The sequence below is a fragment of the Amblyomma americanum genome, chromosome 1 (assembly GCF_052857255.1).
Source record: "Amblyomma americanum isolate KBUSLIRL-KWMA chromosome 1, ASM5285725v1, whole genome shotgun sequence".
Classification (NCBI taxonomy): Eukaryota; Metazoa; Arthropoda; class Arachnida; order Ixodida; family Ixodidae; genus Amblyomma; species Amblyomma americanum.
Genome location: NC_135497.1, coordinates 298,769,960 through 298,913,521, shown reverse-complemented (window position 1 = coordinate 298,913,521; position 143,562 = coordinate 298,769,960). Strand labels below are relative to the sequence as shown.

General features: G+C 46.9%; 3 protein-coding genes and 1 long non-coding RNA gene across 17 annotated transcripts; 2 read left to right on the top strand and 2 right to left on the bottom strand.

The window, feature by feature from the left end:
• Positions 1–9,406: 9,406 nt before the first annotated feature.
• LOC144115279 (uncharacterized) lies at positions 9,407–21,042 on the bottom strand. Of its 5 annotated transcripts, XM_077649597.1 has the most exons (9): positions 20,188–21,042; positions 19,239–19,313; positions 18,688–18,901; positions 15,764–15,937; positions 15,600–15,684; positions 14,376–14,495; positions 12,715–12,777; positions 10,200–10,421; positions 9,407–9,567 (listed from the first exon to the last, which is right to left on the bottom strand). In XM_077649597.1, exons 5-8 carry the CDS (start codon positions 15,672–15,674, stop codon positions 10,332–10,334), a joined length of 348 nt encoding a protein of 115 aa, XP_077505723.1. In that variant the 5' UTR covers positions 15,675–15,684; positions 15,764–15,937; positions 18,688–18,901; positions 19,239–19,313; positions 20,188–21,042; the 3' UTR covers positions 9,407–9,567; positions 10,200–10,331. The 5 variants fall into 5 exon arrangements, 2 of the variants coding, with proteins under 2 accessions (XP_077505723.1, XP_077505724.1); XM_077649598.1 differs by lacking the exon at positions 14,376–14,495 and having other exon boundaries at positions 19,239–19,280; XR_013311331.1 differs by lacking the exons at positions 14,376–14,495; positions 15,600–15,684 and having other exon boundaries at positions 10,696–12,777.
• Positions 21,043–21,408: 366 nt separating this feature from the next.
• Positions 21,409–29,786, top strand: LOC144115278 (uncharacterized). 3 transcript variants are annotated; one of them, XR_013311328.1, is made up of 3 exons: positions 21,409–21,500; positions 23,187–24,286; positions 26,041–29,786. It is a non-coding gene; the product is annotated as an uncharacterized LOC144115278 (long non-coding RNA). The 3 variants fall into 3 exon arrangements; XR_013311326.1 differs by lacking the exon at positions 21,409–21,500 and adding an exon at positions 21,618–21,803; XR_013311327.1 differs by lacking the exon at positions 21,409–21,500 and adding an exon at positions 21,961–22,161.
• Positions 29,787–30,729: 943 nt separating this feature from the next.
• LOC144115276 (uncharacterized) lies at positions 30,730–42,369 on the top strand. Of its 5 annotated transcripts, XM_077649595.1 has the most exons (9): positions 30,730–31,585; positions 32,463–32,537; positions 32,875–33,088; positions 35,839–36,012; positions 36,092–36,176; positions 37,281–37,400; positions 38,999–39,061; positions 41,355–41,576; positions 42,209–42,369. In XM_077649595.1, exons 5-8 carry the CDS (start codon positions 36,102–36,104, stop codon positions 41,442–41,444), a joined length of 348 nt encoding a protein of 115 aa, XP_077505721.1. In that variant the 5' UTR covers positions 30,730–31,585; positions 32,463–32,537; positions 32,875–33,088; positions 35,839–36,012; positions 36,092–36,101; the 3' UTR covers positions 41,445–41,576; positions 42,209–42,369. The 5 variants fall into 5 exon arrangements, 2 of the variants coding, with proteins under 2 accessions (XP_077505721.1, XP_077505722.1); XM_077649596.1 differs by lacking the exon at positions 37,281–37,400 and having other exon boundaries at positions 32,496–32,537; XR_013311324.1 differs by lacking the exons at positions 36,092–36,176; positions 37,281–37,400 and having other exon boundaries at positions 32,496–32,537; positions 38,999–41,080.
• Positions 42,370–68,754: 26,385 nt separating this feature from the next.
• Positions 68,755–128,262, bottom strand: Abl (tyrosine-protein kinase Abl). Of its 4 annotated transcripts, none has more exons than XM_077649591.1 (11): positions 127,924–128,216; positions 117,185–117,428; positions 110,902–111,200; positions 107,522–107,879; positions 104,228–104,454; positions 102,979–103,114; positions 97,945–98,097; positions 93,081–93,170; positions 87,701–87,820; positions 76,002–76,441; positions 68,755–71,309 (listed from the first exon to the last, which is right to left on the bottom strand). In XM_077649591.1, exons 1-11 carry the CDS (start codon positions 128,074–128,076, stop codon positions 69,300–69,302), a joined length of 4,230 nt encoding a protein of 1,409 aa, XP_077505717.1. In that variant the 5' UTR covers positions 128,077–128,216; the 3' UTR covers positions 68,755–69,299. The 4 variants fall into 4 exon arrangements, with proteins under 4 accessions (XP_077505717.1, XP_077505718.1, XP_077505720.1 ...); XM_077649592.1 differs by having other exon boundaries at positions 117,185–117,386; XM_077649594.1 differs by lacking the exon at positions 97,945–98,097 and having other exon boundaries at positions 117,185–117,385; positions 127,924–128,262.
• Positions 128,263–143,562: the final 15,300 nt, after the last annotated feature.

Sequence of the window (143,562 nt, the reverse complement as noted above, 5' to 3'; positions counted from 1 at the left end):
TTCAAGACAGCGACAAACGGGAACTTTCTCGACTCCAAACGTACTGAGTAAGATCCATCCACGGCTATATAGCAGCAAATGCACGTGGTGCGAGGACAAAGCCACGTGAATTCATACAGCGCGGTGTGAAAAGAGAAGAAATGCGGCTGCAATAAACAAAATCCAGAGTGCGGAGCAGTGGGAGAGGATGCTTTCCAGCGAGGATCCGGCGGTCCAGGAAGCCTACCTGACGGCAACACTCAATGGGGCCCTTGACTAGGGGCTCCAACCCTGCCACAAGAGCCACAGACCACGTCGAAAGATGTCAAGAGTGGCTCGACACCGAGACCCACCCATACATTTCTATCAATAAAGTTATTACCATCACCACTATGACACCTCTTTCTTCCTTTCTTCTTTCAATCCCTCCTTTATCCCTCCCCTTATGGCGCAGTTCAGGTGTCCGCCAATATGTGAGACAGATACTACGCCATTTCCTTTCCCTAAAAACCAAACTTCATTTCACCTTTTCGCGCTCGCGCGCGCACCTCGCGCCACTGTCACTGGACGGGACTCCGATTCCATGGCGTAAATCGGTGCGGTACCTTGGCCTGGACATCGACTGGCGCCTTTCCTTCCGCCCCGCGGCGACCAAGGCCTGTCTGCAGATGAAGAGGATCACCGCCGCCGTGCACAAGCTCACCGCTCGAGGCCAGGGCATCTCCCAGCAAGCCGCGCTGCGTCTATACAATGCCGCAGCTTTGGGGGCGGTGCTCTATGCGCTGCCGCTCGTCACGGTGCGCAAGCCGTGCTGGAAAAAACTCGAGCTTCAGCACCGCAAGTCCCTACGCGTGTGCCTAGGCCTGCCCAAAAACTCGCAGTGCGCCGCAACGTTGGCCGAGGCAGGAGCGTGGCCACTTGAGCTCCAAGCAGCGCGCAGGGCATTGAATCACATCGACCGGCTTCACCGCGCACCGGACGGCGGCTCGCTGCTGCAGCGTATGCGCTCGCACCCGCGCTCACGAATGGGCGCGGCGAAAGCTCGAGTATGAGCAATTAACACAAGGCCCACCCCCCTACGGCTCCTGCGCGCCCTGGCCTGCTGCCTCGGAGGTACAGCGAGAGATCGTCGGCATTGCGGGAAAGCGGAGCACACCACTCTGTGCTGTGCAGCAGCTGGCCAGAGCCGTCATACACGAGGAGCTTCAGGACCATCTCCTCGTGTACACCGACGGCTCAGTGGCCCGCAACAGCTGCTCCCTTGCTGCGGCGGCCACCATCCCCGCCCTGCAACTGCACAGCCAGCAACTCCTCCACCACGGCGGAGTTGATGGGGAGCCGGCTCGATCTGGATCTGCTGCTCACCCTCGGCCCTCCGCCGCCCAGGAGTGCTCTGCTGTGCGACTCCCGCGCCGCCCTCAGCCGCCTGCAATCTAACGGCCGCGGTACCCCACTAGTGCGGTAAATTCGCTCGCGCATCGAGCGCCTCGCGCAGAGAGGTTGTGCCGTGCGTGCACAGTGGGTGCCCGGTCACTGCGGCATCGCCGGCAACGAAGAAGCTGACGACCTCGCGACCGCTGCACACCAACTACCTGCCAGCGATCTGCCCCTTGCGCTGGAGGACGTGCGTGCGGCCATCCACGACCATCTCCGAAAGCAGCACCCCGACCCACGCATCGCGGGAGGTGAGCGCATCGACAGTGTCACCGGCTGTCGCGCACTTACACGGTCACAACGTGCAATGATCTTCCGCGCGCGCATTGGCTGCGTGTGGCCCGGGGAACGACGGGTGCGTCACGGAATCGCGAAGAGTAATGTGTGTGACGGATGCGGTGCAGTGGAAACACTAGGACACCTGCTCCTTCACTGTACCGCGTTCGCCGATGCTCGTCGCGATATGCTCGCGGCCTATAGGGCGCAAGGCATACTACCAGACTCCATCAAGACGCTATTGTGGCCGCAGAGCAGTGCGCGCACTCGTGAGCGAACTTTGGTGAGCCTCTGTGCATTCCTCGAACACATGGGCTTGACGTCCCGTCTGTTCTCCGTCAGGTAGTTACACGCAGTGACCGAGCGCTCCGCGAGTTCTACCTTGAACGATTAATAGCTGGACGCCCCACTCCAGTTGTAACCATCACAGTGCTGTGCGCGTGTTATTTAATTCCTCTAAAATGAACTAATCACGCGCACAACCTGGACACATTTCTTGTTGTGTAAATAGTTTGTACATATTACTTCTCCCCCTATCCTCTCTTCCTGTCCCCTCACCTCTTTCATTTCATTTCTCCATTCTGCCTGCTATCCTTTATTTCCGCTGCCCCAGCTCAGGTGCTTCAGTATCGATGGCAGATGCCGGGGATAGCAAAAATCTTTTCCTTCCTTTTTACTATTATTTTCAATAAAACCACTACCAAAATTCATTTCACCTCCGGTGGCGTGATTCGGACAGAGCAACGAACGCACGGCGGGTAGAATAACGAAGTACCGCGGCGGCTGCGTTTCAATGGAGGCGAAACGCAAAAGGCGTCTGTGTGCTGTGCAATGTCAAGGCACGTTACAGATCTCCAAGTGGTCGCAATTATTCCGGAGACCTCCACTACGGCACTGGTCTCTTCCTTTCTTCTTTCACGCCCTCCTTTATCCCTCCTATTACGGCGCGGTTAGGGTGTCCACCGAGATAAGTGAGACAGTTACTGCGTCATTTCCTTACCTCAAAACCAATTTTCATTTGCATGCACAAGAGAACATCAACTCTTCTTATCCCGAGGTTGTCGCCTGGCAGTTGGCTACTCAACAAAGAGAGAATGAGCGTCGGAAAGCGAAGAGAGCAGCGGAGACGCCCGAACAGAGAGAGGTGCGCCTTGCCAAACGGAGACGCCAGACTGCCGAGCGTGATAGACGCCGCATAGCCGTCGAGATCGAGCCTATGGAAGGCGTCAGTCAACGGGAACCAAGCGAATAGAATGTGAAGGCCCGTCGCGTGACTGATCACACCATTCGAGTTTCCAAAAGATCATCTGCGACCCGGACATTTCAAGCGGACATGTCTCTCATTGCTAAACATACAGTGCGAACAACAAGCTCAGCCACAGAAACGTACCTCCCGCTACGTATATCCTGGCATAGCGGAGCTAAGCCCCAGCCACTTTTTACCGGAATGCTACCTCAGCCTGCCTCCCTGCAGTACAATGGTTTGTTCTTGTGACCCGTCTCCCTTCCCAAAATTCAAATTCTAAAAAAAAACACTTAAAACAACCTCGAGGCGTCACCTGTGTGTGAAATTATAGCAATGCGATAATTTCTTTTACACTTCTGAGAAGCTTTTTAATATAGCTTTGTGGGGTTGAGCTGAAATTTTAATTTGCATGCAAATGAAAATTCGTTTTAAGGAAAGGAAATGAAGCAGTAACTGTCTCACTTATCTCGGTGGACACCTAACCGCGCCGAAAGAGGAGGGATAAAGGAGGGCGTGAAAGAAGTGGAGGTCTTCGGAATAATTGCGACCACTTGGAGATCTTTAGCAAGCCTTGACATTGCACAGCACAAGGTGCCGCTTGCGTTTCGCCTCCATAGAAACACGGCCGCCGCGATACTCAGTAATTCTACCCGCCGCGCGTTCGTTGCTCTGTCCGAATCACGCCACCGGAGGTGGAATGAAAATTGGTTTTAGTACCCGGGCGCACGTGTGCTCTGCGATGTCAGCGCACGTTAGATCCCCAGGCGGTCGAAATTATTCCGGAGCCCTCCACTACGGCACCTATTCTTCCTTTCTTTCACTCCCTCCTATATCCCTTCCCTTACGGCGCGGTTCAGGTGTTCAAAGATATATGAGACAGATACTGCGCCATTTCCTTTCCCCAAAAACCAATTATTATTATTATGCTCCACAGACTGCGACATATTACTAGCGTTAAATACACACAAAGGACAGAAAGCAGGAACACACAGTACAGACACTAGTGCCATCTCCAACCTCCTTTCATTCCTCCTCCCCGTCCGTAACACCCACTGTAAGCAGTTGTTCTCTTTGCTCTCCTTTCCTTTACCTCTCCTACTTTCAGCACGCGGCAGCGAGCGTGGCTCGGCTTGAGCCAATAAGCAGGCCCGTGCTCTTTCCCTTTCCTTCTTCCTCTCAGCAAAATCAGCCCAAGAGTGATCTTCCAGGGAGGACACAGAACACTCGGCGAATTCGTACAACGCAGGTTCCTCGTACTTGAAGCTGTACCTGGAATCGATGGAACGCCACAGGCCCCGGCCGAGATCCGTTTCCATCGACTGCGGATTCAAGCGCAAGCGACCGCCACCTGTCAACGAGTGCGAGCAGCTTCAAAGCGACAGCATGACGACCTCGGAGGAGTTTCAGCGCTACTACTACAGCTCTACCAGCGACTGCAGCGACAGCATGACGACCTCGGAGGAGTTTCAGCGCTACTACTACAGCTCTACCAGCGACTGCAGCGACGACTCCGACGGCAGTCACGTCTTCGAGGCAGACCATGGATATAGCGTCGATGAGAACGCCGGTCCGTCACCGACACCTGATATGGATTGGGGGCGTCCGTTCCAAGGTGACTGGCATCTGTCCCTCGGTCCTGCTTTTCCGCCGAACCTACAATCAATACAACCGTCGGAAACTGGCAGGGGCCCACAGTGGAGATCTGCTTTCATGGGCAGAACGTGCGTGCAACCAGAGCACCCATTCATTTTCGAGCAAGGAGGTAACTACAGAATGGACTTTCCTGGTCAGTCGCCGTACAACAGACGCGTGCCTCTGCAAGGCTCGAATGATTCCTCGACGAATGCACAGTTTTGGCGTCCCTGGTGTTCGAACGAACGCAGCGTGCGCTCCACCACTTGGCCGCACATGAACGAGTCTGAGCGTGGACCGTACAGTTACCAGGAGAGTTGCCACGAGGCGCCGTACAACAGACGCGTGCCTCTGCAAGGCTCGAATGATTCCTCGACGAATGCACAGTTTTGGCGTCCCTGGTGTTCGAACGAACGCAGCGTGCGCTCCACCACTTGGCCGCACATGAACGAGTCTGAGCGTGGGCCGTACAGTTACCAGGAGAGTTGCCACGAGGCGCCGTACAACAGACGCGTGCCTCTGCAAGGCTCGAATGATTCCTCGACGAATGCACAGTTTTGGCGTCCCTGGTGTTCGAACGAACGCGGCGTGCGCTCCACCACTTGGCCGCACATGTACGAGTCTGAGCGTGGTCCGTACAGTTACCAAGAGAGTTGCCACGAGCGGCAACGCCGCCGATGGTACAAGAGACGCGAAGGCCGCATCAGTCCACGGCACGTCGAAAGGGCGGTATCTTCGGAAAAGGACAGAGACCAAAGCGGGAGACGCAGAAAACATACAACGCACAACTCGCCGTGGATCGACGCTGCTTGCTATGAGCCTCGCTATTCGCAGCGCCGGCCATACCGAACAGAAATGGAAGACAGACCTGAGCGGAGATGTGAGTGCGGGACAAGACGACGCAGTCGATCTGAGACCACGCGATGCACTGAACCATCTAAAAGACGGCGCAGTGACTCCGGGTCTAGATGGCGCATTGAATCTAGGGCCACACCGCACAATGAATCCGGATACAGGCTGCACACATCTATGGATCTTCCAAAGCGGGACAGGCGAGTCGTGGATGCGTCAGCTCCTTGCGGCGCCGTCAAGCAAGTCAGATCAAGAACTAGAACTCTGGTTCACGCTGGTTCCAGGAGCTGGGCGCACTTGCAGGAGCCTGAAAATTCAGAGACTACAGAACGTTGTGCATCCGCTCAGTTAAGAATGCGCGGCCAATGCCACTGTACGCTTGCTCCAGTCAGGGCCGAGCTCTCAGCACGAGTGGTGAAGAGGGACTTGTTCTGTGACGCTAGTTTAAATCAAAACTCAGATAGGGAACAAATCAAGCCTGTCCCGTTCCAGGAGAAGAGGGAAGAACACGTTCTTTCCCATAAGCCTTCACGGCATTTGGCCTCGGAAACCACGAGAAGAGGTCAAGGCGTGGCTTCAGATCGTGAGATAGCACAGGCAGAAGTTCAAGGCGAACCTGAGTTGACCTTTGGCGGAACACAAATGTTGGAGGATGCCAGGCTCTCCAGCGAGAATCGACTTCAAGAGTACTCACTAGGTTCCGGTGCTCATGGTACAGTGGTTGCCAGCCCCGTTAGCGACCGTTCGCTCCATGGGGGTACCACATCTCGTCTTAATAAGGAAGAAAGCACTCTTCCAATAAGGCAGCCAGATACTGCCGTCTTCGTGGATGTTGTGAACGCTGCGATTAACCTTGCCCCGGAGGATTTCAGAGAATGCCACAGTGGCGCTCTTGTCCAGCCCTCCTCCTACAACCATGACGCTTATGTAGAGGTGCACCATGCTTCTGGCGACAGTGAACACAAAGTAATGGTCGCCAGCTACTCTGTCGATGATGAGAAGCCAATCAGAATGGAAGGCAAGGCCGTCACTACCATTGCTGATACAGACGCTGAAAGGACCAGTAATTCGGGACGAGAGGCTCCTTTTCTGAACCCACTGGACACAATCATTGCACCAGCAAAAGATATTAAAACCATGGTTAGTGATTGGCTACAGTCATTTCCTGCTCAAGACAGTGTGAGCAGCATGCTTGTATGTGACGAACGACAAACCACACACGCATCTGACCGCATCGCAGAGACACCTGAAAAGCCATGCACTTCTGCTGATGCTGCTCCCACCAAGGAATTAAGCTTCTGGGAACGCGACACCGAATCTATGCCGTCCACAGATGCTCCAGCCGTGGAACCAAATTTTTGGGAACGAGAGACAGAGTCTATGCCGTCCACAGCTTCTGGTGACGACGGTAGCGTGATCGTTGTGTCCGAGCACTTCCCTTCGCGACACATTACGCCTCAGCATTGCGGTGCCGCACGTGTGGCGGATTTTACCAGATGAAATCAGTGTGCAGTCGTGGAGCAGTGACAGGACTCGGGGCTAGCGCCAATCACCGGACCGTTGGTACTCCCAAAGATATGGTCACTGTATTCGCTACAGATGATTGCGTTCAAAGGCTGGTCCTTTATACCCGGTGGGCACTTGAAAGCGGCAAGTGGATGGCAAGCGCTAAGAAGCAGGCTTTCCTCAACCAGTGCGCTTTACAGTCTAGTGCGACTATTTTTCTTGTGTGCATTTTTCCATATTCTTCTGTATTCCCCTTCTGTCTGTTACTGCTTTCATATTTGTGTGGCAGCAATTTCCGTGAAATGTTTTGAGAGTGTTATCAAGACGCAATAAATGTTCTGTCGTGAATTTGCTCTCCTGTATCTCCTTTCGGTAGCTAAAGCCGGCTCAGTTTTAACGCGGCAGCGTTAAGGAGCTCGTGTCGCAGAAAAGCCGGTGTCAGCGGCGTTGGCTGTGAGCGAAAAATGGCGTATCTCGGTGGACGCCTGAACCACACCTTAGAGGGACTATGCAATAAATTAATCGAGATTACGTAAAGCAGACGAGAGATAGGCATTTCATCACTCGTCACCCCAATGCAAGAATTTTTAAACTGGCATCAATAACAACGAAGATATAGACAATTAAATATTACGCTCATCCTCTCCCCCCACACATCCACGTGGGGCGCCAGACAAAAATAAAGAAAACAGCTCTGGCACTGGGCCCCGCCCATGAATACGTCATCCGCTGACGTTCCTTTCGCAACTTCGGATTGTCGCTCCTAGCACCCCAGCAGCAGCGTCGGCGGCGTGATTGCGGCGCGCGTGGGGTTTCTTTGCTTGTCGTCTGTTGTAATTAGCAGTAATGGACCCGGACCTCGAGGCACGACTGCTCGCTCTTACGGCGGCGATGGGCATCGAGACCTAAGCACTCACACCGTACCGGCTGAACGCCAGCGACGACAGTAGCGACTCGGCGAGCCACTGAGAGTGGCTCCGAAACTCCCGACAGGAGGAGGTGGCAGAGGAAAACTGAAACCATATGCGCGAAGGCAATGCCCTGGCTCGCGCCTTCCCGAGAGGGTCGCGCGGCGGCACGAGCAGACGATTTTCACGGCTACCAGAAGTGTGCCAGTAACGTCGCAGCTCCAGCAAATGACACCGCGTGGTGGCCTGGCGGCATCATGGGTACAGTGACGTCTTTTTTCACAATTTTAGTTTTAAAATCGGTCACTACGAGCACACCAATCGGCCCGCGAAATTTAAAAAACAGTTTTCAAAAATTCATAATAAATTGCCAGCTCAGTTCGAAGACCCATGCTTGGTGTGAATGCTTAGCATCATTTCTAAGCATTGAAAACATTTACAACCGACTTTTTATTCATTGTATAGTCCCTTTAAGGGAAGAGATTTTTCCTTCCCTTACAACGCATTATGCTTGTTTCGATCTAAAACGATGTATCCCGTTGTTTTGAGCCGGAATACAAGTTTTCGCGCAGTTCTGAGAGAAAAAGTTTACACCTTTCTCTCGTCTACTCTTCCACCACTTGTAAAAACGATGATCATTTCCTTTCCTTAAAACCAATTTTGTAGCTGGAGCTAAACTAAGCTACCAGTCGAGCATTTCGCGGTACATGGGAGAGGACAGTTGTGTGCATGCGCCGTTATCCATGGCAACTGGAGAGCAGCAGTTGGTGCGCCGCACGTTCGTTCCACCGTCCAAGCTGAATGTGACGTCATGCGGATGAGCAGTTGTGTGCATGCGCTGATACTATCGTAACCACAGAGACCCCACAGCTGCGCCGCGTTCATAGCCACCGCTTGCCTGCACGCCGCCCAGTCGAAAAACCACCAGACCGGGTCCTGATGTTCGCACCACACCGGGATTTCAGACACGGGCCTTAGTGTGCGTGGTCTGGTGTGAATATGATTTGGTTTATGGGTTTATGGGGGTTCAACATCCCAAAGCGACTCAGGCTATGAGAGATACCGTAGTGAAGGGCTCCGGAAATTTCGACCACCTGGGGTTCTTTAACCTGCACTGACATCGCACAGTACACGGGCCTCAAGAATTTCGCCTAAATCAAAATTCGACCGCCGCGGCCGGGATCGAACCCGCGTCTTTCGGGCCAGCAGCCAAGCGCCATAACCACTCGGCCACCGCGTCGGCTGGTGTGAATATGAGCCCGGGTATCCTGGTGTGACGTGAACACCAGGATCCAGTGTGGTGTTTTTTCCACCGCTCATCTAGTGTGTTGTGCCATCCAGTCTGCAGACCAGCTGCTTTGGAATGGCCAGTCAGGTTAACTGCCTATCACATACATTTTAACGGGCTTGAAGCGAGTCCACAAGGTGTACGTATACTAGCACTTTAACTCGTTAGATGCATGCAATTTGCAATGAATATCAACGAACACCACATGGCAGGTATGCAACTTGAAGCAGCATGAATGGAGCACCATTCATATATAATGATTTTACATGCAAAAAAAAGAGTAGATTATAGTTTAAAACATTTATTGATTCTTTACTTTTAGCTCTTTGGCCTCCTCTGCCTGAGTTCACACGTTTTTTGTGACAACCACAGGCGAATGTTTTTTTCGGCCTTCTCAATTGTTTCTTCGGTGTGCCCACGTTTTTGTCCATAGTGCCTGAAAAACACTAAAGGTAGATATCCAAATCGGTTAATACAAAGTAGTAGCTTGGTTTTGATTTCAGAAAAGTAACAGTCTTGCAGGCAAGACTACATTACTCAGACAAAACATACTTAGCGATTGCTGAGAATCTGTGGTATCTGACACAAACTAGGTTAACTGCTGGCATAATACAAATTGTTCGAAGGAAGGCAAACAATATTATGGCAGACACTTAGCCCCGTTTTTAAGGGCATAAAACAGCAGCATTAATGACTACCGTCTCTGACTCCCTTTTTAATCCTTGTATGTGGAAGCATTTAGCTAAAAATTTTCTAATCTGTCCCCCTATTACCTCACAGATATTTGTCAATGTCCGCAGAACAGGGCCCTTAATGCTATCGCATTAATATTCGGACGTCGAGTGGAGTAGCCTACCAAAGTACTTACTTTTACTTTCACAGCAACAAACACAATCGAATAATGCATTAATATATTAGCTACAACTGTAGCAAAACAACTGGTTTATATTTTTCATTGACTCCCAGCACCATCAAAGATTCTTGATACACTATTCTCCATGGATGGCTAGAAAAGTTTTAATGAAGAGGGAACAAAATAGGACAAGACATCTACTGAGCAATGAAATGGTGCTCTTACCTCTAAGAGCCTCCACTTTGTGCGGTGAGAGGGGCTTCTGCGGGACTCTGTCACCATCGCCAAGATAACAGTTTGAGAGAGTTCCCGTGAAGCTCCACTCCATGAGTGCTTCAGTCGTCCAAATTGCAGTAGCTACTTTTTACAAAACATGGAACTTTTCTGTGTCACCATCAGCGTAGTGTATGCCTCTCCACTGATGTGCACACCATTGGCCATGTGTACCTGCAGCAAGCAAAGAAGGTATTTTGCAAAAAATTATAATGTGGTAAATAAAACTACCAACCTTGTTTCAAAGGGAGCAAAAGACGCCATTTACTGAAGTTATGTAAAGCAAATGAACGATAGGTATTCCATATCACTCGTCACTCCACCACAACAATTTTTGAGCTGAGCACCAGAAATATCGGCAATTAAAAATGTCCATGCTCCTCTCCCACTGAATTTAGTTTCCAAGACACACACATACAAAAAAAAATAGTTTCGGAACTGTCCCCACCCAAGAAAACGTAATCAGCTGATGTTTGCTTTGCAGACTTCCAACTGTCGCGCCAATTTTCTTGAGTATGGTTTTTCTCCTTCCTGCACACTCTTCGGTCACAGCCCTCCTCTTGTCCGCAATAATGGACATGGAGCTCAAAACATGACTATACCCTCAGGGATACATGCAGGAGAGGTAAATCAGAAATACGTGCATGACGGCACTGGCCTTGCCTGGGAGGTTCAAGCAGCAACAGCAGCAGACAACATTCGCAGCTACTGAAAATGTGGCAGGTGTGGCTACAGTGAATTGCCGCCTCTGGTTGCCTGTCACTCAGTATGACATCACTATAACCATGACATATACCTTGATAAGAATAGATCCAAAAACCACCACTACACGCAGACCAACAGGCCCACGAATTCCAAAAAAACACTGGTAAACTGCTGGCTCCGTTCCAAGAAATTTTACTTCGAGTGAATGCTCAAAAGCACTCATTCTCCACATTGAACACATTTACCAGCAAACTCTAAACCCATTTCCTGGTCCTTTTAAATTTCCCCACTGTATGCAGCTGAAACACGAGCTACAGGCTATTCAGAAGTGCAAGTCCTAACTTAATTCATGAATTGTGGCAGTCTAGATTGTGAATTCTTATCTTCCTTTCACAGAATAGCCTATTTTACACTGAGAAAGATCAATAGCAGCAAAAAAAAATTATAAGCTCATGGCGTCAAGAAAAGACTGCAGTCTCAGCATCACTACAAACATCTTTTGGTTTGGTTTATGGGGTTTAACGTCCCAAAGCAACTCGAACTATGAGGGACGCCGTAGTGAAGGGCTCCAGAAATTTCAACCCCTGCGGTTCGTTAACGTGCACTGACATCACACAGTACACGGGATTCTAGAATTTTGTCTCCATCAAAATTCTACCGCCGCGGCCGGGGTCAAACCCGCGTCTTTCGGGTCAGCAGCCGAGCGCCATAACGACCGAGCCACCACGGCGGGTACAGCCATGTTTTAAATTAGAATCTTTCAGTTTTCTATCGCAGCCACCTTCAAGTCTCCTCCACACAGCTAAACGAGGAGGGGGTTACGTTCTCTCCACTTTTCTACCTGCCAACAGTGACAGGCTGCAGCTGGCTCTTCCATAACAATATTAGCAGGTGATAGGGCTATTCTAATGACATTCACCCTCCTGCCTCTCCACTTTGCCAGTTCATTGCCTTGTTAGCCTTAAAACCCTAACAACTTCCAAAAAGCGTTAACTACAAGTGGGTTGGCTTCGAAGCCTTCGTGCATGACATCCATGCAAAATGGAGCACAAGACACAGAGAGGCTCAAGAAATTCTCAAATTCAATTAATGACTGGCTGTACAGTGAGTATCTTGGCACAGCAAAGAGCTGAGGATTGACTTGCTCATGCCCACCTCACTACCAGGAAAATAAGGATTCTCCCAGGGCCGTAAAAAGGTCTGTAAAGCACAAGCGCTGCTGAAAGTCTGCATGCACCTAGGCAAATCTTACTACCCACTTTTTCATACCTCCATAAATGTCCATAACTCTACATTGCCTGTGCGCATATTTTACCCACTGTTTATTCCCTTTTCTCAACATAGCAGATGGCCGGTATATTACACACTATAATAGGATACAACTTAAGAACACACTGTAAAGGGACCCCCTTCCAGCCAATGGTGTCAGCCAATTTTACTACCTTGCTAGCGTGGCAATATAAGGGGCAGAGAAACAATGCAGAGAGGGGACCATCCCTTTCATTTGCAGCTCTCTGCATTATCATGCTAGCAATGTCATGAGAATTGGCCTATGCCATTGCCTGGAAGGGGGTCCTTTAATGGGGAAAAGTCGATGTGTTCGAGTTGTGTCCGACTATACGAACAATTCCAACATTTTATAATACTTCAGAAGCTTACAGCACGATAAAGAGCCAGAGGAAATTATAAATCCAGCACAAAAATATGCAGTATACCTTTTCTCATGACATACATGCTTGGACAAAGTGTCACATAATCTTACTTTGCCATCTTCCGTAGAGGTGCACGCAGCTGGTGCTTGGCCCTGGTTGCGAGTGCTCCATGTCTATCAAAGAAACAAGATAAACATGCATTTGGCTAGCATGAAAGACCGCTTTAACCATATTTTAGCATGAAAACTCAAGTTTTGAAGACAAAACATGTCTTAGTGAATGCAGCACCGGGCCAGGAGGAGAATGTGGATGCAAGCTGGAACTGATATGCCGACGGATTCTTAATCATATTTGTAATAAGAGAGCAAATTACTCACTGGCATCCACACAAATACAGCCATAAGGCTACAAAGGAAAGCTATACAGCTTCCACAGAAACTTCGCAGTTAAAGAAAAATTTCCCTGGTCCGGGGTTCGAACCCGGGACCACCGCTTCACCGGAGCAGTCATGCTACCAGCTGAGCTAACTGGGACGGCAAGAATTTCTTTGGTACGGCGAGAGTGAATTGAACAATAATTCGAAATGGGAACAGTGGGAACATCGCGAAAAAAAAATATGCCGCTGACCTAAATGTGTTATCTAAATGCGATCTGCTGGCTCTATTGACTATCATAAGGTCGTCAGATCTCTTCCTGATGCACCCAAGATTCTTTGAAGCAAACGATGCTAAACTCCATCGACATAAACGCGGCATGAAGCTTGTTGACGCGTGCTTTCGTTGATGACTGCTGAAGCACAGGGAGTTTTACAAGGTGAATGAATGTTGGAAGCATCCTCTTTGAAACAGGGTGGCAGAAAGTGCCGTTATGCTTGGAATTTATTTCTCTTTAATTTCTCCCATCAATCAAATCTATATATTCTCGCTACTGCATGATGATGATGAATATAGACGTTGGTGAGCACCACCTGTTGAGCAAATAGCAGAGCTCTGCTTAAAGCACCACGCATGTGGCAGCGGCAGAACAAAATAAAGACAATACACTTCGACATCAACCTTCTGTCATTTTGGCACAAATTTTCTGTTACTGTTCGGGTGCTGCGCTATGACATTTTTATTAAGCGAGGATTGTGCATGTGCTATGCACATCGTAGCGCATGCAAGTTGAAGTTTCATTGTTTGGCTCTACACACTTGACAAAGCGGGGAAGAGCATCTAAAACTCTGCACTCTGCCCACTTTGCTGAGAATGTCACAATACAGGTGATTTCGTCAAAAGGTAAACATGCTGGGATGTTATCGGTGCACAGCATCTTGGCATACTGCCAAGGTCAGAGCTGGAGACTGCGACAATGTGACTCTCAGCTATGTTTATGAAAAACAAAAATTCTCAATGATAAAAGAGGGCTCGTGTATGGGGGATTCATTACGCAAGTAAATACGGTATCCTTCGAAGATCTCAATAATAGATAATCGTCCAGGAGCATTACCAGAGTCCTTCTGTGCTTCTTCTAATTGTGAAACTCCCACCGGAGTTTTATACAGTAAAAGCTCGTTAATTCGAACTGAGCCCGGGTCCCCGAAATAGCCCTGTGCATTTCAGAAAATTCCCGACTATTCGAACAAGTCGACATCAGCCATGGTTAATTTGAACTAGGAGCCCCTGGCTAACTCCGCTCCTCGTAGATAGAAGTTGACCCATAGCAAGTACAACATGCTGCAAGTTTACTAGAGATGTAAAACAATGGAAAAGAAAAAAAATGCCAAGCGTACGAAGGCTGCAGGAGTCCGCGCTCCAGTGCATGCCGAAGCAGGTTTTCGCTGCCGGAGCAGTCGCCCGCGCCACCGATGCTTTCGCGCAAGCCGTTCCAGGTTTTCGTTGTGCGACGGCCCCTGGGTCGCGATCACGTGATGTACACAACGCAGTATGGCGGTTCGGGCGCCAGCGCCATGCTTTTTGTTGCTGCGAGTTACGTGAACAGCAATGTGGAGAAGTTGGAGCCCTCTGGTGACGCTGATATAACTGAGGCAACATGCTGCCAGCAGACGCCACAGGGCTCACGGGCGGTGAGCACAGCTGACAGTGATGAGTTCGACTGCGGCAACGAACCTATGCCACCGCCAAGCGCATATGAAGTAGCGTCGGCGCTCGATGTTGCAGCATGCTACTTCTGCACACCAGCAGGGGGCCCTGCTATCTGCACCAACCAATAGCCGCTGCTGTTTGCTCTTGGGTCCGCCCTCCGCTGCAGCCCGCGAGTGCTACGGCTTCCGTAGCATTGATTTTGCTATGATATGCTTACAGCCCACATTAAGGATACTCGTCTCCAGTATACATGCTAAGGATTCAACCTTCACTTGCTTCACCTTTGACTCTCTTCATTCAGAGTATGCTTCATTGAATTCACTTCATGTTCCACAGCAAACGTGAACAATGTCTGCCATGGCAGACTGGATAAATTACAATAAAATTCCCCAAGAATCAAAGGCATTACATATAGCAGTAATTTTCATTTGTGCTAAACTGCGAATGTGTTCGGAAAGTTTGAATTAACTGTTTTCTTGGAATACTGAATGCAAGCCAAAGTATTGAGAATTAGAGCAAAGTTAGGATGACAATTAACTGGAGCTAGCTGTCTCAGTCCTTTCCCATTCACACCAGTAAACAGCGGAACAACGCCAATCCTCCCATAAAGCCAAACGTGCAAGGCATTATGACAATAAAGTCTAAACGCTGCGGTTACAGACTGAAAGCCCAGTCACACATGCGAGTCGGAAAAGGCGTGCAGCTGGCTGTCGCAAGCAGGGGGCACCACGACCGTACCAATGTTCACATTCGCAAAGGGCGACTCACAGGTCATTTTCTCGAATCAATCTCATTCGGAACAATACTTGTTGATCCTGACTGTAACTGGCAAAGAGAAACTGGATGTAAAACATGCTTCCATTCACTTCTGTGGGACCGCAGACCGGTTAGGTTAGCGATTTGCGACTCACAGTCACAAAGTTGTAAAATCGAGGTGGGTGCGACTGGCCTGCAGCTGTCGCTTTTTGCCCAAAACTGTCACACATCCTCTGCGACCTGCAGGCAAGGATGGGCCTTTAAGGTTATGACATGGCATGCTACGATGATGCGCTTTCAAGGTTTACTGCACCGTTACCGGTTTGAGGGACCGTGGAGGGCTCCCAAGCCCCTGAAGATGGCGCCTCTTTGTCCGTCTCTTCCAGTGGTGACAGGGTTGCTGCCCTGGATGCCACGGCTGATGTTACGGGCACAGGTGCTGCAGCAGGACTTACTTCAGCGGTCTATGACAGCATACTGGGCTGCTGTGTGGCTATTACAAAGAACAGCATGTATGAGTGGGAAGGCTCACCGAACGCCCTTTTAGAAGCATACTGGAAAGTCTTTTTTTGCTATAGTTAAGAAACCAGCTATGCCAGAAAACTGTGGCACAAAAGTTTGACAGTAATGTGAAGGTGTACAACATCATCATTACGTGACAGCATTAAAGACCCCATTCTCCAGGAAAAACGGTGTCCGCATTGCGAGAGAAAAATCCCAAGCATGCCTCTGGCGCGTTGTAGTTGGGAGGTGACATGGCTGGGCACTGATTGGTTCGGGGTTGTGCAGCGTCCTAGTCCAGATGATATGGCCGAGTTGGCATGGCTGAGTTGGTAGAACTTGATCCTTTGTATCCAGAGTCACACTACTCCGAGGCCACACAGGCATGCTCGTATAGCTTACTTAAAGCAAGGCTCTTGGTGATCTTTCATATACTGTGGTACCTTACGACTGTACACTAATGAGTATGTGTGGGATAATAGAAGCATGAATTAGTGGATTGCTGATCAAAGGGGTCATGACATGATCTACCAACAAATCGTGTGTTTATGCTGACGCTACTAGGCACGACGTTATTATGCATATTTAAAAAATAAGTAGGGCTCTAAGCGAGCATTTGAGCTAGGAATAGTAATTTGAAGTTATTGGCTCTAAGCCCTGCCCTCTGGAAGAAATGGCCATTTTGTGATGCATAGATTGGCAGCGTCGTCTGCTACAAAACTGAGTGCGCACACAGCAGAGTGTGTGTGCCTACTTGAGTCCAGCCATCATGAAGTTGCCAAGACCGGCAGAGGCTACACAGAAAAGGGAAAGACATAGGCCTTTGTTGTCTTTGTCCTTATTCAATTTCCCCCAGTCGCTCCACCGCACCCTAAGCCTGTACAAAGACCTGTCTTCAGTTTTTCCATCACGAGCAAGCACGTGACTGTCAGTCTATGTCGTAACGGACAGATTAACGGACGGAGGGATGATAACGGCTTTACCCTTTGTATCGGGCGGTAGGCTTGTGCCGCCTAGCCTATGGTTACACCATTATTTGTTTTTTTTTTCTCTCTCTGTATTTCACTTTTAAAATGCCTGATTTGAATGCAAGGAAAATCAGCACTAGGTATATGTAGGGTACAAAAAAAACAAGACATAAAGAATTAGCATTTATTTGATGCCTCGCGAGGCAGTTCATCACTTTTCGAGGCTAGGACAAGATTTTTGAGAACAAAAACCTATAGGTCCAAGTTTGAAGAAGCGTATATACTATGCTTGGCATGTTGAACCGGAATGGAGACCGCAGAACACGTAGTTTTGAGGTGCACGAACTTTACCCCACCCTACAAGATGGAACAGCGTCAGATATAGAGGGTGCTGGCATTTTCTGGGGGGAACACACGAATGGATGAAAAAGCAAAGAGAGGCTTTACTAAACGAGAGGTTATCAACTCTCCAAATTCTCCCGTCCCTTGACTTCTTCCACCAATCTTCAAACCTCTCCTAGCACATGGTCCAGCACATGAAGTTCTGGCATGCGGACCATGATAACCCTACTTGGGCTCAGCGCTAGCTTAATTTGCCTTAGCTACCTTCAACGTAGCATATACAATCTACTTCCCTAGTCCTACCTCCTGTTTAAACCTGCCGCCGCTCACTACATCATAACCCACGTCTACAAAAGCACACATATAAAAGCAATACTTAGCTACGAATAAACTAACGATGTGACCTCACTGCTCCCTCGATGACGAACCGAGAGCATGCCAGTGTCGCCCGACTTCCGAACTGTTCAGGACAACTTTTAAAAATTTAATTACAAACTACGCACTGCACCAAATGAGCTCATATTTTGCCCAGTTGTTCCGAGATGGATAGCGAACAACATGCAATGAACAACTCGAGTCTAAAAAATGGCGTCCTTAACCCTTTCAGAAAGCAAGCAGCAAAGTGCGTGCATGCAAACGAGGATCCGCAAGGGAGCTGGGAAACGAAAATCATTAACGCTGTCCCGCCATACTCTTAGAGACAGAGCTTAAGTGACCCCCATATTTTTTTTTAATTGCAAGAAAATTACCGAGCCAGGTATGGCCACTTATTTTAAGTTTTCCTGTAACAGCTTGTACTTTGCATGTGTTCACAAGCACATTAGCTCAAATGTATTGCAGTGTGGATATGCACCTTCTTTTCAAGGCCCAAAAACTATTGCAGATCTCCAGTCTGTTTATGTCAGCTTGCTCAGTCATAAGGGTATACTCCACTACATAGCCTGGTGCACATTCAGTCTACTGAGCTGTTACCCGTTTGGTGGCTTGTGGAGGCCTCCAGTACCACAGAGAACAGTGCTCTTTGGCCCGCTTCTTGCCTTGGCAACATCAAAGTATACACATGCAAAGTGGTTCAGGACAAAATCTGCATGCCATTTTTAGGCAAATTTTTTTTGCTTTAATCACCTCCATTTGCCATTAACAGTGACAATTCGAGAAATGTGCAGTGAGTGGAGGTTTCTCGCGATATTCTTAAATCCTAATCGAAACCTCGGCTGAAGAGTAGCTGTTTTTCACTAAGCAGAGTGGAGGTGAAGCATCAAGTCAAGCAACGCTTGTAAATTCGGGCGTAAGGAGGCTCGAAATGCAGCAAGTTTAACTCTGACAAAAATTCACAATTAGATCGCACCACACTATCCATAACAGGCAGGTTTTACGGAGAATGCTAAGCTTATTTGCTACATTCACACAAGAGCTGCCTTGTAGGGCTTACCTTTTGCTGAAAGGTAGTCTAGCAGCTGTTCTTAGAGCCATGTGTTTATGGGCCGCAACTGGGCGTTTTCTTTCTTGAGCTCAAGATTTTCATTTTTCAGCTCTGCCAGCTCCTGTCTGCTTCCTTCTTCTCCAGAAAGGGTTTTCAAGATGTCCCTTGCAACAGACTGCTTTGCTGTTTCTCGCAGCTTCTTTTTGCTCCTCGAAGACTGAAACTAAGGTAAACTTCATTACAAACTCAGTCAGGGCTGTGACGTCTCTGCGCAAAGTATCAATGCTTTTTTAATGTCCTGTAAGGCTATATCTAGAACCAATTGAAAACTATGCAGAGAGACCCAGGCTCAATCTCCGCTGCAGTGGCCACCTTTCATCACAGCGTCCATAACACCAAGTGCAAGGCGTATACAGGAAAATGCTGAGCACTACTGCGGCACAAAGATTTTTCACAAGTCAACTAAACATCTGCAACTTAATGACAAGCATTATAAATAGTTCCAGAAATTTTTAGAGGTAATGGCAATGCTTTAGCCGCACTGTGCCATAAATACTCACATCTTCAGTCCGCATTTTTCACTTTATGGCGGTGGGCTTTATCTGCAACAAAACAATCCATTTCTTCTTTTGATTCTGAGGACAGAAAGTCCAATCCAGTATTAGTTTCCACTCAAGAAAAGCACGGTTTCTTTCAAATTAACTGTTTCTTCAGAAAAAATTCGATTGTAATAAATCGAAACGCCATACTTAGTACAACGGCGACAGAAGCTAGTCGTACATTGCCTGCAGTTTATACACAACTGGAGGCCTTCTAAATCACACTGTACTGGTCGCACCTAACTACTATCAATGACGAGGAAATCACAGCCTATAGGTAACTACCGAGTTATTTGCGCCTTAGCATTATTTGGCACTTCTCGTCGCAGTATGTGTGGCTGACAACGCTTAAAAAAAAGAGCTCTTCCCGAATAAACTGCCGAAAAGAAAACAAGCACGGAGGAAAACGTATGCTCGTTCTCAGTATTTGCAGTTGCCTGTGGTAGTAATCACCGAAGCTTTTTTTTCCCCCAATGACTGGAGCGCAAAGGAATATACCCTGATTTAAAAATCTTTGTGCATACGATTCTGCGTTCTTTCGTGCTGTACCACAGTAACCCATGTTCTAAATTTGTCAAAACAACTGCGACATTAACGCAGGAAGAAAAACCATAAAGCGCGCAATTATTTCACCACCGAAAAAAAAAAAAAGACGAATGACATACCGCGTACACATAATTTACTTTGGTAGGGAGGCCTCCGTCCGATTCTTGGCCAATCCCCCAGTGTGGGCATGTGCCATCGTTTGAAAGGCCAACACCAACTACTTTGGTTGGAATACAAAACACGTTCCAGCCAAACAAAAATAGAGCACGCACTGTAGTGGCGTGCACACCAAGAAGCGATGTTCGAAGACAGAAAAGATACAAAAAACGCGCTGTGGAATATTAAGTCAGAAAGGTTCGCTTACCTGTCAGCTGCAAAATTTCACGTCGTAATACCCTCCTTATGTTCTGTGGTCACCATCCCAGAAAACTTCATACACGACTCCCACGGTGAAATTGTCCACATGTTGTGGATGAAACGCTTTTACATTTGCTGACGAGGTGACCTTTTTCAGGTCGTCCTCCACAACTTTCACAAGCACGAAATAATGCATGTCTTAATGGCAAAACAAAATTTCCCTGGTTTCAACCGCAAAAACAATACACATGAAAAACACGCGGAGAGCAGCCGCGTCGTCCTCAGCGGGAAGCCCAGTTCCTTTCGCTCATAACATTCTGAAATTGACACTCTCTGCAGTGGCGCTGCAATCTCAATAAATATGCGTGAAGTCTTCTTTATGCATTTTGAAGGGCACTTTACACTTTTACAAAAACGATTGCATATGACAATCGTAAAAAAGTACTTCATTGTAAGGTTCTTATCACAAATCTGCGAGATCGAATCATTGGCTCGAACGGCGCATCGTGGCAAGCGTACCGCCCTCGTGCTGTGCTGCGCTATAGCCGGCTGCACTTTTTTTTGTTTGTGAGTTGCTGCGAGCACAACCTCAACAGCACTGTAATTTCGGTCGTCAGAGCATGCGGCCCAAAAAGCGCTACTGTGCCTATTTAGAGCCCAGTGCGGCGTCAAAGAAAGTTCCGCGCCAGACAGCGTGGAGCCAGCAACAGAAGTAACCTGCGGTATCTGGCCAAGCCCTTGCTTTAAGTTGTGCCACTCGGCTCGAACCAAAAATTTCCCCGCCTCAACCGCTGGCTCGTTTGCGGTGAAACTGCACACAGAGCTTGCGTATTATGGTAACTTTTGTATCGTAGCAAGTTTGACAATGGTACTTACTTAGTTCAGGCGCTAATGATGCGAAAACGTAAGCGTCTACGAGAGATCGGCGAGCCAAAACCCGTAGACGACGCTTTTTCGCTGAAAACCGGCAGTGGCGCCATCTGTTTTCGGCAGCAGAAAGCGTCCCGACTAGGCCGCCGAGGCGAGCGTTGCAAGGAGCGCGGGCCCTTTGAATATGCAAATGATGAGATACGCCCGGAATTGGTTTGTTTTTCAGTGCTATAATTTGAAAATACTTAAGATGAAGCAAATGCCGAACGGCATATTCAAAGAGCCCGCGCTCCTTGCAACGCTCGCCTCGGCGGCCTAGTCGTGACGCTTTACGCTGCCGAAAACAGATGGCGCCACTGCCGGTTTCAGCGAAAAAGCGTCGTCTGCGGGTTTTGGCTTGCCGATCTCTCGTAGACGCTTACGTTTTCGCTTCATGTGCGCCTGAACTAAGTAAGTACGATTGTCAAACTTGCTACGATACAAAGTTACCATAATACGCAAGCTCTGTGTGCAGTTTCACCGCAAACGAGCCAGCGGTTGAGGCGGGGAAATTTTTGAGTGTCAGCGATAAAAACGCACAATACTGTACTACGTAATGAGGTGACCTATAATGTAGCTTTGCAACACAGTGTTTGTTTTTTTGATAAAAATCAAGCGGCAACGTTACTGAAATGCGTGTTTTGCTCGTTCGTTCTTTGGCGGCGATGAAGAATGAGGGTCGAGAGGTGGAGCGGTATATGTCAATCGCCACTGGTACGTGTAGCCACAACTACAATGTGCAATCGTTTTTGAGGCAACAACAACTACAATGCCCCTTCTGACCCCCAGTCAGGAGCTCCCAGTTGGCGGCACTTAGTCTGTGTTCAGTTGGCTGAAATTCCACAGTTATTTTGTCATGCTTTTTGAAAAGTCAGGTGATACCTAGCTTGGATGGATGGATGGATACGGCTGAACCCTTTACATCGGGCAGTGGCTCAAGCCACCTAGCCATGTCTTGTGAAATTTTACTCCTGTCTTGCTTTTAGCCACCAATCAGATAACCTTCGCTTGGTTACTTCTAACCTCTTAAAATCCACTTTCCCTTCACTATCCCTAAACCCCAATGCCTTGGGTAAGTCAGCCCCGCTGCTTTCCACTGTAGGGTGAAGCCCTTTACAGAAAAGTATCAAGTGTTCAGCCGTTTCCTCCTCCTCTCCGCACGCAATGCACAAAGTGTCTATCTCCTGGTACCTGACTCTATACGTCTTTGTCCGCAAAACTCCAGTCCTGGCCTCAAACAACAAAGAGCTTCCCCTACAATTATCATAGATATTTTATTTGACAATTTCCTGTTTAAAGATCCGGTATGTTCTCAGTGCAGATTTCGTCAGCATCCCTGTTTTCCACTTCACAATATCCCCTAGAGACACCTGGTGCTTGCAGTCACAACTCTATCCAAGCAGCATTCTAATTTCTTGATAAAAGCTTTGATGCGTGCAGCATGCATTTAATTTCCAAAAACATTTCCTCGGGAATATCAAGAACTAGTCACTGCCGGCTGCTTTTCTAGAAAACTGTCATGTGGTCTTGTGCTGGGAGAATTTCACCCATGAAATTCGTTTGAGCGTTGGTACATGACACCTCTTATTATTTTCAAAGCAATTTCAGTTCTGCCTTCATTCAATTTGTTTCCTGCCAGCATGCGGCAAGTATAGTTATGCAATATTGACATGGGAAACGCCCGCGGCTTTGCTTAAAAAACCTGATATGTATCCAATGATGAGCACCTCACTTCCCTACATTTGTTTGTTCTATGGTTAAGTTAAAGCATACACATGCTCGTGAATCCGTTCTTTGTCATTGAGCTTCAGCTTGCCATTTTTACAAAGCGTAAACCACAGTGAAGCTGGGCTGGCCTCCATTTGAGTGCTGTACTATATATTCAATTAAGTATTCAATGTTTCATTAGTGAGGCTTTTGCTTTTAACAAAAGACATGCAAGTTACAGAGGCACCATGTATGCATTGACATTGTGCTTGTTTTTTTTTTACCATGAAAGTATGCATGACTCGTAATCTACAATCATTACCAGGGGGTGAAGGCATGCTTTTTTAAGTATGTGACACTGTTCTTTGTGTTTGCCTTGTTTTCTCACAGCCACCCAGTGATAGTCTACTCTCTACAGATGAATCCTGGCAAAGCATGGACTCAGCCGAGACCTCTCCGCTACTTGGCTGCACCACTCCAGACTCCGAACCCAATTACCCAGATGATACCATTGGCTTGTTCGATGAGCGTTTGGTGCAAGACAAACATGGCATGCCAGGGGAAGGTGGCAGTGCTCATGGCCTGGACATCACTGACCCAGACGAGGAACTTCTGCAAATCATAAGGATCAACTCGTAACTAATGCTGCCAAATCAAACAACCACAAGACTGCAGGCAATGCTCTTGGTAATAACCTTCGTTTTATCGTCAGGCCTGCCATGGACGCAAGTGGACAACTTATTAAAGCTCCTAAATGCTATTTAGGGTCATAAGGTCTTCCCCGCCACATAACATGCATTTAGGAAGCTGTGGGAACTACAGCGCTCAAAGATGATTGAATTTAACTCATATTGTTCAACTTGTCATGCCTTGAGAATGAGCAGTGGACCTGACTATCATTGTTGTGACACATGTGGAGATATCTTGACCTTGACACAACTCCTCAAAAAAGGAAGTTTCTTTATTCCAATGATTGTGAAGCATCAGCTGCTGTCTTTGTTGAAAAACATGGGGGAGCTCGTCGGGAAAATCTGAAGAAGCTTTCAGCATCGACTGGCCAGAGGATCTACAGGGACACCACCGATGGTGACCTCTGCAATAGAGCTCGTGCTCAGTTGGCATGGAGTGACCTCACAGTGACCATTAAGAGTGATGCTTCCCCTGTGTTTAAATCAAGCAAAGGTTCTGTGTGGCTTATTCAGCTTTGCTTGAATGAACTGCCAGTTGCACAGCACTGGAGAAACATTCTAGTGGTGGGATTTGGTTCACCAAGAAACATCCACCTGCCCATCTTTACCTCAAAGCTTTTATTGACAACTTCAACAAGATTGGTAGCATCGCGTGGTCATTTTCAAAGAAGATCATCAAATCAACAGTGAGTGTTGTGTGCTGCAGTGTAGATTCACCGGCATGGGCTGCAATGTTAAATGCCAAGCAATACAATGGATATTACGGCTGCTCCTGGTGCTTCCAGGAGACATTTATTGATGGTGAGGACATTTTAATAGTATAATCAAAATTCAGGCTTGCTAGCATGTGCATTCAACAGTAGTTATGAATTCAAAGCAGGGATTTTTTTATCGAAAGGAGGCTTTTTCTATGCATGTAGCACGTGTTCACATATCGAGCTAGGTGCCAGAACTTTGCCGAATGCCCTGCATGTTTGGAAGAGAACAGTTTTATTTTCAAACAGCTGCTGTTAACTGGTTGTCCTCTAAAGATCCATTCTGTGCCCCCATCAGAAGTGTGCTGTATAGATCATGTGCCACCCGTTTTTTCTTTAGTCCATGCTCCTAACTGCCTATTCCTCTATGATGGAAAAACTCACATGGCTTATAGTTTACAGAAGTGTTTGTGTCCCTTTTAATTCTGATAGTATTCTAGCTCTAGCTTGAGTCGCCGTGGTGGCTCAGTGGTTATGGCGCTCGGCTGCTGACCCGAAAGACGCGGGTTCGATCCCGGCCACGGCCGTCGAATTTCGATGGAGGCGAAATTCTAGAGGCCCGTGTACTGTGCGATGTCAGTGCACGTTAAAGAACCTCAGATGGTCTGAATTTCAAGAGCCCTACACTACAGCCTACCCTCATAGCATGAGTCGCTTCGGGACGTTAAACCCCCCTAAAACCAAACCAAATCTACCTCTATATTGGCCATTTCGGTCTTTCAAAACAGGACTTGCTACAAATGGTGCAACGATGGCTAGAGATTCAGTACAGTGTCACAGCCTTGGTGTTACCTTTTGCTGCTCTGGAAATGCATTCTTGAATGTGTGATTAATCGAAGGTAACGGTATAGGGAGCCTGTCATTCAACTTTTGCAGGGTTACTCTTTTTCTGAACTGGCTAGCTGTAGGCTACAGATGGTTGTGCTCATTCCATATGTATATTTTAGGTGAAAGCAACTGGAAATGCTTTGGTGGAGATGAAACATAAAAGGCTCGTATACTGTGTGACATCAGTGCATCTAAAAGAACCCCACAGATGGTCGAAACTGTCTACAGCCCTCCACTACGGCGTTCATCATAGCCTGAATCACTCAGGGACGTTGAACCCCATAAACCTAGCCAAACGATTTTGGCAACCTGTCCATGCAATGGATTCAATTGAATAAAGCTTGCAGTGCCCCCCCCCCCCCCCCCCCCCCCCCCCGTTTGTTTTCTTCCATCATCTCTTCCTTTTCGTTATGTTTGCACAAAGTAAATTCGAATGCAGTAGCCAAGTTGTTGGAAAATATGCCTCAGGCTGACAATAGGCAATATGCCAGCCTATTTGGGGGTAGGTCTGGCTAAGAGGGCTTTGTCCTCTATTACCCTGCTAAAGTAGTCATGAAACGGCCATCTGGAAGGCTGGGTGTGACATTCTTATTTCTTGTAGATGGAAAATGAGTCCTGACAATGTTTATCAGGGGTAGATAAGCAGATCTTATTTCAGCTTTTGGCTAACAAGCTTTTTTTTATTATTGAACTGATCTCAATTGCAAGAGCTGCACATGTAGCTCAGTCCGTATGAGTGTTTTTTAGTTTAGTTCCCTGTTCCTATTTTTTGCAGCTATTGTACTAGCTAAAAACATATCGCGTGAATGCTGTGTTACGCCCAGCTGTGGTATAGTACTCATGCTAATCAGTGTTGCTAAACATGGGCTTTTGGGTGAAGGTAAAATTTCATTACTTTTATATGTGCAGCAAATTTATGAATGTTTGCTTGTTGGAGTCATACTGTGTAACAACTTGGTCTCTGCTTTTCAGGGACACGCAGGTACCCCATGGAGGGCAATAGCATGCTGGAGCGGGAGCACAATATGGTACTCAGTGCAATGAAACTGGCAGATGTTAGGGGGCATCCTGTGGATGGGATAAAAGGCCCGTCTCCTGTTGGCAGCCTAAAAACATTGGATTTGGTGTGGGGCTTCACACCAGACTATGGGCATTGTGTGTTGGAGGGTGTGGCTGCTCAAATGGTGGGCCTCTGTTTGTCTTCAATAGGTTGTGCATGGTATATTGGAAACCGAATCAGACAGTTGAATGACCGCATTCTAAAGATTCGTCCACCAGTGTTTTTTACACGACTTCCAAGGCCACTTTCAGAGAGGTCTTACTGGAAGGCAATGGAATGGAAGTTTTGGCTTCTTTATTATGCAGTGCCTTGTTTGCAGAATATTCTCCCAGAAAGGTACCTCATTCATTTTGCCCTTTTGTCACAGTGTGTGTTCACATTGCTGAAAGCTAGTATTGAGGAGTCTGAGATTATTTCTGCCGGGAGGTTGGTTAAGCAATTCATGGAAGAAATGCCCACGCTGTATGGGGCATGCAGCTTCACATTTAACGTACATCAGTTAATTCGCCTCACAAAATTGGTGCGCATTAAAGGGCCATTGTGGGCCACCTCTACATTCCCTTTTGAAGGAGGCAACTGTGATATCTTGATTCTTGTTTCACCAGCGAAAGGTGTACCTCAGCAAATAGCGGAACGCTTAAATTTGCTAGAAGTGCTTAAATCGCTTAAACGTTTGGTACCACTGCCCCTTTCCTAAATCGACAGCAGGAGTTGATGTCGGGAAAGCGTACTGAGAGGTGCATTGCAATTGTGTTGGGTGCCCCATTACTCACTCCTATTCTGGAGGATTGTGTCCCCAGGCTAGTAATGCAAACAGTAGGGACTACAGCAGTGAGTGAGTACTTTAGGGCGCAATTCAGAGGAATCATTGTGCATAGTGCATGTTACAAACGAACAGAGAGGACATGCTCTCAGTTTGTAGAAGATGATGAAGGAAAGATGTTTCAGGTGTGTAGAATATTTCCTGTAGAAAATAGCAACTTTTTGCTCTGCCAAGAACTCATTTTGGAAGAAAGTTATATGCCTTTCTTGTACACCGTTGAACATCCCCCAACCAACATAGGCCTAGTCTTGCTTCCTCATGAAAAGATTGTTTCGCCATGCGTGTTTGTGGAGCAAAATGACCCGTTGTTTGTGGCAAAGATACCAAATCACTATGGAACTGATTAGGTACATCACAGCTTCATCAAACCTGCAATCATGGAGCTCTGTAGAAGCTGTTTATACCCCTGTGACATGGCAGTTTCAATGCCAATTGAGTCGATGGACATCGAACTTGATGTAGATCGGCCAGAGCCACGCGGCGATTTTCAATGGCCACTGACCACGAGGGGAATTGACTCAGTAGAGGTTCATGAGCGACCATTGGAATCTGAAGGGCCATTGTGAGTGGCCCCGCATTCGCCATACATTGAAAAAAGACATAACTCCAAATAAGCAAAGATGTGTCTTTAACTCCAAAATTTTAGACCAGTTCATCAGCTTATTTTTATTCAGCAGTCAAAATTTTCGCACCGCAGAATGTGTGGTGGTTCGGTGCAGTACCTGCTTACTAAAGGAGGCAACCCTAAACTGAGCCCACAAAGAGGCCTACCCACAAGGGCTGTTAAAGATAGCAGGTATGATTGCAGCAAAGATGACCACTGAGCTGTGGCAGTTTTCGCTTGCGAAAATGAATGTTTCTGAAATGTCTCAAATGTTTAAATACCCGAGAAACTGTAAATATCTAAAAAAAAACGTTGCCCCATAGAGAATAGGGAATCTGCTGTTTCTGTCTGCAGCAAGGTTTGTTGCTGGGCGAGTTGGTTGGGGTACATCTTGAGAACACAGCGCTTGCAGACAAAGGACCAGAACAAGAAGGACACACACCTGCGCTAACTAACAACTTTTATTTCGGAAGGGGGCCGATCCGCGCCTTTTATACAGAATTGGAGGGAATGATGCGCACGCGCACAACACAGCCAGGTGGGAGCATGGAAAGAGCCAACACATAGACCAACTATTCTTATCGCCACTGATAACCAACAACGCAGCCAAAACGCAAGAAAAGAAAAAGAAAAAGAAGAAAAGAAAAAGAGAAAAAAGAAAAAAGAAAAGAAGAGAAAGAACCAACGGGGGGAGCAAAGGCAGGGAACGTAAGAAACAATTCCAAAAAGTACCAAAAGATCCCGAAGAAGCCAACAACCAACACGGCTAAACGACTGACGATGAAAGGTAACAAGATGAAGGCACTAAAAACTGAACAAACAGGCATAAAAGGTGCAGGAAAAACCTGCGGGAGAGTAAAAGATTCGGCACAGCTAAAAGATGACGGAAACTAAAGGCGTTAAAACAGATACAAGCAAAAACCCAAGAAGCCGACGCGAAAGAATACAAGCAGAAAAGGTGGTCACTAAAATATGACATGGACAGACAACAGATCTCTAAAAACAAGCAAAGAATCGTAAAAAACGTGTGGGCGATAAAACATAACAGAGAAGAATACAGAAGAGTTTAAAAAGGAAAACATCGCAAAAAAAGAGGGCGCAAAAAAATCATCACGGAATGAAACGAAAAGAATACACTGAATCAAATCAAAGCAGAAAGGAATGAACACTCTTTGTCTAAGTATCTAAGTCAGTGAATTGTTAAAAGCAAAAGCCTCACTAATGAAACATTGAATACTTAATTGAATATATAGTACAGCACTCAAATGGAGGCCAGCCCAGCTTCACTGTGGTTTACGCTTTGTAAAAATGGCAAGCTGAAGCTCAATGACAAAGAACGGATTCACGAGCATGTGTATGCTTTAACTTAACCATAGAACAAACAAATGTAGGGAAGTGAGGTGCTCATCATTGGATACATATCAGGTTTTTTAAGCAAAGCCGCGGGCGTTTCCCATGTCAATATTGCATAACTATACTTGCCGCATGCTGGCAGGAAACAAATTGAATGAAGGCAGAACTGAAATTGCTTTGAAAATAATAAGAGGTGTCATGTACCAACGCTCAAACGAATTTCATGGGTGAAATTCTCCCAGCACAAGACCACATGACAGTTTTCTAGAAAAGCAGCCGGCAGTGACTAGTTCTTGATATTCCCGAGGAAATGTTTTTGGAAATTAAATGCATGCTGCACGCATCAAAGCTTTTATCAAGAAATTAGAATGCTGCTTGGATAGAGTTGTGACTGCAAGCACCAGGTGTCTCTAGGGGATATTGTGAAGTGGAAAACAGGGATGCTGACGAAATCTGCACTGAGAACATACCGGATCTTTAAACAGGAAATTGTCAAATAAAATATCTATGATAATTGTAGGGGAAGCTCTTTGTTGTTTGAGGCCAGGACTGGAGTTTTGCGGACAAAGACGTATAGAGTCAGGTACCAGGAGATAGACACTTTGTGCATTGCGTGCGGAGAGGAGGAGGAAACGGCTGAACACTTGATACTTTTCTGTAAAGGGCTTCACCCTACAGTGGAAAGCAGCGGGGCTGACTTACCCAAGGCATTGGGGTTTAGGGATAGTGAAGGGAAAGTGGATTTTAAGAGGTTAGAAGTAACCAAGCGAAGGTTATCTGATTGGTGGCTAAAAGCAAGACAGGAGTAAAATTTCACAAGACATGGCTAGGTGGCTTGAGCCACTGCCCGATGTAAAGGGTTCAGCCGTATCCATCCATCCATCCAAGCTAGGTATCACCTGACTTTTCAAAAAGCATGACAAAATAACTGTGGAATTTCAGCCAACTGAACACAGACTAAGTGCCGCCAACTGGGAGCTCCTGACTGGGGGTCAGAAGGGGCATTGTAGTTGTTGTTGCCTCAAAAACGATTGCACATTGTAGTTGTGGCTACACGTACCAGTGGCGATTGACATATACCGCTCCACCTCTCGACCCTCATTCTTCATCGCCGCCAAAGAACGAACGAGCAAAACACGCATTTCAGTAACGTTGCCGCTTGATTTTTATCAAAAAAACAAACACTGTGTTGCAAAGCTACATTATAGGTCACCTCATTACGTAGTACAGTATTGTGCGTTTTTATCGCTGACACTCAAAAATTTCCCCGCCTCAACCGCTGGCTCGTTTGCGGTGAAACTGCACACAGAGCTTGCGTATTATGGTAACTTTGTATCGTAGCAAGTTTGACAATCGTACTTACTTAGTTCAGGCGCACATGAAGCGAAAACGTAAGCGTCTACGAGAGATCGGCAAGCCAAAACCCGCAGACGACGCTTTTTCGCTGAAACCGGCAGTGGCGCCATCTGTTTTCGGCAGCGTAAAGCGTCACGACTAGGCCGCCGAGGCGAGCGTTGCAAGGAGCGCGGGCTCTTTGAATATGCCGTTCGGCATTTGCTTCATCTTAAGTATTTTCAAATTATAGCACTGAAAAACAAACCAATTCCGGGCGTATCTCATCATTTGCATATTCAAAGGGCCCGCGCTCCTTGCAACGCTCGCCTCGGCGGCCTAGTCGGGACGCTTTCTGCTGCCTAAAACAGATGGCGCCACTGCCGGTTTTCAGCGAAAAAGCGTCGTCTACGGGTTTTGGCTCGCCGATCTCTCGTAGACGCTTACGTTTTCGCATCATTAGCGCCTGAACTAAGTAAGTACCATTGTCAAACTTGCTACGATACAAAAGTTACCATAATACGCAAGCTCTGTGTGCAGTTTCACCGCAAACGAGCCAGCGGTTGAGGCGGGGAAATTTTTGGTTCGAGCCGAGTGGCACAACTTAAAGCAAGGGCTTGGCCAGATACCGCAGGTTACTTCTGTTGCTGGCTCCACGCTGTCTGGCGCGGAACTTTCTTTGACGCCGCACTGGGCTCTAAATAGGCACAGTAGCGCTTTTTGGGCCGCATGCTCTGACGACCGAAATTACAGTGCTGTTGAGGTTGTGCTCGCAGCAACTCACAAACAAAAAAAAAGTGCAGCCGGCTATAGCGCAGCACAGCACGAGGGCGGTACGCTTGCCACGATGCGCCGTTCGAGCCAATGATTCGATCTCGCAGATTTGTGATAAGAACCTTACAATGAAGTACTTTTTTACGATTGTCATATGCAATCGTTTTTGTAAAAGTGTAAAGTGCCCTTCAAAATGCATAAAGAAGACTTCACGCATATTTATTGAGATTGCAGCGCCACTGCAGAGAGTGTCAATTTCAGAATGTTATGAGCGAAAGGAACTGGGCTTCCCGCTGAGGACGACGCGGCTGCTCTCCGCGTGTTTTTCATGTGTATTGTTTTTGCGGTTGAAACCAGGGAAATTTTGTTTTGCCATTAAGACATGCATTATTTCGTGCTTGTGAAAGTTGTGGAGGACGACCTGAAAAAGGTCACCTCGTCAGCAAATGTAAAAGCGTTTCATCCACAACATGTGGACAATTTCACCGTGGGAGTCGTGTATGAAGTTTTCTGGGATGGTGACCACAGAACATAAGGAGGGTATTACGACGTGAAATTTTGCAGCTGACAGGTAAGCGAACCTTTCTGACTTAATATTCCACAGCGCGTTTTTTGTATCTTTTCTGTCTTCGAACATCGCTTCTTGGTGTGCACGCCACTACAGTGCGTGCTCTATTTTTGTTTGGCTGGAACGTGTTTTGTATTCCAACCAAAGTAGTTGGTGTTGGCCTTTCAAACGATGGCACATGCCCACACTGGGGGATTGGCCAAGAATCGGACGGAGGCCTCCCTACCAAAGTAAATTATGTGTACGCGGTATGTCATTCGTCTTTTTTTTTTTTTTTTCGGTGGTGAAATAATTGCGCGCTTTATGGTTTTTCTTCCTGCGTTAATGTCGCAGTTGTTTTGACAAATTTAGAACATGGGTTACTGTGGTACAGCACGAAAGAACGCAGAATCGTATGCACAAAGATTTTTAAATCAGGGTATATTCCTTTGCGCTCCAGTCATTGGGGGAAAAAAAAGCTTCGGTGATTACTACCACAGGCAACTGCAAATACTGAGAACGAGCATACGTTTTCCTCCGTGCTTGTTTTCTTTTCGGCAGTTTATTCGGGAAGAGCTCTTTTTTTTAAGCGTTGTCAGCCACACATACTGCGACGAGAAGTGCCAAATAATGCTAAGGCGCAAATAACTCGGTAGTTACCTATAGGCTGTGATTTCCTCGTCATTGATAGTAGTTAGGTGCGACCAGTACAGTGTGATTTAGAAGGCCTCCAGTTGTGTATAAACTGCAGGCAATGTACGACTAGCTTCTGTCGCCGTTGTACTAAGTATGGCGTTTCGATTTATTACAATCGAATTTTTTCTGAAGAAACAGTTAATTTGAAAGAAACCGTGCTTTTCTTGAGTGGAAACTAATACTGGATTGGACTTTCTGTCCTCAGAATCAAAAGAAGAAATGGATTGTTTTGTTGCAGATAAAGCCCACCGCCATAAAGTGAAAAATGCGGACTGAAGATGTGAGTATTTATGGCACAGTGCGGCTAAAGCATTGCCATTACCTCTAAAAATATCTGGAACTATTTATAATGCTTGTCATTAAGTTGCAGATGTTTAGTTGACTTGTGAAAAATCTTTGTGCCGCAGTAGTGCTCAGCATTTTCCTGTATACGCCTTGCACTTGGTGTTATGGACGCTGTGATGAAAGGTGGCCACTGCAGCGGAGATTGAGCCTGGGTCTCTCTGCATAGTTTTCAATTGGTTCTAGATATAGCCTTACAGGACATTAAAAAAGCATTGATACTTTGCGCAGAGACGTCACAGCCCTGACTGAGTTTGTAATGAAGTTTACCTTAGTTTCAGTCTTCGAGGAGCAAAAAGAAGCTGCGAGAAACAGCAAAGCAGTCTGTTGCAAGGGACATCTTGAAAACCCTTTCTGGAGAAGAAGGAAGCAGACAGGAGCTGGCAGAGCTGAAAAATGAAAATCTTGAGCTCAAGAAAGAAAACGCCCAGTTGCGGCCCATAAACACATGGCTCTAAGAACAGCTGCTAGACTACCTTTCAGCAAAAGGTAAGCCCTACAAGGCAGCTCTTGTGTGAATGTAGCAAATAAGCTTAGCATTCTCCGTAAAACCTGCCTGTTATGGATAGTGTGGTGCGATCTAATTGTGAATTTTTGTCAGAGTTAAACTTGCTGCATTTCGAGCCTCCTTACGCCCGAATTTACAAGCGTTGCTTGACTTGATGCTTCACCTCCACTCTGCTTAGTGAAAAACAGCTACTCTTCAGCCGAGGTTTCGATTAGGATTTAAGAATATCGCGAGAAACCTCCACTCACTGCACATTTCTCGAATTGTCACTGTTAATGGCAAATGGAGGTGATTAAAGCAAAAAAAATTTGCCTAAAAATGGCATGCAGATTTTGTCCTGAACCACTTTGCATGTGTATACTTTGATGTTGCCAAGGCAAGAAGCGGGCCAAAGAGCACTGTTCTCTGTGGTACTGGAGGCCTCCACAAGCCACCAAACGGGTAACAGCTCAGTAGACTGAATGTGCACCAGGCTATGTAGTGGAGTATACCCTTATGACTGAGCAAGCTGACATAAACAGACTGGAGATCTGCAATAGTTTTTGGGCCTTGAAAAGAAGGTGCATATCCACACTGCAATACATTTGAGCTAATGTGCTTGTGAACACATGCAAAGTACAAGCTGTTACAGGAAAACTTAAAATAAGTGGCCATACCTGGCTCGGTAATTTTCTTGCAATTAAAAAAAAATATGGGGGTCACTTAAGCTCTGTCTCTAAGAGTATGGCGGGACAGCGTTAATGATTTTCGTTTCCCAGCTCCCTTGCGGATCCTCGTTTGCATGCACGCACTTTGCTGCTTGCTTTCTGAAAGGGTTAAGGACGCCATTTTTTAGACTCGAGTTGTTCATTGCATGTTGTTCGCTATCCATCTCGGAACAACTGGGCAAAATATGAGCTCATTTGGTGCAGTGCGTAGTTTGTAATTAAATTTTTAAAAGTTGTCCTGAACAGTTCGGAAGTCGGGCGACACTGGCATGCTCTCGGTTCGTCATCGAGGGAGCAGTGAGGTCACATCGTTAGTTTATTCGTAGCTAAGTATTGCTTTTATATGTGTGCTTTTGTAGACGTGGGTTATGATGTAGTGAGCGGCGGCAGGTTTAAACAGGAGGTAGGACTAGGGAAGTAGATTGTATATGCTACGTTGAAGGTAGCTAAGGCAAATTAAGCTAGCGCTGAGCCCAAGTAGGGTTATCATGGTCCGCATGCCAGAACTTCATGTGCTGGACCATGTGCTAGGAGAGGTTTGAAGATTGGTGGAAGAAGTCAAGGGACGGGAGAATTTGGAGAGTTGATAACCTCTCGTTTAGTAAAGCCTCTCTTTGCTTTTTCATCCATTCGTGTGTTCCCCCCAGAAAATGCCAGCACCCTCTATATCTGACGCTGTTCCATCTTGTAGGGTGGGGTAAAGTTCGTGCACCTCAAAACTACGTGTTCTGCGGTCTCCATTCCGGTTCAACATGCCAAGCATAGTATATACGCTTCTTCAAACTTGGACCTATAGGTTTTTGTTCTCAAAAATCTTGTCCTAGCCTCGAAAAGTGATGAACTGCCTCGCGAGGCATCAAATAAATGCTAATTCTTTATGTCTTGTTTTTTTTGTACCCTACATATACCTAGTGCTGATTTTCCTTGCATTCAAATCAGGCATTTTAAAAGTGAAATACAGAGAGAGAAAAAAAAAACAAATAATGGTGTAACCATAGGCTAGGCGGCACAAGCCTACCGCCCGATACAAAGGGTAAAGCCGTTATCATCCCTCCGTCCGTTAATCTGTCCGTTACGACATAGACTGACAGTCACGTGCTTGCTCGTGATGGAAAAACTGAAGACAGGTCTTTGTACAGGCTTAGGGTGCGGTGGAGCGACTGGGGGAAATTGAATAAGGACAAAGACAACAAAGGCCTATGTCTTTCCCTTTTCTGTGTAGCCTCTGCCGGTCTTGGCAACTTCATGATGGCTGGACTCAAGTAGGCACACACACTCTGCTGTGTGCGCACTCAGTTTTGTAGCAGACGACGCTGCCAATCTATGCATCACAAAATGGCCATTTCTTCCAGAGGGCAGGGCTTAGAGCCAATAACTTCAAATTACTATTCCTAGCTCAAATGCTCGCTTAGAGCCCTACTTATTTTTTAAATATGCATAATAACGTCGTGCCTAGTAGCGTCAGCATAAACACACGATTTGTTGGTAGATCATGTCATGACCCCTTTGATCAGCAATCCACTAATTCATGCTTCTATTATCCCACACATACTCATTAGTGTACAGTCGTAAGGTACCACAGTATATGAAAGATCACCAAGAGCCTTGCTTTAAGTAAGCTATACGAGCATGCCTGTGTGGCCTCGGAGTAGTGTGACTCTGGATACAAAGGATCAAGTTCTACCAACTCAGCCATGCCAACTCGGCCATATCATCTGGACTAGGACGCTGCACAACCCCGAACCAATCAGTGCCCAGCCATGTCACCTCCCAACTACAACGCGCCAGAGGCATGCTTGGGATTTTTCTCTCGCAATGCGGACACCGTTTTTCCTGGAGAATGGGGTCTTTAATGCTGTCACGTAATGATGATGTTGTACACCTTCACATTACTGTCAAACTTTTGTGCCACAGTTTTCTGGCATAGCTGGTTTCTTAACTATAGCAAAAAAAGACTTTCCAGTATGCTTCTAAAAGGGCGTTCGGTGAGCCTTCCCACTCATACATGCTGTTCTTTGTAATAGCCACACAGCAGCCCAGTATGCTGTCATAGACCGCTGAAGTAAGTCCTGCTGCAGCACCTGTGCCCGTAACATCAGCCGTGGCATCCAGGGCAGCAACCCTGTCACCACTGGAAGAGACGGACAAAGAGGCGCCATCTTCAGGGGCTTGGGAGCCCTCCACGGTCCCTCAAACCGGTAACGGTGCAGTAAACCTTGAAAGCGCATCATCGTAGCATGCCATGTCATAACCTTAAAGGCCCATCCTTGCCTGCAGGTCGCAGAGGATGTGTGACAGTTTTGGGCAAAAAGCGACAGCTGCAGGCCAGTCGCACCCACCTCGATTTTACAACTTTGTGACTGTGAGTCGCAAATCGCTAACCTAACCGGTCTGCGGTCCCACAGAAGTGAATGGAAGCATGTTTTACATCCAGTTTCTCTTTGCCAGTTACAGTCAGGATCAACAAGTATTGTTCCGAATGAGATTGATTCGAGAAAATGACCTGTGAGTCGCCCTTTGCGAATGTGAACATTGGTACGGTCGTGGTGCCCCCTGCTTGCGACAGCCAGCTGCACGCCTTTTCCGACTCGCATGTGTGACTGGGCTTTCAGTCTGTAACCGCAGCGTTTAGACTTTATTGTCATAATGCCTTGCACGTTTGGCTTTATGGGAGGATTGGCGTTGTTCCGCTGTTTACTGGTGTGAATGGGAAAGGACTGAGACAGCTAGCTCCAGTTAATTGTCATCCTAACTTTGCTCTAATTCTCAATACTTTGGCTTGCATTCAGTATTCCAAGAAAACAGTTAATTCAAACTTTCCGAACACATTCGCAGTTTAGCACAAATGAAAATTACTGCTATATGTAATGCCTTTGATTCTTGGGGAATTTTATTGTAATTTATCCAGTCTGCCATGGCAGACATTGTTCACGTTTGCTGTGGAACATGAAGTGAATTCAATGAAGCATACTCTGAATGAAGAGAGTCAAAGGTGAAGCAAGTGAAGGTTGAATCCTTAGCATGTATACTGGAGACGAGTATCCTTAATGTGGGCTGTAAGCATATCATAGCAAAATCAATGCTACGGAAGCCGTAGCACTCGCGGGCTGCAGCGGAGGGCGGACCCAAGAGCAAACAGCAGCGGCTATTGGTTGGTGCAGATAGCAGGGCCCCCTGCTGGTGTGCAGAAGTAGCATGCTGCAACATCGAGCGCCGACGCTACTTCATATGCGCTTGGCGGTGGCATAGGTTCGTTGCCGCAGTCGAACTCATCACTGTCAGCTGTGCTCACCGCCCGTGAGCCCTGTGGCGTCTGCTGGCAGCATGTTGCCTCAGTTATATCAGCGTCACCAGAGGGCTCCAACTTCTCCACATTGCTGTTCACGTAACTCGCAGCAACAAAAAGCATGGCGCTGGCGCCCGAACCGCCATACTGCGTTGTGTACATCACGTGATCGCGACCCAGGGGCCGTCGCACAACGAAAACCTGGAACGGCTTGCGCGAAAGCATCGGTGGCGCGGGCGACTGCTCCGGCAGCGAAAACCTGCTTCGGCATGCACTGGAGCGCGGACTCCTGCAGCCTTCGTACGCTTGGCATTTTTTTTCTTTTCCATTGTTTTACATCTCTAGTAAACTTGCAGCATGTTGTACTTGCTATGGGTCAACTTCTATCTACGAGGAGCGGAGTTAGCCAGGGGCTCCTAGTTCAAATTAACCATGGCTGATGTCGACTTGTTCGAATAGTCGGGAATTTTCTGAAATGCACAGGGCTATTTCGGGGACCCGGGCTCAGTTCGAATTAACGAGCTTTTACTGTATAAAACTCCGGTGGGAGTTTCACAATTAGAAGAAGCACAGAAGGACTCTGGTAATGCTCCTGGACGATTATCTATTATTGAGATCTTCGAAGGATACCGTATTTACTTGCGTAATGAATCCCCCATACACGAGCCCTCTTTTATCATTGAGAATTTTTGTTTTTCATAAACATAGCTGAGAGTCACATTGTCGCAGTCTCCAGCTCTGACCTTGGCAGTATGCCAAGATGCTGTGCACCGATAACATCCCAGCATGTTTACCTTTTGACGAAATCACCTGTATTGTGACATTCTCAGCAAAGTGGGCAGAGTGCAGAGTTTTAGATGCTCTTCCCCGCTTTGTCAAGTGTGTAGAGCCAAACAATGAAACTTCAACTTGCATGCGCTACGATGTGCATAGCACATGCACAATCCTCGCTTAATAAAAATGTCATAGCGCAGCACCCGAACAGTAACAGAAAATTTGTGCCAAAATGACAGAAGGTTGATGTCGAAGTGTATTGTCTTTATTTTGTTCTGCCGCTGCCACATGCGTGGTGCTTTAAGCAGAGCTCTGCTATTTGCTCAACAGGTGGTGCTCACCAACGTCTATATTCATCATCATCATGCAGTAGCGAGAATATATAGATTTGATTGATGGGAGAAATTAAAGAGAAATAAATTCCAAGCATAACGGCACTTTCTGCCACCCTGTTTCAAAGAGGATGCTTCCAACATTCATTCACCTTGTAAAACTCCCTGTGCTTCAGCAGTCATCAACGAAAGCACGCGTCAACAAGCTTCATGCCGCGTTTATGTCGATGGAGTTTAGCATCGTTTGCTTCAAAGAATCTTGGGTGCATCAGGAAGAGATCTGACGACCTTATGATAGTCAATAGAGCCAGCAGATCGCATTTAGATAACACATTTAGGTCAGCGGCATATTTTTTTTTCGCGATGTTCCCACTGTTCCCATTTCGAATTATTGTTCAATTCACTCTCGCCGTACCAAAGAAATTCTTGCCGTCCCAGTTAGCTCAGCTGGTAGCATGACTGCTCCGGTGAAGCGGTGGTCCCGGGTTCGAACCCCGGACCAGGGAAATTTTTCTTTAACTGCGAAGTTTCTGTGGAAGCTGTATAGCTTTCCTTTGTAGCCTTATGGCTGTATTTGTGTGGATGCCAGTGAGTAATTTGCTCTCTTATTACAAATATGATTAAGAATCCGTCGGCATATCAGTTCCAGCTTGCATCCACATTCTCCTCCTGGCCCGGTGCTGCATTCACTAAGACATGTTTTGTCTTCAAAACTTGAGTTTTCATGCTAAAATATGGTTAAAGCGGTCTTTCATGCTAGCCAAATGCATGTTTATCTTGTTTCTTTGATAGACATGGAGCACTCGCAACCAGGGCCAAGCACCAGCTGCGTGCACCTCTACGGAAGATGGCAAAGTAAGATTATGTGACACTTTGTCCAAGCATGTATGTCATGAGAAAAGGTATACTGCATATTTTTGTGCTGGATTTATAATTTCCTCTGGCTCTTTATCGTGCTGTAAGCTTCTGAAGTATTATAAAATGTTGGAATTGTTCGTATAGTCGGACACAACTCGAACACATCGACTTTTCCCCATTAAAGGACCCCCTTCCAGGCAATGGCATAGGCCAATTCTCATGACATTGCTAGCATGATAATGCAGAGAGCTGCAAATGAAAGGGATGGTCCCCTCTCTGCATTGTTTCTCTGCCCCTTATATTGCCACGCTAGCAAGGTAGTAAAATTGGCTGACACCATTGGCTGGAAGGGGGTCCCTTTACAGTGTGTTCTTAAGTTGTATCCTATTATAGTGTGTAATATACCGGCCATCTGCTATGTTGAGAAAAGGGAATAAACAGTGGGTAAAATATGCGCACAGGCAATGTAGAGTTATGGACATTTATGGAGGTATGAAAAAGTGGGTAGTAAGATTTGCCTAGGTGCATGCAGACTTTCAGCAGCGCTTGTGCTTTACAGACCTTTTTACGGCCCTGGGAGAATCCTTATTTTCCTGGTAGTGAGGTGGGCATGAGCAAGTCAATCCTCAGCTCTTTGCTGTGCCAAGATACTCACTGTACAGCCAGTCATTAATTGAATTTGAGAATTTCTTGAGCCTCTCTGTGTCTTGTGCTCCATTTTGCATGGATGTCATGCACGAAGGCTTCGAAGCCAACCCACTTGTAGTTAACGCTTTTTGGAAGTTGTTAGGGTTTTAAGGCTAACAAGGCAATGAACTGGCAAAGTGGAGAGGCAGGAGGGTGAATGTCATTAGAATAGCCCTATCACCTGCTAATATTGTTATGGAAGAGCCAGCTGCAGCCTGTCACTGTTGGCAGGTAGAAAAGTGGAGAGAACGTAACCCCCTCCTCGTTTAGCTGTGTGGAGGAGACTTGAAGGTGGCTGCGATAGAAAACTGAAAGATTCTAATTTAAAACATGGCTGTACCCGCCGTGGTGGCTCGGTCGTTATGGCGCTCGGCTGCTGACCCGAAAGACGCGGGTTTGACCCCGGCCGCGGCGGTAGAATTTTGATGGAGACAAAATTCTAGAATCCCGTGTACTGTGTGATGTCAGTGCACGTTAACGAACCGCAGGGGTTGAAATTTCTGGAGCCCTTCACTACGGCGTCCCTCATAGTTCGAGTTGCTTTGGGACGTTAAACCCCATAAACCAAACCAAAAGATGTTTGTAGTGATGCTGAGACTGCAGTCTTTTCTTGACGCCATGAGCTTATAATTTTTTTTTGCTGCTATTGATCTTTCTCAGTGTAAAATAGGCTATTCTGTGAAAGGAAGATAAGAATTCACAATCTAGACTGCCACAATTCATGAATTAAGTTAGGACTTGCACTTCTGAATAGCCTGTAGCTCGTGTTTCAGCTGCATACAGTGGGGAAATTTAAAAGGACCAGGAAATGGGTTTAGAGTTTGCTGGTAAATGTGTTCAATGTGGAGAATGAGTGCTTTTGAGCATTCACTCGAAGTAAAATTTCTTGGAACGGAGCCAGCAGTTTACCAGTGTTTTTTTGGAATTCGTGGGCCTGTTGGTCTGCGTGTAGTGGTGGTTTTTGGATCTATTCTTATCAAGGTATATGTCATGGTTATAGTGATGTCATACTGAGTGACAGGCAACCAGAGGCGGCAATTCACTGTAGCCACACCTGCCACATTTTCAGTAGCTGCGAATGTTGTCTGCTGCTGTTGCTGCTTGAACCTCCCAGGCAAGGCCAGTGCCGTCATGCACGTATTTCTGATTTACCTCTCCTGCATGTATCCCTGAGGGTATAGTCATGTTTTGAGCTCCATGTCCATTATTGCGGACAAGAGGAGGGCTGTGACCGAAGAGTGTGCAGGAAGGAGAAAAACCATACTCAAGAAAATTGGCGCGACAGTTGGAAGTCTGCAAAGCAAACATCAGCTGATTACGTTTTCTTGGGTGGGTACAGTTCCGAAACTATTTTTTTTTGTATGTGTGTGTCTTGGAAACTAAATTCAGTGGGAGAGGAGCATGGACATTTTTAATTGCCGATATTTCTGGTGCTCAGCTCAAAAATTGTTGTGGTGGAGTGACGAGTGATATGGAATACCTATCGTTCATTTGCTTTACATAACTTCAGTAAATGGCGTCTTTTGCTCCCTTTGAAACAAGGTTGGTAGTTTTATTTACCACATTATAATTTTTTGCAAAATACCTTCTTTGCTTGCTGCAGGTACACATGGCCAATGGTGTGCACATCAGTGGAGAGGCATACACTACGCTGATGGTGACACAGAAAAGTTCCATGTTTTGTAAAAAGTAGCTACTGCAATTTGGACGACTGAAGCACTCATGGAGTGGAGCTTCACGGGAACTCTCTCAAACTGTTATCTTGGCGATGGTGACAGAGTCCCGCAGAAGCCCCTCTCACCGCACAAAGTGGAGGCTCTTAGAGGTAAGAGCACCATTTCATTGCTCAGTAGATGTCTTGTCCTATTTTGTTCCCTCTTCATTAAAACTTTTCTAGCCATCCATGGAGAATAGTGTATCAAGAATCTTTGATGGTGCTGGGAGTCAATGAAAAATATAAACCAGTTGTTTTGCTACAGTTGTAGCTAATATATTAATGCATTATTCGATTGTGTTTGTTGCTGTGAAAGTAAAAGTAAGTACTTTGGTAGGCTACTCCACTCGACGTCCGAATATTAATGCGATAGCATTAAGGGCCCTGTTCTGCGGACATTGACAAATATCTGTGAGGTAATAGGGGGACAGATTAGAAAATTTTTAGCTAAATGCTTCCACATACAAGGATTAAAAAGGGAGTCAGAGACGGTAGTCATTAATGCTGCTGTTTTATGCCCTTAAAAACGGGGCTAAGTGTCTGCCATAATATTGTTTGCCTTCCTTCGAACAATTTGTATTATGCCAGCAGTTAACCTAGTTTGTGTCAGATACCACAGATTCTCAGCAATCGCTAAGTATGTTTTGTCTGAGTAATGTAGTCTTGCCTGCAAGACTGTTACTTTTCTGAAATCAAAACCAAGCTACTACTTTGTATTAACCGATTTGGATATCTACCTTTAGTGTTTTTCAGGCACTATGGACAAAAACGTGGGCACACCGAAGAAACAATTGAGAAGGCCGAAAAAAACATTCGCCTGTGGTTGTCACAAAAAACGTGTGAACTCAGGCAGAGGAGGCCAAAGAGCTAAAAGTAAAGAATCAATAAATGTTTTAAACTATAATCTACTCTTTTTTTTGCATGTAAAATCATTATATATGAATGGTGCTCCATTCATGCTGCTTCAAGTTGCATACCTGCCATGTGGTGTTCGTTGATATTCATTGCAAATTGCATGCATCTAACGAGTTAAAGTGCTAGTATACGTACACCTTGTGGACTCGCTTCAAGCCCGTTAAAATGTATGTGATAGGCAGTTAACCTGACTGGCCATTCCAAAGCAGCTGGTCTGCAGACTGGATGGCACAACACACTAGATGAGCGGTGGAAAAAACACCACACTGGATCCTGGTGTTCACGTCACACCAGGATACCCGGGCTCATATTCACACCAGCCGACGCGGTGGCCGAGTGGTTATGGCGCTTGGCTGCTGGCCCGAAAGACGCGGGTTCGATCCCGGCCGCGGCGGTCGAATTTTGATTTAGGCGAAATTCTTGAGGCCCGTGTACTGTGCGATGTCAGTGCAGGTTAAAGAACCCCAGGTGGTCGAAATTTCCGGAGCCCTTCACTACGGTATCTCTCATAGCCTGAGTCGCTTTGGGATGTTGAACCCCCATAAACCCATAAACCAAATCATATTCACACCAGACCACGCACACTAAGGCCCGTGTCTGAAATCCCGGTGTGGTGCGAACATCAGGACCCGGTCTGGTGGTTTTTCGACTGGGCGGCGTGCAGGCAAGCGGTGGCTATGAACGCGGCGCAGCTGTGGGGTCTCTGTGGTTACGATAGTATCAGCGCATGCACACAACTGCTCATCCGCATGACGTCACATTCAGCTTGGACGGTGGAACGAACGTGCGGCGCACCAACTGCTGCTCTCCAGTTGCCATGGATAACGGCGCATGCACACAACTGTCCTCTCCCATGTACCGCGAAATGCTCGACTGGTAGCTTAGTTTAGCTCCAGCTACAAAATTGGTTTTAAGGAAAGGAAATGATCATCGTTTTTACAAGTGGTGGAAGAGTAGACGAGAGAAAGGTGTAAACTTTTTCTCTCAGAACTGCGCGAAAACTTGTATTCCGGCTCAAAACAACGGGATACATCGTTTTAGATCGAAACAAGCATAATGCTTTGTAAGGGAAGGAAAAATCTCTTCCCTTAAAGGGACTATACAATGAATAAAAAGTCGGTTGTAAATGTTTTCAATGCTTAGAAATGATGCTAAGCATTCACACCAAGCATGGGTCTTCGAACTGAGCTGGCAATTTATTATGAATTTTTGAAAACTGTTTTTTAAATTTCGCGGGCCGATTGGTGTGCTCGTAGTGACCGATTTTAAAACTAAAATTGTGAAAAAAGACGTCACTGTACCCATGATGCCGCCAGGCCACCACGCGGTGTCATTTGCTGGAGCTGCGACGTTACTGGCACACTTCTGGTAGCCGTGAAAATCGTCTGCTCGTGCCGCCGCGCGACCCTCTCGGGAAGGCGCGAGCCAGGGCATTGCCTTCGCGCATATGGTTTCAGTTTTCCTCTGCCACCTCCTCCTGTCGGGAGTTTCGGAGCCACTCTCAGTGGCTCGCCGAGTCGCTACTGTCGTCGCTGGCGTTCAGCCGGTACGGTGTGAGTGCTTAGGTCTCGATGCCCATCGCCGCCGTAAGAGCGAGCAGTCGTGCCTCGAGGTCCGGGTCCATTACTGCTAATTACAACAGACGACAAGCAAAGAAACCCCACGCGCGCCGCAATCACGCCGCCGACGCTGCTGCTGGGGTGCTAGGAGCGACAATCCGAAGTTGCGAAAGGAACGTCAGCGGATGACGTATTCATGGGCGGGGCCCAGTGCCAGAGCTGTTTTCTTTATTTTTGTCTGGCGCCCCACGTGGATGTGTGGGGGGAGAGGATGAGCGTAATATTTAATTGTCTATATCTTCGTTGTTATTGATGCCAGTTTAAAAATTCTTGCATTGGGGTGACGAGTGATGAAATGCCTATCTCTCGTCTGCTTTACGTAATCTCGATTAATTTATTGCATAGTCCCTCTAAGGTGTGGTTCAGGCGTCCACCGAGATACGCCATTTTTCGCTCACAGCCAACGCCGCTGACACCGGCTTTTCTGCGACACGAGCTCCTTAACGCTGCCGCGTTAAAACTGAGCCGGCTTTAGCTACCGAAAGGAGATACAGGAGAGCAAATTCACGACAGAACATTTATTGCGTCTTGATAACACTCTCAAAACATTTCACGGAAATTGCTGCCACACAAATATGAAAGCAGTAACAGACAGAAGGGGAATACAGAAGAATATGGAAAAATGCACACAAGAAAAATAGTCGCACTAGACTGTAAAGCGCACTGGTTGAGGAAAGCCTGCTTCTTAGCGCTTGCCATCCACTTGCCGCTTTCAAGTGCCCACCGGGTATAAAGGACCAGCCTTTGAACGCAATCATCTGTAGCGAATACAGTGACCATATCTTTGGGAGTACCAACGGTCCGGTGATTGGCGCTAGCCCCGAGTCCTGTCACTGCTCCACGACTGCACACTGATTTCATCTGGTAAAATCCGCCACACGTGCGGCACCGCAATGCTGAGGCGTAATGTGTCGCGAAGGGAAGTGCTCGGACACAACGATCACGCTACCGTCGTCACCAGAAGCTGTGGACGGCATAGACTCTGTCTCTCGTTCCCAAAAATTTGGTTCCACGGCTGGAGCATCTGTGGACGGCATAGATTCGGTGTCGCGTTCCCAGAAGCTTAATTCCTTGGTGGGAGCAGCATCAGCAGAAGTGCATGGCTTTTCAGGTGTCTCTGCGATGCGGTCAGATGCGTGTGTGGTTTGTCGTTCGTCACATACAAGCATGCTGCTCACACTGTCTTGAGCAGGAAATGACTGTAGCCAATCACTAACCATGGTTTTAATATCTTTTGCTGGTGCAATGATTGTGTCCAGTGGGTTCAGAAAAGGAGCCTCTCGTCCCGAATTACTGGTCCTTTCAGCGTCTGTATCAGCAATGGTAGTGACGGCCTTGCCTTCCATTCTGATTGGCTTCTCATCATCGACAGAGTAGCTGGCGACCATTACTTTGTGTTCACTGTCGCCAGAAGCATGGTGCACCTCTACATAAGCGTCATGGTTGTAGGAGGAGGGCTGGACAAGAGCGCCACTGTGGCATTCTCTGAAATCCTCCGGGGCAAGGTTAATCGCAGCGTTCACAACATCCACGAAGACGGCAGTATCTGGCTGCCTTATTGGAAGAGTGCTTTCTTCCTTATTAAGACGAGATGTGGTACCCCCATGGAGCGAACGGTCGCTAACGGGGCTGGCAACCACTGTACCATGAGCACCGGAACCTAGTGAGTACTCTTGAAGTCGATTCTCGCTGGAGAGCCTGGCATCCTCCAACATTTGTGTTCCGCCAAAGGTCAACTCAGGTTCGCCTTGAACTTCTGCCTGTGCTATCTCACGATCTGAAGCCACGCCTTGACCTCTTCTCGTGGTTTCCGAGGCCAAATGCCGTGAAGGCTTATGGGAAAGAACGTGTTCTTCCCTCTTCTCCTGGAACGGGACAGGCTTGATTTGTTCCCTATCTGAGTTTTGATTTAAACTAGCGTCACAGAACAAGTCCCTCTTCACCACTCGTGCTGAGAGCTCGGCCCTGACTGGAGCAAGCGTACAGTGGCATTGGCCGCGCATTCTTAACTGAGCGGATGCACAACGTTCTGTAGTCTCTGAATTTTCAGGCTCCTGCAAGTGCGCCCAGCTCCTGGAACCAGCGTGAACCAGAGTTCTAGTTCTTGATCTGACTTGCTTGACGGCGCCGCAAGGAGCTGACGCATCCACGACTCGCCTGTCCCGCTTTGGAAGATCCATAGATGTGTGCAGCCTGTATCCGGATTCATTGTGCGGTGTGGCCCTAGATTCAATGCGCCATCTAGACCCGGAGTCACTGCGCCGTCTTTTAGATGGTTCAGTGCATCGCGTGGTCTCAGATCGACTGCGTCGTCTTGTCCCGCACTCACATCTCCGCTCAGGTCTGTCTTCCATTTCTGTTCGGTATGGCCGGCGCTGCGAATAGCGAGGCTCATAGCAAGCAGCGTCGATCCACGGCGAGTTGTGCGTTGTATGTTTTCTGCGTCTCCCGCTTTGGTCTCTGTCCTTTTCCGAAGATACCGCCCTTTCGACGTGCCGTGGACTGATGCGGCCTTCGCGTCTCTTGTACCATCGGCGGCGTTGCCGCTCGTGGCAACTCTCTTGGTAACTGTACGGACCACGCTCAGACTCGTACATGTGCGGCCAAGTGGTGGAGCGCACGCCGCGTTCGTTCGAACACCAGGGACGCCAAAACTGTGCATTCGTCGAGGAATCATTCGAGCCTTGCAGAGGCACGCGTCTGTTGTACGGCGCCTCGTGGCAACTCTCCTGGTAACTGTACGGCCCACGCTCAGACTCGTTCATGTGCGGCCAAGTGGTGGAGCGCACGCTGCGTTCGTTCGAACACCAGGGACGCCAAAACTGTGCATTCGTCGAGGAATCATTCGAGCCTTGCAGAGGCACGCGTCTGTTGTACGGCGCCTCGTGGCAACTCTCCTGGTAACTGTACGGTCCACGCTCAGACTCGTTCATGTGCGGCCAAGTGGTGGAGCGCACGCTGCGTTCGTTCGAACACCAGGGACGCCAAAACTGTGCATTCGTCGAGGAATCATTCGAGCCTTGCAGAGGCACGCGTCTGTTGTACGGCGACTGACCAGGAAAGTCCATTCTGTAGTTACCTCCTTGCTCGAAAATGAATGGGTGCTCTGGTTGCACGCACGTTCTGCCCATGAAAGCAGATCTCCACTGTGGGCCCCTGCCAGTTTCCGACGGTTGTATTGATTGTAGGTTCGGCGGAAAGGCAGGACCGAGGGACAGATGCCAGTCACCTTGGAACGGACGCCCCCAATCCATATCAGGTGTCGGTGACGGACCGGCGTTCTCATCGACGCTATATCCATGGTCTGCCTCGAAGACGTGACTGCCGTCGGAGTCGTCGCTGCAGTCGCTGGTAGAGCTGTAGTAGTAGCGCTGAAACTCCTCCGAGGTCGTCATGCTGTCGCTGCAGTCGCTGGTAGAGCTGTAGTAGTAGCGCTGAAACTCCTCCGAGGTCGTCATGCTGTCGCTTTGAAGCTGCTCGCACTCGTTGACAGGTGGCGGTCGCTTGCGCTTGAATCCGCAGTCGATGGAAACGGATCTCGGCCGGGGCCTGTGGCGTTCCATCGATTCCAGGTACAGCTTCAAGTACGAGGAACCTGCGTTGTACGAATTCGCCGAGTGTTCTGTGTCCTCCCTGGAAGATCACTCTTGGGCTGATTTTGCTGAGAGGAAGAAGGAAAGGGAAAGAGCACGGGCCTGCTTATTGGCTCAAGCCGAGCCACGCTCGCTGCCGCGTGCTGAAAGTAGGAGAGGTAAAGGAAAGGAGAGCAAAGAGAACAACTGCTTACAGTGGGTGTTACGGACGGGGAGGAAGAATGAAAGGAGGTTGGAGATGGCACTAGTGTCTGTACTGTGTGTTCCTGCTTTCTGTCCTTTGTGTGTATTTAACGCTAGTAATATGTCGCAGTCTGTGGAGCATAATAATAATAATTGGTTTTTGGGGAAAGGAAATGGCGCAGTATCTGTCTCATATATCTTTGAACACCTGAACCGCGCCGTAAGGGAAGGGATATAGGAGGGAGTGAAAGAAAGGAAGAATAGGTGCCGTAGTGGAGGGCTCCGGAATAATTTCGACCGCCTGGGGATCTAACGTGCGCTGACATCGCAGAGCACACGTGCGCCTTAGCGTTTTTCCTCCATAAAAACGCAAGCGCCGTGGTCGGGTTCGAACCCGGGTACTAAAACCAATTTTCATTCCACCTCCGGTGGCGTGATTCGGACAGAGCAACGAACGCGCGGCGGGTAGAATTACTGAGTATCGCGGCGGCCGTGTTTCTATGGAGGCGAAACGCAAGAGGCACCTTGTGCTGTGCAATGTCAAGGCTTGCTAAAGATCTCCAAGTGGTCGCAATTATTCCGAAGACCTCCACTTCTTTCACGCCCTCCTTTATCCCTCCTCTTTCGGCGCGGTTAGGTGTCCACCGAGATAAGTGAGACAGTTACTGCTTCATTTCCTTTCCTTAAAACGAATTTTCATTTGCATGCAAATTAAAATTTCAGCTCAACCCCACAAAGCTATATTAAAAAGCTTCTCAGAAGTGTAAAAGAAATTATCGCATTGCTATAATTTCACACACAGGTGACGCCTCGAGGTTGTTTTAAGTGTTTTTTTTTAGAATTTGAATTTTGGGAAGGGAGACGGGTCACAAGAACAAACCATTGTACTGCAGGGAGGCAGGCTGAGGTAGCATTCCGGTAAAAAGTGGCTGGGGCTTAGCTCCGCTATGCCAGGATATACGTAGCGGGAGGTACGTTTCTGTGGCTGAGCTTGTTGTTCGCACTGTATGTTTAGCAATGAGAGACATGTCCGCTTGAAATGTCCGGGTCGCAGATGATCTTTTGGAAACTCGAATGGTGTGATCAGTCACGCGACGGGCCTTCACATTCTATTCGCTTGGTTCCCGTTGACTGACGCCTTCCATAGGCTCGATCTCGACGGCTATGCGGCGTCTATTACGCTCGGCAGTCTGGCGTCTCCGTTTGGCAAGGCGCACCTCTCTCTGTTCGGGCGTCTCCGCTGCTCTCTTCGCTTTCCGACGCTCATTCTCTCTTTGTTGAGTAGCCAACTGCCAGGCGACAACCTCGGGATAAGAAGAGTTGATGTTCTCTTGTGCATGCAAATGAAAATTGGTTTTGAGGTAAGGAAATGACGCAGTAACTGTCTCACTTATCTCGGTGGACACCCTAACCGCGCCGTAATAGGAGGGATAAAGGAGGGCGTGAAAGAAGAAAGGAAGAGACCAGTGCCGTAGTGGAGGTCTCCGGAATAATTGCGACCACTTGGAGATCTGTAACGTGCCTTGACATTGCACAGCACACAGACGCCTTTTGCGTTTCGCCTCCATTGAAACGCAGCCGCCGCGGTACTTCGTTATTCTACCCGCCGTGCGTTCGTTGCTCTGTCCGAATCACGCCACCGGAGGTGAAATGAATTTTGGTAGTGGTTTTATTGAAAATAATAGTAAAAAGGAAGGAAAAGATTTTTGCTATCCCCGGCATCTGCCATCGATACTGAAGCACCTGAGCTGGGGCAGCGGAAATAAAGGATAGCAGGCAGAATGGAGAAATGAAATGAAAGAGGTGAGGGGACAGGAAGAGAGGATGGGGGGAGAAGTAATATGTACAAACTATTTACACAACAAGAAATGTGTCCAGGTTGTGCGCGTGATTAGTTCATTTTAGAGGAATTAAATAACACGCGCACAGCACTGTGATGGTTACAACTGGAGTGGGGCGTCCAGCTATTAATCGTTCAAGGTAGAACTCGCGGAGCGCTCGGTCACTGCGTGTAACTACCTGACGGAGAACAGACGGGACGTCAAGCCCATGTGTTTGAGGAATGCACAGAGGCTCACCAAAGTTCGCTCACGAGTGCGCGCACTGCTCTGCGGCCACAATAGCGTCTTGATGGAGTCTGGTAGTATGCCTTGCGCCCTATAGGCCGCGAGCATATCGCGACGAGCATCGGCGAACGCGGTACAGTGAAGGAGCAGGTGTCCTAGTGTTTCCACTGCACCGCATCCGTCACACACATTACTCTTCGCGATTCCGTGACGCACCCGTCGTTCCCCGGGCCACACGCAGCCAATGCGCGCGCGGAAGATCATTGCACGTTGTGACCGTGTAAGTGCGCGACAGCCGGTGACACTGTCGATGCGCTCACCTCCCGCGATGCGTGGGTCGGGGTGCTGCTTTCGGAGATGGTCGTGGATGGCCGCACGCACGTCCTCCAGCGCAAGGGGCAGATCGCTGGCAGGTAGTTGGTGTGCAGCGGTCGCGAGGTCGTCAGCTTCTTCGTTGCCGGCGATGCCGCAGTGACCGGGCACCCACTGTGCACGCACGGCACAACCTCTCTGCGCGAGGCGCTCGATGCGCGAGCGAATTTACCGCACTAGTGGGGTACCGCGGCCGTTAGATTGCAGGCGGCTGAGGGCGGCGCGGGAGTCGCACAGCAGAGCACTCCTGGGCGGCGGAGGGCCGAGGGTGAGCAGCAGATCCAGATCGAGCCGGCTCCCCATCAACTCCGCCGTGGTGGAGGAGTTGCTGGCTGTGCAGTTGCAGGGCGGGGATGGTGGCCGCCGCAGCAAGGGAGCAGCTGTTGCGGGCCACTGAGCCGTCGGTGTACACGAGGAGATGGTCCTGAAGCTCCTCGTGTATGACGGCTCTGGCCAGCTGCTGCACAGCACAGAGTGGTGTGCTCCGCTTTCCCGCAATGCCGACGATCTCTCGCTGTACCTCCGAGGCAGCAGGCCAGGGCGCGCAGGAGCCGTAGGGGGGTGGGCCTTGTGTTAATTGCTCATACTCGAGCTTTCGCCGCGCCCATTCGTGAGCGCGGGTGCGAGCGCATACGCTGCAGCAGCGAGCCGCCGTCCGGTGCGCGGTGAAGCCGGTCGATGTGATTCAATGCCCTGCGCGCTGCTTGGAGCTCAAGTGGCCACGCTCCTGCCTCGGCCAACGTTGCGGCGCACTGCGAGTTTTTGGGCAGGCCTAGGCACACGCGTAGGGACTTGCGGTGCTGAAGCTCGAGTTTCTTCCAGCACGGCTTGCGCACCGTGACGAGCGGCAGCGCATAGAGCACCGCCCCCAAAGCTGCGGCATTGTATAGACGCAGCGCGGCTTGCTGGGAGATGCCCTGGCCTCGAGCGGTGAGCTTGTGCACGGCGGCGGTGATCCTCTTCATCTGCAGACAGGCCTTGGTCGCCGCGGGGCGGAAGGAAAGGCGCCAGTCGATGTCCAGGCCAAGGTACCGCACCGATTTACGCCATGGAATCGGAGTCCCGTCCAGTGACAGTGGCGCGAGGTGCGCGCGCGAGCGCGAAAAGGTGAAATGAAGTTTGGTTTTTAGGGAAAGGAAATGGCGTAGTATCTGTCTCACATATTGGCGGACACCTGAACTGCGCCATAAGGGGAGGGATAAAAGAGGGATTGAAAGAAGAAAGGAAGAAAGAGGTGTCATAGTGGTGATGGTAATAACTTTATTGATAGAAATGTATGGGTGGGTCTCGGTGTCGAGCCACTCTTGACATCTTTCGACGTGGTCTGTGGCTCTTGTGGCAGGGTTGGAGCCCCTAGTCAAGGGCCCCATTGAGTGTTGCCGTCAGGTAGGCTTCCTGGACCGCCGGATCCTCGCTGGAAAGCATCCTCTCCCACTGCTCCGCACTCTGGATTTTGTTTATTGCAGCCGCATTTCTTCTCTTTTCACACCGCGCTGTATGAATTCACGTGGCTTTGTCCTCGCACCACGTGCATTTGCTGCTATATAGCCGTGGATGGATCTTACTCAGTACGTTTGGAGTCGAGAAAGTTCCCGTTTGTCGCTGTCTTGAATAGACCGCTTCCTGCTGGTGGCGATTTTTGTGAGGTGGGGGATATCTAATCCTGACCCCCTGACCTAATCCTGACATAGTAATTCAGAATTTCTTAGTATCCTAAGCGCACTGATTCCGCGTCAGGCTGCTCGAGGCTTGTTTGGTTGGAGGCTCGGTCTGTAAGCTCTCGAGCTCTCCTATCCGCCTCGGCATTCCCCGCGATGCGTGCGTGTCCCGGTACCCACATTATTATTTCTTGCAATTGTTTTTGCTTCGGCGGTAATTTGACTGTTTTTAGAATGTTTTTAGAATCAATAAATCAATTATCACACTACACAATTATTTAACAGTACCGCGCGAGCGTCGACGAAACTGCTTGTCGGCGCCTTATCACGGCGCGGAGCTGAGAAGCCAGCGTGAATAGCCACGTGCGCACAAGTTTGCCGACACAACGATTGTTGTCTATGGACAAACTTGTGCGCACGCGGTTATTCTCGCTGGCTTTGCCGCTCCGCGCCGTGATAAGGCGCTGACAAGCAATTTGAAACTTGCCGTGTAGTTGTGATGTCCCATCGCAAGACACGACCGAACAACCGAACACAAGCCCTCAGAGCCACCAAGAAAAGCGTAGCCGGCAGTCGAGTCACATGCATCAGCCAAACAGCGGTGTTGGCTCTTCTATCAGCTGCCGATCCTCCCCCGAAGCGCTGCTGGCTGTTCTGGGTGACGATGCACTGGTGCCGCCGCGATTGTAACAGCGGCCCCTGACACCACCATGAACGCCCAGTGCACAAAAGATTCAAAAAGCCTTCCGAACAAACGCGGAATAGTGGAATGCTACTGGGTAGAGCCTTAGGGTAGAGACCGCGTACATGATGGGGGTCTAGCTCGGCGCGGTGCGTAAAATATGCGAGTAAAAAATTTTTTTAAACCCGGGTGATAAGTTAAGGGTACGCAAATTATGCGAGGGCGCAAATTATGCGCGTAAATACGGTACGTAATATTTTCTTTGTTGGCTAGGTTCTGTTGTACATACTGTGCCCTAGCCTCCCGTCGCCCTTTGTGCAGGTTCGGATCCATATTTTTAGGTATTGGTGCTACCCTAATTATTTCCCGCAGTTCATCGGGTATTCGTTTTGATCTTTTTATCTCTGACAGTGCACCCTCGCAGCCGCACCTTTTGAGCAGCTCTGTCCCTGTTTTGGTCTTTTTTATCCTCTGGAGCAGAGCTACAAGTTGGGCCTCCCTTGGCCCCTCTAAGGTGTTGTGCAGACCTAGAGCCATTAGCTTCTCCGTCGAGGTTGATTGCGGTAGGTGTAGCGCTGTTTTTCATGCTCTCCTAAGTATCGTGTCCGCTAGCTCTATTTCTGTTTTGTTGCAGTTGTAGTACGGTATGCTGTATGTAGTTCGGCAAACCACTAGGCTCTTTACAATTTAAGCGTGTCACTCTACCGCATGCCGTGTGTTTTCCTAGAGACCATGGTTAACATGCGGGCGACCTGTGTCGCCGAGTTATGTATTATACCCCTGTCACACGGCCAGTTTCAATCACCCTCGAGTCGAGGGTCTTCGAGATTCTCAATCGCCATCGAACTCGCCGCTGCTACACGGCAAATCTCAATGGCCATTGAAATGGTTCTCGTGTCTTACGCCACAGATGAGTGGCGCCACAATCGCTACTTTGGATTTTGCAACAATAACAAAAATAGTTGATAAATGTATACTAAATGCTGAAATACAGGCATACGCGAAAGTCGTTAAAAACCCTTTTAGTTGCACGTACGCGACGTACATATGCATACACTGCTGTAGCCACTTTAATACAAGACGAGCTAAAACCAAGCCAGTCCAACAGCGTCGGAGCGCTGCTTCGTCAGGCTTAAGACCGGGGAAATCGCCATGATATCTGAAAAACAAGAGCTATTTTTCTCTTGAAACTTTATGCGAGAGTAAGAATGGGCAAATCGAAGGCGAATACAACAGCTTAGAACACGATATTGCTTTGAGGGATTAGCGACGAAGCTGTTATCGCTGTGAAGCGGGCGGGCAGGGTGCCGCCATGTTGTCAACGTTAAGTACGCAAGCAACGCAAAGACTGCAACTCAAAATGAATGCGCTTAATGCGCTTAAAACCAGTCTAATATAATTTTAAAACAATTTTACAGGCTGCTTACATTAAATTTTATGCGAATAATGTTTGTTCATGTTTTTTCACCGTGAATGTGTCGTGTACGAAAGTGCGCTTGGCGCCGCTCGGAGCAACGCTAGCAACCTTGGGCAGCGCTCGAAGGCCCTCGAAATCTCGATGGAGTTCTGCGCTACTCCGTTGACTCGATAGGCTATTGACTCGATCGCCATTGAAACTGCCCGTGTGGCAGCGCTCGATAGCCTTTGAGTCGATAGACTATCGGTTCGAGGGCCCTCGAAATGCCCGTGTGACAGGGGTATTAGTCTGGGCGCCTGCGTGCACCTTTGGACGGATTGAATCCACATCCCTAATATTCTGATGGTTGTTCAGGCTGCCCTTCTAGATAAACAATTAGTGTTAGTTCTTATGTTTCCGGTACTGATCGGTTGAGTTTACCTCGCCAGACCCTTAGTAGTTCTGATTTTTCTGTCGAGCAAGCCAAGCCCCTGTCTCCAACATATTTTTCTATGCACGTTGCGGCAGCCTGCAGTTTAAATTTCAATTCAATTCAAGTTTATTTGCATCTATACATGTACAGATGACGGGAGTACAGACAAAAAGCCAAATGAATTTGGCTTGACGGGGTCTGTACCCCCTGCAGAAATGGCACTGTGCACAATAAAGAGAACACAAACATACAGTACTGGATAAACGAGAAAAAAAAGCATTAGTGAACATTGTATAACAGAAATACATACGGGTAAAAAAATCAACGATAGAATGCTGCAAGGAATTATATTACAGAAAGCGAATAGTATCAAATGATGCAAATAATAGTCTTGAAATTCACATCTATAAATAATAAGTTAGTTACAAGCAGAGAAAATTGGTCAAGCATTCATGGCGTCAGTGTATACCAGGGAAAAAAGGAACCACAATGAGCCCATTAAAAGGAGAGATAGGTGTATATTGAGTTTCTAATGAGTTTAACAAAGATGGCAGTGCGTGGCGTAACATTTGTTGACCGTAGTTAGTGCGCGCTTTAGGAACGTACCATGTTTCTCTGTGACGTGTGTTGTAAATGTTAGAATTCATTGTCAATAGAGATAAATGCTCGAAAAATTTCGCGTTGTTTTTTCGCAGTAGTGAAACGCTTGAGTAAAATATTACGATATATGGAGGTGACTGGTTGTAAATTAAGGGCGCTGAAAAGAGGCTGCGTATGAGCGTCATATGAAGAATTGGCGATAGCGCGCACTGCTTTCTTCTGCAATAGAAGAAGTTTTGTGATGTTACACATCGTGGTGTTTCCCCAGACAGTAAATCAGATGGGACAGGAAGAGAGTTATAAAGCAGTTTTTTGACGCTCAAGGGAAGAAAAAATCGAAGTTTCGTTAGTATTCCCACGACACGAGCAATTTTGTTAGCAACTGAGTTTGTATAAAGATTCGAAAGTAAGTTTTCTTGAAATACGGCCCCGAGGCATTTAATGGATGACACAAAGTTGATAATCGAGGAACCATTTGCAAATGGCCGTCAATGTGGACATTTTTGTTTTTAGGTTGAAAAAGTACAGCCTTTGTCTTGTTTTTATTTATAGGCAGTGAATTCAATGAACTCCATCGATTAAGTTCACTTAACGCAGCGTTCGCAAGAGCCAACAGGCCCCTTGCACAACCAGATGTAAAGAACAGACTAGTGTCATCAGCGTATATGATGAATCGGGCAGTGGTGTCAATATTCATTATGTCGTTAACGTAAATATCAAATAACAAAGGTCCAAGAATGCTTCCTTGAGGTACACCAGAATGAATGGGTAAGTTATCGGAAATACAGTTATTTATTGAAATCCTCTGACACCTGAACTGCAGATAGCTTTTGATTAAGCTAAGGAATGGGCCCCTAAAACCGTAAATTTCATGTTTTGTTAGCAGAGTGGTGAGGTTGTGTCAAAGGCTTTTGAAAAATCGATGAAAACGCCTAGTGTCACTAAATTTTGCTCAAATGCTTGTAGTATGTTTCTTTTGTGTTAGCAGAGCTAACTCTGTCGACCGACCCTTTCGGAAACCGAACTGGCAGTCAGTAATAATACTGTGTTTCTCGCAGAAAGCGGTCATTCTCAGTGTTATTAGTTTTTCTAGGCATCTTGAAAATACAGTCAAAATGGATATTGGTCTGTAGTTAGGTTGCTTTTATCACCGGCTTTGAAGAGCACTGTTACCTTTGCGAGCTGCATGCGCTGGGGAATATACCATTTACAAAGCACAAATTATACACATGCTCAAGAACTGGGCAAATCAGATCTAAAATGTGTTTTACGGGGCGTATTTGCAGGTCATCAATATCGCAGCTTTTACTATTTCGCAGAGCGGAGAACGTGAAATAAATTTCTTCGGCGCTGGTTGGAAGTAAAAAAGCACTATCAAAATTTCTGGAATTGAGTTACACTGCGGAGCGTGGATCGTGAAAACTATTTACAAGGGACACAAGATAATTATTAAAAGCGTTTGCTAAATGCACGCCTGATGAACGCTCCCCGTTAATTATTAATTCTCGTACGCCCTCTGAATGCTGACGTCCAATGTTAAGCACTGTGCTAAGGTTTCTCCACGTGATATCCGTTCGCTTTATAGCTTCAGGATTAAATAACCTATGAAGGTAATCTTTCTTGGCTTGTCTGAGAGTAGCAGTTAACTTATTTCGAAATTTCTTAAATTCGGATAGATGGCACGTGTCTCTTGTGTCTAAAAAACGTTTGAATTGAGCATCTTTTTGTTTGATTAGTTTCAGAAGTGCATTGGTCATCCAAGGTTTTCCAGCTTTTCTAGTCTCCAGTGTTTTAGGATGAAAATATTCCGAGTAAGCCTTTTTGAAAAGACGCAGAAATGACTCGTACGCGGCATCTACGTCAGACTGATTGCACACCTCAAGCCAATTTATTTTTGATATTTTTGTGCGGAACTCCTCAAGTGTAGCCGGATTAATATCTTGAATAGTCAATGGGGGACACTGCTTCGGTTCTTTAGCAGAGACATACGAGTCCAAAAGAAGAAATGCTGGCAAATGATCACTAATATGAGCGCTGATTACTCCGGAGTTAATAGTTCGGGATTCAATGTTTGTAATAAAAACATCAAACTTTCACAGTCGTTGCGAGTTGGAGCAGTAGTTGTGTTAAAACATGCATTAGCTTCTAATAGTCGAGTGAAATCAGTATGTAGCTGTGTTTCGTTCAACATGTTAATATTTATATCGCCGCCCAGGACGAGTTCATAACTGTTTTCATTTATCCAGGATAAGAATTTTTCCATATATGTAAAAAACTTTGCCACGTTCCCGCCTGGAGGGCGATATAAAACAGAAAATATGCTTTTTTTATGAATGACAGTCAAAATTTCAAGGTCCGGTGTGACCGCCGTAAACTTGTCGATTTTTTTCACACTGAAAACTTTCTCTGGCCATGAAAAGTACTCCTCCACCGTTCTTGACTGAGCGATTTAAGTAGTGTCTTGTGTAACCCGGGATCTGTATTACTTCGTGTTCGTGTCGGTACCATGTTTCACAAATCATAATAACATCAAATGGAAAGCCAAAACATGAAAGCAAGGCACACAGCTCATCAGACTTATTGCGCGCTGACTGAGTGTTTAACAGGAAGAAAGATGTGCATGGCTTCTTACGATAAATTTTAGTCACATCCGCAGCGTTCAGCGATTTACTAGCCATCGATGTGAGTGGCGGTTGGAAAAAATGTTCGGGTTTCTAGATCCTCATTTCATCTTATCGATGTCCGCAACGCAAGATATGCGCAGTACATTCGAAGTGTCTGTTTTGCGCGCGAAAATTTTGCCGCCCTTTGTCCACGCGTACTTCCATTCTTTTTCCTTCTTTCGCTCAACAACTTGTCCAATAAGTTTCTTCAAGACGGGGCAAAGGTGTTGATTAATAAATACCGGGGGAGAACGGGAACCATCAGCACTCTGGTAACCAAAATCAGAGGTTAAAATTCGATTCTTCCTGGCCTTTTCAATCACCTCTTCCCGTTTCGCACGAGAGCGGAACTGCACGACAATGTTAGGACATCCTTTGTCTTTCCTTGGCACACGATGGCATATGTCTACATCGGAATCAGAAATGCGTTCACTTATGACGTCGCCTAGTTTAGTCAAGATTGAAGGCAGGTTCTCATCGTCGCTTACCGGAACACCTTTAATCTCAATGTTCCGGTTCCTTGAGTACTGTTCTTGGTTTGTCACCCGGTCTTCAAGCTCAGATAGTTGTTGTTTCAGTCCTTTGCATTTCTGTGATAGTGCGGCATTTTCTTTAGCGCCGAGTTTTCCTTTTCTAATTTTGCACAACGCTCAGCCATAGCATCAAACTGTCCACTAAAGAAATCGGATTTTTTCAGGTCTTTATATTCTTTTCGAAGTTCTTTCTCTAGTGCACTGCGCATATCGCATTTCTTGGTTAAAATCTTTCAACAGTTTTGTCACTTCAGAATACATTTCAAATTAGCAGTTCAGCAAACACTTGTACAAGAGCTTGGCAGCAGCGGCCGGGGAAAAAAACAAAAAAAAATAAAATTGGCTACAAATGATTGCACAAACCTGTGTATAAAATGCGCATTTAGTGAACCGGTCGCCACAGCCGCTGCTGCCAAGTGAGGATCAGCGGTGAGGCACAGTTCCTTTTGTAGTCGGCGCCTCTTTCAAGCAGCCAATCCTGGTTCACGGCTCGCTGACGTCACACTGGAGGCCACGACAGTTTATAGATGAGCGGCGAAACTTGCGATAGTCGAGGAGATACGGCACGTGCAACGGTGATCCGCCGAAGATGCAGACACAAAGCCACCGGGGAAGGCGGTGGAGTCCTGTGTATAAAATGTGCAGATTTAGTGAACCGGTCGCCACAGCCCCTGCTGCCAAGTGAGGATCAGCGGTGAGGAACAGTTCCTTTTGTAGTCGGCACCTCTTTCAAGCAGCCAATCATGGTCCACGGCTCGCTGACGTCACACTGGAGGCCACGGCAGTTTATAGATGAGCGGCGAAACTTGCGATAGTCGAGGAGATACGGCACGTGCAACGGTGATCCGCCGAAGATGCAGACCCAAAGCCACCGGGGAAGGCGGTGGAGTCCTGTGTATAAAATGTGCAGATTTAGTGAACCGGTCGCCACAGCCCCTGCTGCCAAGTGAGGATCAGCGGTGAGGAACAGTTCCTTTTGTAGTCGGCACCTCTTTCAAGCAGCCAATCATGGTCCACGGCTCGCTGACGTCACACTGGAGGCCACGGCAGTTTATAGATGAGCGGCGAAACTTGCGATAGTCGAGGAGATACGGCACGTGCAACGGTGATCCGCCGAAGATGCAGACCCAAAGCCACCGGGAAAGGCGGTGGTGTCCTGTGTATAAAATGCGCAGATTTAGTGAATCGGTCGCCACAGCCGCTGCTGCGAAGTTCGCTTCCTTTTCGCTGAGTGCAGCCCTCTGTGACCCACACAGTGATGTCGTCCGCGTACATTGCATGCATGCTTATGCCTGGTATGATTTCTAGCTGTCTAGCCAGCTTAACCGTTGCTATGTTAAAAAGTATGGGTGAAATCACTGACCCTTGCGGCGTTCCCTTATTGGGTGTTTGAAAGCTCTTGGACCTGATTTCCCCCGAGCCCTATTGCAACCGTCCTGTCCTATTTGTGAGGAAAGCGCTTACGTATCAGTAGATTCTTTTCCCACCGTTCAAATCGTTCATGCCTGTTAGTATGGCTTTGTGGCTAACGTTATCAAAAGTTCCTTTATGTCCAGGGCCATGATTATGCATTAGCCGCGTCTGGGTACGTTGGTTAATATTTTGTCCTTGATCTGCAGCAGGACGTCTTGCGTGGACAGTTTTGCCCTAAAGCCAAACATGCTATGAGGGTATAGCTCGTTTTCCTCCATGTAATCTTGCACCCGTCTGGTTGTAATTCTTTCGTATAATTTCCCCAGGCACGAGGTTAAAGATATCGGCCTGAGGTTTTCTACCTGCAGTGGTTTACCTGGTTTGAGAATCATTACTATTTCCGCGTGCTTCCACTCTTTTGGAACAGTCTCTGATTCCCATAGCTTATTAAAGTTTTCGGCTAGCTCTTCAATCATTCCGTCGCTTAGGTTACGGATGAGTGCGTTTGTAATTTAGTCCGCCCCTGCGGCTGTATTTCTTGTTGTGCTTCTAATTCCTGCGTAGACTTCCTCCCTGGTTATGAGTTTATATAATTCTTGGTTTTTGTATCCTCGGTAGTGCTCGGTGTACGCTGCTGGGTCGCTGTTGTCGAAGCATTTCTGCCTAACTTTCTCTATTAATTCTGAATCTGGTCCTTGAAATTGATGGACCAGTCTGCGGATTGCTTTATTGTTTTTGCTTTTGGTTTTAGTTGTATCGAGGAGGGCTCTGAGTATGTGCCACGTTCTGGCTGTGCTTAGAGTACCGCATAGCGAGTTGCTGAATTGCTGCCACTTCGTTCTCGCTAGTTGTTCCGCGCACTCCTCTGCCCTTTTTGTTACTTCCGCAATTTTCAGTTTTGGCTTCCTATTGTATCTTTGCTTCTTCCACCGTTTGGTGAGGCGCTTGCGTGCTTCCCATAGCCCAAGAAGTTTGGGGTCCACCTAGAGTGTCTGCTGTGTCCTGTCTGTCTCCTTGGTGTAGCTGCGTTGTTTGTCTTTGAGCATGTTCCCCCATGCCTCAATCGAGTCTATTCTCTCGGTTGGGCTTTCTTTACATGCCTGTCTGAACGCGTCCCAATCCGTAATTTTGGCAGTGCTGATTCTCCGCCTGAATCGGCTGGCTGTAATCTGCGTGCTGATACTACAGTGGTCGCTGCCTAGGTTTTCATTAAGGTTTTCCCACGTCGTTTGCCCCGTTGTTTTGACGTACGTTAGGTCTGGGACAGGTGTCCCTGCACACGCTGTTCCCGGTCCTAGGGGGGGTATATGGGTCCGTTATCAATTAACACCCCATGGCTTTTGCCGCTTCTTTTATATTCTTGCCTTGTTTGTCTGCTCTGCCATAGCCCCAGCTTGTGTCTCTGGCGTTGAACTCTCCCACTATATGTATAATTTATAATTGGTTTTTAGGGAAAGGAAATGGCGCAGTATCTGTCTCATATATCGTTGGACACCTGAACCGCGCCGTAAGGGAAGGGATGAGGGAGGGAGTGAAAGAAGAAAGGAAGAGAGAGGTGCCGTAGTGGAGGGCTCCGGAATAATTTCGACCACCTCTGGATCTTTAACGTGCACTGACATCGCACAGCACACGGGCGCCTTAGCGTTTTTCCTCCATAAAAACGCAGCCGCCGCGGTCGGGTTCGAACCCGGGAACTCCGGATCAGTAGTCGAGCGCCCTAACCACTGAGCCACCGCGGCGGGCCTCCCACTATTACCAATTTGTTTTCTTTGGCTAGGCTGCTTATGCCGTGGAAGAGTTAATGGAATTTCGTGTCCTGTTGTTTAGAGGAGCTGTAGATGTTGACTACGAAGGTGCTGCTGCCCTGCTTTTTCATTTTTGGAACTATCTCTGTGATTACATGTTCTGTTTACATGTCGGCTATGCTGTTGTGCATGATTGCGACTATGTTCTTACTTATGAGCGTTGCAGTTTTGGAGCTTTCCGGGTACACGTATGTCATGTATGCTTGCAGTGTTGGCGTCATATTGGTTTCTTGGAACGCTATTACATCAGGTGTGGTTATTTCGTTTATGAATTGCTGCAATAGTCCTCTCTTCTTCTTATATCCATTGTAGTTCCACTGCCATATTTCGAGATTTTCGGTGTTTTGACTGCCTTTAATTGTACTGGCCATGATTAATTTTCTATATCCGAATCCTGTAGCGGACGTCGGGCATTAAATTTGTCCTTTACGCCTTCCGTTATTCTTTGTTTGCGCTGGCAGCGGATTTCAGCACCCATCATTCGCATGCGCTGTTCTGTCGCTTGGAATTTTTGTTGCATGTTTTCTAGAATTTTGGTAATCCCTGCTAGGTCCCCTGCCTTAGCTTTTTCGATTTGTGGTTGCGGCTCGGGAGAGGGAGTGCGTGCCCTCTGGTCCCTAACTTGACTGGCGAGAAAAAAAAAAAAACGAATGGTGCGAGATTTAAAAAATGAAATATAGCGCTCTAACAATAGCAGTGAAGTATAACAAATGAGAAGCCCCCGGAAACGACGGGGGACACACGGGCTTCCGAGCCGCGGACAGCACGACGGTGCGGCCAGTTACGTACAAGGCAAAAAGAACTCTTAGGGAGCAGATGCCTGTCGGAAAACGGAACAAAGGGAGGCAATGCACCTTCGGTCTTACTGAGGCAATACTACTCGATTCTTTTTTTCTTTATGACTACTCATATAGAAAGGCAGATGGTCATTACACACGCATATACGGACACAGACGCGCACGTGTGCTGGGTAAGAGGCAGGAAAACACGTCATCAGAGGACGCTGCATTTGCGCCTGGGCTCCTGCGCACCTCCAGTGCTCACTGGAATTGTTTTTTTTTTTAGTGCAGAAAGACAGCACAGGAAAAAACGAACATGACAGGACAGGGCGCTAACCAACAGCAAACCAATTCTAGTAATGCACCAACTAGCCTGCAAAAACGTCCTCACAAGTCGTGCCCGGTTTCGGTTTTGTGCGGGGGAAAAAAAATCTCCGGATTTCCTCACGCTGCAGGTCTTTAGAGAACGACTTTTAATCAGTTCGAGAACCTGATATGGCATCGCCTTGTACGTGGCTACAAACTGGAAATTCGCACTAACCACCAGATTGTGTGAAGTAAAAGTTAATTAGTACGTAATAGTTAGCCAGTAATGTAATTAGTACGATTTTTTAAGTAACTGACGTCCGCTGCGGGTGAGAATATGTTCCTGAAAATGTTTGATTTCAACACCCTATTCTTAAGAGATTTTCGAAAGTGCCCGCTCAAACATCGGTACATAGTTCCGGCGCTGTCCGATTATAAACCTTTCTGCGTGGGCTTCCATTTCACAACTGATGCAGTTAGGGAAAAACAGGTACCCAGGACGCTACACGCCAATTTTGCATTTTTGGCGCTTCACAAACTACCTAAACGGACAAAAGCGTGCCATTAACGAAGGTTTTCCCGCGTATATACGTCTGCCTGTGTCGTCATCCGCGGGGCGAATCCGTCGTCCTGCAGCGGTTATCGTGGCTCTCTCGGCCGCCACTCGTTATCACCGCGGGCCGCGGAAATAAATGCGCACAGTCTCTGTCGTCACAATCCGCCGGCTGACCACCAGGGCGGTCTTTTTTGTTTTTAATAAAGGACAGAAGCTTGCGCTCCTCACTCTGTCTCAAGAGGTTGCGGCCGAAACGCACGCGTATCAAAGTGACTGCGGAAACTGCGCGCCAATGCAACCTGCATTGATTCGAATCGAACAAACGGCGCAGGCCATACTGCATGTGTCGGCAGCAGCGACAGTGCATGCGCACATATAACGGCGATGCCCGCGAGCTGGTATACGGCGCTGCCAGCAGATCGCGGTAACGGGTTTGTGCAGCGGGTGCCGATAGCAGCGAGACGTATGTATTCGTGAGGGCGGATAAATGGGTGAAATCGGTTCTCTTCTGCCTTCTTACGGGTGGTGTTCAACAGCTTATTTACCTGAATATCAACTGAAACAATGTCATAAGAAAATTGAATGCACTACTTTTCAATGCGATTCACTTGAGGTCGACACACTTCTCCAGTGATTGGATGTTCTGATAATGAAAGCAGACTTTTTGCTGCTGCAGGAATCCAACACTTTCTTGAGAAGGCCTGTTGTTGTCCTCCTCTGCACACCCGCCCGGCGCCTGGCACCAACCGGCTTGACGAGTTCGCCGATCGCTATCTCCCTCTGGTTAGGTTGAGAATCGCTACGCATTGCGTTGACGCCTCTTTCTCCAGGTTTTTTTTCTGTGTGGAACAGCATGTTCAACTGCCCTATCTGGCGTATGGTTACATGTAAGTGAGGTAGGCGTCGTGGAACTATTACGCCACACTGGGGCGCGGCATTAAATGTACGCTATGGCTCCGTACAAAATGTGTCGATGCTGCATTGCTGACTTCATCGGCAAACATGGCGGTGTCTGGAAATGGCCTGCTTTCGCGTTTCCTAAAGATGACTTTCGCAAACAGACTTGGATGGAAGCTATTCCACACAGGGATTTCACACTGACTGTGTACTTCAAGAACTGCACCTGAAGCCCTCACGTGCTGCTCTGTAAAACTGCAGTGGTTGCGTCGCAACTTTAGAAGCGGTTAAGAATTCATAGTTGAGATACATTGGGTAGTCTTACTGAGCTGCCTGCAGCGCTGTGCAGGAGTAAGGTGAGAAAATATTCAGCAAGCTGCCAAACTGAACAAAAGCATAATGCTCTGCGAAATAATGTGTTCCAATACTGACGGCAATTTTCTCACTTTCTTTCGTTCCTCAGATTCTGCGAGCTGCATTTTCAATAAGGAGACCATAGCGAAGCTTCGTTTCGTAGCAGCCTCAAGGAATGCAGTGCCGCATGCCGTTTCATCAATTTTCTTCCAACACTATTCCTAACTTGTCCACGAACCGTGTTCGGTGGAAATCGTCGGCGCCCAAACGAGATCAGATAAAAACCCTGAGCAAGGCTGCTAAACGTACATTTGAGACCAGAGGTGGAAAGGGAGAACAGAGTAATATGGTATCTTCACATGAAGAACGAACAGGCAAATTGCTTTGCACCGAGAGCAATAAGCACGTACTTAAAGCAATGAAAAATGTTTGCAAAATATTTGTCTCCCTGTTCGGCATTAAAATGAATTCCCTGTACAAATTCATTCTTTGCATTAATTGCGGTATCTGACGTGTAATCTGCTCACACATATGATAGAGAAGTCCCACATACCTTTAAAAAATTTGGTCAGTTTCTGAGAAAACCTGAATGATTTCTGACATTACACTCATCAGGTATTTCTGAATTTCTGACGAATTCTAAGTCGAGTATCTGATCCATTGGTGATTAATATTGGCCGCCGAGTTTCTGAGTTAAGACGTGACGTGTTTTTCCTGTTCAGATTCTCATTAATCTTTTTTGCATACGTACTGAATTCATGATGCATTTCTGAGTGGTTTATGATGCATTCAAAATATAGTGTTATGGCAAAAAAATGTGGGTGCCATTTCTTTAACGGCTCTTTAACATCACACAGAAACCGCTGCGGTAATACTCTGTTAAATGCAATATAAACATCCACTAAACTACTATGTGCTACTTTCGCTGAAATGTGAAACAATCCAGGACCAGAATCTGAAAACCATTGCTGTAAAGTAAATTGCTGGGGTAGTTGGTTCATAATGCACAATAGTGGAACCAGCGAAACAGACGCAGGACAAGAACAAAGAGGTGTTGTGTGTGTACCTCCTTGTTCTTGTCCTGCGTCTGTTTCGCTGGTTCCACCATTGCGCATTGCTGTAAAAGCCCGGCCCCCTCTACAACATTTGTCCGTAAAGTATCGAGACTGATTTATTTTCTTCTCTAGAAATTGTTCCCCAAAACAAATGTTTGTGCGTATGTGTAACGCCATATTTTCGGGCTAACTTGAGCTATTTATGTTAATTGCTGTGGCAGCTGCTATGTGGCACTACATGTAGAAAAATGCATTTTTAAGCATTAAGCATTAAGATTTTAAGCGGGTAGAAGTAACCAAGCAAAGGTTATCTGTTTGAAGGTTAAAATCAAGGCAAGAGTAAAATTTCATAAGTCATGGCTAGTTAGTTGGCTTGAGGCACCGCCCGAATTAAAGGGTTCAGCCTTATCCGTCCATCCATCCGTCCGTCCGTCCGTCCGTCCGTCCATCCATCCATCCATCCATCCAGCGACTCAGCCTATGAGGGACGCCGTAGTGAAGGTCTCTGGAAATTTCGACCACCTGGGGTTCTTTTACGTGCACTGACATCGCACAGCACACGGGCCTCTAGAATTTCGCCTCCATCGAAATTCGACCGCCGCGGCCGGGATCGAACCCGCGTCTTTCGGGCCGGCTAAGTCAACTGGAATAACCTACCATCGTACATTGCAATTGAAAGCAACCTTTTCAGGACCGCCTAACGTTGCTCATTCCTTCTGTCGCTTGTTTCATTCAAATTTGCTATTTTGTTTTGTTTGCACTTCTTTTTTTGGCATAATCAGGTTATTTTGTGATTTCTGCTATTATGTATTCTACGTTTGTGCTTACCTTCCCCCCTATGCAATACCCTCGACTAGAGGGGTATATGGAATAAATAAAACAAAAGCACATTACAATGCCCCACCCAAATATATTTCGGCGAGCTGCCAACTGCACATGCATTGCCTCGCCCCAGAAACACGGCACATGTGCTTTTGGTGTTTGCGACAGGTGCAAACGCACACCTGACTGCGCTAGCGCACTTCACCTTTCACTTACATGGGCCATGCATGCTATGATAAAACGAGAGAGCTTCAGGACAGCACAGTTGCTTCAACTAGCAAAATTTAGCCGGGTAAGCTTCACGCTCGCAGTGGGCTTCCTGCGTAAAGCGGACCGCAGTAAAAAGCAATGCGCGTTCTGCTACGCGATCCGCTTCCGCGTAAACCACCTGCGCATGCGCAGAAGGTGCGCCAAGGGGCCAGGTGCGACTACACGCCTGCCTTTATAATAGATGTAGGTGCAGTTGGGCCTCCGCATGAGCGGAACGCGCTGTGATAAAACTGCCTAAAGCATTACGCTATGCTAAAATCGAATTACAACAATATATAGCGCCAAGCTAAAGCACTCTAGACATCGCTGGAATACACCGATGGCCCGCAGGGGGGTCTGCTGGTAGGTGCATGAAGCTTTCGTAAAATGCCGCCGCGGTGGCTCAGTGTTTATGGTGCTCGACTGCTGACCCGAAAGACGTAGGTTCGATCCCGGCCGCTGAGGTCGCATTTCGATGGAGGCGAAATTCTAGAGACCCGTGTGCTGTTCGATATCAGTGCACGTTAAAGAACCCCAGGTGGTCGAAACTTCCGGAGCCCTTCACTACGGCGTCTTAGCCAGAGTCGCTCTGGGACCGTTAAACAAGGGCCTCCGAGATCACCGTTTTGTAAGCGCCTTCGAGTGTTCTCGGAGGCCATGGTTAAACCCCCGTAAACCATAAACCGAAGCTTGCGGGAAAAGCACACAACGCATGGAACAGGAGTTCATAGAAGAAACGAGAAAGCGGGACAGCAGCAATGGGGGAAGACAGGAGCTGAAACCCAGAATGCTTCAAGGGCTCAGCGGGAGTGGCATAAGTGGAAAAAATAAGATCAGCGTACATCGGTGCAAACATGGCACCCATCTCATTAAGACCACTTCGGATGCACTGAAATACGTCCCTAAATGTTTTTTTTTCCTCTTGCGTGAACATTCGTCGTCCACGCTATAGAGGATGTTTGGCAGCGCCCGCTGTATTGATGCCACCATCCACATTCTCGTTACTCATCGAATGAGCCGTGGTCTTTAATCTAGCACATCTCCACAGAAAAACGCCATCTTTGGTAGCATGCTAATGTATTCATGGCTTGGCGCAATTGATGCCCCATTCCCACCAGTTGCTGTGAAATCACAGCATTTTGTGACCTTGAGATGCAAATTATACTCGCGTCATGACCCGGTACCGTCACCAATGCTTCGGCAGAGGTCGACTACCTAGGTTACCCCTCACGCCGCGGGAATCTTCGGAATTTTTTTTCGAACGACCGCATTTTTCTCTGCACCACAGAGGCCTTGAAAGCAATACAGCTTCCAGCTGCTAACATTCCTCCATACATATGGGGTACTCGAAAATCTTTTCTGGAAACTTAGTGAATTCCCTACTGAAAAAAGTTGTACGGTACAATAAACTCAACAGTATGTCATACAAATGTAATGCAGTTATCATAAAAGTCATTAAAATATCATAGAAATGTAATTCATTTTTGCAAAAGCATACATTTGTCTTACAGATGTCATAAAATACCATACAACTGTATGACATTTGTTTGACGAAACTTGTATGAGGTTATTGCATCATACAACTTTTTCAGCATTGTTGCGTACATACAGCTAGTAGAATCTGCGATCACGGCAGATATGAATTCATAAAATTTCATGGTCGAAGTGCATTGTGTGCAATGTGCAAAATTTCGGCTGCTCCAAATTCTCCCGCACCCCCACGGGTAAAACAAACACAGGAGCCCGACCGCACGGAACCGCAAGGGGCCCCGGTAGAATACACCTATTGTAGGATACAACTAAAAAAAAAAGAAACAAGTAACACTGCGCTATGGTCCGTAGCGTCCTGTATTACTCCACTGGCCAACCACAATCAGCTGTTTAACATTTGACTTTATGAAACAAGCCAGCTAGCAAAATTCTAGAGCTTATGATTTTTTTTGTGATTAGCTTCTTATGTAGGTGACAAGAAAAGTTTGAACTAGTTTTTGTCATGGAGGAATTCTATGCGGTGGTCCTGCTTGTGGGCGGGGATTCACTGTAAACTTCAGTTGCGTCTAACTATAGGACGGCCTCGTTCTTCTGATTTGGTGGGAAACCACCACAGCCAGGAGGAAGTGGTTAAGCTATTCGCAGAGCACGTGAGCTGCATCTTAGAGGGTACACACCTTGCCAAAAGGTGCAAACATGGGCAACATAAGCGGTCACACAATACACGTCGTGTCACACATAAGCAGGTAGCACGACCTGGCTTGTGCACCACAAGGTCGAGTCTGCACAGGGGCACGGCGCTGGCATCAGCAGTTTCACGCCCAATCTACTGGCACTCCACAACAAACAACTTTTTTTTTACTGTTTTATTTGAATAATTTAAAAGGTACCACTTCTGCTTCTGTTACAGTAACCATACTCAAAGAATTTACAGATGCATAGAAAATTGCACAATCACCACACACTCAAAACTAAGTTCATCAAGGTTCAAAGTCAATTAAAATACGACAGACAAGCTATTTCGATAAAAGCATTGAAGTCATAGGCTTTGGTCTGACAAGTTCGTAATAAAAAATAAAATGTTGCAGCATCCTAAAAAGTGATATAAATACCATCAGCATTACAGTTACTATAATTACCCGATGATAAAAGACCAGAACAGTTATTTTTTTTTTCTCTTGTGGACTACAAAGGACATTCAGCAATCTTCCGTCACCCGACAAACATGGGAGTCTGACAATGGTTCTTGTGATGAGCTTGAATGCAGGCGAGCACCCTCACACACGTGGTCTCTAAAAGGGACTAGAATGATTTAGAAAAAAACAAAGGAGCATCGTGAAGTGTAATCACAGTTGCAGTGAAACAGAGTATGTACAGAGGCGTGGAGCAAACGCTCACCGCTGCACCACATTCACCAGATCCCTGACTGTGTTGTGCAGGTCTGTGAACAGCTTGGCACTGGCAGCGCTGTTGTTGCTGGAGCATGTCCGCAGCTGGTCGCCCTGCGTCTCGAGACGTGACAGCAGCTCCCGGAAGCGGAAGCGGCCATGCGGCGGCACACTCTCGGCATAGCTGCTGCAGGAGGAACACAAGAGCTGCACCTTGTCTGACAGCTGCATCACGCTAACGCTGCTCAGGGAGCCTGGCACAGCAGCCTTCAGTGCCACAATGCCACTCTCCAGTGCGCTCGATATCTCCAGAATGGAGCTTTTGCTGTCAGCCAGTCGGTCCTCGTCCTGCTGGGCACCTTTCTTGGGCTGAGGAGAGGTGCTGGACTGGTTGCGAGGCACCACTGGGGGCTTGGGCTGGTTGGGTGCACTTGATGATGACGACGATGATGCTGACTTGGCAAACTTGTTGGCCGTGCTAGAAGGCAGCTTGGAGGCTGTCTTGAGGGCAGGCTTTGTGGGAACAACAGGTTTCGATGTAAACTGCTGCTGCTGCTGCTGGGAGTCGGGTGCATCGTCCGGTGTTCGCGGTGGCACAACTGTAGATGGTGGCGATGGAGGACTTGCTTTCCGGCCATCTCCTCCTTCGTTCTTGGAAAGACGCAAGGACTCCGGCCGCCTGGCACCAATTTTGGGACTCACTTTTCCACCACCTGTTTCTTTCTCCCAAAGCTTCTTCAGGCTACTAATGCTTCCAGAACTCTGTCGTTTCTCTTCTTCCCCTTGTGCTGGCAGGTCCAAGGGCTGAGTGGGTGACTGCAGACGGTCTGGTTCGCGCTTCTTGACTTCTTCTACTGGGGCTTTCTTTTTGTCCAAGGGCTGAGTGGGTGACTGCAGACGGTCTGGTTCGCGCTTCTTGACTTCTTCTACTAGGGCTTTCTTCTGGGAGGTGGCTGGTTTGGCCGGTACGTCGGTAGCATTCTTTTCAGGAGGGCTGGCTCCACGGCAGGGATCTCCAGTTGTTTGAGCACATGCCTCTCCCGTTTCGGCTGCTTTTCGTCGGGCCTTCATCTTGAGGTTCTCAAACAACTCTGACACCACCTGAGCAGCAGAGCTCCTTGTCGATGCTTCTGCTAAAGGTGAAGAGTGAACATCCTGGCACTCAAGTGTTTGTTGATCTGGGTTGCTAAATTCTGGTGGAGGTGGGAATCCCTCATCACTGTAAGAAATAGGACTACCATCAGGTGCCTCAGGCATCACAGGGCTCTGATTACTGTCTGAAGCTGCCTTGGTGGCAGCATTTGAGTTTCCTGAGTGACGACTAAGCTGGTCATCCACAGAGCCACTCTTTACGAGAGGGTGCTTTGGAGGGCTAGGTGGTCTATCTTTTGGTCGCCGCTTGAGTGTTCTGCGCACAACAGATGATCCAAAAAGTGCAACTGGCGACACAGTTGCTGGCACTGCCTTACCCTCCTGTGACTGCAAGGCAAGGGACTCGAATGACTCCCTCTTTTGTGAGACTCCCAGCTGGGCTTCACTTTCACTTACTGCATCTTGTAGGCCATCACTGGGCATATCCCGCCCTGGTGTAGTAGACTTACCATCAAACCTGTGGTGCCTTGCTAGCCTAGGTGATGGGCCTTGCTTAGGCCCTGGCCTCCTCATCTCAGGAATTGAGCCAGTCTCAAAGGCATCACTCACTTTAGTATGTGTTAGGTCAGATTTCTGACGCTGCAAAATTGCATGTGGAGGTGCGGCCTCTCCAATCTTACAACGAGCATGCCCATAGTCAGCCCCTACAGCCATCCGAGCTCCTGAACCTACAGAAAGCACATTTCCAGACTGGTAGTGGACATGTCCATCTTCTACGACAGGTTCTTGGTACGACGTCCCAGTATGCAGTCCGTGTTGCCTTAGCGACTCCAGGTAGGCGCCAATACGAGCCCCCTTGGGCAATGTCCCGTATCTATTGATGGCACGTTTGACATTCTGTACTTCAAGGGCAGCCACCTGGACCTGTATTGAACGAAAGAGAATATTTAGTATACGCAATGCATTTCTAAAATTAACACAAGCCCTCTACAATATTACGTCAGCACTGTACAATGAACTTTCTTTGACAATGCTACCAAATTACTGTGACGCATCTAGAGTTTGAGACTCACTGGGAAAGAGAAAAGGAAGAAGTGCTTGACATGGAAGGGTGCACTATAGAGAAAGGAATTAAAATACAGTAAAACCTCATTAATTTGAAGACATTGGGAGTGCCAAAAATATTCACATTAACAAGATTTTCGACTTCGCTGGAAAAAAAAAAAAGAGCAAAAACGGACCCAGGAAAAAAAAATTTTTTTAGGAACATGCTACCTTTATTCAACAAACTTAGCAATTAATATATACGGACATGTGACTTGTGCAAGTTAATCTGGATACACTTCTATGCTTGGCCGCGAGTTCAGATGAACAGGAATTTTGTAATTTCCGACCATTTAGGAGGTTTGAATACTTTGAATCACAAAAGAGCGGTGCAATCGAGTAGCAAATATTATCCGCAACCTATTTGAAATTTTGGATATTTACGTTCCCCTAGCAAAAATAAATGGGTTAAATTATCTTTACTACCATATTTACTTGCATAGTTTGCACACTTTTTTCTTTAAATTAAGGCTTCAAAAAGGGGCGTGCGCAAACACGTTCCAAAAACTCTACAAAGGCCATAATGTGCAATATACAGGGTCTGCCCTGAAGTATAGAGACAAGTCTTTGAGTTGCGCGCACATGCGCTTGTTTGGGAAATCGGTTTCAGGGGAACAAGGGGGAATCATCAGCACCACAATGTGACGAGCTCAATTAACTTCTAACAGGTGAAGCAACTAGACGTGCTTTCGTTGCTGCGTTAAGGAAACAATGGAGCAAATGTTGGGACAGCGCTACGCGGTGAAGTGTTGCGTTCAACTGATAAACGCCCCTACTGAGACGTTCGGTGTGATAAAGAGTATACGGCAATGGTGCGATTGCAGTATGCGAGTGCCCAAATGGCGCAAAGCCTTTACAGACGGCCAAGCAGACGTTCACAACGAGCAGCAGTCCGGGCGCTCGTTGACGATGGTTACCAAAACTATTGTGGGCTGTGTGCGTGCTTTGTGAACACTGGTCAGCATCTGAGTGTCCGTTTGATTGTAGGAGAGTTAGGGACTCCAAAAACTCAAGATCACGAAATTATCACTGAAAATTTGCAAATGCGCCAAAACTCGTGCCGAAAAGTTGCAGATCAATTGTGGGTGTTTCGATATGACCCAGAAACAAAAAGACAGAGATCAGGGCGGCACGCCAGTGAATTTCCCCGTCCGAGGAAGGCGTGCATGTCGAAATCCAAACAGAAATCCATGCTTATTGTATTGCAATCGTCCATAAGAAATCGCTACTTTAGATTTTACAAAAATAACAAAAATATTTGATAAATGTATACGAAATGCTTAAATACACGCATACACGCATGTCGTTTAAAACCCTTTTAATTGCGCGTACGCGACGGACAGATGCAGACACTGCTGTAGCTATTCTAATACAAGACGAGCCAAAACTAAGCCAGTCCAACTGCGTCGGAGCGCTGCTTCGCCAGGCTTAACGCATGGGAAGTCGTCTTGATATCTTAAAAGAAAAAGCGATTTGTCTCTTGAAAGTTTATGCGAGGTTAAGAATGGGAAAATTGAAGGCGAATACAACAGCTTAGAACACGATATTGCTTTGAGGGATTAGCGACGAAGTTGTTATCGCTGCGAAGCGGGCGGGCAGGGCGCCGCCATGTTGTCAACGCAAACTACGCAACCAACGCAAATACCACAACGCCAAATTAATGCGCTTAATATGCTTAAAACCAGTCTGATACAATTTTAGAATTATTGTACAGACTGCTTGCATTAAAGTCTAGGCGAATAATGTTTGTTCATGCTTTTGTACCATGAATGTGTCGTGTACGAAAGTGCGCTTGGCGCCGCTCGAAGCAACGCTAGTAACCTTGGGCAGCGCTAGAAGGCCCTCGAAATCTCGATGGAGTTCCGCGCTGCTCCGTTGACTCGATAGGCTATTGACTCGATGGCCATTGAAGCTGCCCGTGTAGCAGCGCTCGATCGCCTTTGAGTCGATCGACTATCGGTTCGAGGGCCCTCGAAATGCCCGTGTGACAGGGGTATCAAACTCTTGCCCAAAAAAGCCTATTGTTCACGCCCCTCACACGCATCATTTTGCTTTGGCTTGACCTTGGCAGTGACATCTGCCTTAGAGTGGCGTCCCCTCACCACTTTCACAGCTGCACATGGCGACGCAGCCGCACCATCTTCTCAAGCATTTATGTCTACCAGTGTGCATGCTGGTGGTCTGGCGCAGCAGGGAGCGTAAAATGTGCAAGTTTTTTTGTAAACCTGGATAATAAAGAAAGGGTGCGTAAATTATGTGACACACTGTATTAGAAGTGACAATATCCTGAACGGTTTGACGTTACAATCTTGAGCAAAATTCAGCCACTTTATGACGAATTCTGCACCTCATCTTAGCACCGTACAGTCACGCCAAATTCAAATGCTGCTGATACTGGAGGACGCAAGATGACCAGGATGCATGCAAGTGACCAGTCAGGAAATGCTAAGCACTTGCACCCCCTACACTGCACTACCCCTGGTCTTTTTGAAAATACAGCTGCTGCTGCACTCTGAACAGGAATGCAGCAGTTTTGCTCCTGCCTCAGTGCTACCATCACTTACTTCAGAAGGTCAAGATGTGTGCACGAAAACTTTCTGCAGTTGTGCATAGGAAAAGCTTGATCATTTGCCAACAGTTCATTCAAAATTCCAGCTAATTTCAGGATTCTCTGCTGCGCCACATTTACCACATAAATTTTTCCTGACACCATGTTTACTCGCGTTATTTGCACACTTTTTTTTCTAATATTAATGCTTCAAAATGGAATCGTGCAAATTACACAGAGATTTTGTAAACATGTCCTAAAAAACTCTACGAAGGTCATAACGCACAATGTATACAGTATATTGCCACGCAGCGGCAAATGGAACAGCCAACGATTTGGTAGTTTCGGATTCTGGAGCGACACACACTCCGGAGGTTGCCGGAAGTTTGCTCTTGCAGCCGTTCAAACAATAAAGTGATCACCAACACGCGCGAGCTGAGTAAATAGCACGCAGTTGACTTTTCTTTACCGGAACTGATTTATAAACAAAGTAGCAACTTTTTTTTTTTACATCATTCACCTTTCGCAGGTGCAAGCGGTGATGTGGCCACGACTATCTTCCCAAGCCTGCCTTGCACGTATCAGTGTGCGTTCTGGTGTGCTTGCACAGCAGGAAGCGCAAAATATGCTAGTAATAGTTTTTTTTATAAATCCAGGTAATAAATTAGGGGTGCATAAATTACGCGAGGGCGCAAATTATGTGAGTAAATACGGTAATTCGAGCAGCCAGTGCACTGCTGCTCGAATGATCAGCCTTGGTTGCGGCCTGTTTTGGTGAAAGCAAACATTGCATCAGATCTGCACTGCCACTCGTCTCGGTCGACAAACTGGCAAGAACTGACATTTTCAATTCTAACTTGCATCCTTGCGCTTACGTGCTTTGTGGATTCACCAGTTTCAGGTGCTCCAGGGTTTTCTCCTTTGCTCAGCCAGCTTTCCTAGCTTGCTTCTCCACAGTGGGCAGCAACGCATGCATATTTTTCTCTCTTATTTGAAAGGACATCGAAGGCAACTAATTCAATTTTATTTCATAGTAAATATCAATTTTACGGCTCTTTCTGGACTTTCAGATGTTTATGCAGCACCAAAAGACGCATTTATTGCGGAGAAAATTGCATTTAAATTTTCCCGCCATTCAATTCAAACTCAAAGCCCACACCAGAAACAGACTTACAATCACAGTTTTGAAATGATAGCTGTGTAGCCTAGCCTCTGAGATCCGCATCCACAAAACTGTGTAGACGCACCACAGTTTACATATGGAATTGGCCAGTGATGGTGCCACCTGTACTTTGTTCTTAGTCTTTTGTCTTTTCTATCCTATAAAGCTCACATTTCGGTAAGAGTGGCCTCCCTGTGATTAGAATACTGTAATCTATTGATACAGGCCCAACTTCGAATTTGTCCTCGGAGTCCCTTCAAAGCTTCAAGTGACACGAGTGGACACATTATGAATTAATGACACAGTACAGAACTTTACATTGTGCCTAAAAGAAATATAGAGACGTGCCCAACTAGGAAGCTCAGCACTCAGTATGTTTAATAACATGGCACTTTAAGCTCCACATCCTTCATCAAACTCCTCAGTACTCCACCAGCCGCCATGCGATTAGGGCAAGCACTGTCAGTAAATGGCAAAAAGAACTTTCTCAATCACTGAGTTACATCACATGAGATGTGCAGATGTGTTCTATAGAGGTCAAAATCGGAGTAAATGAAATTCTGGAGGCTATGATCAGCTTGGCCAAGCTTCCTCTACAGCACCAGTTAATCATTAAACATCAACTGCTTCTTTGTTGAGTGCAAATGTGGTAGTTACCAAGTTCTCTTGATGGTTGAAGAATGTTTCAATTTTTGCTTTATTTTTGGATAAGTCAAAGGCCCACCTAATCTGAATACTTCTTGCAGTCAAACAGATTTCGAATTAATGAGAACTTCAGAGCCTGCAAAGCATAACGGTTTACCTTCTTGGCCTGCTTAGTAGACAGTGCAACAGACGCATCTTTCCCTGTCCTCTGGGGCTGCAAGTTGGGTGGGTATGTGCGTGCTTTCCTCAGCTTCTGCGGTTTAGTGTTGAGCAGCTGCTGTGACACATCTGGCACACTGGTTGTTGAATGAAGCTCCGACTCTTCTGTATCGGGCGTTGACTGTTTGGCTTCAGGGCCACTGCAGTCACCGGCTGTTTCAAACACTCGTTCCAACCCGCCATTGTTAAGTTCTTCTTCATCGCCATCTTCATCATCAGGGTTGCGGTCCTGATAGGTGCTGTCACGGAAGGAACTGGTGCGTTTTGGAGGAACAGGAGCTTGTTTGCTGCGAGGTCCAGGCCGGCGCAGTTGTACCGTGCTTGCTTTGACTTGCAGCAGACCCTGGCTTGCCTTGGTTGGTACCACTGCCTGGTTGCCTGTAAATACAAGCATTGAGGTCAACTTTCTAACAATCATTAAAGAAAAGGCTGTCTTGCAGGGACAGTGCGAAAAAGTATGCATTTCAATATAAACAAAACATTGCTCATAATGTTTCCTTACGTTGAAGTGCATTGAAACAGAAACACGAATCTCCCCACAGTGGTCGGCAGTGCTTCTGCCACCCACCTATTCAGCTGACCGCGGTCACCTGCCCATCATTCAACAAGGGCACCGCTGGACCAGAGGGCACTAAATTTGCCAATGTACAATGTGCAGAATTGTCTTGCTTAGCTGACTATTGCAATGCTTGTAGAAATCGCTGCTATTCATTGCTGCTGCATTGGCTGTGGTCATGCAGAAAAGCGTTCAAGCCCAGCCACACTGTTGCTTGTGCCAATGCTGCACCTCTGTACTACTACCCAATGTTTACAGATACTTTTTTAGTTCCATAACTCCTTGCAGTGCCTGTAGGCAGCAGGCAGCCTGTCGCCGTCCCCGACACCATAACGCTGCAGTCACGGGTTGAGCTAGGAGAGTGAGAGTCGTCTGATAGCGCGCAGCGTTTTGCACGAGCACTTGCATTATAATCATCATTGCGCTACTGATCTGTTTTGTTTTCGGCTCTTGCTCAGAGGTACTTGATAACGCAAGTGTACTTGGCGCGTTCGCGACCTTAGGAGCGGTATTCTGAGCAGTGTCACAAGCGTCCATTTTGGGCAATGACAATATGCATGCTTCGATTCTGCTTCTTGTGAGGTAAATCGAACATTGCTACTTCAATAGATTGGAATTATCTACCGAACCAGTTTTTCACGACTGGCTGGAGTGTCACGCATTTCGCGCAAAATTACTTTTACGTTTTACTGCAGCAATACTAGCGCAAATAAAACCCGCTGCTGTATCTCAGTGGCCATGGCCCGCGGCTGCTGTTCCGAAAGCCGCGAGTTCGATACCGGTGAAGGCGAAATGCGAGAGGCCCGTGTACTGTGCGATACTGGTGCACGTTAAAGAACCCCAGGTGGTCGAAAATCATCCAAAGCCCTCCACAACGGTGCCCCTTATATCCCGAGTTGTTTTGGGGCGTTAAACCTGACAATTTTACTAGTGAATATAAAAAGTTGCAAAATGTGGTCCAGCCACATTGCTCATCCTAACTCTGTGCACAATAATTTTCGAACGCATTTGCCATACACTATGCGAAGAGTACCACTTCGTATTTATTAAAATATTTTAAAATCAATTATTTTTTTAATACTAATTCAAATATTATTGCACAAGTAATTCAAGACCCTTGGCATTCAAAATAGAGAAATTTTATTCACAAACACACCAAACACCAATGTTGACAAATTTGCTGCCCACTAATCTGTCAGACAAGCTTCGCCTTCTTTCACTATCTTTGAGCTCTAATGACACCACTATTTCCAAACATCATTGTTGACAAATTTGCTGTCAACTAACCTGTCAGACAAGCTCTGCCTTCTTTCGCTCTCTTTGAGCTCTTATGGCACTACTATTTTCCAAGAACTTTGCTAACGCAAAGAAGTGCATGTGGGTCACTAAGTAAAAGTGATTAATTGAGCTGTGAACACCTCAGCATGCTCTGGGCAACCAACACCGTTTGTGGCTTTTTTTACAAGAGAATCAAGTACGCTCCAAAACAGATCGCCGAACAACTCGCCCTTTTTAGCCTTTATTATTGTGCATTCTACCGTGCTTACACAGGCAAACATTTTGGCATCGTCGCACTCGAAAGCTGCTTCATGGCTAGCAGCCGTTTGTTGGTCCGGGTGCACTGTACTTGTCCATAGGGACCACGTGTTCGCAGAGCGCACAGAAAAAAAAAGGACAATAAAATGCAACGACAAACACGCACACGGGCCAAGTAGCAATTGCAGAAAAGGACCTGCATGCGTGTTGGTAACAGCGCAACCCTCGACTGCAGCGCCCTCTCAACGCCCAGGTACAAGCAGTGCCTGCTTTCATAGGAGGAGTTATGGAACTAAACAAGTATCTATAAATGTTACACTACCTACGGTTCCGACTTTTATCACCGATCTGACTTCTGGCCTGGCTTGACCAGACTAAGATACACCACAAACACCACTGCATGGGCTGTTTGCCCCCTTGCGACATGTTTAGCACGCGCACAGCTTGGTGATGGCACAATGACCTAAACAGATGCTCAACAGTCCAGCGTTGCTCAACTGCCGGGTTTGGTGGCTTCTGGTGCACTCCAACCAGACCAAAACTCCGTACTTTTACAGGTGGCGTGAATTTTGTTGTGGCTCTTGCTTAAGAGGGTTCACCAGTAACAGTGTCCATAGGAAATACATGGGAACTTTCAGAAGCTGTAGCGTGTCTAAAAGTGGCTCGATTTTCATGAGGTCTGTGGCAGTGTTTTCTTCTTTAGTGAAAGATATAAATCTTTAAGTTTCATTTTTTTTACAAATTGGAGGTAAATATACAGAAAAATTGCACTTTTACATATGTTGGTCTTTCATGTCATCTCGTGAAGAAACTAAGTCAAATATCAGAATTTCGCCCGCAACATTTCCTCCCTTTTTCTTTCTTGATTGTCAAGCCGCAATTTTCATCCATATTGAGCTTAGTTTTTGCGTTTTACACGCTCTGAAAGTTATGTATGCATTTTCTGCGGGGATTTGAAATTCGCGCCAAATTTAACGCACGACGTGGCTCCATCTGGCGTCAGAACATTTTGTCGCTACTACACTCTACCACCAACCACATGGTTGTCTGTGTTCGTGCACGCAAGTTTTTACTCAGAACTTGGACAGACTTTAGCTCTTTATTTCCTTTTTTTTGTTTGGGCTATATTGTGAAAGGATTTCTGCTTTTCTTTTTGCTCCAGCTTGTGGTCCGAAAAAGAACTTGGATGCAAGGCCACACCAAAAAGCCACCCCCCCTTACTTCTCGGCAGCCACACAATAAGGCATTGTAGTGCCAAGACACAGGAAGGGGGCTTCCTATTCAGGACAGTGTGGGAGAACAGCATTGTTCCTTGACCAGGGCAGGGGCGAAGCAACCCAGGTGGGGATACAAGTCAAGAATGCAGCTGCAAATATTTCTTATAGGAGGCCCTCGAGACAATAGCGGCGCTTACATGAACCCAACACGGCCTGGTTGTTGAGTTATTGGGCCGAAAACCGGTACTAGGTTCATGTAAACGCGCGCCGAGTCGGGAGTCGACGGGTTGGGTCCAGTCAACTCCGCCGCAAGGGGTAGTTTGACTTGACTCGACCCTAACCCGGTGTGCTTGTAAACGCTGTCAAGTCGAAAAGTATGGTTATTGAGAGGGGAAAGGATAAATGCGAACTTGCTTTTGACGTGCGCCATGGCGCCTCCGATACAGCGATGGCATGCCTCAATCTTGGAGGCTGCTACTGCTTGCTCGACGCTTGGTGTCGCTACAGCTGAACCGGTCTCGAATGGCTAAAATCGAGTTCATGTAAACACGCAGTGGTTGAGTTGGATTGACCATGCTCAACCCGACCCCCGAATCGACCCGACGCTATCGGACTCATGTAAACAGGGCTAATGGCATAGATTGATTGTCATGACATAGCGATTAGCCTCATTTCAATGAGGCACTTGCCAATCACCTGTGATTTCACGCTATACTCCCAGACAACTATCTATGGCAGTGCAACAGCCCACGTCAAGGGGAGGAAGGACCGTCTCCTTCCTTTTCCTGCTCAGCCTCTGCTGCACTGCAACTGCAGCGTCATGAGAACCGGTCGAAGCCAGCGTTCGCCTCTGGCTCCAGGCTAGTGAAACCAGAATGTGTCGGATCGGCATCGAAAGATCGGTTCTCTAACGAATCTTTGGTCAAGTGCCGCTCTTTTCTCTCTAATTCTCCTCCCGACCAGGCATATCTCTGCCAGAATGTTCGCATTATTAGTGCAGGTGCTGTCCACTGTATGCGGGTAAGCGTGGGTGCACCTTGTCTGCAGAAAGAAGCTCGCGGATTTCCGAATCCTCTACTCCAGAATAGACATCTCCTTGGTGTAAATAACGTGATGTCAAACGTTCATGACCTAGATGGAAAAATCATCCAGTTTTGCTTCTGAACAGTTTTCGCATGTGTCAAGATTTCCCCAACCGTCTTTATTCTCCCAATTAGATGCGCCTCGGTATGTGCCACACCTAGTCGCACCTCCTGCACTGCGCTTCCAAAAGTCGCATATTTCAATCAGAAGAACGCTCGGAAAGGGCGCTATATAAATACATGTATAAAATATATAATACATAAAAGTATATAATATATAAAATCTATAAAAACATAGAAAAGCAGGGCGCATAATGAGGCTTTACCAGAAACCATAGTAGGCATGGAATTTTCGCTTTCAAACCCGTGACGTCATAATAATTCAGGTGTGCTGCCGTTTTTATGTACAGAAAGAGCATACGTGGTTGGCGCGGTCAGCGCCCATCTTTTCTTCTATTAAATTGCAATTTTTATTATTTTTTAAAAATAAACCACTAATAGCAACTTTGTCCAGAACAGTTGGAAGTCACTTAATAAGCAATGACGAAATTTGCGTTCAAGGTCGCCACGAATAGCAACAGGATGATCTCAGTGCTATTGCAAACCACACATCTCACCCTTTTACCCAAGTTTGATTTGTTCCGTTGTGAAATTATAAGCAGTGGAGACATGAAATGAAGTATTTCAGCAGTAATTTAGTTGAATATTGTCAGGAGGTGGTGACAATGCCATGAAAAAACAGACAAGCCCATTAATGCGGAACAAATTTGTTACTGAAGTGACTATCGCCCATAAATAAACTGAAGAATTCGGCGATGCCAGCAGCAACAAATGTGCTCGGTGGTTATCGAAGAGGAACCTTCAAGATAAGGCGCTAAAAACAACTACAACAACCTAGAATAATGTCGGAATAGTTGTGCCTCGCTGCAATCCTTCCAGGTAACGCTGATAGCATCTCGCATAACAAAGTGATATTCCAGTGCGCCAAAAGACTTGAAATTGAACAAAAAAGTAGCACAACAGTTTCGTGGCATTACTTCTCTCAAAGAAGCATCGGCCGGATGCTTAAGGGGGGGAAGCGACCCTTGAAAACCGAAAAATTACGAAAAAGTTGAATTTTGGAAAGTGCATACAGTCGAACCCGTATATATCGAATTCGACGGGGATCGGAAAATAGTTCGATATAGCGAAAATTCGATATACAGATATAGGCCAAAAAAGCACTCGCGATCATAAAAAATTGTGGCTTACCAATTAAAACAGCCGCGAATCACATAGCATGTGCACACAATATGAAAGCGCTTTATTTCACGGAAAAAAAAATCACTAATTTTGGGCTGCTTTTTCCTCTGGGAAATGAAGTTTAAAACACTAGTTTCAATCTTCTTGAGACTGTCTAGGTGCGAGAGCCCAGTGCCTTCCATTTCGCCGCAACAGCGCCGAATCAGGCTGAACGCTGACGCCAGTTCAGTGGCTGTGCACGGACGCGTTTCTTCGAAAACACAGTTGCCCTCGTTGTCGCTGGAATCGCTGTCTTGAACGCCAGCTATTCCGGCCACAATGTCCTCATCAGCGAGGTCGGCTACCGCTTGAACTTCGCTGTCAGCGTTAATGAAGTCATCAACAGTAATTTCGGGCGGGACGGTGCCGGAAAAATTGAACAAGTTGCGGAACGCATCCTCCAAGCACTCATCGTCATCTAAAGCTTCCGGACATTCATCTCTGGCCACTTCAAGGCCTGCCTTGCCAAAACAGTTGGCTACTGTGGCCTGCTTCACGTCGCCCCAAGCGCCGGTAATCATCTGGATCGCGCCAAGCAGGTCAATCTTGAGATCGGTTCCCATGCGGAGGTTTATGAGGAGCCGTTGAATAAGTCGCTTCCGATAGCCTACCTTGAATGCCTTTATGATACCCTGGTCGAGGGGCTGCAGTCTCGCTGTGGTGTTCGGCGGGAGAAACTTCAATTCGATGTGCTGCAGCTTGCAAGTTGTTTGATGGGCCGAACAGTTGTCTACCAGAAGGCAAACTCGGCGGCCCGACTTGCCCAACTCAGCGTCCCAAGCCTGCAGCCATTCAACAAAAAGTTGACGTGTCATCCAGGCCTTCCTATTACAGCCGTAGCGGATGGGAAGCTGTTTACAGTTCTTGAAGCAGCGCGGTGACTTGCTCTTCCCGATCACGAATGGCCGTAGCTTGCACGAGCCGTCCATGTTGGCTGCAAGCAGCACCGACACACGCACTTTGCTCATTTTACCACCGTGGCATGTGGTTCCACGAAGAGCGAGTGTCTTATTCGGCAACATTTGCCAAAAGAGACCAGTTTCGTCTGCATTGAAGATTTCTGCAGGCGAAAACTTCTGAGTGATCTTCGGCCACTCCTCAGAAAGCCACTGCTGCATCTCCTGGCTGCTGACAGCCCCACTTTCGCCTGAAATGGCCTTTCCTACAATGCCGTGGTGGTTTTTAAACCGTTGCAGCCATCCAGTGCCACCGCAAAAGTTCTCTTCGCCAAGAGCCGTAGCAAACCATTTGGCCTTTTCGATTAAGGTCGGGCCATCCACGGGAATATTTTTCGCTCGGATTTCAAGAAACCACGTTTAGAGTGCCTTCTCCACTTTGTCAAAAGCAGCAGGGCGCACACGACACGCTCCCGAGCGACTTTCCTCACCTGCTTTAAGCTTGATGTCCTGCTTGTTTTTTAACAACGTACTTAAAGTACTCCGCGGAATGCCGAATGCGTCTGCCACGGAGGACTTCTTTTCTCCATTCTCGACACACCGGATTACTTCAAGCTTTCTTGCAAAGTCCAGATTCTTCCTCTTTTTTATGTCCGCGGATGCCATAGCTCACCAGATGACTGCAATCACACACGCTACACACGGCACGTTGAAACAGAGGTACGCACAACACACACGATGTGCAGATGGAGCAGTCCGAGCGAAGCCTGTTCGAGCGACAGTCAACGGGGCTGTGAAGGAACAACAAAGGAAAAAGAAAGAAGAGAGCGGGGAAAAAGATCGGCGGAATATGCCGTCAAAGGCGCTATGTTCGTTTTTTGAGCCCTCTCTGGCTCTCTCGTCTCCCCTGGCTCACGAGCGACCGTGCCGACCCTTCACTCTCTCTCTCTCCCTTTTCCCAGGAAGCGTGGCTTGGAAACGTCGCCGCGTCTCCATGCCGCGCACTCTCTTCGATGAGCTCCAATGCCCTTGCCCAATGCACACGCCGGCGATAGAGGAGGAGCGAGAGAGCTCGCGCTGGTGGGGCGCAAGAATGGGGGAAAGGCTCTGCGTCTCCGTCACTAGGCGACGGCTGCGCATGCGCAGAGGAGGAGCCTGCTGACTGACTCTGAAGAAAAGTTTACCTCTGAGGACCGGACACGAATGTCTTTGGGAAAAGCGCACCTTCCAGGGGCGCGGCGCAGCGCGCCGTTTGATATATCGAACGTCCAACGAAAATGGAATTCGATATACTACGCAATTGTCCTATACTTTTACATAGTATTTTCAAGGGTGTAATCTGTGTGTTCGATATAGCCAATAATTCGAAATATGCGGGTTTGATATATCTGGGTTCGACTGTATTCCGACAGTATGAGCCATAAACTACCTTTTCTGTAAAGATGAACTAATTCATCGTGAAAGTACTTCAAATTAAATATCTAACAAGCCGCGGCAGCCGCTGAGCTACGAGAATGCGCCGAAATACCCCAACTTCGCGCAGGCGCTGCTCCCCAGCCAGCGAACCAAGAGCTGCCATCTTGGTCTTGTTTTGTTTGTGAATTCTTGCTCTTTTTTGCCACCTTCGAGGGTGGCGGCGGGGGCATGGTGGGAGCGTGGGTCGCTTGTGATTGGGGCCCTCAAAGCCCCTTACGAGTTTCCCGCAATTGAAATGCGAGGCTGCGATTGGGCGAAGGGCACGCTCCTTGAGAACGCGGGAGATCGCGCGGCCGCTATTGGCTGCTGCGCGCGCCGACACAGCAGTCCCCTGTGGCGGCGGCTGGTGCGTGAAGCGTCCCACCAACAAGGACTGTGTCGAAGCTTCAATCCGCGTAGCTTCTGCTACATCGCTACTAGACAGCGATTGCGTCGCCTCTTCCAGCGACGTACCAGCAGCCTCATCGGAGCAAGTAAGAGTTGCTTCGGGCATGCCTTGAGTACCGAACGCATCAACCTCGGCGATTGTGGCCTCCAGCTCCTGTCTCGCGTCTACCCCTCGGATCGCTCATTCTGGCTGCATCTCGAGAACGACTTACCGGATTTTCATGTTTTTTTAAATTCTGTACCCGAATAAATTTCTGAAGGCAAGACAAGCTCGTTTATTGAGAATATTGTGTCTGGCATTTGTCATAAGCAATTAATATTGGCTACTGAGGTCTAATCAATGACACTAAATTTGGTGCTGTGCTAAAATTTTTCAGCTGGAAATTTAGAAAAAGGGCCTTGTCTTGCCCTGCGCGGTACCTATCTAGGAATAACCATAATGAATTTCACAGTGACAGCGCCGTTTTCAAATTCTCAAGGCCTGGAATAAGGGACCTATGTCGACCACTTTGATATACTCTAATTTAAGAACCAGTGTACACAGCTTCATGAAACTTATTATTTCTTCACATGTTTGTGTTATGAGCATACCCTGAAAATTTCATTCAGATATCTCAAGAAACAAGAAAGCTCGTGTTCTTGCCAGCTTTGAGGGCCGTTTTCTCAATGTATTTTTTGCCTAGCGCGGCCTACTCATTCTGGCTGCATCTCGGGAACCGCTTATCGATTTCCATGGTTCTTTTTTATTCCGTACCTGAATAAATTTCCGAGGGCAAGACAAGCCTGCCTTTTCGAGTTATTGTTTCTGAAATTTGTCGTAAGCAATTGAAATTTGGCTAATGAAGGTCTAATTAGTGACGCTAAATTCAGTGCTGTGCTAAACTTTTCCAGCAAGGAAACTTAGAAAAAGGACTCTGCCCTGCCCTGGGGCACCTATCCAGGAATGACCATAATGAATTTCACAGTGCCAACGCTATTTTCAAATTCTCAAGGCCTGGAATAAGCGACCTATGTGAACCACTTCGATATATTCCTGTAACTTGAGAACCAGTGCCCACAGCATGAGCCGACCCTGAATATTTCATTCAGATATCTAAAGAAACAAAGTTGGTGTTCAAGGGTTGCCTTCCCCTTAAACAAAAGTAAGGTCAACAACAGCAAAGACAATGCAAAATAAACACAGGCAGAGCAAACAATGAGAGCACAAAAGCTTTTCACTGAGGCACTCCTACAGGGTCACCAGGCTTGTATTCCAGAATAGCAGGCTGAAGTGCCCAAGGGTAGGTGTTCCCAAGGTGTGTCAAAAGATGACTCACATTTATTTGTTCTGGCTAGGGGAAACCAACACTGCTTCTAACTACAGGCTGTATACCCCACCCTGCCATTGTAAATGAATTTTCCCAGAAAAAATGTGGGGAGCTTAGGGGCAGCTGAGTGGTGGGTTACTGGGAAAAGGTCCACTCTCTGACCACCACCCCTTGAGAGGGTTATTCTTTTGTGCTTGGGGCTCCCAGCTCTGGCGGGATATACACAGAAAGTTCTCCGCCCTACTTTTTGACTTTTTGTTCCGGGAAGAACTAATACTTTGGTGTGGTGGTCAAGGAGGTGTGGCGGTAGAATTTACACACCTGGAGGGGAAATAGAAGTTCCCTCCTTTTTGTGGTAATTAAGTGCTGCCATGAAAAAGTTCAAATCTGAGTTGCCTCGTAGCTGGTGAGCCCTCTTAAGTTCCATCACAGCAGAGAAGCAAGCATGCACAACTGAATGCACAAAAATGAAACTAAGCCACAAGTGAGAGCATGCAGGCAACATTGTACTAGATGTTGTGGCATGGGTTGCCTGGCTTTTTTTCCATCATTCGCTTCTTGCTTTTCCCCCATGGCTTAAAGGGACAGCAAGGACAAATTGAAGCAACATAGCATAGCGGGCGAGTAGGTATTGCATCTTTAAAGGGACTATGCAACGAATAAAAAGTCACTTGTAAATGTTTTCAATGCTTAGAAATGCTGCTAAGAAGCATTCACACCAAGTATAAGTCTTCGGAACTGAGCCGGCAATTTATCATGAATTCTTAAAAACCATGTTTTTTAAATTTCACGGGCCAATTGGTGTGCTTGTAGTGACTGATTTTGAAACTAAAATCGTGAAAACAGACGTCACTATACCCATCACATCAGCAGGCCACCACACGCTGTCATTCGCTGGAGCCACGGCAGCCACGACGTCACGGGCACACTTCCGGTAGCCGTGAAAATCGTCTGCTCGTGCCACCGCGCGACCCTCCCAGGCAAGCGCGAGTGAGGGCATTGCCTTCGCACATATGGTTTCAATTTTACTCGGCTGCTTCCTTCTGTCGGGAGTTCCAGAGCCACTCGCACAGCTCTTCATGCGCACGCATAGGGCTCGATGCCCATCGCGGACGTGAGCGAGCAATTGCGCCTTGAGGTCCATTACTGCTAGCTACAACAGACGACAAGCATAGAAACCCGATGCACGCCGCAATCCAGGAAGGCGAAGAGAGACTGGAGAGATGCCGCCACACTGCCCGACGCTGCTGCTGGGGGGCTAGGAGCAACAACCGAAAGTCGCAAAGCGAACGTCATCGGATGACGTATTGATAGGCGGGGCCCAGTACCAGAGCTGTATTCTTTATTTTTGTCTGGTGCCCCACGTGTACGAGTTGAGGGTGGGAGAGGAGGAGCGTAATTTTTAATCGTCTATATCTTCGTTGTTATTGATGCTAGCTCAAAAATTCTTGTGTTGGGGTGACGAGTGATGAAATGCGTACCTTTCGTCTCCTTTACGTAACCTCAATTAATTTACTACATAGTCCCTTTAAAGAACGAAACAGCGCAACTAAAACGAAGGAATAGGGAAAGGAAAGACACAAACTAGACTTGTGCATGTCTTTCCTTTCCCCGGTCCTTTGTTTTAGTTGTACTGTGTTGTTGTTTCAAGACAAACTGAAGTTGGCTGGTATCGATTGATTGTAGCATTCTAACAGCAAAGAGACCACTCTCACCAAAAACAAAGATATCAGGCATGCTGTATGCCTGATATCTCGTTTGTCTATTTATGGTGCGATGCTCTGGTTTCGATTTTAAGTTGACACCCCGAATTCAAATTTTGAAAAATAGGTCGACTTACAATTGTGTAAATACGGTACTACTTTTAGGCAGACGGCCACATATACTAAGCAAACTTACTGGTGTCAGGTGCTCTGTTCTCTTGGTCATCATCAGTCATGGTGCCAATGGTTGGTGAGCTCCCAGGATGCTTTTTATAAGCCATGGCTGGTGACTGCTTTTCAAGCTGTCTCTCCACCTCTACAGAAAAAAAAAAACAGCACAAAAGTAAAAAATCAAGCCCAAGGATTTGATAAGACGACTCTTTTCACTTCCCCTACCAGAAAATTCAAGACAGTTTAAATGTAAGCTTGAGTATGACAATAGAGGATCATGGGACAGTCCTCATAAAACTATTAACAGAGTTTAAGCTTGAGTATGACAACAGAGGATCACGGAACAATCCTTATAAAGCTATTAACAGGGTTGCACAACAAATCCTGGAGGAAAAATCTACACCAAGCTATAGAGAGCAGAGACTCTCAACACAGCGACTATGCAAGCCAGCTTGCATCAAGAGAGATGACAAGCAGAAATGAAACTCCATCGACAAAACTTAAAGCAAAATAAAATTCTACGATATGCCATGCAAAAGCTCAATCCCACCGGAGTGAAGATGACTCATCTCCATCAAATGGACAGCCCCATTATCTTAGTATAACCTCCTAAGCTGGCGATCAAAAATCCTTTCATTTGTGTTTAGTACATGACAACCTTAGCTGGCTATACGCCACAAAACACAACACACACACTCATTTGTAAATGAGAACACACCTCTGGCTTTTTCTGTCTATGTTGCTCTACCTAAGGAAATCGTCAATTTCCTTCAGCAAGGCATGCCCAAGCGATTGCACCATGGGCTTTGAATTAAAAAAAAAAAAGCATTTTATTATGGAATACAATATAAAAGCATTTCAAAAATACGCCCTAAAGTAAGGACACTAACCAATCTCTCTTATGTGACGAGGACTGTTCACTGTCTGGAAATTGAGGCAGTGTCAAAAAAAATCAAATTCAACCCAAAAAAATCTAGACTGCCAAGCAGACGCGAGAAGTGGCCAATACCATATAAACGCGTGTAAGGGCCGCGCTTTTTTTTTTTTCCAGATTTGAGGGCAAGTTTTTGGGTTGCGGCCCATACATGCAATTTACGAAAAAAAAAACTTTGTTGGAAGTAAAAACACACCAATCAGGAAATCAGTGGCATTTATTCTACGTTCAATCGCCACTCACGCTCGTGCTCCGAGCTGGTGCTGTGCTCCAGTGCACGCTCATCCCTCAATAACTCGCGCAGCGCGTCCACTGTCAACGCGTAGCCGTTGTTCCGCGCTTCCATTACTTAGCAGAGCAGCTCTTCTTCCAGTTCAGGAAACTTGCACGGCTTGCCTCGGAAAGGGCGCTTTTTGCAGCTTGTGTTCCTCAATGCATCCTTTTGGTTGCACCATCGTCGAACGCACCTTTCGGCCATGTCGAATTTCCTGCACGCTGCACATTTGCCGTGACTGATAGCAAACTCCCAGCCGTGTAGCTACAGTAAAACCTCGTTAATTCGAAATCGCTTAATTCGAACTTCCGGTTAATTCGAACTGACGGCCGGGTCCCGGCAAAGCCCTGTGTATTTCAATGGGTCAAAGCTCCCGATAATTCGAATATGCCGGTATCCACGTCGGTTAATTCGAACTAGGCGCCGATGGCTGGCATTGCTCCTCGCATATAGAAGTCACCTCGTAGCAAATACAATGCGCTGAAAATTAAAAAAAAAGCAGAATGATGAGAAAAAAAATAAGCCAGCACGCATGTCAGCACGCACGAGGTGAGACGTGAATTTCGTTGCCCGAACCAACCATCCGGTGCATGCCGTAGCAGGTTTTCGCTGCCGGAGCGTCGAAGCATTGGCTTGTCTATTTTTGGCTGACGCGCGGTCACGCGGGTAGCCACCCTACCGCGGGCGCCGCCTATGCTCCGGCCACGGTCGCTCCGGCGCAAGCCGTTGCAGGTTTCCGCTGCGCCGAGGCGGTCGTGACCGTTGGCTGTGCTGCAGCCTATGGACCTTGGGGTTATTAAAAACCTCAAAACACTGTACAGGCGCCACCTCCTAGAGCGGATTCTTGTGTGTATGGACAGCGGCAAATCGTACGACGTCAATCTCCTCGGAGCCTGCGACATGCTGGCAACATCGTGGAATGCTGTCAAGGCGGACACAGTCGCGAACTGTTATCGAAAGTGCGGCTTCATTGAAGGCCCAGAAGCCTGCAGCACGGCAGAGCTGGATGCTCAGTGTGATGACTCCGTCGCGCTGCACCCTGCCTACGCTGCTTTATCGAAGGGTGTTGACTTCCAGAGCTTCGTAGACGTTGACAGCGGCGTGGAGACATCGGGGTCGTTAAGCGATGCCGAGATTATTGAAGCGGCCTGCGGTGACCAGATGCCGCACAACTCCGGCGCGGCGAGCACAGCTGACAGCGACGACGAGTCCGACGGAGGCGACGATCCATTGCCACCCCCCGAGTGCATGTGAAACAGCGTCAGCACTCGATCTGGCTGCGCGCTACTTCTCCGCCGATAATTCGGACGCTGCGTTGGAGCTGTTGGGCAAGTTGCAGACGATGCTTGTCGAGTCACGGCAAAGAAAACGAAAACAAATGCGCATCACCGATTATTTTTCTCTTTGATATGCTTTGCCAATCTGCTGTTAATAAACATGTTTTTGAAGCATAGCGTCATATTTAATCATTAAGCTTGCTGCTTACGCGAATGCATTTTGATGTTAGCTCCAACCGCATAAACAAATTAACTTTATTTCCTTCGACATTCGGGCTCTATGATTTTAATTCGCGCAATCGCCCGCTGCAAATGTGTAGTAGCGCGTAGTAAGAGATAACGATCTCAGATATGCCTGTTTTAGCTTCGGCCCGTGCTGCCGGGCGTGATGGCCGCTTTTTTTAGCACCCGCTCGTTAATTCAAACTCCGCTTAATTCGAACAATTTTCCGGTCCCCCTCGAGTTCGAATTAACGAGGTTTTACTGTATTAAGGTACTCCCTTATCGTGCTAAAACTGCTAAAACTACAACGCTCCGCGGCAGCACGCGAAAGCCACAACACCCGTGCCTTTGACAGCAACAAAACGCTAGAGCTGGTGATACTAGCTGGCGGGAGCTCGCGGCGGACGAAAAAGTTGACGATGATGATAATGAGCCACAGCCTCTGGCGCTTGTGGGCGTGGGCGGCACCTGGAAGCTTCTGTGCGCATGCGTCGCCTCCGCGATGAAGCGTGCCGTTGCTCGCAGCCGGGGCTGATCGCGGAGGCCACGGCGCCTGCATTTCAAAGGCTATTCCCGCATGGGTCGCATGGAAAGTATGGATGCGGCCCTTACATGGATATTATTTTTTTTCTAATATTTCCTTCTGGAAAATAGGGTGCGGCCCTTACACGCGTTTATACAGTAGTCACATGCATGTTCTGATGTTTCTACATGACTGCACCATTTTGGATCTTGGAATGTGCTATCACACTCAATATGAGATGCAATGCATAAGAGGCGGTAGGAGCTCAATTCTTGAAGCTGCACAAGCCCAGTGGTGCTGGAAATTTATGTATTCAGTCATCGATGCAAGGAATCAACTGAATATTTCTGAAAGTTTGGCGCTCTCTGTGAAAGTGCATTTATTCACTACAAAGCGGAAACCTCAGTTCATTCACTGCTGATGCATTCCAAGTCATACTGAGCGCGAACATGGACAGCAGCATGGTGACTCTTTTCATGAGCCTCATATTCCAAGGCAGCACCATGCGTGATGGGACAAAGCCATAACAAGGGAGCCAGCTGTGGCAAGATGGAGGTGACAAAAAATTTGCTGACGACTATTCTTCCCGGTAATTAGATTTTTGAGTGCTTTTGCAGCAATACTCAAACCGTAGGCGCCCACACACAGAACACAACAGTGTAACAAGCGGAGGTGGCTCTGGGCTTTGACTTGGGCAGTGCACACAGCGTTCCCCCGCCGATAAGCCTCGTCTAAGGCGAACAACCAGCGCGTTCTTCTTTACTCTTCATGCTGCCACCATTTCCTCCTTCTCCGTTCTCCTCCTCGCGCTCTCTTCACTGTCTCTCACTGCTGAGGTGGTTCACTGCTGTAATTGCTGCACTCGGCACAAGATCCGTAGTTGCCAACATCTCATAGGGACACCACCTCTGGCAAGCAAATGCACACCGTATCGGTGATGTCATCGGCATGCAGACAACGCCGCGCGCTATTCTTCTCTACTTTTCATGCTGCTGCAGTTCCTTTCTCCACATCCTCCTCGTGCTCTCTTCGTTATTGCCGTCTTCGTCCTCTGCTGCGCTCGTTCACCCAGTTACGCCGAGGCTGAGACATGCCGCTCAACGCAGGAACGGTTGCCTAAGAGCTGCACTCTATAACAGCTAGGAAGCAAATAGTGAGTACGCCCGAGGCAACGAGCACTCAACCAGCAATGGTGCTTCGATGTGTTCATGGCAGATGACGAATTTCACAAGTGGTAATTTTCACAAGTGGTAATTATCGTTTATTAATGCTACAGCGTTAAAGGTCCAATGTCGCAGAAAAGCCAATGTCGTAGTCAGCGTCGTTGGCAATCAGCGAATAATCCACAAAAAAATCTCCAGAGAATCAGCCTTGGTGGGCCACCTAGGTCAAGTGACTTGTGAAATTATCACAACCTGCCCACCATGGCAGATGGCAGTTAAATTAACGATTTGTTGTGAGAGGTTCCTTGGGAAACATAACCTGGGTCTCACAAGCACCACCGGTGGCCGCGCCTGCCATTGTAGCGCAGTGGCGCATCGCTTAACTGCTGCACCACTGCGGAGCTTAAGTATCCTCTCCAGTTTTAGAGCACAGCTCTTAAATGAAAATACTGTCACCATTGTGCAACCTGTCGAGTCACATTTGTAAGGTAAGGGTGTCTTTCAGTACTTTTTCCATTGAAAAAGATTTTTTTCATTTTTAGAATTGGTTAGTTGGGCGGTCGACCTATATTCCGGTCCTACCTATAGTCCGGTTTTTACAGTAGTCACACCCCACAAACCTAAGTGGAATCTCCGCCCTGTCACAAAACCAGCTTCCTTTAGTTTGAACTCCACTATGCTGAACCGCCTTGGATGTTCAATTAACAAGGCTCCACTGTACAAATGAAATGGAGGCATAGCTACTAGAGACAGTGCCGCCCACCCCCCCCTACCCACCTTAGTGCGATTGTGGTACGAAAAATTGTGCAACGAGTTGTGGCACACCTAAAACTTCTGTTGAAGTTAAACCTCAAATTCATGGGATGCATGGCGATGCCAGGCTGATACATGAAAGTCAAGCAAGTCTGAAATTTGGGCACCTCAAAATATCGGTCTGAAACTGTAACAAGAAACACTCCCATACTGCAATCAATGTACCATCCTCCATTCTTACAAATGACACTACACCTACCTTCAGTAATGCTTGAATTCTGAAACATGTTCTCTAATGTGTTGTGTATTTCCTGGAATGTTGGACGGTCTGTGGTCTCCCATTGCCAACCTGCAAGTAGAAGACCAAATTTTAGCTGCCAACAACCATGAATACCACAAATCCAAAGCAATGCACCAAACTATAGCAAACAGGAACACAGTACAGTCGACGACCGAAAATTCGGACACCTGATTTTTCGGACACGCTTGATTATTCGGACTTTTTCGCGGCACCGCGACATGGCCCATAGAGCCAATGTATAAGAGCACTTGAAATTTCGGACGCACGGGAACTGACTGCTCAATTTTTCGGACCTTGTTCGCACTCGCTGCCAATACCCAAGCCGCAATATACCGTATTTACTCGCGTATTGGACCCACTCTTCTTCCACAAAAGTTGACATCAGTTTGGGAGGAGGGTTCATTACGCGAGAAAAAAAGTTTCCAACAGATTTTTTTTTGGAAGGGTCGAAATTTCATCTATCACCGTCCGTCCCTATAGTCATCAACAACGCACGCGGTCAGACGGGTTTGTGTTCTTTGTGTTCGTGCCCCCGCTGTCAAAGCATCCTTCACTTTGACGCCATCCCGTAATTTTCTGGCAGCCGGCGGTGCCGGCCATTCGCGTCAAGATAACGCGAACGTGCTGAACACCGGCCCTGAAGGTCAGGCGCGCATTTTGTAGGCGAGGCTAAAAAAACACGGTACGGTGACGAGTGCATAATGCGAATGACTATGCTTAGCTTACAGCATACATCTTAGCGCTCTGCCAAGTTCGCCGAGCGCGCTGCTCTCTCCCCTCCCACTACCCCTCTGGTAGGAGCTCTCCTCAAAAAATCAATCAGTGGTGATGCTATCGGCGGCAAGCAGAATCTTGGTGCACTGCCCCCCCCCCTTCCCCCCCCCTACTTCCTTCTGGCAAGAGCTCTGAAAAGATAACCAAGTGATGTTATCGGCAGCCTGGAGCACCCTGGTGCGCTGCCAAGGTCTGCCCTGTAACCAGCTGCAAAAAGCTAAAGGCTGAACAAAAAAGTAAATTCTGACAGACAAAAGGGGGGGGGGGGGGGGCTATTATACGAGTAGGTTCATTACGCGAGTAAATGCAATATTGCGTACAGTGGAACCTCATTAATTCAAACTGCGGGAGAGATCGAAAACTTGATCAAACAAAACTAAATTAAAGCTTAAAGGAAGCCTTTTAACTTCAGATGCTGAAATTCTGCGCGAGTGAGTAGGTACATTGCGCCTGCATGGTTTTGAATTCGTACTGTTCTTGATTGTAGTCAGATTTCCCGGGACTCAACTTTGCCGAGTCTTTTGTCCTGGATACGGAAAGAGGTAGCAGAGAAGCGCGTTGGAGGCGTACGGCTCCAGGGAAACGGCGAGCGCAGGAGGAAGTGGTGGTGCATTTCAAAGCAAGGTCAGCGTACCTGCGGCAAAACGCACGGCAACGCTGACTCTATCATAAAACCATAAACAACTGGCGTTTTGATGACAGGCAAGACGCCTCTCATTTATGCAAGCCACCGCAGAGCGCATATCGCCGGATACGATGCTGATTGCGGCTCTAGTCACTAGGCCTAATGACGAAGGCCAACGCCGACGGAGCGCTAGCTTCGGCTGTTTCTCGCTTCTTATTGTTTCGCCATCTTAGCGTTCTCGTTCCAGGCCCATCATACTGCGGGCGCAGCGCAGTTCCCGCAGCGGCATGTTCGCTTTCCCATTTAGACTTTATCCCAACCCGTGCGTTCATCGGCGACATGCCGCCGGCAGCACAGCCAGGCTGAGCTCATGAAAGCGGTCGCCGTCCTCGTCCATGCACATGTCACGTGGCAAAATTTAGACACGAGGAGCTTTAGAATGTGAGCAAATACAACTGATGCCTTCCTCCGGCATATTGGTAATAAGTTCGTGATTTTTTTCGGCGAAATTTGATTTTTCGGTTGTTTTCGCGGTCCCTAGAGAGTCCGAAAAATCAATCGTCAACTGTACATCCTGAAAATCACACAGATGAAATAAACTAGCACAAGCACAGGTCCGTCATATGAAAAGACAACAGCATGCTCAAGTGCACTAAGCCTGTTCAAAATAGTTAAGAGGGAATGCAGCTTTTAGAAAAAGCTTTTTTTTCTTGATGCATTAGCATGAAATTTTATGTGCATATTAGAAATAACTTCATGATTACTCTCATATAAATTCAGTTATATCAGAAAAAAATTGTTTTCCAATATATATTTTTCCTCTGAATCTTGTGAATAGGCTGCAGAGTTAAGAAAATGAGGCAGAAGGCTGGTTCAACATTCACGACATTCCTACTGGCTTGTAATTCTTGTAATTTTATTTTTCCCAAAGCACAAATTTTTGTTTTGAATTTTTGTTATGCAGTGACCACTGACATATCTAGAGAAAAAATTTCATACAAAAAATTTAAAATTTATAAATACAAAAACAAAGAATGTCTTGATCTACACTATGATCCAAGGAGTGCAATAAAAGAAATGGGGTGAAAATGGATAAGACAGTAGAGAAGATATCTGCTCCGCAAGGAAAGTATCTAGGAAAAAAAAAAATTGTAGCAGAGAAAAATGCCTTTAGTTCAAGAATTTCCCTGCAATGCAGAGCTGCCATGGTTCACGAAACAATTTTATTTTAGTAAAGTAAAAGCTCGTTAATTCGAACTTCATGAGACTGGGAAAAAAGTTCGAATTATCAAATGCCTCGAAAAAACTGACAGGAACCATTTGCACTACGGTATATGTACTGTATTTACTTGCGTTACGAACCCACTCGCATAATGAACCCACCCACCCTCAATTTTTGCCTAAGAATTTGAAAAAAAAAAGCGTGAACATTTCCTTTGTTTCGCACCGTCACGGCCCACAAACGCATTTCTTGGCAGTGAACCAAGATGCTGTGCAGCAATAACATCACGGTGTGTTTACATTTTGACATTAGCTCTAGCAAGGGGGGGGGGAGCGAACTTGGCAGGGTGCCAGCGCTTGTCCGGTTGTGCAAGCCTTTGTGAGCGGCGCGGCGGAACGCCGCACCACAGCCGTGCAGCACCACAAGCGGCGGAAAACAGGCAGCTGCTGCCAGGATTTAGAAACGGCATGATTCCATATGCAAGGCAGCAATGTGGGCTAGTTGGTCGTACATTTGGTTTGAATAACGCACTACACTTAACAAAACGATCACTTTGGAACGGAGGACACAGGACAAGCGCGCACTAACAACTAAAATTTATTCTGGTACGAGGGTACATAAACGAGGGTGCGCGCTTGTCCTGTGTCGCTCCAGTTGTTGTTTTGTTAGAGTGTAGCGCATTATTCTAACCAAATGATTTCATATGCTTAGTAAAATGCTGAAAAGAACAGCTGTGCAATTACAATTAAGCTTTTATTTATTCATGACGACAAAGAGGACGAATTATTTTTCGTGGCCCCTTTCTGAACAAAAATAGTTAACCTGTTTGAACCTCCCGCGCTTCTTGACGTCAACCGACGCGTAGCGGCAAAGCCTAGCAGCCTTGAAAATCTAGAAGCATTCTGAAAATCTGGCGTGTTTCAACGCTAAAACTTCGTGCTCCGAGCATCTTCAGACAAAGTGAAAGCTTCGTGCGACTTTTGTTTGCCGTGAACAGGAGGCACAGTGTAGCGGCAACGACGAGTTCGTGGTAAAGCGAGAGGCGGCTTCGGCAGGCGGAAGTCAGACGCGGTCCCGCCCTGATTGGTCCGCGCTGATAGCCCATGTTGGCGGCTTCCACGGTTTTATCTGGTTCCATCTTCTGTCCCCATTTAGGACGTGCGCAACCTCTAACTATGCGGAGGTGCTTTTTTTTTTTTTTGGCCACGTGTTGTGTGCCAGGCCGCCCAGACGCGGCGGCGCGTAGTTCGAATTATCCGTAGCGGAATCGACTCGCTTTCGAATTAGACGGGCTTTTTTATACACAGATCTCTATGGAGGGAGCTTGGCCGAACCAAGTAGTGTAGTTTGAGTTATCCCAAAATTCAATTATTGGGGTTCGAATTAACGAGCTTTCACTGTACTTGCCAGTCGATTTCAACAAAGAAACTTCGGGACAGCATAAAAAATGATGCATACAAGCGAATACAGCAATTAAAAAAAAACTTTATTTTTAGCAATTTTGGGATTTCAAATTTGCATCCCCCTCAAGACACCACATCTACTGAAATTAACACCACCTCTGAGAAGAAGAGTGAGAAGAGTAACACAAAACCATAAACGTCACCCAATACCTATAGAGGGGGCAATGCTAATACCCTTTCTTGTCGAGAAACTGTGGTCACAACATGCTAGTTTTATAGAAATAGTAAGCTACTGTGCTGATTAGGAATTTTACATGCCAACTCAGCACTATAGGCTCTTAAGCATGCTGCAGTTGAGAGCTCCTGAAACAGCTTTCAATCACATAGGGTCCTTTAATGTGCACCAAATTTTCAGAACGTGGGCATATTCGTGTATGTGGCTGCTGTGGCACATCAGACTCGGCCCAGCACATCGCACACTGTTGAGAGACCGAACTGCATGGCGAAATGAGAAGCGAGTCAATGCTGCTATTCCAGACAGGAGCCCAAAATGCTCAATTCAGGTCTCAAACTTCCCCTTCCTCATGCATGCTAAAGCAATGGTGCACAGCACATTCTGAAGGTAGCAACTTCCCAGCCCATATGGTTCTCATGGCTCAGGCCTACATGGGTAACACATTCTTTGGCCAGAAAAAGAACATGGGGGTTTCTCATCGCGATACACTACCCACACAGCAGCGGCAACACTATTTACCCCAGACAAGGTGCCTCGTACAGTCGACATTAAATGTAGCTTACACTGACGCATGAGCTCATACACTCTGACAGGGCAACCAGGCGGGCACTCCATTCTATAGCCAGACTCCAGCATGTGGTAAACATCAGTTAGGTCCACACCAGGGTAAGGGGACATCCCATAAGTAGCAATTTCCCACAGCAGGATGCCGAACGCTGCAACACCACAACAGGACATACAGATTAAGTACCAGAGCGCAATTATTACACTCTAGCCTTTTACATACATACTCACAAGTTCATTTATTCACATCTATCAGTGATAATAAACTACTAAAAGTGCAAGCAAAGACAAAAAGCAAATAATCAATGTTTCTTCAGACAGATGGTGATCCATAACAGCGCGACAGACGGGACAGAGAAGAAGGAACACAACACAGAGCGATCTGTGTTGTGTCCCTTCTTCTCTGTCCCGTCTGTCGCACTGTTATGGATCACTGTGAACACCAACTTGCCCAACAACTGGTTTTGTAGAGCTTCAGACACTCTTTATGAAGAAAAGAAGTCAGACTCTTCTGTTGATCAAATGGGCATGCTAAGCTTCAAGTGCAACACCAACTGTATGAACACACAGAGACTGTCACTGCTCACTAGGGATGCCTGAATATAAAATTTTAAGACTGCAAAGCAAGCACAAATAATAAAATTAAGCTGAAAATCAAACTGAATATTTTCTAATACAACTAATGCTAGGCTGAACGAGAAATGCCACTCCCTGCTGCAGAAATAACATCAGAGGTTGCTGTCTGAGGGGTGTGGCATGACATCATAGGGATTATTTACTGAGGTAACAGCGGCCACCATTTTGTAGCCCATGGAACAGGGTGGAAGGCCATGCACATCTAATGGGCTTATCACCCCCGTTCTGGCCCACACTACTGAAGCTACCGTATAAACCGGAATAAAAGTCGAGATTTTTTCTTAAAAACAGCGAGCGAAAGTCGCCCCTCGTCTTATAAAGCGGCCTTAGCAGAATGTGAGGCGCAGCCTGGCAACCCACGGAGCCTGTTCGTGAACGGATAGCCAAAGTCGTATCGACATCCAAACGCGAATACTTTTGTTTGTTTTTTTTTTTTCGTTCAGAGCCACCGGATTGTTGGTCTTCGCGTGCGCTGCTTTGTTTGACCTCGTGCGCAATTCCGCGTCAGCAATGAGTACCAGCGGCACGCGGAGGCAGTTCACAGCGGCTTTCAAGAAGAAAGTTATAGAGTTCGCTGAAGCGAACGGGAACATGGCCGCTGAGCGCATGTTCGGCGTTTCGGAGAAGAGCGTGCGGTATTGGCGCAGACAGAAAGATAAGTTGTTCGCGTGCAAGCCGAGCAAAATGTCCTTTCGCGGTCATCGTGCAGTACATACATCCAGAACTTGAGGACGCACTTGCGGACTTTGTGCGGCACCTTCGTGCGCGGTCACTACCCGTGACTGTGCATTCCATTCAATGCAAAGCATTGGACCTTGCGCGGGAAGCTGGACTACGCCGAGAAGAGTTCAGCTCACCGAAGTCATGGGTGCGCCGTTTTATGAGGCGCAAGGGATTTTCTCTCCGTCGCCGCACATCCATATGCCAGAAGCTGCCAGAGGAGTTCGCTGATAAGCTCGTCAGCTTCCAGCGGTATGTGATTCGGCTTCGAGAGGAGCACGATTACATGCTCGGACAAATTGCGAACGCCGACGAGACCCCTGTCTGGTTTGATATGCCTTCGGCTACCACGGTCAGCGAACGCGGCGCCAAAGAAGTAAAACTTCTGTCGACAGGAAGTGAGCACTCGCGCTTTACTGTCATTCTTGCGTGCACGGCAGATGGCAGAAAGTTGCCTCCTTTTGTCATTTTCAAAAGGAAAACCATGCCGAAGGAAGCCTTCCCTTCAGGTGTTGTTGTGCGCGTGAATGAGAAAGGGTAAATGGACGAGGCTATGATTGATTGGATTCGCGTGGTGTGGAATCGTCGGCCCGGTGCACTGCTGCGTCATCGAAGCATGCTGGTTTTGGATGCTTTTCGCGGCCACCTGACCGAATCAGTAAAGCGCGCGCTCACGGAAGCTAGGACCGACCTCGTCCAGGAATGACGTCTACCCTTCAGCCACTCGACGTGGTACTCAACAAGCCCTTTAAGGACAGAGTGCGACAGGAGTACAATGAGTGGATGTCCGGCGACAATCCGAAGACGCCGATGGGCCGCCTGCAAAGGCCTTCGCTTGCGACCGTCTGCAGCTGGGTGTTGTCGGCCTGGCGTTCTTTGCCAGATGCCATGGTGCAAAAGGCTTTCAAGAAGTGCTGCATAAGCAACACGCTGGATGGAACTGAGGACGACGCACTGTGGGAGGCGGTGAGCGACAAGGAATCGTCTTCCGACGACACTGATGAAAGTTCAGAGTGAAGTCGCAGCTCCGGTGGTCCGGGGACGCAGCCGACGTTGCAAATAAATGCGTTTCGGCAATATTTGCTTCTTCTCTATTTTTTCTATTTTCTTCACTTCAAGGTAAGGGGGTCGACCTATATTCCCACTCGACCTATATACGGTTTATACGGTACTCATTCGAAAACAAAATGGTGCCCATGACGCCACATGGATGCCCTTGTATGTGAAACACAAGCAGGTCCGTCTGTTGACTTGAAATGATATCCGACAACTAAGCACAAGCTACAGGACACGGACGAAAATGCCCTTTTCGTGATCTTGACGACACCCTTGTGTGCAAGTTTTGTCATACAGCAACCACCACTTTGTCAAGTATCAATTACTTGTGAATTTTTTCTGACTCAAGGAAGTCTTGGAAAAGCCATTTGGCTTGTTTGTGGACGCCTGCGCAAAATAGCATGTCTTCTATACTCTATCAAAGCATTATGCCCAATTTATATCAGGAAAATGAATGCTCATGCATTAGTGTACAGTGTGCTGTGCTATGGAATTTGTTCTTACTACTACTGTCCACTGTTTTGGCGCAACAAGGTTGACTGCTAGATCAGGCCTGCAAGTGGTAGGCCTAGCAGTATTATTGTGTATGCATTTCTGCTGCATGCTGGAAATTGTCTCATCTTATTAGAAGGGCCTCAAAAAGGATATGTGAGCATGCGAACTTTTTTTGCTATGCAGGAAAGCTGACGAACGGAGTTTTGCGAACAGTCTGAATAATGTCTTCATATAACATCTGGTTGAAGTGCCACTCACTTCAATGGAGCACTGTGAAGGCATTTGTAACCTTCAAATACGTCCTAGATGTGAATGTGCGCCATCATTACCATCGAGAACTGTGGAACTCCATAAAGTGCGAATACCATTCAGTCCTGACTGTCATTCAAGCCATTTCAATGCATCTGCGTTGCATAGGTACTGGTCAACATGGTGCAGGATGATGAGATCCTTGCGCATGAAGTACAGGCGCGGACAGAAGCAAACGGAGCGCGCTGCGCAAGAAAGAACTGCGTGTCAGTGCCGCCTAGCCGAACCTGACGAAAGCTCGAAATCGCCATAGGCATGTGAAGGCCCTCTTCCGGCGCGACCCTCTCAATGCTCCGCTTGCCTCGCATTCGTCCGGCGTCTATGTCGTGCTGATGATGATCATGATCGCGCTCTGTGTAGCTAGCGAATATTTCGGAATACACAGACCGCTGTCTTGATAAGATAAAATTGTGCAGGGATGGCTCTACCATTAAGCCGCTTCGTGTGAGACAGCTGGAGGCGTGTTTGCGCCGCAAATAACCCGCGTGCTTCGAACGTTTGCTGCCGATAGGACTCTTCTGCGTCTCGCTTGTAACCAAACGCACTCGAAACACTCTGCGTGCTGCCGCAGTTTTGTTTTAATTTTGTGTAGTTGTCATTGATCATTCGCCTTCTCCTTGCCAGGTGCCGACGCAGCACTAGTGCATGCACCCTGCCCGTCTCCCGCGAAGCACACTGCCCCTATACTGGAACCTGCTCTTATCGCCCCCGAGACAGTGCGCTGCGTATCACGCTGTCATTTGCGGAGCAGAGCTCATGGTAATCACCTTGCATGCACCTTCGGATCTTAGGATGACTACAAGCACCCGCTGCCTCACCCACGTGAATGCCGCGGCAGTGGTGCGTCACTGTTGCGTGCCCTGCGTGCGAAATTCGGCGTATAAGTACCCGTGTGCGCCCACTAATCAGAGAATTAGCCACGACAGAACCCGGCAAGCGATCGAAACCGTTCTGTGCGAGCTGTATTACTTCACTGCTACAGGTTACATATAGACATTTGGTCTGCTTGACAATATAGGCGTGGCACCACAGCAGCTGTATCCAGCACATTTGGAAGCAGTCACAATCATTGAGACGCTGGATCGCGCTGAAAAAAGCGCCAGGAGCGGCGGTTTCATCTTATTTTATGGTGACCTCCTAGGCGAGGTTTCAATGCAGGAGCAATGTGCTGCAGGACAGACACACAGGGAGGGCGCATGCTTGCCGCTCCATCGGTTCCTCGTAGGAGCAAGCCAAAAATGAACGGTAACTGTATTAAAAGAACCTGAAACTGCGGTGATGGATCTACAGCGAGACGGAAATGAATCACAGAGGCATCTAAAGTTCGAAGGACGCGCGCAATTTGCGATAGAAACGCGCCTACAGCTGCCCCAGATGAAACGGCATAATGATAGCGTCGCCCCCACGGGATTTGTGGCATCAAGGCAGCGGTCTGTGCGTTCCGAAATGCCCGCTCGCTACAAAAAGCGCAACCATCTGACCATAATCATCATCAGCGCGACGCTGACGCCGACCGAATGAGAGTCAAGCGGAGCAATGAGAGGGTTGCGCCGGTAGGGGGCCTGCATATGCGTGTCGCGATTTTGAGCTCACGTGTGGTTTGGCTAGGCGGCGCTGACAAGCAGTTCTTTCTTGTGCGGCGCGCTCCGTTTACTTCTGTCCACGCCCGTACATCTCACATTAAACCTTTCAGATAGCATGCTAAGGGGTTGCCTTTGTACAAATCTATTCCCGAGTGCATAAAATATGTTTCAGTAAATAGCTGAGAACAGCATGGGATAAGCTCCCTACAAAGCCACTCAGCAGCATCAGCTTACCCCAAACATCTGACTTGGTGGAAAATTTGTTGTAGGCAAGGCCTTCAGGGGCAGTCCACTTTATAGGAAACTTGGCTCCCGCATGAGCTGTGTATGTGTCATCTCTCATCAGTCGAGCGAGCCCAAAATCTGCAACCTGAAAATGAACAAGGTAATGAAGGAATGGAAAGTGTCAATATTTTAGGCACTGCTTGTCATGCAAGTGTACTCTGACAACTTGTTACTTCCTCCAATTTCTGCAGAGTGCAGTAACGACATAAAAAATATGCCATATATACTCGTATAAGGGCCACACTTCTTTACCGCGGTTTTGATGAGGTGCACCCCTTACACGGGATGGGTATTTTTGCTAGAAATGTTTTCAGACTATAGCAGAGCCCAGATTACACATTCTGTTTTTATGCTGTGACCTGCATTTTTATGACGAATTAGTGCAGTCCCGGTGAATCTTTCAAATACATAATGCATTGAAAGCATGGATAGTAGGACATGTGCTCGAAAACTGGTGCGAATTGACCGCATGAACTAAAACAGGCTGCTAGATCAGTTTACTGGCAGACGTCATGTGATTCTAAGTTAAGATCAGGATCCTCCAAACATCTGGCGCTTGACTGACCGACGGTTCTGATCGGCGCGCCATGCTTTCTACCCATCGCCGTCAGTGTGAGGTGGCATTTGCCTAGCCTGCTTTACCGCACGCCTATCACTGTCAGAGGTATTGCAGAAATCAATTATATGTTAATTTTAATGTGAGGTTATTGTGTGATGGTGCACTGACAACAAGGTTAGAAGTTTTATATTAAGCCGTGGCTACATTCAAAGCACTTTCAGTGCAGTTGGGCGCAAGAGCGCTAGGCCTGACACTGGGCGCCACGACACCACAAAGAAACACGGCGCTAGTGTGGGTGGACCCCATACTAGTTTTTTTTTTTTTTTGCGCAGCATAACGTTTTGTCTTTTTTGGTGCGAACGCCGAGCCCTCAAGACAACACAGCAGCGCTGTGGCACCACATGTTCACAGTTCCAAGCGGATTCCGGTGCACGGGACGATGCGTGTGTGAACGTACCGAGTGTTGCAGGCAGTTATTGTCCATCAGCTCCCATCGTAACATGCCATGCAGGCAAAATTATACACATATGAAGCAATTCTTATGGCTTACTCCCCCTCCCAAATTACAGGCTGCCAAGTTGGGGATGCGGCCCTTACATGAGAATATACAGTATGCATGCAAAGGGCATGGGCACTTACTTTGACAAGGTGACAGTCTCCTACAAGGCAGTTTCGGGCTGCCAAATCCCGATGAATGAAGCTACGGGCTTCCAGGTAAGACATGGCAGAAGCAATCTGAGTAGCCATGTACATGAGCACTACAGCAGTGATCTCCTCTCGCGAGCAGTTGCGCAGGTACTCCAAGAGGTTCCCATGGGCCATGAACTCAGTGATGATATAGAAGGGCGGCTCTCGTGTACATACCCCTGCAGGAGAAATAGGCAAATTAAATGAAGCACCTCAATTACATGCAAAGGATTGCTATCACACACACCAAGTTATCTACCATACCCAAGAATGTTCACTGCGACACTCGTGAGCCACCTAGAAAGTTCTGTCATGCTAACAATGCAGCCCTTAGCCGCAGCATTCAGAATCAACGAATCATAATTACCAATGCCATCAAGTTTTTTTTTTTCATGGACACAAGTCTGTGCAATAAACAGTTTACATGTGAAGTGTAGTTACCAACAGATTTTTCCGAACCTTGGCCTGCATGGAAAATGTTATTACAGCCAAAAAAATCACAATTGATACTCTTAAGGCCTGGTCTTTTGTTAATGTAGTAATAATTATGAAATCTTCAGGGAACATGTATTTTTGCGCGCTGATTCTAAACATGCAATTTAATTTCATGTAAAACAATTTCTTGGGCACTTATATAATTTTTATGCAATTATTTTGCGAAGAGCTTGGAAGAAAATGTAGGAAAATCGCTGAAATGTATGCGATTGGGTCGTCTTGATACTAAGGAATGCAATAAGGGCAAAATTATCATCCTGGCTATCATAGAGCTTGAGTTATACGGTATTGAAGCTGCCACTTCAGAAACGAGAATACACACTTTTCTTCGCATTTCTGAAGTGACAACTTTAAAACCCTATAACTTAAGTTCCATGATAGGCAGGAATACAATTTTACCCTTACTGCATTCCTTAGTATCAAGAGAACCCAATGGCATACATGTCAGCAAGTTTCCCACAGCAAATTTTTTTTTCAAAGCTCTTCGCAATATACATGCATAAAAATTACATATGTGCTCAAGGAATTGTTTTATAGTAGAATCTCATTAAACGGAAGTCGGTTAAACGGAACCAACGCTTAAATGAAACAAACGCCTCGCAGCTGGTTGGTTTTGTATTAAGGCAATGTAAAAAAAATCCCGTTAATTGGAGCTAAAATTTTCCGACCACTGTATATAAACGGAACCGAAAATAGGCTCGAAACCGCAACTTGATGTAAACGCGCAGCCCCATCGCGGTACACATCACTGCACCCCCCCCCCCCCCCCCCCCTCTTTCCGATTTCCATCTTTGGACGTTTCCGGTTTTCTCGCACACTGCAACCGCATCGCTTGCTTTCTGTCACGGTGTGCTTGCAGTTGTGTTCACCTAGGCTTATGCCCTATATCCGCTGTTGAGCGTCGTCTGCGACATTTCGTCTCGAAGTCAGCATCCGATGACAGCGCAGAAGCGACCTCACAATGCCCTTACGTTAGAAAGGAAGGTGGAGATAATCAACGACTTCGAGAGTGGTCGCTTCACAATAACAGCGCTTGCGACGAACTACGCTGTCCCCAAGAGCAGCCTCGCGAGAATACTTCAGGACAAGGATAAGCTGCAGAAGGCTTTCGGGACGACACACTTTGGCCCTCAACGAAAACGACTGCAGGTGGCCAACCACGAAGATCTGGAGAAGTGCCTGGTGGTTTGGCTGCGGAGAGCCCGCAGTGAAAACATTCCGATAAACGGGCCACTCATTCACAAGCAAGCAGAAGAATTTGTTCTGCAGCTCGGCATCGAAGGTTTCTCGTGCAGTGAAGGGTGGTTGACGAGATTTAAAGATCGGAATGGCATAGTGTGTCGTGCAGTTTCAGGGGAGGCTGCCGCTGCAGTAACGACAGCATGCGGGGAATGGCGAGCAAGACGGCTCCCCAAAATTCTGCAGAAGTGAGCAGCCTGTTTAGTATGGGTGGCGCCATCCAAAGAAAATGGTTGCGAGAGCTAAAACAAGCAAACATAAAGTCCTTTTTCACAAACCAATAAATTGCAGTTCCCAATGATTTCCACGGAATAAGTGAACTATTGACATTTTTTTTTTTAAATTTCAGTAAAGCTTTGAAAAAAAAAAAAGTTCCCTGCTTACTGCTTTTGTGCAATAACGTTTGTGCCCATAGTGTACTGTTCTCTTTATTATCTAAATCTTGCGTTTGAGATCCGCTTCCGTGCAGACTGCCAACTGCGCGCACACCTGCCTCGTCAGGACCAAGCAGCTCAGAACGAATTGCGATATCCTGAACCTTCTCTCTCTAAACGAAATTCCTGATAAACGGAACATACTTTCCCGGTCCCGTGAGGTTCCATTTAACGAGAGTCCACTGTACATGAAATTAAATGAGATAATTAGAATCGGCACACAAAAATGCATGTTCCCTGAAGGTTTTTAAACTGTGACTTCATTAATAAAATTTTTCTTTTCAAGACCAGGCTCCCCCCTTAATAGCTAAGCAGCTGAACAGTTATGCGGAAGAACATGGTGGAGAACTATATTATTCAAAAAGGTCATGTCTCTCTGGATCTCAGTCATAGTGATCACTGCACATTCAAGAATTGAACTATTAGAATAAAGTAAATTGGCAATTTCCATTCTTGAAGACAACAAAGATTAGCTTTCAGCACAGGCTTAGCACAAAGTGATCATAATCATGAGCAGCCGTAGCAGCCTGGCTACACCCACTGCAAGACAGAGGCATCCCCCTTACCTCTCCAATGAACCCCGTCCTGTGCCAGCTGCAGGCACGTTATCCCCGCAAACCTCTCAATCTCCTCCGCCCACCTAACTTTCTGCCGCCCCCTGCTAAGCTTGCCCTCTCTTACAATCGAGTCCATTACTGTTACTGACCATCGGTTATCATGCCTTCGCATTACATGCCCTGCCAAGCCGATTTCTTCCTTCTTAATTTCGAATAGGATGTCACTAACCCAGGTTTGATATGTGACCCACTCTGCACTCTTCCCATCTCGTAATGTTAAACCTATTATTTTCCTTTCCATAGCACACTGCATTGTCCTCAATTCATCACATTTTACCACACGCTGTGATAATAAGCAATGGCACAATAAAACGCACGTGGATATCAATGGTTTTTTCCACAGGGTTAACAGTACACTCTCACAAACGTGACAGATGCAGCGATAGAATGGAAAACTGCAGTTTTTGCAGCATAGCACACAGAGCAGGGCACCTTCTCTCGCAAGTGGCAGCCGTTCTTACCAATCAACTGGACAAGATTGGGGTGCTTCATTTCTTTCATGATGGCCGCTTCTTCCAGAAAGTCCTTGAGAGCCATGGTGTCCTCCTTGAGTGTCTTAACCGCCACTGTGAGGTTGTAGCGCTTCCAAAGAGCTTCATACACATCCCCATACTGGCCACCACCTAGCCTGTGCTTCATGACTATATCTGTTCTGTCGATCTCCCATTCGTCTGGCTCCGGGCTGAGTGCGAATACGGCTGGCTTGTTGCGCTTTGGTGCTGGGTAGAGCAGCTGCGTGATGAGGCCATCAGCATGGAGCGAATGATGGTGCACCAACTCAGCCAAGGTGTTGAATCGCCAGTCTGAGGTAACATACACCTGCACCACAATGATTGCATCATCTCTGACAAGAATTCAGAAAGACATAGTGGTTACAGAGTACAAAATAAATTTTATTAAGAACAATGCTTTATTGCCTCATGCATAAACTGCCTGATAAAACTGATAAAACTATACATCGCAAATCACGCATGTCATACATTCATGCATCAAAATTTCTTAACTCTTTCCTTACCGCATCACAGGCCATCGGTCATATATGACCGACGTTTTGAACCTGTTGCCAAAAATTCAAGTCGGTGCTCCTGGACAAGCTGTGCCATCTAGATTGCTTCTATTTTTTTGGTTGGTTTCAGTTTTGTTTCGCTTCACTGGCATAGCGGCGCCGATTTCGCTGTGGGCAGCAGTTTGACCGGAGCTGCGCCGGCTTTAGGCATGCGCTCTCCAAAGATGAGTCGCCACCTGACTACGTGACTCGCCGTGCGCCTGGCTAAGAGGAGTGCTGCGCTGGCCTAGTCAGTGCAAGTTTGTCCAAGCATGAGAGTGAGGCCAGGCCGCCTTCGAGTTGCGCGGGAGCGGGAGGCTTTGAGCCGTTGTCGGAAAGCGGCGTCTGAACACCCCGCGAATATCGCCCAGCGAGCTGCTTCACTGGAGGGAGAGGGTCCGGAATGCCAAGCGTGCGAAGTTAGCGTCAGAGACTGAGGAAGAGCGAGCTGGCGCGCCGGGGCGTGCGAGCACAGACATCATGGGGGAGAATGCCGAGGAGCCTGCGTGCAGTGCACGCGCGCAGTACTATCGGAACCAGGCAGAGTCCGATCATCCAGCCGACAAAACTACTTCACCGACCATCCGGCAGTCTTCATAGCAATAAAGGAGCCAAATTGAAGAGTGATACCACAGCTCAACAACTGTGTCTTAACTCAATGTCAACAATACGCTTGCAAATGTGATTAACCAAGCTTAACCACAGCACAATTAAAGCTTTCGCTTGTATATCCAGGCTTAGCCACAGTTAGGCCACAGCCACTTTTTCATTTTGTAACGCGAGAAAAATGAAGCTGACCGAACGTGGAAGAGCAGCAGTGGTAAGTTAGACAATGATGTAGTATGATCGGATTTCAGTTCCAATAGTGAGACTTCGTCTCAGAGGACATCAGTGAGTGCTCGCACATGTTCCGTTTTAACATTCACATTGCATTTTATGTGGTGCCTTTGATTTGTAAATGATGAGAGTGGTTTTATTTGATGGTTTAGAGTCTTCGCAACATACTGCCAAGACATTTTACCAAATGCACTTGCAGAATTTTGATTGTGATGATGTCAAGGAAGACCACGCCCCCTTTTCACCCAACCCATTAACTAACAAGTGAAAAAAAAAAATGGAGAAAAGGAGGAACTGCAAGCTCTGCTATAGAAAACAAGAACTCAGAACAAGTGTAATAAGCAGCACATTACAGATCTATCTCCAATTCACATCCTCACACAACTGCTTTCTCTAGTGGCACAGCAGTCGTGTTCCCCAACTTGAAAGGTTTGGTTTGGTTTATTAGGGTTTAACATCCTAAAGCGACTCAGGCTATGAGGGACGCCGTAGTGAAGGGCTCCGGAAATTTCGACCACCTAGGGTTCTTTAACATGCACTGACATCGCACAACACGCAGGCCTCTAGAATTTCGCCTCCACCGAAATTCGACCGCCACGGCCAGGAGTGAACCCGCGTCTTTCAGGTCAGCAGCCGAGCGCCGTAACTACTGAGCCACCGCGGCGGGTCCAACTTGAAAGGCTAGGGAAAGTGCGGTGTACTACGCATGCAGCTGAAAACGACAAGAATGGTAGCTAAGAACATGTGCACCATTTTGTATATTTCAATTTCTTTTTGTAATCAAGTTCTGGCTCATTTCAGCGGCTTATTTTTGTTTTGCTTGTATTGTTTTTTTTTGTTACCAGCATATATAACACTTAATTTTTCAAAAAGTTTTGTACACACAACTCTGGCGGTTTTTTTTATTCGGAAGTATAACCAGTAAGCTACAGTTTGATGCCTTGCGTAGTGCATTCGGCACTACTTGAAGAAATAATTTTTAACTGATACACTCAAAACCGGTCCTTTTTTCTCAGTAAGCAAAAAATTAAACTTGCAGTCAACTAACTGGCAGTCAGGTAAAACTACATGGCTACTACAAGCTCTCTCTGCCTTACAACTTCTGCAGTGAGCACACAACAAAAATTTACTCATGCAGTTTCAGGCTAACACTGGATTTACATGGCCAAGTCAACTAATATCTTCACTGCAATTATTGAAGCAAAATAACACCTTTGCTATAAACGAAAGGGTAATCATAAACTGGCACTCATAATGCTTTCCAAGGAACCTTTTCCCACAAGAATCTTTAGCTGAGACAAAGTAATAGCAAAGCTAGGAATTCTGAAGCAGTTCAAATCAATCTGCTTGCTACGGACCCTCTCTGCACTCTGAAATACCACTTCAATCAGCAAAGAAACACCTAGTATCAGCCAGTGTTTAAAAAAAAGAAAGTATCTAAAACAATTTTTCACACTGCTAAACACAAACTAAAGATAGTAGAAGTTGTTCCAGTGTACTCCGCATCATAACCATGTCATCTCACTTTGTGCGTGTTTTTTTCTTCCTCTCTCTCAAGTTGGTATCTGGGCTGCCTTCCTTTCCCTTCCACACAGCTGAGGCACTAAATGTGGACAAGCAGATAGCATGTACAGGCAGACAGCCACAAAAGTTTTTGGAACATAGAAGTCATGAAAAAGCTCAATTTCTTAGCACTCTAAACGAGCAGCAACGAACTGAAAGGCGTGTTCTACACTCCCCTACGCTACATGTGCAGTGCACCTCTCAATTTCAGACTGTGCCTCAAACCAGCGAGGAAATGCAGCATTTCGTTGCCTCTGTGTTCTGAAAAATTCTCTGGGTACCGTACATAGTCTGACTACCAAAAATCCAGACCTACTCATTTGCCTGTAGAGCTCACGCTGGCTTATTATAGCACACATCCACAATATATGGTACAGTGCACGCTCCTCAACACACCTTGCCTTCAGAGTCTTCGTTGATACGGTAGTGGTAGACACGACCCTCACACCGCAACGAAATGGAACGCTGGCCAGGGCTGGACTCGGACTCGCGCACCAAAAAGCTGCCATTGATGCCACTGCTCAGCAGGTACTCGGCTGCGTTACGTGCGATGGGCCCATGGTACCAGGAATGCTTCTCTAGGCTGTTGACAGGTGTCACGTAGTTGGAAGGCACCCAGCCCACCTGCCCTGAGCGGCCCTGTGCCTCACACCACTCGCCCGTCCGGTTGTACGACACCACTTTCACCTGCTCCCCTGCAACGACAGCAAAGACTCAGTTGTCATGACTGGCTTGTCCAGCACTTCCGTTAAATGCACAATTTCCACACAATGAAATGTGAGCCGTTTATGTACATCAGTACCTGCAATCTCATGTTTTCCCAGAGAGGCAACAGATTCAATTCATGTTATGGCTTGAAAAGTTAGTCAGGCTAATTTCACAATGTGCACTCTGTCACCTATCAATGTCATAGAAAGGACAAGAGTAATAAAACAAGTGGTGTAGTCATTCCATTTTGCCCACTTGTCCTTCAACAATATCGTAAGAGTAATGCATATTCTCCAGCTTATGTCCAGCTGCACGACTTATGTTTGACTCGAACCAATTGGTTCATTTCAAGTTCAGTTAATGTTTCTGCATCATAACTAGGAGTTGGAGTTTCAAGTTATGAACTAGAAAAAAGAAAAAAACTACTAACGCACGTTGAATTCATTTTTTAAATTCAGTTTAAACCAAAAAAAGTCAGTGTCTTTCAGATGTATACCATAGCTTGCCGGCTCTTGGCTACAAGGAGTTACAATGAGTCACAAGGAAGTATTAACAAAGTGCGCAAGTCAGGATCATGGTGAGACAACAGGACCATTGGATTAAGCAGTGCAGGTGTACGTTTTGAGACACTGATCCACTATTTTAGACACATGCCGGGAGCAGACCAAGAGGCTTCACCACCTTGTCAAGCATCGCTTGGCAAAGAGTAGCGCCTTCTCCTCCTAACAGGCTTATCACTCTGTCAGAGCCGTGACCGGGTTAACGAGATTTCTCACGATATGTAAGGACGCTGACAATGTTTGTGACTGTAACAAGCCACCGTCAACTCAAAACCATGCACAAATGTCTGAAAAAAGTGTCTGGCTTCAGCGACGGTTCAACAACACTTCCATTGCTGCTGTCATCATGAGTACTAAGTGATCGCAGGCCTTCAGCCTCCTACTAGATTCTTGTTGCGGTGACTTTTTTTTTTCCAATCCGAAACTTTGTTCTTGTGAAACGTTTGCTTCTTTCACAGTTCGTTCCACGAGTGGACGAGTGAGCAGTATGACGCAAGCAGCAGCATTTATCATAAGCAGCTATTCCAACATGAAGGCAACTGTATGTGTTTGTTGCTTGCTTCCACATTGCTTTTGATCTTTTATTTATTTGGGCTTTTTGCACAACCGAGTTTTCGAATTCTGTTTCGAAGTTCTATTTTACGTTTTTCTCTTATGGCACCATCACTTAACTTCCCCAGTGTTAACAACTTCACGGCGACAGTTTTTCATAATGCAGCCACTCTGCTCTCAACAAGGCCATTTATGCATTAAATAGCATTGGCACAAGAACTACTTTTGCTAACTTGCTTACAAACAAGCCAAAATGAACTATACATGACCTTTGAGCACAGAGGTGTCCAGATATACCACCGGGGAAAAAAAAAAAAGTGCTCTGAAATAAACAACGAAAAAAGTCTGCCAATATTTCAGAAACTAAAAACCGAAAAGTCTCCACCATAACATGCCAATTAACAATATTTCCATGTTTTAACTTTCAAAAGTTACAATCAACTCTCAATAATTAAAGACAGACCAGAAACCAGTTTGAATTACACCAAATTCAAATTAAGAGGAGCCGACTTCATATACTCGTGGTTGACAGGACCAAACTGTCAGCCTGAATTAATAAGAAAATGTATAAATTAATGAGTCTGATGTACCTCTTTTAACAAGAAAAAACAATGAATTGGGCCTAGTTAACAATTATACACTATTTTCGTCTCTCCAGATACCAAGAAAAAAACTTGGGGGGGGGGGGGGGGGGCTTCTTAATTAAATTCTTAAAAAACAAAGTGCGATAGCATTTAGGTTGCCAGCTATGGTGTATACAATAAGTGTCTGGTGTTCTTGTGATCCTCTCACCAAAACCGCTGCAAGTGGTTTCACTACTCTTACACGGTATGAGTCATCACCTTATAGATTGTTGGAGTACTTTCAACTGGATTATCATGTGGGATTATAGTAATCTAAACCACTAATCCACCTTAACCCATTTTCTGGAGTGGGCCTACTTCTAAAATTTTGGGGGGTCTGTCGGGAATCAAGGGTTGCCGCAGAGTGCCAGGGGGAAAGAGAACCAGCGTAGCAGGTTTTCTGAATTGAACTGCCTGTGCTGTGTTTGCGCACACATCACGCGCCGCACATCTTTATTTTTCTCTTCTCCACAGCCAGCCCCAAGATGCCGGCTGTGAGCACTGTAAGGCATGTTGCTGGGCTAGTTGGTTTAGCATTTTTTGAAGCTTGGAAAAAATCCACCTTGGTGCAAATAAATTAACACAGACAAAACAAAAGAGACAAGGAGACAACGGACAGGAGCCTGCCCGTTGTCTCCTTGTCTCTCTTGTTTTGTCTGTGTGAACTTATTTGCACCAAGGCGGATTTTTTCCAAGCTTCAAAAATGTGCACACTGGTCTCAGCATTTCTGTAGTGCGGCGTAGTTGAGTGCTACAGGGTTCCCCGCCCAGATGGAACGGCGAAATGGACACCCGAAAGAGGCAACGATGAGGCTGCCTTGGCAATAGACAGTTCGGCGGACACACCAGTGATATCCGTGGGGAGCTCTTTGGGAGGCGTCTTAAGGTACGCCAGTTTGAGGCGGTCCAGCACGACAACCTCTTCTTGAACATTAAGGAGTATGGCCGTAGACTAAGTCACCTTGTGGAGTACACAGCAAGGGCCATCATAGGGTGGTGTAAGAAGCACCTTTACAGCATCTCGCTTTAGAAATATGGCCAGGATGCACAAAAATGCACTGGTCACATTGAGGTGGGACCAGGCAGAGGTGCTGTATGCAGTACTGCAGGCGTTGGGCAGTACTGCTGGGGCTGGGGGCGACAGAGCTGAAGTAAGAAACAAGTCTCCGTGAAACCGTAGAGTGTGCGCCAAAGACTAGTTCAGCTGCGGAACAGCCAAGATCTCTACAAAGGACAGCAGTACGCTGACCTCGACACCTGTGTCATCACGGAAGCGTAGGATAGAAATGCAGTCAATGACCAAGAAAAGGCTGCTGGGTTGAGGAATGAGGTCACATGCCGCTGTCAGTGACCTCGTGTCGCATTTCCCAAACTAGCTGCAAGGTGAAGTGCACTTGTGGGCGCAAATGCTCGAAGGTGCAGTGATACCAGCAGAGAGGAGAGTTGGGAGTACAGCACGTGAGGGTGCCGCTCGGGGAGCAGGAATGGCAGCTAGGATGTAGGGAGGGCCCGTGCTGGACATAAGAGCACGTCCGAATGGTGTCGACAGAAGTGGCAAACTGGTCAATCCAAGCCCCCAACCGGGATATAGTCGAGCCCGCTTATAACGAACATCAGTGTCACGCGGCGTCCGTTCGTTATATCCCGAAGTTCGTAGTAAGTGGACCACAGCTTTGAAGACAGTTGCTTGTCAAAACACTAAATTTTTTCTTTTCGAAAAAGTCCGTGATGGACGTGTTTTTGCAGCGCAGATCCGATGAGGGAGGTTTCCAGTTTGTTTAAAACAGAAGCGTGTTCTATTCCGAGGCCCTTGGCATAGACAAGTTGTCTGAGGCTCTCTACGTAGCTCATTGCTACAGGTGCGCTTATGGGTGCTGGCTCTGAAGTTTCATCCTCATCCGATTCCTCCGCGTCACTGTCGTACCGCACCTCAGAAATGATGCCCTCAACCGCGCACTGTTCCGCCGTGTCAGCGGCGTCATCGGCAAAAATAAAATCACTCCAACCAATGTCATGAGTTCCCATGTCGGAGTTGGCGACGCGCTGCCACAAATCGCCGCCGGGCTGGTCATCTTCCGAAGCATCAAGCTTGGCACCAGACAGTCAACGAAGCTGGCCTTGCAGAAGCAGTTCCGCTCGCCAGTGGCCGTCACCTCTGCCCAGGCCGCTTTCATCATCTCTACCGTTGAATACAATGGAAATGGGCACGGTGTTCCCGTACGCCATTCTGAATTACAACCAGGGCTCGAGATTTGAACGAAGCCAACGGAACGTCCGCACCGCAACAAGTGACAAAAGCGCGAGATGGGGTAGACGTGCAACGCACACAGGCGGCAATCCAGCCAATCAAGCTAAAGATACAGACGCACAGCACAGACCACCTCTTGGCTCCCACGGAAGGCCTGCTTCACAGAGCGTGGCTTCCGCGATCAGCATTGGCGGCGGTGCTACTGATCGCAGAGGACACACGCAGATTTGAAAGAGAGTGAGGAGAGGGAAGCGGAGTTTCTAGGAGGGGCGGGAGGGCGATCTTGGATGGTGCGTCGGCAGGGAAAGGGTAGCTCTCTTCAGAGCGGCACGAAACGGGGCGGGCATTTCGCTTGGGATGAGGCTCGGCCCGAAAACATACCGCGCACCGGGCGCACAAAGGGGTCAGAGGCCAGTTATCTCGCATCGCAGCGCCGAGTTTATGCCGTCCGTTCACTGTAACCGATCAGCAGGGCTTAATGATGTTCGCTATACGTGTGATTTTATGGCATTGAAGAAAAGTATATTTTGACGGTCGCGCAGGTCTCGTTCGTTATAAGCGAAAGTTCGTCTTAAGTGGGGCCGTTATATGTGGGCTCAACTGTAGCGCATGGCTCGGGTGTCGAAGAGAGGGTGGCGACTGAAGGGGAAGTTGCATTGTGAACCCTATCAGCTAGCTCGGCGAGGCGGTCAAGTCATCTCCCCTGCAGCAACTAAGAAGAGGTGCACAGACTGCGGTAAATGCAGCAGGAACAGCTCCCTCAACTGAGCACCGTTTCAGCCAACGCTGCTCTCGGCAAGAAACCTGCTGCATGCTGCTGAGCAGCTGGGAGGATCAGCAATCACCCAGCTCCCAGGTGCTAGAGGCGCGTGCTCTTGGATGCCATGATGCGGTCCAGAATGATCTTCTTAAGGCTCTGATATGGGATATTGCCGAAGGGACCAGCAGTGACGTCTGCCACCTCGTGAGCCACCTCAGGAGAAAGGTTGGAAATGTGGTGGTGGAACCGAGCGGTCTCCAAGATGGCGCAGTAGAGATGGAAGATTGCTTCCACCAGGGCGAACCACACTTACAGGTTCTCGCACCAGTACGAGGGCAGGCGGAGCAGGATGGCTGCGACATCCCGTGAACGCGAGGTAGCGTCAGGCAGAAGGTCCCCCAAGGGCGGTAGGTTGCTGGGGTCAGTCATCTCTTAGGCCAGAGCCACCATTGTTGATAATCACAGGGAGATAGGCATTCGGAACTGAACTTCTTCACAGCCAGCACCAAGGCGCCGGCTGTGAGCGCTAGTGTCAGCGCCTCTGCAGTGCGGCATAGGTGACCGTTACGGGTTGCTTGGGATTTTTGGGGTGGGCGAACTTCCAAATGTTGGGGGTCCTCAGATTTTCAAATTTGGCGGCACCCTATGATTGGTCCACTGGTGGCTACGTGATAGTGATGATGTCACAACCCTCTCAATCGCGTTCGTAGGTCGCAGGAAGTACTTACACCCCTACTGGCACAGAGGTGCAGCGGTTAAGCGATGCGCCATTGCCCTGGCAGGTGGCTGTTCCAAATACAGCCACCGGTGGGGCACGAGAGATCTACGTTGCTTTTCCCTGAGCTCCTGTAAAGGCTCATGCGCAGTGGCACAGAGGTGACAACTGCAATGAAGTTGGTAATGGTGGGCAAGTTGGCACCTGTCACAGTGGACAGGTTGGGATGATGTCACAGACGTCACAGGCTCTTGACTTATCAGGAAATTTCATGACAAGCAAACCGGCAATTTTTTGTGAGACAACCACCTAAACGCTCTCGCATTAATATCAAGCCCTTTATAACACACTGTGCTTGTAACATACCCCAAAACAATTTGATGGCAACATATTACTGATGTCCCAATCACTTGTCCTGTCAATGTGAGACTGAAATTATTATAGGGTAATGGCAGAAGTGTGAGAATTTACCATAAACAATATTAAAAAGCATGCAAAGAAGCAAGGACATACCTTTTTTGAGGGAAAGCTGGTTTTCACCACCTGACTGGAAGTCGTACAGGGCCACAAAGAGGTGTGGGTCAGCATCCTCTTGGGCCAGCAAGTTTTCTTTGGACATCCAGCGTGAGGCTCCCTCAGCCAGAAACCCCCGAAATGACCCAGGGTCGTCTCCATCCGGAATTTCTGGCAAGGGACGGCTCTGCAACAGGGCCTCTGCAGACACAACATACACCTGTGTGCATTGCAAACTCGGGCCTTAAGACCACAGCCACAAGCAACAACAGGCCATGAAAGATGTTATAGCATAAAGATGGTGGATTCATATGCTTCCAAATGCACTGCAATTCTATTGCACAGACACCACTTATTTTTTTTTCATTTCTCTTTACCCATAGTTTCAACAGACCAAACGCACCATTAAAGATACTAAATGCAAGAAAAAGAAAAGGAACACCTATCATTACTGCCTTGCCACTCTCCTTTCGAAAACCTGTAAACACATGCCACAAGCTTCTACTTGTTGAAGATGAACCATCCTTTTTAAATACCATGCTAACTTGATCTTAGCACAAACAACAAAATACAACACGGCAGAGAACTTATTACATACTGATTAGCAGATTCCAATACAAGCACCATATAACAAACAGGAAAAGCTGCAGCAGTCTTCATGAACATTGCTTTCACTTCGATCATCTCCAGTGACAAGATATAAAACCATTAAAAACTGAGGGCTCCTTAAGAGGAAATTAAAGCAAAATTTACTATCCTAAGCACTGTTAAATGCTGTTTCATGCTCTTGTGCAGCGTTTAAAACCATGCACTGACCTCAGTGCATTTTTAAAATAAATTCTCTACCTAGTAATTTCTGAAGCTTAATTAGGGCTTCAAACATTGCTGACTACTCTGCACCACAAGCAAGCATTCCAAAATGCTCCAGTACAATGTTTCGCTATTCCAATGCCATATACTTTACATATGCATAAAAAAGTAGCATAAACAAAGTTCAGGCTAAAACAGAGCTAGGAGCTCAGTGAAGGACTAAAATTTGTGTTTGTTGCTATGCTGCATATAGAGCACATTTTTTTGCATGTTGTTAGAGTTCTTTGATCTTTGTGCCACTTCTTGTAGTGTTCTCGTAGTTAACTCAAACTTCATATGATTAATGACCCTATGTCAGCCACTAACTTCAAAGAGATGACAGTTAGCGAAGACAAATGCAGCAGCCTTTAAAATTTTTAATACATGTTCTAACACCGCAGTAAGCGTTCATACTACAATTTTTTTTTTGATTTGTTTTCTAAGAACTGCGACAGCTTCCAACTGACAAAACACAGCCCCAAAGTGCAGAAATGAATGGCCTTAAAAGCTTTGCAAGCCTTCACTCAGCCACTGTTGCAAGATTTAGCGGCAATATGGCTAACTCCTCACATAGAGTGTGTCATTAAGAGGCACTAAGTACATCTTGGAAATCCTCACACTATACAGCCACAGAATGATTATGGAACACAGTAGTGAAAAAACCTACGATAGTAGCTGCACCAGTCATTGGGGGATTTAGAATCCTGAAATTTTTAGAACTAAAACAAACTAAGATTTAGAAATGAATTCTGTAAGAGGCAGAAGTCGCTGGTACACATTTCATTTAGCATGAGTGTCAAGTGTAGGCTACAGTCATGCCTGATATGGACACTTTGGTTCCTGAGCAAAACTATCCATAAAGAGAATAATAATGACTCATTACTGAATCATGATATGAATCATAAAAAAAAACAAATTAAAAACACTTCATAGTTAAGTTCTGCTTCTCTGCATAGTGGTAGTCAGTGAAGTGGAAATTGGACGAAACCTTGGGAGTGCTTAATGCATTATTCTGGTCACCATTATCTTTTAAGTATTAATTACAGCGTAATTTGAAGCCTCTACTGGCGCATCACATGTGTGATGGCATCTCATGGCATCATGGCAGATCTTCTACTACGACTCTTTGCATCCCGTGAACGGCTAGTGCATATCTGTACTTAGTTGCTGGCAGCTCTAGAAAGCGGCTTGACTTTCCTCACATTAATTCATGAAATACAGCAAACTGTAAGGAAAATCAACTGGGCACCTTCGCATTGTAAAACATGAAAGCGCAAAAAAAAAAGGGCCGTCATTCAAGCATTTACACTTTCGCACTGGTGTCCTGCTTTCAAAACACAGGAAAGGAAACATCTGGTCGCGGCAGTCAAGACTTGGTTTTCATCGCTGTCCATATTAACGAGTCAGAAATACATAGGCCCCATGGGCTCTGTGCACTTTCACCCTCTACATTGGCCAGACAGCGAGTTTCCATATTAACGAGGCATAAATGCATTGAAAAGCTTGGTCCCCGGAAAAATTGTCCACAACTCGAGATGTCCATATTAACAGGGCATGACTGTACTGGAACTGTAATAGTAACTTCCAATTTAACCATACTTTCTATATTCGTTCTCAAAACCTTTCCAAACTCTGGCAACAGGACCTTGCCCCTTTATGAGAATGAATAACACGCATTTCAAACCTGATGAAATACATCAACAACAGCAACTATAAAGCTGTCGCTATAAGCGAAACCACCGCTGTGGCTATGTTCAGCATGGGGGTAATTCCAGTTGCCCTCTGTATTTCTGTAATGTATGAAGGAACAGTGTGCTCAGCAATGTGGTAACTGCAGTTAGTGCTATACCCCTGTCACAAAGGCAGTTTCAATGCTCATTGAGTTAATGGTCATCGAAACAGCACAACCCAAAGGGCTTTTCTTATCCCATGTGCTGCGCTGGGTTTTCTATTCTCAACCCTGTAACACTGAGGCATTGAAGACAGATAAAAGTTATGAATTTCCAGGATTTCACCACTATAAGGTGCCTTCATTGCAGAAGTGTAATGAACTGGAATAGTTATCAAGGGAAATGTGATCACAGCATAATTTAAAATAATTTCGATAATTTCTGAATTGCAAAGTTCAATAGAATTGTGTGCAAATACACACGAGCATAGAGTAAATAGGGTCTTCCTGAGCTCATTCCCGGGACCAATCATTAATTTAACTGCCACCTGCCACGGTGGGCAGTTCGCTCACAATCCGGTGGGCAGGTTGTCACCTGTCCGGGAGCACAGGTGTTTGTAAAGTGCAAACTGGATCTCACAAACACCAACGGTGGCAGTGTTTGAAACAGCCACCTGCTGCGCCACTGCGCCAGGAGTGGCATGAGGGCTCCCAGTGATCTATGAATGTAAAGTATAAAACGACCAATTCTACATATACGCGCATTGGCTACAATTGAATCAGCAGCAAAAGAAAAAGCTAACGCACTCAAACAATTCACAGTGGATCGTCTAAGAGCTTGTTCATTTTTATTTATCTTTTTTTTGGGGGGGGGGGGGGGGGCACTTTCGGGGAGATCACAGGAGCTGGGAGATGCCCTTCAGTTGACATGCTGGTAGGAAGCGCATGTTTTACGATTTCAGGGTCGAGTTTACGGTGCCTCCTTGTTTGTTTATTATAACCGAGTGGTGTGGCCATGGTTGTTTGTTTTATCTGAGACGTAGTGCCATAGCCATAATACATACTTTGACAGTAACACTGCCCTCATTCTAATAAGCGAGCGTTCATTATAACTGTGGCCATTATAAGCAGGTTCAACTGTATATACAAGACAAACAAATGGGAGCAAAGGTGCTCTGTGAGTACTATTCCAAATGTCATCCCTAACCATGGTTGTGACGAAGAGTGCGAGGCATTCACCACACTAGAGCAAGTTTTGTCTATTTCTGCCCACATATAAACACAGAAAAAAGTGCATTTCTTAAAAATGCAAGATGATGTAGGTGTTGCTGTTGGAGATGCAACCAATGCCTGTTCCATGCACAACGACAGAGCGTGCAACTGAGCAGCGCACACAAACAAGCACTCTGGAACACAGTGCAATTTCGCATACTGGGTAGCAGAGCACATTATGCATGGTAATCTTTGAAAGTAACTCGTACATGTACATTTCATAGAGAAAACTCCAGCTCAACAGATTCACCACTGTGACAGTTTCATGACGGGCTCCCAAACTGCAAGTGAAAAAGCTAGATTTTTATCTCACAGGATCGCTAGCAATCACCATTGTTTGCTGGTCCATCTGAACTACTTTCAGAATGCATTCCAAAGATTCTCACTCGGTGTTAACAAACTTCTGTTCTGAGGTCTGCTGCAGACACCTACAAAAAGCAATTTATGCTGAAAAAATGCAGCTGCCTAGTGCACCGCCCTTTTCCACAATAAAGCTTTTACCTGCAGCTGCTATTTAATTTTATTTCTGTTCAAATGCAATTAGTCCCTAAATGCACTCATAGCCTCTACTTTGTATTGCGCAGTCTAGTGGGGTCTTTTTTTCTTTGACACAAGTTAGCAAGTTCACTTGCAACATGTAAAGTGCATTGCGCCTTTTGAAATATCATGGGTGTCACAATTTCAAAAGCTGCAAATGTATACTCAACAATTAGGCAATTTCAATTAAGCAAATTACAATTTTCCATCAGAAGTAAATGTGAAAAAAACAACAACAAATATTACATGCATATACAGCACATACAGCAGCCTGTAGTACACAGACAAGACGAAGCTTCCACTTTCAATTTTAAGAATTATGTGAGCTTGATCTTCCAACATGCCTACTGACCGTCAATCTGTAGTGGGAAACTGTTTTAAGGGTTGTCAACAGCGAACTTCTGAGGCACTAAGTGGAAAAGGCCTGGGTAGGCCATGTTTTTTTAGAAACAGCAATAACATGTTCAGTCTGAAGTCAGCCACCCACCTAGAATTATGCACTCATTAAAAACAACTGACAAGCACCGTAATTTTGTGCCAGACAAGCAGAATCACGCTAACTATAGAAAACTTGCTCCTGGAAAAGTCAGTTCGTTTCACTTGGGAGGTTGAGCACAAGAATGAGGATGAGCACAAAAAGCAATAATAATGTTAACATCTACTACATTTTCAGGTCCAGCCAGAAAATACAACCAGTAAGACAGGCATGCACAACATGCAACTGCATTAATAAATCTCCTGTTAGGTATACTGCGCCTGAACTAAAACATTTATCCCTGTAGTGTGGGTTAATGGCAGTGGTTAATTCACACGTGTTACACATTCCTGCCCGCAGCCGCCGCGGTGGCTCAATGGTTATGGTACTCGGCTGCTGACCTGCAACACGCGGGTTCGATCACGGCCGCAGAGGTCGCATTTAAATGGAGGTGAAATGCTAGAGGCCCATGTATTGTGCGATGTCAGCGCACGTTAAAGAACCCCAGGTGGTTGAAATTATCCGAAGCCCTCCACTATGGCGTCCCTCATAGGCCAATTCGCTCTGGGACATTAAACCCCATAAAACCAAAACGAAACATTCCTGTCTCACAAATTGTGCACACACAGTATTGGCTTTGTGCAAAAAAGTAAAAGAAACAATAACAGCCTGCAGAGAACACAACACGATATAAAATATTCAAAACTAAGATCAGACCACAACTGTAATACTTTGCGGTAATAGTTCAAACCTCTGTCACACTTCACTATTACTTATAAACACCTTGTCTGAGATCGCCTCATCATTAATGGCACTAAACCACTACGAGAGAGAGCACAACAAGCAAGAAAAAATTACTGCCAACAACATTTACTGCAAATCTAATGCTCCTACCTCCCAGCAAATTAACAGTTATTTCCACTGAATGACATTTGCTCAACTCAGTCGTCTGCTGGGTGCAGCCACATGGCAAAAGAAGTGGCTGTAAAGAATAACAGAGACAATGAGATCAGTATCACAAAAGAAAAAGTGTGCACGATAATAAAGTTGTTAATGTAAATGTTGTTAAGCTCCAAAAAATTTTGAATGTAACATAAAAGGCTACGATTCTGAAAAAAAGTTATTGGAAAAAGTAAAGTACTGGGTAAAGCAAAATCCAAAAGGAGTTCAAGATGAAAATGAACAGGCACTGTGGAGGTTAGTGAATGTAGCCAAAATGTTATTGGCCACCAATTCTGAGGAGTGGAAGCGAGTACTCAGTTGCCATGACCACCCTGTGAAAAGAAAATTGGCACTGCTTCCCCCAAAACCATTTTTATACTAAGTAAGAAGTGCATCGGCTCATACCGAACGGCAGCTGCAAGCTGCAACATGGACGGAATCAATGGCAGCATGGCCTCAGGGTCAAGTTTGGGGACAAGTTTAAGTGCCGATAATGTTTCATTGCATTTATTTTCAGTAAAATAAAATCAGTGCTTAAATAAAGTGCTGAAGGCATGGCATTTGCTTCCACATTTTTACTTTACAGCTTTTGTGCACTACTAGAACTATGCTGTAAAGATCACATTTGGTGCAAAACAGATGCGAACAACTTCCCTAAACTCATTCGATCATGAACGCAATTTTAGACTAGCCCTTCACCATAAATGACAAATTTGCTGTGTGACAGGGGTTCAAGTTGTTTGAAACTAAAAGAACGGCCTTGGCCGATGACACTGATGCCATGGAAGTTAAATTCGGCATAATTGGAGCTCTGGTGCCTGCAGCAATCTTGAAAGCTGACTGTTGCAACATTCAATTCTAAAATGACTATTTTATGAGCCCCTCATTTTTTTAACCTTGTCAGCTCAACAGCTTAAAGAGGGCCTCAGTTCTGGCGGTCTTGATGCCATAGGTTACATAAGAGAGTTCTCACGCAGCTCCTGCCCTCCCCATTCAATCACGTTTCCTGTGACACTTGTGGTAATACAGAACGTACTACAGGGTTTGTTCAAAAAGCAATGTCAGTGATTATATTGTGAAGTGACTATATGTCGCAGCACGCTAGGACCAGCTGGGACTGGTGGAGAGGGAAGTTAGCTTACGCATGCGAGGTCGCTCAGTCATCTGCGACCATCTTTAGAGAGTAAGGACAGGCTTTTTCACGAAACTCATTTTCATCTCCAGTGCAAGCCATAATGCAGTGCTCATTGGAACAAAGGATTGCCATCAAGTTTTTTGTGAAACTTGGCAAGTCCACAGTGAAACACTTCCTATGATAAAGACTGCCTTTGGTGATAATTGTTTGTTGGAACATCATGTCAACCAGTGGCACAAGGCCTTTTTAGATAGTCATGAAGATGTAACCAATGAAGCCTGTGCTGGACGGCCATCAACGACCATAACCGACAAAAATGTGACGCATGTGAGAGACCTTTGAGCTCGGACCGTCATTTGAGTGTCCATTTAGCGGCACAGACATTCAACATTCCAAAAAGTACTGTTCACGAGATTTTGACGAATACTTTGCAGATGCGAAAAGTGTGCACAAGGACTACGCCCCAAGTGTTAACGGACAACCAAAAATTACGCCTTGTTGAAATGTGCCAGGAACTCTGGGACTTGTGTGAAAGTGACCCCCACTTTTAGACAATGTCATCACAGGTGATGAGTCTTGGGTGTTTGAATACGACCCCGAAACAAAAAAGCAAAGTGCTGAGTGGACCTTGGCATCCTCTCGCCCCAAGAAAGCCAGAATGAACAAGTGAACAGTCAAGAGCATGCTCATTGTGTTCTTTGACATCAGAGGGCTCATCCACCATGAGTTTGTACAACACGGTATAACGTCAACGCCCAATTCTATGTGAAGTGCTCAGGAGGCTCAAATGAAGGATTTATTACATCCGGCCTTTTGTGAGCGATTGGAAACTTCCCCATGACAACTAGCCAGCCCACACCGTCTTCCTCGTGACCAGCTCCCTGGCTGATTCAAAGGTGGCAACGGATCCCCAGCCCCCCTAAAGTCCTGACATGGCTCCCTCAGACTTTTTTGTTTCTGCACTCGAAAACTGCCATGAAAGGACAACATTTCGGAACATTTCACAAAGTCAAAGAGGCTTGCACCAAGACTGTAAAGGTCATTCCAGAGGAGGCCTACCGTGACGCCTTTCAATGCCTGGAAATCTCACTGGAAGCGCTGCACTGACGCAGGAGGAGCCCATTTTAAAACCTTTCATGTGTTGTACTGATCTGATGAATAAATTTTTTAATCGACTCATTGACATTACTTTTCGGATGAACCCTGCGCATCCGCCGCCATGGAACAGGGTAGCACTAGTGAACACTCTCAGCATAAATACTCCTGAAAATAGAAGTTTGGACAGCCTTTGCCGTAGCTCAGTTGACAGAGCACCGTACATAAATTTTTTAAGCCATGGGTTCAGATCCCACTGCGGCAAGTAGTTGTTTGTTCTACTTTCTCCTCAATTATCTTTCAGCCATAAAATAATTACACTATTAATTTCTGATGGATTAACACTCCAAATAAAAAAAAATACATGTGTATATATATATAGAAACATCCCCATGCTTTCCTTGGTTTTGGTGACTGATGGCACCCTTCATGTGTGTGTCACAATGAGCCCCTCATTTTCCTAACCTTTTCTGCTCAATTTTGTGACAAAGCATTTTTGTATCACTTCTGGTACACCAGTCACTTCAAACAAACCAGGTTCACAAAATACATATTTTTTTAACTTCTGAAAGACTGACCCACCTTAAATCAGCATATGCTTCAAGATATTCAAAAGTATGTTATTTATAAGAAATTAAAGTATCATCCTACAAGTGGACTTTTTTAAGCACAGTAAAAGTCCATACATATGAACTACAATATTTCATAACCAAATAAGTTAAATGTGTCATCTTTAGCACCAGCTGTAAGCGTCCTGATTTTGCTTAGCTAAATATCAGTATAATACCAGTTCTGGCAATCATTCCACAAATCCAAGTTGCATGAAGTAACTGCCAGAGGCAAAGGAATATGTTCCTGTAACAAACCATCTATACGAATCCTTGTGAAACAAACGGAGTTGCATGTCTCTCTTCTAACTGCTATTCCATATTAGTTCAAAAAATAAAATATAAATAAGGTCATCACTATTACATGACTATATTACAAAGCAGCACGCAAGTCTGCATCATTCAGTTCATTTACAGCTAAGCAGGACAAGTAGTTGAAAGGAACTTACAACTTACTGCAGAACTGTTAGCAACAAGGCCTACATCATAGACCTTAATTAAGGCCACATACATTAGCCTACATCCCATATTATTTGTCATGTTTAGGGAGAAGAATACCAGAGTAACTTGACGGGGAAAAAAAAAGAATAATAAAAGGCTACCAGGTAATAGCAAGCAGCAAGTTACCACTTTATTAGCTGGATTAAAAACATTACTTGGTGTTATTCTTAGGTAAAGGTTTGAAGAAAGAGTTTCTACTGGTTTTTATTCTGCATTGAAAGAAATACACAACCAAGTAATAAGAAACTTCAAGAAAACGTGTTGCCCTTTTATGATTGGGCCCTTCTTTCGTGTAGTTGCACTTAGATTTCCAACTTCTCGGCTCCTTCATATGTGTCACCACCATTTAGCAGTGAACTCAAACGTGCAATGTGGGCACTGTATGCAAGTACCTACAGGAGGCCAGACTAAAACTGATCAGCACATGCAAGTACCAGTGCACATGTGGTCCACAAATAGGTTAGTGCACCTACAGAGGTGTAGTTTCATTAAACGTGTTTTCACCCATTTATCACTGCACACGTCTGCCAAATTTGTGAACATATTTTGCTGACTGAGTACATTTCAATAAGGTTTACATTGGTCAAGATATAAACCTTACTGCTGCACTCAATTATAACAAGTGTCATAAACAATGCCACCATCATCAGCTTAAGCCTGCAGCACATTCTATATGTACAAAAATCATTTCACTTGCTCATAAGCCTAGAGGTGTGATTTTTCTTCTACATATTTTTTTCTGCCCCAGTTGATATGTCCTGTAACAGAAATGTACAGCTTCATGTAACACCCACCCACAAAGATGACATCTACAACACCTTATGCCCTGTAACCCATTTCCAAACCATTCACATGGACACATTCAAATCAATACACCTAAAATATGCCATGCAGTGCACTAAACAGCAAGGGATAGCGCAATCAGACGTCGCCATTGCTCGCGTGCTTCCAGTGACATGATTTCGTGCCGTCGCTTTTCGTAACAGGACCTTGGAGGAGGCTACAACGGCATACCAAAGAAACACCATTATGTGAAGGTCATATCACTTTGCTCACGTCGGCTTCCGCGACAGTCCGGGGCGGTCAAGGAAGCAAGCGATGTTATTTGGTTAATGCTGTTTCTTTGCGGCTTACGAATATTGCTAACGGAAGGTCGCTCCCAACTTTCATAAACGTTTCCCACACAACGAGATAAGAGAGCAAAAGTAAATAGGGATTTCATCTTACATGAAGGAAACAAACATGGAAGTCCAATACGTCATTTAAGAATCGCTAAACAGTAGAACATCGTTTCCACTTGAAGTAATACGGTCAAAACACCACAACAACTCCAACACACACTGCCGGCGACATCACTGACATGCCGGAACGTGCCGGATAGTCAAGAGCCCTATTTGTTGTCGATCGCAAACTTCGGCAAATTCGCATATGGCCAGCATCAATAGCCATCGGGGAACACAACAGCCTTGATACATGTTTCCCAACCACTCACGCAAGAAGCAAGAGCCAATACAAATGCCTCCAAATGTGTCTACGGCTCGAGATGACGGAAAAACATCTATCCGTCAAACGGCTAGGCCTAAGCTTCATCCACGAAAACACCCAAACTCGTTCATGCACAAACGGTTCTACGCGGTCTGGGAGGAAAACACATACGCTGTGCTCGGTGAATATGTTCGCCGACACAGAGGAAAGCCTGATGTCCTTCGCCTTTTGTTTCTGGCCATGTTTTGTCAGCTTGTTCCCGTGACTACTACTTCCAACGGATGACGCGCTTCCACGGTTTTCCTTGCCATGCTGCGCGCCCATAGCCCGACGTCGGTTGCGGGGGTGACGACTCCGCCCAGTCCTGGCGGATCCTGGCCAGCTACATCTTCATCGTGCGGGGCGGCCGGAACAAAGTCAACGCGACCCAACGAGCAGACCCGCCGTCATTCAATCGCCGACGGAGTCGGCCGCCATGTCTGCGATGGCTGCTCCGCTGCAGGAATGCATACCCTCGACCCGATCGCCGGAGGAGGAGGGGCATCGCTCTCGTTGGGAGAGATGCAGCATGGGATGGGGCCATGCGCGTGCGGGCGCCGCATGGCCAGCATGGCCTCGACGCCGGGCCTGCGCCCCGCGACGACGCCGGGGCCGCACCTTTTTGTTGTGCGCGTGGTCGCCACTTCTAAAGTTCCTTCCGAAATGCGGTGATCTTGCGGAGCGGTACAGCGCAGGAGATTCAGCATGCGTACGTGCGTGGGTGCGTGCGAGTCTACGTGCGTGCATGCGTGACCGTTCTTACATTTATAATGCTGAGCATTCAGGCGTTAATAACAACCCCCCCCCCAAAAAAATAAAAATAAAAATAAATCAGTGGTGCGTTCTCGCAATTTCCAAAGCCGTTCGTGCAAGGTAATTGTCAATGGAATAAGAATCACTGTGAAACGAAATAGAGAATGCACAATACGAAAATAATGGGGTCATTTAATTGCCTACATTAATAATCTCTACGAAATTATCTCAGAATGAACGAGAAAAACGCTCATGTATTCGAAGAAGTGCTGGTAACCGGCATTTCAATGAAAGTTTAAAAATGCTTTCTCTGGTAAACACCAGGTTCTAGCAATGAGCATGTAAGGCTTTGTTTTAAATAACAGTATTACGTTTTTTCTGCGTCTTTTTTTTTTTTGCTTTCGAAAAGTGTAGTTCTCTCGAACGCATGTATGCAATGGTGACATGACAGTAAAGCCGCCCCCCCCCCCCCTTTTTTTTTCTCATGGAACATTGGCACGCGGTTTACAGTTATTTGCGACGTGCCTCTTTTAGTATGTGGTAACGAAATGTACGTGAATTGAGCAAACAAGTACGCAAGCGAGAACAAGAAGAGTTTATTTATTTATTTATTTATTTATTTATTTATTTATTTATTTATTTATTTATTTATTTATTTATTTATTTATATTAATTCATTCATTCATTCCGTTACTACACGGAAGTTGGCTCGGTTTCATTATAACCCATTCGCACGCATTGCCACAAAATGTCTGAGAATCACCGCTTGATCGTAATGTCGAAAGCAACTGACGCGGCGACACGATTACATGCCAATACCACAGCTTGAGGCAGAGCCAGGACGCCTCATGCATGCACTATCGGCGGGCCGTATGAGACTCGAAGTCTCACCGGTGTGAACGACCTATCCCAAGAGAGTCACCCTCTCTGAGATGCGCCGGGAAGCACGGTTCGCTGGGTAGGTCGCGTTTAGCGGAAACAGGCGCAAGCAGTATAGCGACATCCTCTGGCTATTTCTACGCGCTTTGGCCAGTGGTATCACCCTCTTTCCGCGGCAACTCAACACGAAGTAACTTTGTTTCTCATGTAAATAAATGCAAGTTCCGGAAACAGCCTCTGCCGCCTTTCGCAGCTGCTTAACATGTGCCTATTTCGCGGTGCGTATATAGCTCGCGATGAACATGCAACAATCTCTGCACCTAACTCGATAGGCTGTTCAACACCGCTTCAACGACCGCTTCAACAAATAACTGCGGAGCAACCCTAATCCACATCGTTTCCTCCCCACCCACGTACTTCAGCACGTGCCACAAGTATGTAGGCGACAGGGAATCGCTGGGAAGAGGTAGGTTTAACGAAAGAAAATAATTAGAGGAGTAATCATCCACAGGGGCCCAGGCATACAACTCACGACTACAAGGAAAAGAATAAAGAGCACAACATGCACTTTATGGAGGAAAAACGCTAAGGCGCCCGTGTGCTGTGCGATGTCAGTGCACGTTAAAGATCCCCAGGTGTTCGAAATTATTCCGGAGCCCTCCACTACGGCACCTCCTTCTTCCTTTCTTCTTTCACTCCCTTCCTTATCCCTTCCCTTACGGCGCGGTTCAGGTGTCCAACGATATATGAGACAGATACTGCGCCATTTACTTTCCCCAAAAAACCAATTATTATTATTATCAACATGCACGAACATATATATCTCAGCTTCGTGATGTTGACACCTATATAAAAAAGAGAGATTATCGTAGAACTGCACCATTCAAGGAATGTTGTAAAGTCTTCATGAAATCTAGGCAAACACTCTCACCACACCTGCGCGCCTCTGCTCTGCCCCACCTTTCAGACCCAATTCCTCTTTTGCCCCATAGCTATTCAATCCCTCAATTTTCGCACCCCTCTCCACCGTCCCGGCGTGCCTGGCTGGCGTCGACAAAATGGAGCGATCAGCTGGCGCTAATGCTACAATTAAGCCATAGACATCCTCAGTGCTTCATACTACGAAAAAGATAAAGCGATTTCCTCTCTCTCGCTTCATCTCGGTAAAACCTTGAAGGTGCGAGCTTTTTGACACAGCATCGCACTCTCCTCTGTTTTCGGATTCGACTGTCCGCTAGCGCTAGGCCTAGCGGCATCGCAAAGTAATGCTAGAGCGCGTATTGGGCGGGGCTCTGAAATTCGCACCATCCTGAAATTCGTATGAACTGATGTATAATCCTGATTTTTCTTTGTAATTGCAGTGACAACGCAAAAATTTAGAAAATTGGAAAATTGTAAGACGCTGTTATGGAAATATTGACGGTAATGGTCCATTCTTCGGTATGTAGCAAAATCTTTCTTTTAAAGTGTTTCGAGGATCGCATCGAGCAGCTAATTCTGCCTTAGAAAAACAGTGGGGAATGCTTTTGACGATAGCAAAAACGTGAATAAAAAAAAATACAAGACTGCCGCTGGGTGATCTGCGGATATATTGATTGTTGTAGTGAAATCTTACATTATATGAAAAAATTGCGTTTATAAACGGTTTCCTGCGTCCAGACAGGGAACCGTTTGTAAACGTACCATCGTTTTTTACTGGACTTCATCAAATCAGCTAACCTTTTTCCATTCATTTAATCTCTACTACTAATTACACCTTCACCAATCATTAATGCCCTGGGGCAATAAATTTCGCTTAAAAAAAATAAACGGTTTCCCCCTCAAAAATGCTTTTGTCCAGAATTGCTGGGTATGGTAAAGTTAGAAATAAAGAATGGAATAACCTTTTGTTAACATTATTAACATTAAAACTACATAAATGTAATATTCTTGACAATAGCAAAGCAACCTTGCACGATCATGCGGGCCCGCCATTTGAGAGGGTGCACAATTTAATCAACCCTTTGCAAGGACCAGCAAAGAGAGCAACACCGTAAGTAAAATTTGGAGGCAATAATAATTGGTTTTTGGGGAAAGGAAATGGCGCAGTATCTGTCTCATATATCGTTGGACACCTGAACCGCGCCGTAAGGGAAGGGATAAGGAAGGGAGTGAAAGAAGAAAGGAAGGAGGAGGTGCCGTAGTGGAGGGCTCCGGAATAATTTCGACCACCTGGGGATCTTTAACGTGCGCTGACATCGCACAGCACACGGGCGCCTTAGCGTTTTTCCTCCATAAAAACGCAGCCGCCGCGGTTGGGTTCGAACCCGGGAACTCCGGCTCAGTAGTCGAGCGCCCTAACCACTGAGCCACCGCGGCGGGCGAGGCAATTTTTAATGTTAACGCTTTAGCGCCAAGTGATTTGTGTCCACCCTAATTTTTTTTAACTCCCCCGCCTCCCCCCCCCCCCCCACACACACACACACAGACACATTTAGGTGTGTACCATCAGTAAAAAAGGAGAAGGGGTAAAAACAATCCGTTCAGCTATATGTCTACGCTTTCTTGTGTTGTTTTTTTCTCGTTATTTTCTACATCTTCACCGTGCGCTTGTACTCGGCACACAAGTAGTTGTAGCCGTCAAGATCGGTCATACATCTAAGACAACAACAGTAATACCTCAAGCGTGCTCTGTTTCAATGAAGCCGCACGATGCTGTCAATGTCCTAGACTCTTCTTGTCTCGCAGTTCGTTGGCAGAAGCTAAACGGCTGGCGCCGGCGAATCGGGAACCGAATTATCGGAGCTTCCGTGGCGTTATACAGTGCGTGATAGGACGGCACTCTTGCTATCGGACAGCGGGCTATCAAGACTGCAGAAGTGACGGGTGCTATCCGGCCATGAACCTTTGTCCCCTGCAAGATGCTTTGATAGGTCGGCCCCTGATTCGCTGACGCTAGATATACCTTCCCTTTCCACTGCCAAGACAAATTGAGAGGCAGAATGTGTAGAGCAATCAGCGGTCTGGTACGGCGATCTGTTTGCGCGAGAATTAGGCATTTACCGACGCCCTGGCTGTTGTGGAGCCGGAGGCCTTCCAATCACGGATCGTTTTCGTGAGCAAGAAGTATTACGGATTCGTACGCGACTGAGCTGACCCCACCTCTAGCTCCCCTCAAGGTTGCGTAACTGTACCCTCAATTCACGCTCCTGCATCATAAAAAAAATGACACTAAATTTAATGCAGACATGCATTCTAGGGCTAGCATGGCAAATTTTCGCCCACTCTTACTTCGCAGCGAGACGTTTGCGCCCGTACTGCAGAGCTCAGGTAGGTCTTTAAAAGTGTACAAACTGTACACATTGCTCACGAGTGGCGGACATTTCTATACCTGCCCGTGTAGGTAGGAGAATAGGTTATTCATCGTATCCAGGTGAACATGGAAGAAGAGGGAGATGAAGAAGAAAAATATAGCCTGCATGCAGAAAACGGAACCTTTGCACACTCTCACTCCCAGCTCGGACTATCCTGAGGTAGACGTGTCGGAACTCCTCCCAATTGTTTCCTCGATGCAGTCTGCTGCCCCGGGATGTGATGTGGTTACTGTGGGGCATGTTAAAATTTTAGCGCAAGGCTTTCGAACTCACCTTCTGGATATTGTAAATGCGTCATTGGAAAACTCTTGGATTCCTTGCAGTTGGAAAATTGCGAAAATAATTTTACTTTTGAAAAATGCAGAGAATGGATTTCATTTAGAAAATATTCGTCCGATTGGTTTAACCTCAAATTTAGTAAAGCTAATAGAAAGAGTAGTACACAGTCGACTCACAGAGCATGTTCATCACGTTAACGGCCTCAGCTCCGCACAGATTGGCTTTCGTCGCAGTTGTTCCATATGGTCCGCGCATGTGGATCTCGAGAGCCGAATACGACTCTAAATGCGCAAGAGAGAAGTTGCGGCCTTGGTGACACTTGATGTTGCTAAAGCCTATGACAGCGTTGAACACACGGGTCCATATTAACAATCTTGCTCAGTTACACCCACCGCACTACATCTATGCTTGAATTTGTGAATTTTTAAAAGATAGATTTTTCTTCTGTACAGACGGATCTTTCTGAACTAATACCTATGTTCAATCAAGAGGTGTGCCGCAAGGATCTGATTTGTCTCCACTGCTTTTCAACGTATTGGTTCGGGACATACCCATTCATCCAAACATTACGCAGATGATATAGCTTTTTTTTGCAATCAGCAAAGGATATTCATGCACTATACGAGTATTTGCAGGAATACCTGAACGCTATTGAAGTCTGGTTGAACCAAATTAATTTATCACTTAATGTCAGCAAATGTGGCGTGCTGGTATTTCCGCCCGACACTCCTTTGTACATCTCGCTAGTATACCGCTCCACTCCAATTCAGCAGGTGGAGTCGGTTAAATACCTAGGCGTTACTTGTGATCAAAGTTTGGACTGGCGACACCATATTAAGAATAATGTTATTAAAGGGGAACGTGCTCTGGGCCGGTTGACATGAGTTGGCAATAAAAAGTTTGGCATGCGTCGTGACACGTTACTGTTGCTCTATAACGCTTATATGAGACCGATTCTGGAATTTGGTTGCGTCTTGTTCTCTGGTAGCGCAAACTACAAGCTGCAGCCATTAGCTTTACTGGAAAGGCGTGCCCTACGGCTATGCCTCGGGCTCCCAAAATCAGCTTCAATCGCTGTCCTTTATCTGGAAGCCCGTATCCCCGATCTCGTTTCCCGCTTCCAACTTCTAATAGTGCGTACTTTCCTCAGGTCCTTTGAGCCGGCCCCCGGCGTTAGTAGTCTCATTTTTCTATCCAAACCACACCTGTTTCTCACTAATCATTCGGCACGCTATCAGCTTCCGCAAGTTAGGTTCACGCAGAATCTGTTAGCCCCGCTTCAGGTTGATCTGACCTCCTGGCAACAAGTTTCAGGTACGCAGGCTGACCCCGTCTTCTATTATGACCATATTTTCCGTCCCACGCGAAACATATGCCCGCAAATATCCTAAATGGTCTCCTTTCTGAACACCTACAGAATTTTCCTCTTCATACTGTTATCTCCACTGATGCCTCCGGCAGCTGTGAGAAGGCGGCGGTTGGGATATATTCGCAGGAGCTGTCTTGCGGAGCTATTCTGTTCGTATCCCAGATTATACTCTTATATTCTTCGCAGAGTTTCTGGCCATTGGTTTGGCTCTTCTCAAACTTCCTAGGCATGTAGCACGGGTTCTTATTCTTGCAGACTGCCTTTCAGTTCTAGTCTCTCCCCAAAATTCGGGAAAATCTTTATTGAATCGTTCGCTTAGGTTTTTTGTTCCGCGCACAGTGCGTGGATCCGCTTTGTCTGGGTACCTGGGCATTCGGGCGTCTATTTTAATGAGGTGGCTGATTTATTGGCAAGGTCAGCTCTCAGCGCTCCTGTAATCTATCCCGTCCCTCACCTCATTATGTTAGAAACTTCACGTTTCCAGCGCTTCCAACATATTTCAGCCGACTTAAGTGATCCATTGCTCAATACCGTGGATTTTCACCACTTAAAGTTCTCATGGAATATCCGGTGGTCTAAATCAAGGCTTTGTGAGGTGTCGATGACGCTTCTGCGATGCAGAATACCTCACTTAAATTTGTACTTACGCAGATGTGGGTTCGCTGCGACAAACCTTTGTTTATCATGTGGGCAAGTTGAAACAATAGATCACTTTCTCCTCTCTTGCCGGCGGTTCGCAGTTCAGAGAAAACGGTATTTGGAGGTCCCTCTTTCGAGGTTAGGACTCCCTCTGTCTCTTCCAGTTATTCTTTCGTTCGGTGCGAGCGCAAAGGGATTCCCGTTAAGCAGTGTCTGCGGCCACCTTCATGATTACATAAGTGCAACTGATTGATTACCTTATTAGCTGTATACAAAATTTTGTCGCATGTCCAAAAATGCTCGATTATATTCCTGGTAATTCATATTCTTTAATTCATTTGACTTTTCCAATTTTTATCTTGATTCAGTCTTCTCACGCCCATTTTTCCCGCGCAGATACCTCATTGGGATTATCTACTGAACCTTGGCCAATCCCCCAGCGTGGGTTTGTGCGATGATTACTAAGGAGAAGAAGAAGAAGAAGAAGAAGAAGAAGAAGAAGAAGAAGAAGAAGAAGAAGAAGAAGAAGAAGAAGAAGAAGAAGAAGAAGAAGAAGAAGAAGAAGAAGAAGAAGAAGAAGAAGAAGAAGAAGAATAAGAAGAAGAAGTAGCCTGCATGCAGGATAGGATGCAGGGGCTTCTAAGGATAATCGCGGTGGGTATGCATTTCTGCGGCAGTTGTACGCAGCGCTTCCCACGTGTGTATATGTAATTTGTTTTCCGCTCAGAGCTGTAATACATCTTCGATCTAGCAAGGCTGGAGAAAAACCTTGAAATATTTAAAAGGTCCTTTACTGACCGTGATTAGGCCGTTGTTTCCAGGGGATCCAAATGCGGTGAGCACTCCGAGGAATATCATCGAGGCTCCTTCTGGCGAGGTAACATCCCAGACAACGCAAATACGTCCTGAGTATGGCCTCAGAATGTCCACATCAGGATGTTCAGACGTCCTCAGGTTGTCCCTTACTGGTCTTCAAGCAGTGCAACTGGGATCCATTTGTCCGTCGGTTGCGCATGCTCAGGATGTCTTCAGCATCATGTTTGGAGATGTTTTCAGCCCTACATTCAGGATTTGCACCGAGAGCTTATTTTCATATAGGAATGTCGCATTCAAAGCTAATGTAAGATAATCTAACCAGAACAAGCAAAAAGAAAAGACACAGCACGAGTTTGCCATGCCCAGGGCCGCAGAGGGTTTTCTCCCTCTCTGGAGTTTAATTCTACTGCCTGAATGGAAGAGACGAGTGGCCCTAATACCCAAACAGTCCAACCTCATCAGAAGCATGCGGTACATAAGAACAGGCTTAAAAGCAAAAATATCTTAGGATATCTCCTCAAGGCATATAAATTTTTGGGTCCCAATGGCTTCCTTCATTATGTACACTCATATATTTTATTGAACTTGCAATTTTTAAGTAATGAGAAGAGCCTATAGTGCGAGAGAGAACGCTGCTTTGATTTCAGTTCAATTCCACGATAGTGTCGTGCGATAGGACGAATGTACGACATTTGAGCAATCTTAATCCTCGAGTAGACCAGCAGAGTACAAACTGAGGATATTCTCATGAGAACATTTAGCTATTCGCTTAAAAGGTATTCAAAATGTCTTGTTCAGGATGAAGACGTTCTGACCATTTGTGGACGTCCTCAGGACTTTTTTGTTGTCTGGGGTACGTTTTTATCAGAAGGGATGATGGACATAGACAAGACACAGAAGCTGTTTTAATGCTCCACCGAAATGAGAGCACAATGCAGCGCAAGAAAGGGAGCAACTAAAAAATTGAGGGGCAACCAATTGGACTGATGCGCTGGAAAAGCGATAGCATTCTCATACCACTCGTCAGTCTACTCCAATTCTGCTTCTATGCCAATTGTGTCATCTCCTCATCGCCCATTGTATCCTTGCCGGTTGTTTGTTAACTCCGGATGTGGTAGCTACTGAAAACGTGTCACATTGATAGATCGCGGCGAGTCCTCACACCATGCACTACCGACGCAGTGGCGCAACCGTAAAGCGATGCGCCACTGCATCGGCAGGTGGCTGTTCCAAATACAGCCACCTGTGGGGCTTGTGAGATACAGGTCGTTCTTCCCGACGATGTGGACAAGGAATAACTCCCACGCCTCATTTTTGCACGGAGAGTTCTTCAGGAGGCTATTTTGCACGTAGGCCTCCTGTGGTCTGAGCCCTTTTCTTCTGAGTCTTTGTCAATTTTTATGAGTTATTCTTATTCTGCCGTCTTCCTCCTCTCCCCTAGGACTGATGAAGGGACAGGGGATGGTTGGAAGGTGGATAGAGGGAAATCCCCCTTAACACCACCTGCCACGGTTGGCGGGTAGAGATTTCACATAGACGTCGAAGCCGGACAGTTTTCGCCACCGTGATCCTCGTAATGCTTTCGCATTAAACGTCAGACGGGTTCGCTTAATAAAACACGTTGCGGGGCTAATTGGTGATGCATTTTTCTTTTCTTGAAATTAAACAGCGCTCCATATATAGACGAATACACAGAAAGGACAGGACAGGACAGCACCCGTCCTGTCCTGCCTTCCTGTGTATTCGTCGATATATGTAGCGCTGTTTAATTTCAAGTCAAACGGGTGTTGCGTTTCATTACGCAGGTCGGGATAAGCGTTTCGCGTCAGCGGTCCAAATACAACCAATTTAATTCCGCTGTCGAGCAGATTCAGTTTGTACGCGCTACATTCTCAAATGTGCCGCTTCGCCGACTGAACTTTCACCTTTGGCTGCGCAGCATGCTCGTTTTTAACGGTGATCGGGCGAGCGAGGAACGGCGATTTGGAGAGAGATCGGCATACGCGTTGAGAGGAATCCTCCTCTCACTGACGCGGCAGACAAGATGGCGTCACCCCGTCTTTGTGGCGTGTGTGTAGTTACTACTTCTGAGCATTACTGCATACCGTAGCCTGTATCTCCTCATCCTTTTCTGAAGCCTGTAACATCTGTAACAGCTAGCCGTCTGCTGCGCTGCGACTGGAATTAAGTGAGTAAACATGGAGGATATGCATCATCATCATCATCATCATCATCATCATCATCATCATCATCATCATCATCATCATCATCATCATCGAGCTTAAAAAAACAACAAAAAAGAAACGAGTCACGTTCTCGAACGCCGTCTTGAGTAAAAACACAGTGGCTGTGTTTTTCAGGTCGCCATTTCAATCGGCTATTTAATAATTAGCGTTACCATCAAGTTGCGCGGAGAAAAAAGCTGCAGAGCTGTAAATGCTGTAAACACGGTCCAAATGAGCCAACTAAAGATGCTGTTTCCGGTGAACCGCTTTAATTCTGAAAACGCTGCAAAGTGCCCAAGTAAATGCGCGAGATTCGGAAGACCTGAGCCGAGCGCTTGGTGGCGCATGTCACTGGTTGCTGCCGTGGTACACGCAAGTTCATGCTGCCTCAGGCACAGCCACGGGCAGCTCGCCGTGAGCGGCCTCCATCGCACGCTTTCTTCGCAGCACAGAAAATACACTTCCGGAATAGCGACTACTAGAATAGGATGACGCTATCGGTTAGGGGTAAGAAAATTGACAAGCAAATATCTGGACAGCAGTAAGGGGGCAAATCAGCAATTATCGGTTAAGAAAAAGGTTAAAGAAACAGAGAGAGCTCTGTGGAAAACAGGGATGCTGACGAAATCGGCACTGGGAACATACCGGACCTTTAAACAGGAAATTGTCAAAGAAAATATCTATGATAATTGTAGGGGAAGCTCTTTGTTGTTTGAGGCCAGGACGGGAGTTTTGCGCACTAAGACGTATAGAGTCAGGTACCAGGAGATAGACACTTTTTGCATTGCGTGCGGAGAGGAGGAAGAAACGGCTGAACACTTGATACTTTTCTGTAAAGGGCTTCACCCTACAGTGGAAAGCAGCGGGGCTGACTTACCCAAGGCATTGGGGTTTAGGGATAGTGAAGGGAAAGTGGATTTTAAGAGGTTAGAAGTAACCAAGCGAAGGTTATCTGATTGGTGGCTAAAAGCAAGACAGGAGTAAAATTTCACAAGACATGGCTAGGTGGCTTGAGCCACTGCCCGATGTAAAGGGGTCAGCCGTATCCATCCATCCATCCATCCATCCATCCATCCATCCATCCATCCATCCATCCATCCATCCATCCATCCATCCATCCATCCATCCATCCATCCATCCATCCATCCATCCATCCATCCATCCATAGGGGAATAGCGGGGGCCCAGTGCGCAGGCGCAGCATAATAACGCCCCTCCTTCCGGTTATTGTCCTGCGCCTGCACACTTTCCCCCAGATATTCCCCTATGCCCCTAACCGATAGCGTCACCCTATTCTAAATGTCTCTAATGACGTGTGGATTGCGAAACTGTACGATTAGGTCCTCTAGAGTTCTTTAAATGAAAGTTTTGCGCGTGTGTTACTTAAAAGGTTATAAATTAATGTAGATGTGATAATTACTAAATAAGAATCACGTTTGAACGACACGATAGAGTTGCAACAATACTAAATTAGCCTATTTGTGAACAACGTCATTTCCGCTTCTCTTTGCCTAGCGTTTTCTTCTTAGTTCGGTGCTGTACTTTGGCTTGAGGACAAGCTCCTCGTATGTTATTCGTCTACGCGACAATGGTCTACAACAGGCGTCTCAGAGAGAGCTCGAGCATATAAGCCTCTAAGTTAGGTTTTACACGGCAGGTGCGTGTCGACAGGGGCCTGCGCCACCATACCCGGGATTCCGGAGCTTTTTTTTTTTTTTTGAGGTGGCGCAAGACTTCGACATTATTTCGTTATTTATTTATTAATGCTCTTTTACATAAAAAATTTTATATTTTTATTATTATTTTATTTTTCACTCCCGAATTTTGTTAGTGGGGGGGGGGGGGGCAAGACTTCAAGCTTATTTTGTTATTTATTTATTTATTTATTTATTGCTTATTTAAATAAATTTTATATTTTTTATTTTTTTTTATTTTTCAATGTAGAAAGGTCGATGCAAACTGTCACGTTGTGGTGACGACACTCCATATGTCAGGGAGACAACGAAAAGGCTTCCAAAAGAAACTGTTTAAGGGGTTGACTCGCGCCCACTAAGAACTGAATGCCTGGTTTAGGTTACTCATATACTAAATGCTTTACAACTGGCTACGAAGCCAAACAGCTCAGCCCCACGGTGCTTTGCATTAAAAGAGCCCTTGAACTGAAGTGTTTCAATTGCCAGAAATCTGACCCAAGTTCAAGCAATTGGAAACGGGGGGGGGGGGGGGACGCTGCCCCCCTCTCGAAAAAATATTGGGGGGGGGGGGGGCGGTCGCCCCCCCCCCCCCTTTTTCCGGGGCCCCTGCACCATGCAGAACCGGTGACGCGTTACGCGAGAAGGAAAGCGCGTAAGAGGCGCGGTCATGCGTCCCTCTAACCAATGAAATGCAACAATAACCGACAAAGCGAGCTAAAGAGCGGACAAAGTGAGCAGACCTAAACTTACCGTCTTAGCGCATTAATAAGCGAAAGCTGACTGGCATTAGCGGTCGAGAGGTCTGAAGGGGCAGGCCCCGTCTTGACGTCTCGGCATCTTCGCTCCCGTGCATGCTCGGCCACCTCCTGGTCGCTGCCTTCGGTTCGATCGCGTTCCTGCCACACTTCACGGACTTCAGGGCACGCTTGCACGAAGACAGTTAGAGAGTCTAGCTCCCAGTGTTGTATTATTCGCAGTATAAACCCTCCGTTGGTTTTGAGGAAAGGAAATGCGCAGAACTGACTGAGTCAGTGTACACCTCAATCGCGCTGTGAGGCAACGGTGGTGACCACCTGAAGTGAGGCAGCTATGCGCTTTTCCTTTTCTCTGCACCAGTGTAGGGTTTAGACTGCGAATAAGGCAAGATTGGGACTCTTCGCTGCTAACACACCAGGCTTCCTCCTTTCCGCACGTAACGAGCGTTGCGCGTAACTGTAGCATCGATTCCGTCGTTGTGCCCTCTTGTTTGGCTCTTTTTTTTTTTGAAGCGATGTTTATTGCCTCAGGGCATAAAGACTATGAAGTGAGAGATGAGTAAGATGCTTAAATAAATGAAAAAAGTTAAGCTGATCTGATGAAATCAAGAAGTTAACGATGATATGGACCCTGTGTCCATGCAATATATGAATCCGGATTGTCCGGTGAGAGTCCCACAGACGCCAGGCGCCGAATTCTTGTCGGCTTCTCAACTAAGCTATTACAGCTGTCGCTGTAAAAAAGATAGACCCCAATTATGATGGAGCGTAAAAGCGTTGCAACAAAGAAATATCCTTTTACGGCGTCCCTGTATGTGGTATCCATAGCGGGGTTTTATAATTGTTTTTTTTTTTGGGGGGGGGGAAGGAAATGGCGCAGTATCTGCCTCATATATCGTTGGACACCTGAACCGCGCCGTAAGGGAAGGGATAAAGAAGGGAGTGAAAGCAGAAAGGAAGGAAGGGGGTGCCGTAGTGGAGGGCTCCGGAATAATTTCTACCACCTGGGGATCTTTAACGTGCACTGACATCGCACAGCACACGGGCGCCTTAGCGTTTTTCCTCCATAAAAACGCAGCCGCCGCGGTCGGGTTCGAACCCGGGAACTCCGGATCAGTAGTATCCATAGCGGGAAAAGAGGGAGGGGGGGGGGGCGGCAAAGTTAATTGTAGCGCCTTCCGGTTCATGTCTTCTGGAAAGCTGGGTCGAATATGGGACAAATTTTGCGCCAATCCCCCCCCCCTTTTTTTTTTCTAACTGTCCCTCTCTCTTCCCTTTGTGATAACTTGTGGATGTGTTTCGGCCGCGCCCATTTATTAATTCATTCTAAGTCTGCCTCGGGCGGTGCAATGGTACCGCTTCGATGAGGGCACATTTATAGTCGTCTGTGAGGTATTGCATCTCTTTTTATGCTTTAATAAAATGGACGACGACATTCAGGGGATGCCAAGTGAACAAAGCAGGAATAGACATAAAGAATTGTTTGCAAAAAATGTTGACAACAACGCGCTTCCTTTTGAAGCGGATTCAAAATGCAGATAAGCAAAAAGATTACGATTATATGCCGTGTATATGTTGTAAAAGTTGATTCCTGGTGTGGCGAAGCGTTACGATTGAACTCCTTGATCAGCAAATGCGTGGCCTCTATTCATGCCTGCCCTCCACTCTCCTAGCGACGTTACTACATCAACCACAAAAGCTAAAGGCTGGCGGCGAAATGTTCACTTTCGAAATGAAGAGGCAGGCGCCTTAGAAGTGTTTTTTCTGTCTACTCAGGCACGGAACAATATCTGGAACTTAAACCGGGTCCACATGCAAAGCATTTCTTACACGCGAACAGCTTCGTGGATCCGAGCCCTCGCAAGTCGCGTTCAAGCCACGCGTTTGTGATAATACAAACCGTAAAGCTCAAACCGCACACCATAAGCCTACGACATGATTGGCTGGTGAGGTGTTTGCAGCTGGTCTGTGCGTTATTTCCCACTGGTAACGTCACGAACCAGCCACAAGCCAACGAACAATCCGCCTAGCAAGCTGCTTCCAAGCGCTAGACATTATTGAAGCACCATCCTCGATACTTATCTTTCGAGGCTTGTGAGGCACCATTGTGAAAGCGCAGGGAGCATGAACTAGGAACTGAGAGCCCCGTGGCCGTATGGCTTACAAAACCAATACCATTGTACAGCCATTGCCTAAAATACGCAGGTCAAGGGATTTGCTTCCGTGCAGTGTGGCCCATTTCGCATCGCCAGGATTCCATGTTACACCTGAAAATCTCGCCTTCTGTACTGCGGAGCTTAGGGGAGCTTGGGCTCCACCACGCGGGCCAGCAGCAAAACCTGTGGCCTGCGTATCCTTCAGGGTCGCATGGGATGAGCACTCGGTGAGTCCCGCATCAAAACCACAACATCCATATGCCTCCGCTCGACACGTTTGAACGCGTCGACGACTTTAGAGGGGACGTTTGGAGGAAAAGCCATGCGCGTTGTCGCACTAATTCGGGATTAGTCGGCAGAGGTCGTGACGTCACACCACAGTCAACCAATGAGAGAGAGACACCGCTCACCAGGTGTCAAGGCGGATTACAAATGAGGGGTTGACTTGGTACCAGCTCCACAGCATCTCGGGCATGCGCTTTCAAGTCCTCCCATTCACAGCCCGCCCCTTGCAGTGCAAGCTGTGTGTGTGTGTGGGGGGGGGGGGGGTACGATCATGTGGTAGCCGCATGCACCAGACCACCTCGGTGCGTAATCCTGCAGTGGACCCCATCCCCACACCACCTGTGATGCAGAGGTCCCCTCCTGCTTCCACTGCAATTAAGGGCCCACACTGCGCTACCGATCCTGCCTGCCCCATCAGACGCCAGCAGAGCCGGTGTGGTCACAGCTCTCCGTTAGAAAGCCAACCCTTGAGACCGCGGACCGTGCTGAGGGAGATTAGAGCGCCACCAACAGCCAGCAGGCCGCCTGGCACCACCCCTTCAGCCCCCAACACCTCCGGGCCGAGATAC

What these genes read in the sequence shown, in the direction of transcription:
- LOC144115279 (XM_077649597.1), bottom strand. Translation starts at nt 15,674, where the DNA reads ATGTGTGACAGTTTTGGGCAAAAAGCGACAGCTGCAGGCCAGTCGCAC. An exon ending in CGCGGACTCCTGCAGCCTTC is followed by an intron (nt 12,778 to 14,375) that starts GTACGCTTGGCA and finishes TTTCTTTGATAG; the next exon opens with ACATGGAGCACTCGCAACCA. An exon ending in CCTCTACGGAAGATGGCAAA is followed by an intron (nt 10,422 to 12,714) that starts GTAAGATTATGT and finishes TGCTTGCTGCAG; the next exon opens with GTACACATGGCCAATGGTGT.
- LOC144115276 (XM_077649595.1), top strand. Translation starts at nt 36,102, where the DNA reads ATGTGTGACAGTTTTGGGCAAAAAGCGACAGCTGCAGGCCAGTCGCAC. An exon ending in GATTTTACAACTTTGTGACT is followed by an intron (nt 36,177 to 37,280) that starts GTGAGTCGCAAA and finishes ATCGCGACCCAG; the next exon opens with GGGCCGTCGCACAACGAAAA. An exon ending in CGCGGACTCCTGCAGCCTTC is followed by an intron (nt 37,401 to 38,998) that starts GTACGCTTGGCA and finishes TTTCTTTGATAG; the next exon opens with ACATGGAGCACTCGCAACCA.
- Abl (XM_077649591.1), bottom strand. Translation starts at nt 128,076, where the DNA reads ATGGGCGCGCAGCATGGCAAGGAAAACCGTGGAAGCGCGTCATCCGTT. An exon ending in ACGAAGACTCTGAAGGCAAG is followed by an intron (nt 107,880 to 110,901) that starts GTGTGTTGAGGA and finishes ATTGTGGTGCAG; the next exon opens with GTGTATGTTACCTCAGACTG. An exon ending in GAATTCAAGCATTACTGAAG is followed by an intron (nt 87,821 to 93,080) that starts GTAGGTGTAGTG and finishes TTTTTTCTGTAG; the next exon opens with AGGTGGAGAGACAGCTTGAA.